The 144179-nt window shown below is 34.3% G+C and overlaps 3 protein-coding genes and 2 pseudogenes across 3 annotated transcripts; all 5 read left to right on the top strand.

The window, feature by feature from the left end:
* The first annotated feature begins 30223 nt into the window (after positions 1-30223).
* On the top strand, positions 30224-34858 carry LOC126692066 (uncharacterized). The gene is made up of 3 exons (XM_050387483.1): positions 30224-31452; positions 32172-32367; positions 34023-34858. The coding sequence occupies exons 1-3, from the start codon at positions 30523-30525 to the stop codon at positions 34556-34558; spliced, it is 1662 nt and encodes a 553-aa protein (XP_050243440.1). The 5' UTR covers positions 30224-30522; the 3' UTR covers positions 34559-34858.
* Positions 34859-42376: 7518 nt separating this feature from the next.
* LOC126690981 (dehydration-responsive element-binding protein 1B-like) lies at positions 42377-43012 on the top strand. The gene has a single exon (XM_050386069.1). It carries the CDS (start codon positions 42377-42379, stop codon positions 43010-43012), a length of 636 nt encoding a protein of 211 aa, XP_050242026.1.
* A 15680-nt stretch (positions 43013-58692) lies between these two features.
* LOC126692065 (UPF0481 protein At3g47200-like) lies at positions 58693-140384 on the top strand (annotated as a pseudogene).
* On the top strand, positions 78366-80218 carry LOC126692062 (UPF0481 protein At3g47200-like). The gene has a single exon (XM_050387482.1). It carries the CDS (start codon positions 78645-78647, stop codon positions 79986-79988), a length of 1344 nt encoding a protein of 447 aa, XP_050243439.1. The 5' UTR covers positions 78366-78644; the 3' UTR covers positions 79989-80218.
* On the top strand, positions 107059-108438 carry LOC126692064 (UPF0481 protein At3g47200-like; annotated as a pseudogene).
* Positions 140385-144179: the final 3795 nt, after the last annotated feature.

The following is a 144179-nucleotide window of genomic DNA, read 5'->3' as shown; positions in this document are numbered from 1 at the left end:
TAAGGAGGTACTCTAGATTCCTCTTCCTAAATCCCAAGGCAACAGTGACAAGTTGGTTTGGAAATATTGTACATCTGGAGCATACTGTTAATGTATATTATGTTATGGGCTTTAGGCCCAATTAGGTTACTTGTATAGCACACTTGTACTTGTACTACATTCTAGTTGTACTGCACACATATGCCTCCTATATAAAGGCAGTGATGTATATTCTTTTATTTATGAAATACAATACAATTATTCTGTATTTCTAACATGGTATCAGAGCCACTGCTCTGATCCTTTGGTGTGCCGCTCTTAAGCAGTCTTGTCTTCTTGGGTGTCCTCTGTAGCCGTTTTTGTGATCAGCACCGCTGCCTTCACCGCGACTCCAGTACATCAAAGACCACTGCCTTGCCGCCACCACTGCTTCCGCTTCTCTGATCAGACCACAGACAGCATCATTTGAAAGTAGTCTCTCCGATCTGCCGTTCTGTGAAATTTCGTCTTCATCGGACCTCCCACGCGCCCCCACGCGCCGCCAGAATTCTCAGCGTCACAGCCACGCGCCTCCACGCGCGGCCTGTCTCCGTCACCCGCTTCCACGCGCCGGATCTGTCTGCTGACGTCATCACCTGTGCCATGTCAGCCCTAGCTGCGTCAGCATCCACTGATCTGCTGACGTCATCGCCACGTCATCCTGTGACGTCATCTGCCGATCGTTGACCGTTGACTTTGCCAGGTTGACCGTTGACTTTGACCAGGTTGACCGTTGACTTTTGACCAGAGTTGACTTTTTGCAGTCCGGGTCCTCTTTACCCAGTTTTTCGCATAGATTTCATTTTTGCGCTCCATTTTTGCATATTTTGCTTCAAAATGAAGAATAAGGACAAGTCTTCTACCTCTTGCAACAATCGTCACCGACAATCCAACAAACGTTTTTGCAATTTTTGCAAACGTTTTGGCCATAATATTGAGACTTGCTATCAACGCAACAAATCAGCTGTTTCCATTTCTGCTGCTACTGTTGCTAACACTGAGAGTGTCCAACCTATGGCTCCCGTCTCTGCAAAGTCTCAGTCTTCTGGATCCACTTTCACCATTTCCAGAGATGACCTTATAAATATCATCGCCAATGTCATTCGTACGGTTGGTAATGCATCTTATTCCTCTTCTCTCTCAGCTTTATCTGGTATGTCTCCTACCTTTTGGCTTATGGATTCTGCTTGTTGCAATCACATGACACCTCACTCGTCCTTATTTTCTGACCTTAAACCTGCACCGCACCCTCTTAATATTCGCACAGCAAATGGTTCCACAATGTCTGGTCATAATATAGGTTCCGTTGTGACCTCCAATCTCTCGGTTCCTGGAGTCTTTAATATTCCTGACCTTTCTTATAATTTATTTTCTGTTGGACAATTAGCTGAGTTGGGTTATCGCATTATCTTTGATTATTCTGGGTGTATTGTGTAGGATCCGAGGACGGGACAGGAGCTTGGGACTGGTCCCAGAGTTGGGCGTATGTTTCCCGTGGACAACCTTCGTCTTCCACTTGTTGCTCCTGTTTCTGTTGCTGCAGCTGCTACAGCTTCTTCAATTCCTTCCCTTGCACTTTGGCATGCTCGACTTGGTCATGCATCCTCCTCTCGGGTACAACAATTAGCTTCTAGAGGTTTGTTAGGTTCAGTGTCTACAAAAAATTTTGATTGTGTTTCGTGCCAATTAGGAAAACAACCAGCTTTGCCCTTCAATACTAGTGAATCAATATCCACTGATATCTTTGACCTTATTCATTCTGATGTTTGGGGCCCTTCTTCTGTCTCTAGTATTGGTGGGTCTCGATATTTTGTTGTCTTTGTTGATGATTACTCTCGCTATAGCTGGATTTTTAATATGAAACATCGTTCTGAATTATTGCAAGTATATTCTAATTTTGCAAAAATGGTTGAAACTCAATTTTCCAAACGCATCAAAATTTTTCGATCTGATAATGCTCTTGAATATACTCAATATGCTTTCCAAGCTGTTTTGCATTCCTATGGCACTGTTCATCAACTAACTTGTCCAGGTACCTCTCAGCAAAATGGTAGAGCCGAACGGAAACTTCGTCATATTCTTGACACTGTTCGTGTTCTTCTTCTCTCTGCCAAAGTTCCTGCTCCTTTTTGGGGCGAAGCTGCTCTTCATGCTGTTCATACTATTAATCGCATTCCGAGTCCGGTTATCCAAAATCAAACTCCATATGAGCGCCTTTTTGGGTCATCTCCAGACTATCACCACCTTCGCTCCTTTGGTTCTGCTTGTTTCGTTCTTTTTCAGCCACATGAGCATAACAAACTTGAGCCTCGGTCAAGGCTTTGTTGTTTTCTTGGCTATGGCGAAACTCAAAAGTGGTATTGGTGTTATGACCCTGTCTCTCATCGTCTTCGTGTTTCCCGCAATGTTGTCTTTTGGGAACATCGCCTCTTTGTCGAGCTCTCTCACTTTCGTGCCTCCCTATCTTCCTCCTCTGTTTTAGATCTTTTTCCAGATGAGGCACATATTCCTTCTGTAGCTGCTCCTGATCCTCCTGTAGTTGCTCCTGATTCTCTTGTAGACTTCTCTGTCCAACCACCAGATATCACTGATCCCTTTCCTAGTTCACCTTTTAATGAACAGGTGGAAGATGAACAGGTTGAAGACGAGCTACCCAACCCCAACCCTGAGCTTGGGTCCCCTGCTCCTGCTCCGCCTGAAGATCTTGCACAAGACATTCCACCTCGTCACTCAACTCGAGTAAGATCTATTCCTACACATTTACTTGACTATCATTGTTACACTGCTCTTGCTACATTACATGAGCCTCACACCTATCGTGAGGCTTCCACTGACCCTTTATGGCAGATTGCAATGAAAGAGGAACTTGATGCATTATCTAAAAATCATACTTGGGATTTGGTGACACTCCCTCCCGGGAAATCTGTGGTTGGTGGTAAGTGGATCTACAAGATTAAGACTCGCTCTGATGGGTCCATTGAGCGCTACAAAGCTCGTCTTGTTGCAAAAGGTTTTACACAGGAGTATGGGATTGATTATGAAGAGACCTTTGCTCCGGTTGCTCGTATCTCATCTGTCCGTGCCCTCTTAGCTGTTGCTGCTGCCCGTAAATGGGATCTTTTTCAGATGGATGTCAAAAATGCATTCCTTAATGGGGATTTACATGAAGAAGTTTATATGCAACCTCCTCCTGGTCTCTCTGTTGACTCAAATAAGGTTTGTTACCTTCGACGTGCACTTTATGGCCTTAAACAAGCTCCACGAGCTTGGTTTGCCAAATTCAGCTCCACCATCTCTCATTTGGGTTACATGGCCAGTCATTATGATTCTGCCTTATTTCTTCGTCGCACTGACAAAGGCACTATTTTACTTCTCCTGTATGTGGATGATATGATCATAACTGGTGATGACCTCAGTGGCATTCAAGAACTCAAGAATTTTCTCAGTCAGCAATTTGAGATGAAAGATCTTGGACATCTCAGCTACTTCTTGGGTCTTGAAATCACTCATTCTACTGATGGACTTTATCTTACTCAAGCTAAATATGCTTCTGAACTCTTGTCTCGAGCTGGACTCACTGATAGCAAGACTGTTGACACTCCAGTTGAGCTTAATGCACATCTGACTCCCTCAGGGGGGAAACCATTGTCTAATCCCTCTCTTTACAGACGATTGGTTGGCAGCCTAGTTATCTCACAGTTACTCGTCCAGACATCTCCTATGCTGTTCATCAGGTGAGCCAGTATCTGTTTGCTCCACGATCAACTCACTATGCTGCTGTTCTGCGCATTCTTCGATACTTGAAGGGCACCCTCTTTCATGGCCTTTTCTACTCAGCTCAGTCTCCTCTTGTACTCCGTGCATTCTCTGATGCTGATTGGGCAGGAGATCCTACTGATCGCAGGTCTACTACAGGTTACTGTTTTCTCCTTGGTTCTTCTTTGATTTCTTGGCGAAGTAAGAAACAAACTTTTGTGGCCCGCTCCAGTACTGAAGCAGAGTATCGTGCTCTTGCTGATACCACATCTGAGCTCCTTTGATTACGATGGCTCCTTAAGGATTTGGGTGTGTCCACCTCCTCTGCTACTCCCCTTTATTGGGACAACCAGAGTGCCATTCATATTGCTCATAATGATGTCTTTCATGAACGGACTAAACACATCGAGATTGATTGTCATTTTATCCGTTATCATCTTGTCCATGGTGCTCTTAAGCTTTTCTCCGTCTCCTCCAAAGATCAACTTGCAGATATCTTCACCAAGTCACTTCCTAAGGGACGCACTCGTGATTTGGTTGACAACCTCAAGTTGGTCTCACATCCACCTTGAGTTTGAGGGGGGCTGTTAATGTATATTATGTTATGGGCTTTAGGCCCAATTAGGTTACTTGTATAGCACACTTGTACTTGTACTACATTCTACTTGTACTGCACACATATGCCTCCTATATAAAGGCAGTGATGTATATTCTTTTATTTATGAAATACAATACAATTATTCTGTATTTCTAACACATACAAAGTTAGTCAAGCATACTATCTAATTCACCAAGAACATATCACTCCCCCCCAGAATGCTTCAGTCCTAAGGCCAGCTGTTTGGAGTTTTTTCTGGAAAGTGAAATTACCACTGAAGATTCTTATGTTCATTTGGAAATTGCTGCATAATTGCTTGCCTACTTTTGATAAGCTGAGGGAAAGAGGTATCCCAGTGGCAGGAACATGTGTAATGTGTTCATCTATTTTTCGAATGTAACTGTGCAAGAGCAATTTGGCATTGTTCAAATCTTGGCTTAAGAACCTCTGATATGGATTGTACCTCAGTTGATCAGTGGCTTAGTCAATGTATTGTGTCAAGTACAGATTTGGAACAAGATAGAATGTGCTTCCTGCAGGCCATCTTCACCACTCTTTGGTCAATTTGGAACCATAGAAATATGGTTCTGCATCAGGGTCTATCTCCTAATCCCATTGAAGTTATTCTAATCTCTCAATCTCTCATGTGTAGGTATCAAACAGCTTTCAGTCAAATGCAAAACACCAGACCAAGTGAGAAATAGACCTTGCAAAGAATTCCTCATCAGAACTAGCAGATACTCATCAAAGTGGCAGCTAGAAGAAATAGAAGAACTAAGAGATATGGCTTTGCTTTTGAAGCTACTACTATGACAGGGGTCACTATGTTCAAAGGTGCAGCCAACAGTGGTAGACAATCAGTCTATATGATGACTCAGGAGGCAATAGTGGAAGCAATTTTCAAAGCCAAGGATCATGGTTTTAGCAGAATGCTTGTTCTGTGCAACCATAAAAAGCTAGTCCAAATCTGCAACTTGTCCAGCAAACCCTCATGGCAAGATCAAGCTCTCCTTTTTGACCTTTGGCAATTAAAGCAGCAAAGTTTTGAGTATATTTGGCATTTTGTTCCTAGACTAGTCATGACAAATGTATTTCACACAGCCTCTGTAGGTGCTAATTGTCCTGGTCATTTTATAACCCGAACTAGCCTGCAAAGGCTTAAACTTTGTATTCTCCTTAGTTTTATAATGTTATTCAACTAGTATCTAAAAAAAAAAAAAAAGAACACCTGGCATTTTTCAATTCATACTTAAAACAACACTCTTCAAGTGTTGAACATGTCCTGCTAAACAATGTATAAACTTGTTTCTATTTTAGCTTACATGGGAAATACTCCTCTCTCTTTTTTTTTTTTTTTTTTTTTTTTTTTTTTTTTTTTTTTTTTTTAATTTCTGAGTCAACAGCAACTTGTGTTTCATTTATAATGTGGCACACTTTAGAAGGACTTAACTCATTTGACATTAACGATCGTATCATAATGAATGAATCTATTTATAAAATACTATGTGGGGGTGTTTGGTTTGTTGTGATATGCTTTTGGATGTGATGCATATTACAATAATGTGACATTAAGATTTTTGGTTTATTTTATTTTTTCTAACAATACCATAATCTAAAATTTCAAAATATATCACTTCATATTAATCTCACCATCTTCCTAAACAATATAATGTTGTATTCTTATGTTGAGATGACATTAATATAAGATTATAATAATGTAATACTATGATGTAATATAATATCACGGCGAACCAAACACCCCCTAAGTAGGTTGGACACGTGATGTAAAATTAGACAACAATTATAAACTAATTTAGATTTAATTTGGAATATGATTGTGTTTTGACTTATATATATATATATATATATATATAAAATGCGCTGAGTAATTCATTTACAAAAAATAGAAACCTAGTAAAATATATATAATTAGTCGCTAATCCGTGCGATGCACTAGACAGTTAAATAAAAATTAAAAGTATTTATTTTGTTTAAAGGTTTATGACTTGACTTTAAAAAATGTATAACGTGAAAATGAATGAAAATAATTTATTTAAGATCCAAATAATATCCTAATACCTATCTATATGAGTTTTCTTTTTAGCTATGCCATAAAGGATGAAGTTTAATAGAAGTCATTTAAGATCCAATGTATACAATAATTTATTTAAAAAAAATGTAATTTCAAAAGTCTTTTAATTGTAAATTTTTTTAATAATAAAATAGATTCTATTTAAACTCTAAAGGAAAGCATTCGGAACGATCACATCATTGATACCATATCATGATGGTTGCAAATAGCAATATTATTATTCATGATTAATAGATGAACAATGAAACTGTGAATTAACAATTTAACAATTCAAATACCAAGTTTAATTTACAACACATATACAGAAGGCTCTAAATATTGGAACATACCTCTTCTACCATTTTCATTATTCAATCAAAACCAAAGTTTCAAAGATAATTCCAATTCAATTAAATCCAATACATACATACACATGAACGTAAAGAATTCCAAAAATAAAAACAACAATCTCCAAAAGCTTTTGCCTAATATAGTCACTATTTATTTATTTATTTCAGATTGTGCGTTCTTTAGTTCTTTTTTCTTTTATGTTTCATCAAACCTTTTCTAATTGACTAAAATATCTCTCATATATGTTAACATTAAACATGATAAAAAAACTTTACATACCTTTTGTTTTGAAGGCACTCTAAGAACCAAAATCAATGCAAGAGGCTGTACAGTAGAGTAGTGTTGGAAGAATAATCCCAAAAATATATATATATATATATATAATATAGGAATGAAAAGCCAAGTTGAAATTGTAATAAATAATCCCTAAAAAAACTATTTATGATATAATATAAGGTTATGGATTCCTAATCAAATTTGGTGATATAATTTTATTTATTTATTATTTATTATTATTTTTTTTTAAGGATGAATATGTTGGTAGAGTCCATTTGATATAAAATTTAAATCCTATTGAAATTAAAAATGATATATATTTGTTGAGTCTCATTTGATATAATTATAGAGTTTAAAACGTGATTGATAGATATAAGGAAATATAATAGGAATTTTTTTTTTAAAATGTCATCAATGTAGAAATTATCAAATTAATGGAGATATATTCTGTTTTTTTGGAATAGATTTACATTAATGGAGTTATTATATAGTTTGTTAGGATTATCTAAAATTTCCTTGATTAGGTGATAATTTAGGTTTCCTTTAAGTATAGTGGTTGTATGGCACCAAACAGCTAAATTTAATTTAAAAAAAATACTGATGTGAAAAATTGTGGAGAGATCAACCAAAAGTCAAAGGTTTTGGTTTTATATATATATTCCAAAAAAAAAAAAAAAAAAAGTGAATATTACTAGCTAGCTTCAATTAAGCCCATTGAGAACTGGGCTTCTCTCTTTAAGAGAAACAACTGGGCTCTTCTGTCTCTCTTATCACCCCCCACCCCCCTCCCAAAGAAAAAACTGGGCTTCTCTTGGTTCTTTATTTTGTATAAAAGTCCAGTTTAACATAGACCCAGTCCTTAGGGCCTATTATAGGACCAGAATGAGGCCGTGGTTTGAACATTTTCTCATCATGTTTGCGTCCACACACGTCGGTCCACAATAGCAAATACAGTATGTCGTAGGTTGAATATTTTTTAAACTGAAGATGAAATTACACACTAATGCTAACAATTTTTTTTCCCCTTTAGGACGTGAAAAGGTACGAAATTTTGGGGGAAAGAATACCTTGACATATATTAATTGAACACTATTTTATTTATTTATTTTAATAATTTAATAGTTATAACAAGGAAAATGGAGGATTTAAATTTTAAACGTTTCTGTTTGAAACACTAAGAAATGTCAGTTGAGATATAAAACTCTTAACAACTGAGCACTCTTTCTATTTTTTACTATAATTTAGCTCTTAATATAACATATTAAGACACCATTAATCCAAAAATTCAAGTCATATGTTTGAGTTCAATTATATGATATTGAAATTTCAAATTATTTACTTTTTTCTTGTTGGACTTTCATTTACACAAGTTTATCCAAGATAAGACTGCATTTTTATTAAATAATAATCAAATTCTACTATTAATCTAGCAAATAATCTCTCATAATGTCGCTAAGAGTCTTGTAATTCAATCGACACTTTCTAATACTTTTAACATATTAAGGATTTAAAGTTTAAACCCACCCCACCCTAAACTATCAAATTATCCAAAAAATTAATAATAATAATAATCTCTCATAATGCCCTATTAGAGGCTTAGGAGAAAATGAAAATGTAATGTTAACCAAGTATAGCGAATAAAGGATGGTTGTCTGGTTGGTAGTGCTTAAATATTGTCCAATTCCAAATGAGAGAGGATCAATTATTGCTTCTTTGTCTAGTTCTAAAGCATATTTTTTAGTTCCAAGAAACCTCCACGATATTTCTTTAACATTTAGATGAATATGTTAGTGCAATAAGCATGTGTTTCTCTCTATAAATCCAAAGGGTTGAATAAGTAAGCCAAAACAGATTAGTTTGGTCGGGGAAGATGCAGGAACGGTGTGCCACAACTTATCTCTCTCATGTCATTTTATAGAGTATGGAGGAACATTCGAATTTGATCTAATCAAACATGAAGCGACAAGACTCATAATTGTCCCATAACTAGAACAATCGTCAAGCACATTGAACTTATATCACAACTTTCACATTTTTATCTTTTCGCAGCAGAATCTATGTATACCCATTTCCATATCTTAGGTTTGATTTGTGTTTAAAACTATCCATTCCATTGAAGCACCTCATGACTAGATTAAAGGTATCATCCTAAAGAGAGAGAGAGAGAGAGAGAGAGAGAGAGAGTTGTCTTTTTCCTAGTTCCTACTAGTAGAGGAGGATTTGTATGTCTCCTATTAGAGTGACCTATTTGAATAGAAATATAGGTTGTGCACTTTTGTGGGTCTCCAAATGCTAGAGAGGGGGACACAGAGAAAAAAAAGAATGTGATCTAGGGAAAGAAAAAACAAAACCCCTCTTTTATATTCATGTTGTGGTGAAGTTGAGGTGGGAAGGTAGATATCATTTGGGCTTTGAGTCTTTGACACTTCCACATCTGCATGTGCCATCTATCTAAGTTGGCTTCAATGCTACAATACTTGGCAACAAAAGTATATTATATGTCCTTTAGGTCAATTTGCGTCCACTTTTACAGACTATTCCTAACTACTAAAATATAAAGTTAGGTAGGTCTTATGTGGTTATCCACTTTGCTTTGGTAACTAAAGCCTTTATCCTTGGAAAAGAATAAAGGAATCCCAACAAATGGTGGTAATTGGAAAAACTAGGGTTGGAAATTCAGTAAGACTTCAATATTTTATTTTTATTGCATAAAATAAGACTTCAAAGTTGGTTCATTAATTTTATTTTGAACACAAATTATGCTTAGACACATCACCAAGTTAGTTTACATGTTCAAGTTTAGTTTATTCTTTAGTTGAATACTCTTGAACTGGTTCACAAATTACCTAATTAAGCATCATAATTAAAATTTTTTCTCACAAAGTAATTGATTCTAATAATTAGGTATAGTTAAAATTATATTATTTGAATTAATTAGATAGAATGATATATAATTAATTAAGACTTCATAAAAATTATTATGAAATGATATTTATACTTTATATATAATAATTTGATTCCTTGCAAACTTATATACAAATTTATATAATCCAATTAAAATTCTATTCAAATGTATGATGTTATATAAAGATATAAAATTATAGATACTTATTACAAGATTATTTAGAAATATATTATTATATTCGAGTTTAGTTCATTCAACGCTTAAATTTAAGCATAATTTTGAAAATGACCCATCATATAAACAAGTTTCTCCCCAACCAAGTCAATAACTCAATTGATTTACTATTCAGGCAAAAGCTGAAGAGTATTATTAGGTACATAATATATAATAATTTGATTCCTTACGAACTTATATACAAATTTATATAATCTAATTAAAATTCTATTCAAATGTATGATGTTATATAAAGATATAATTTTATAGATACTTATTACAAGCTTATTTAAAAATATATTACTATATTCGAGTTTAGTTCATTCAATGCTTAAATTTAAGCATAATTTTGAAAGTGACCCATAATATAAACAAGTTTCTTCCCAACCAAGTCAACAACTCAATTGATTTACCATTCAGGCAAAAGCTGAAGAGTATTATTAGGGACATAATATATAATAATTTGATTCCTTACGAACTTATATACAAATTTATATAATCCAATTAAAATTCTATTCAAATGTACGATGTTATATAAAGATATAATTTTATAGATACTTATTACAAGCTTATTTAAAAATATATTATTATATTCGAGTTTAGTTCATTCAATGCTTAAATTTAAGCATAATTTTGAAAATGACCCATAATATAAACAAGTTTCTTCCCAACCAAGTCAATAACTCAATTGATTTACTATTCATGAAAAAGCTGAAGAGTATTGTTAGGTACATAATATATAATAATTTGATTTCCTACAAACTTATATACAAATTTATACAATCCAATTAAAATTCTATTCAAATGTATGATGTTATATAAAGATATAATATTATAAATACTTATTACAAGCTTATTTAAAAATATATTTGTGAGGCCCAATAATTTATGGGCCAGGCCCACTTGCTCATGGGGAGTCCAAAGGCCCAAGCCAAAAAAGGTTATGGCCCAAGCTCAAAAATATAAGGCAAAAGATGGCCCGGAGATGCAGCCGAGGACAGTTTAGTCCTCGGTAGACCCAAAGCTCCATTGAGAAGAGGGGTAAAAAAGAGGTATAGGAACAAATTTGAAAGAAGATCTAAAATATCTTGGGAAAGCTACCCATACTACCCTTCCCAGATAAGACTCTGCACCCAACAGAGCCGGATTCTTCGGCTTTATCAACCATCCCCAACAATTCTGGGATTAGACTGACGGGATAAATATCAGTCTTGGAAAGGTTGACCCTACACGTGGACGAAGGACAGCGAACGCAGGCTAGTATAAAAGAAAAAGTAAGTAAATCTGGGAGAGGGGGGGGGGGGAAGGGCCAAAAAAGCAGAGCCTCCCATCCCACCTCCAGGAAAAAGACTCCAGGGGTGAAGACACCTTAATGATATCTGCATACCACAGAAAAAACCCACCGCCGGGTAACCGGGGGAAGACCTTAATACTCCTCGGACCAAGTCCGAGGAGACCAATCCCTCAGGATGCGACGCTATAGGGCTTAAATGTTCAAACCCAACCCTTTTTTCTACATGAATTCCTCTAAAATCAGGACCAGACCATCGCCCTGTGATCAAAGGCAAGCTTTTCAAGCCCACTCTCTACAAATCATATTGTGAGGGATCTTTCATGTGCGAGCCCAACATCATTATTGGGCCGTTAAATAATCGTGTCCCTACAATATTATTATATTCGAGTTTAGTTCATTCAATGCTTAAATTTAAGCACAGTTTTGGGAATGACCCGTAATATAAATAAGTTTCTTCCCAACCAAGTCAACAACTCAATTGATTTACTATTCAAGCAAAAGTTGAAGAGTATTGTTAGGTACATAATATTTTTACAATAATTTCACAATAAATTTTAAATTGTTATTTGTTTTAATTTGAACAATCTAGAGCATCAATTTCCCATAACGAATAGGGTATCTCTATATTTCAATTGTCTATCATGTGCTAGAGAAGGTCCCCAAGTTCCTTAGTAGTACCTCTCAAGGTGCATTTAGTTGTCTTAAATGAGACTCGGGCTATTCCTTACTCTATGGCCCGACACCTTATACTCATCCACTTTGTCAGTCTGGCTAGATGCGGCGCCCTTTTTCATTATCATCTACTAACTACTGACTCTACCAATAACACATTTTTCCACTTATAATTTTTAGTGCAATTATTATAAAAATATTGTGAATTTAGCATTATTCAAAGATGAATATGGAAAGTGTAGGACAGAAACCGACAAGGTTCTCTCCTCTGCCGCTAAGAATTAAAGATGAAAAGAATCAAAGAACTCTCTAGTGATGCTTTGATAGACGATTCTAGAGCCACGTCAAAAATCTTAGTATTTAATAATAATAATAATAATAATAATAATAATAAAAAACGAGATTGGACAATAATCGAAACATGGAATTGGAATCCTATGCAAAGTTTGCCACATCACACATAATGGGACGCATTTGAGGGTTTGACCTGAGGCTGGGGTCCACAACAATGGGCGGACAAATATCCGACCGTCTCTGACACGTGGATGCTGCCCCTACCAAATCACACGTGTATATTAAACTCTTTCTCCGGATTGGTCACATTTTACACGTGGATGCACCGTATGACCGACGGTGCATTTGTATTATAGGACAACAACAATATCTCTCAACCTCTTTTGAGTTTTGTCGTTTTTTTGTGAGAGAAATAATAAAATAATAAAATAAAAAAGAAAAAAGTTTAGGACTTTTGTTGTGGGAGACCCTATGTGGATTGAGATTAATGAAACGTTGATGTTACAATTTTACAAAGGTTGCGTGGTCTTTTGGTATTCGATTAGTGAAAGTCAAGTTTCTGTGTTTTTTCTTTCTCAAAAAAAAAAAAAAAAGTTTCTGTGTTTTTTTTTTACTTTGTCATTCATCTTGGGACAGATTTGATTCTCCATGAAAAAATAATAAAAGTGAAAGTAGTACGTGTGTAGTCATGTTAGTGGCTTTTGGGAAAGCCGTATTTTACTATTTTGTGCAATAAATGTAGTTTGGATTTTTCTTCCCACAATCAATTTTTTTTTTTTTTTTTTGGTTGCCATTACCCATCTTTAATTTTATGTGAGTTTCTCAATAAAATTTGTAGGATAATAAATGAAGTTATATTTATGTTATTTAGTGTTCTTTTTATTGATTAATGTAATTATTTTTATTTTGTGTGTATTCTATTTAAAAATTACTTCTTGTTAAGGAATAAGTAACAACCCAAGTTATCTTTTGAAGATTGCCTAACCTTGAATTAACCATGGCATCCTCAAGGAAGTTAGTGAAGTAGCAATGCCATATAAATTCCTCCATGACATGGCTTATTGTGTTAGCTTGATATTGGTTATGGATCATGTCATAGGATTTGACTTACCTCCAATATGTTTTTAATTGAAGGTCTCATTTTGTTTTAAATACACAATGACAAGTGTAAGTGGATTTTAATCTCCATATTTTATTTAGTTAGTGGATGATGTGACAGTTTCTTATTAAAATAAAAAGAAATTTCAATTAAAAAAATACTAAAGGTAAGTCAAACCTCATGCAATAAGGCTTGGATTCATTCTTTAAAAATGTCATGTGGACTTTGGCTTGGAGGATTATTTATTTATTTATTTTATAATTTGATAGATGCACTAGGGAGAGAGATTTGAATCTTAGACGTCTTTGTTAGAAATACTAAAATATGCAAGTTAAGAAATAAGTTTCTTTGCAAAAGTTAGGATGACTATTAATGAATTGACACATTGATAAACCCCTTAGGCATAATCTTGTGGGTCTGGGGATGCTTAATAATGTTTTTATCATGTTATACATACCTCTCTAGATATTATAACATTTGTCATATCAATTAATAGTATATCTATAACATTTGTCACATCAACTAATAGTAAGAATTTTAACTTCACTTGAACCCCTGTTTATAAATATGTCATTTATTTATTTATAATATTTATCACATCAGTTAATAGTAAGAATTTTTCACTTCACTTGAACCTTGTTTATAAATATGTCATTTTTTTAGAGATAGAATTTTAACTTATTGTGTCTACTTTTAATGATTGTTTTTTATCATCAAATCAAAATATTAATTAGTTTTTGGTCTAGGTGGGGATCAAACTCAAATCTATTATTCAATGATAATAAATTTTACCAATTGAGCTAATTAAAATTTACAAATATATCATTTATTGATTCACCAAGCAAATAAAGCTAGTTGATACAAAGTGAGATCCAAGAAGCAAATTACAATTTCAGCACGTCTTACTCAACATCGAAGATCCGTTTCTTTTGCAATCTCTATCCGATTGGAAAATGGGTTTTAGCAAGTGTTTGAGTGGTTAAGTTTTAACCAAAATTAAAGTGGGCCCCATACGTACTTTGAGGTAGATTTGAGTTGGAATGTGTTCTCCTCCTTAAGATTAAACTAGTGGTCAAATGCCCAAAACCATTCAAGTTGTGAATGAGAAAGTAATTCACAAAGTTTCCACTTGAACATGGTTTTAAGTGTTTATTTACTGTGCAATATATATATATATATATATATTATGGAACAATATGTCTATTCATGTTACACTATTATAAATAGTGAGTTTATGATTTATTCTGTACAATTTTTATTTTTGCATTTCACTTTCATAGTCAGAGAAATAGAAGAGATTCAGTTTTGTTCGATGTAACATTCAAATTGTTGTGCTTCTTCTGTTTACTGTGATTATTGTATGCAGGGACGCAAATGTCCAAGATACTGAAAGCTCCAATTGTGAGGGGCAAAATATATTTTAAGAGCATCCACATTGGTGGAGTCATAAATTTAAATTTAGCAATTTGACACCACAAAAAAACTACCTTATTTATTTTACTACCTCATTTTATAAAACACCCAATATTAATGGTTTTATTTTAGCTTTTAACACAATAAAATAATAATATATCTACTACAATAAACAAAAACCACCACCACCACCACCACCAACACAATAAAATAATATAAGTTTTAATCATATATATATATATATTTTACCTTCTTAGCTGCATGCACAACCATCTTTGGTTGTGCACTGTAGCTCAAAAACCAAAATTTTTGGCTTTCCCTCCACCATTGCAGCATGTTTTTTAGTATTGGTGGTGTTAAAAATAGCCATATAGCTTTTTAGCATCACCGATATTAATGCAGTGTCAAACACTAGCCTTGTTGTATTGCATTTATTTACACATCTAGTCTGTGAGCAATTCTATTTATTTTATAGATTTATATTTATTGTATTATGTATATATTCTATTATAGTTTTTGTTTGTAGAATCTGTTTGTGTTCTTTACACTTGTTCTTTTTTGTGTTCTTGTTTATGTAATCACATAAAAGAAATTAGTTTTCAACAATGTTTCCAATATATCCCACCTCTACTAATTAGCTTCACCCACACGCTTCACCTTTTTTCTTGGAGCTATTACTCATGAGATTCTTTGCATAATGGTAATGCAACTCCTTATGAACTCCATTAACGTATAGTGGTACAAATTTGGACTTGTGCTAAGGTAATTATAGGTCATTATTATAGATGTTTTAGGTCATTAAGTGTTAATCACATGTGTCGTAATCCATGAGATACTTCAAAGACACCAATTGAACTGCAAGGCTTTTGACCGTAGTTCAATTTAATTATGGCTACTTAGTCTTATAAACTATGCAACGAAAACAAGTTTTAATCTTTTGGATTCTGACAAAACATTGTTCAAAAGCCATCGATTACTTTTAAATAAGTCCCACTGCATCAAACATTGATTGACTGAAACGAAATTGGGTTGGGAACAATGTACTAGAGATGGAGAGGTAGTTTCTTGGCATAATAATTGATAAAATCAAAACCAGACATTGAATCCGAACAATTATCCCAAAAAAAGAGACAATGGGGTCGAACCAAAGAGGATTGTCAATCCTAATCGACTATAATAATAAAATTATTAAAGGAACAGTTTTGATGCTTAGCCAAAGTAATGATTAAAATGTGGCCTATATATCATATAAAAAAGAGAAAAAAAAGGTGTACATTGCGTGAGCATCTCCACTAAGTAGCATGAATTATTGGATAAAGCTTGTTGTTGATGATGTAAAAAGAATTAGCTTTACATCTTTGTGTGTGTAAATATATTCCCAATGGCCCTTTCATTGAACAAAGTGGTACGAGAATATCCTCATTTTTAATTATAAAGATAAGTAGAAAACTAATTAATATCCTATTGATTAATGCCACTTACTACTAATAATTGGAAAAGCATTAGTATTTAATATGTTTATCATTATGAGGGATGGCCATAGCTGCAAAAGATAAGCTTGGAAAGGAAACAAAAATAACATTATCCCATTTAAGTTTTTTTGGTTCTTTACGTTTTGAAGCATCACTGATCAGTGGGGATTCTTGAGTTGGACTTTTGCTAAATTTTTAAGAACCATTCAAAATAGAAAGAACTAGTATTCAATCATTTATATATTACTCAATACTCACCCATGTCCCCAGCATATTCGACAAGGACTAGTAGTACAAATTCAATTACCTACCTGCAACGTTCAATGGTTGCGCTCTGAGTTGTAAGAGACAATGAGAGTACATGTGCCCACTGGAGTTATTATGACAACAAGGTTTTACTGGGGAAGGAAGGAGGTCATGTTCCTTACTTTTGATTTTTGAATTGTTAGAAAAAGAGAAGAGTAATTCTTAATAGAAGTACAAGCAATGAAGCAAAGTTGAAATTTTTTTTTATCCCTGAAAAATGGGGTTATAATTGGGGTTAAGTGTTAGTCAATGACATTAAAAATAAATAGAATAATAGGGTTTGAATTCTTAATAAATTGAATTGCGCATATATTCAATTTGTTCAACCTTACTTATCAAATCAAATCTACACATTTACACTAAAAAACTACCCACATTGGTCTATCTATGAATGTGTATATTTACATTGTTGCTACAGTAACTGTGTATATTTATATGATTACAATTCACATGCAAATCTATCTTCTTATTCAAAGAGAGAGAGAAATAAAAAAAAATTAGAAAAAAAATATTTTAATAAAAATATGATGTAAAATAGATGATTTGATGTTGGTGTTTTTGAAAAGCAATTGTGTAAAATAGAAAATATAAGTTCTTATGTTAAAATAGAAGATTTTTTGCATGAATTAATGTGAATGCTCTAAGTTTGTGGGTTTGGATGGACTAATTATTGTTGGATGATTTTGTTTAAAAAAATAAATATGATAAAACTATATAGATTATAATAAAAAAAAAAAATGAAACTTTCAAAAACCACCCACAAATCAAGTAATATGCCAAAAAGTTTATTCATGTGATGTTTAATAACAAGACAACTCCATCGAGCAAGTAGAGAACGAAAAAAGCAACTGATGGAATCAGCATTTTCTTCCTTCCCATGTGAATAAAATTCATGAAGATATAGATCAGAGAGAGAAACACAGTTGCAGAGCTGACTTGATATGACCAAGTCTAGTTCATAATATTTTGTCTGATCTTCTTCTGCCAGCATAAAAAGGTTCACATATTTGAGGCTGCTTTTGAAAATTGAAAATTAGGAGAACTATATGACAAAAGAATTAAGACAAGCTTCTATGTAAAACTCATCTCTTGAGTCATGAGTTGGTAATACGTAACACTGCAAGCTAGCTGTGTAGCAGCACTACTGAAAAAAGTGAAATTGGCCCACGTAATAAGAGATCGAATTTCTGTGCCAACTCTAAAGTAAAAATGATGATCAAAGGACTACTCATTTGACCTAAAGAGTTTCTTTACATCTTTTGCCATCATTACATCTTCTATCAGATTAATTAGCAGAAAGATTCCCATTAAAGAAAAACGGATCCTGTCGACAGTGCTCTTAGAATGATCGTTAATAAATTATTTTAAGAAAATTTTGACATCATTTTCATTGAAAATATTATAAATTTGTCAAAAAAAATATTAATTTTTTTCTTTTCCCAGAAAAAATTTCTAAAAATATATTTCCTAAACCAATTAAGTTACAAAATACAAAGTTTTAATAAAAAATGACTTTAAATAAATAAGTTAACCTATTCATTAAAATGCGAGAAAAATAAAAGGATTTAAGCAAATAAACAGATAAAGATTAGTGGATGCCAACTCAAAAAATCTTTTGCTCCCGTCTTTTTGTTTACTTGTTCTTATCGACTTAGACTCATCAGGAAGATAAACCAATAAGAAAAAAAGTGGTGTTAAAAGTATGAATGATGTAGAAATAGGATCACTCAATTAATAAATTATTACGCGTTCTCAAACAATTGATAATCTTGAACTTCCTTTTGGGTGTCGGCGTAAGCATGATTTGAATTCTAGAACTCTTATTTGATGACAATAAATTTTATTAGTTTTTTAAAGAGATTTTCTAATTGAGTTAATTGAAACACATTGAACTTTCTAAAATTTATTGTCAAACACTGGCACTTACTTGCCATGTGTGCAATATAAATCATTTGGATCTTTTATGTGTTTCATTTTATGCTTTATCAATCATAACTTGTCACATGAGAAAGTCCATAGACAATGAAAAATTTGATACATGTTGATGTGATAGATTGTTAATAGTAGGTAAAAAAGTAATGTTAGTGGTGAGCCTAGATGAGAATTAGTATAAGTTTGCCAACTCAATAGTTGTCAAAGATGTTGTCCTCTTTTTTTTTTTTTTTTTTTTTTTTTTTTTTTATGGCATTACTTCTTGCCATATATTCTTTTTACTTTTCTAATAAAATAGCCAAAGTTTAAAATTGAAAAAAAAAAAATCAAACATATAGCATACCATTATTAGTAAAATATAAAGTGGAATACAAAAAATGGGACAAAAGATTTTCATTCCCTTGCTTGCATAGTGCAATTATTAACAATAGTATAAAAGAACTCACTTCAGTATATATACTTATTTGATGTAAATTAATACATTTACATGCACGGGGTATTTCTTTTAAATTGGACTCTACGTGTGGTTTTTATTTTTATTTTTTCATTAAAAGTTACAACCTTTGAGCCATCCCTTTCCATTTACTTAGCCAAAATCCATCGCATCAGGTTCAATACGCTCTAGCAAAAAAAAAAAGAAAGATAAAATTTAGACTAAAATGTAAATTGGATTCTCTAAATTGACTAAAATTTATTTCAAGTCTTTAACTTTACTTTCATTTAATTGAGTTTTTTAAGTTTCAAATTTATTCAATTTAAGTTTTTTGTCAAATTTCATTAAAATTTTACCGTTATTTATGCAATTAACTAATGAAAAAAGATTTTTTTTTTTGAAAAAAAAAACATTTCTCACATAAAATTTTTATAAAATACTTTAATTAATTTTATAAATTAAATTTTTTTCATGCGATAAAAATACTTTTTTAATGGAAAATTTTAACGAAATTGGACAAAAGACATAAATTGAATAAATTTGAAACTTCGAATAATTGAACAAAAGTAAAGTTAGAGGACTAAAATGAATTTCAGTCGAATTTAGAGAGTGCAGTTTTCATTTTAGTTTAAAATTTACAATGCCTCACTTGATGGCACTGTAGCTTAACATTTCTTCTGCTTTTTTCTTTTATTTTCTATTAAAAAATCACACATACAAAGAACCAAATGTTGGGCATCATTGGGTGGTGTTGGTTTTGGTTTAAATCATTGTGTTTGAAGCTCTAGCTTGCTCAAAATTGCTTGTTGTCTATGTAAGAATGTATGTCTGTGATTAGGATTTTCTTAGAGTGAGAATTTTGTGGGGATAGGGAAAGGGGAAGAATTGTTCTGCGGGGTGGGGCAAAAATAATAATAATATTTAAATTAAAATATAGAAAAATAGAGAGTATGATGCAAGTGGACGTGAATGGTAATTTTGAGCATGTTGGGCGAAATGATATCTCCCCTTACCATGAGGGTTTGAAGGTATTCATGGGCTCGCTATTTCGAGCCCTAAGGGTAGGGTTTAGGTATTAGAATTTCTATAGTAGATTCAAAAAAAAAAAAAAAAAAAGGAAAAAGTAGGGTTTTTGGCTACAATTTACCCGAAATTTTGTTGAGCTTGATGTAAATTCTCTTATGCTTAGTATTTTTATCAAGAGAACATGAATTGCCATTTAAACTAGAGTGCATTGACCATTTTGATTTTTCTCAAAGAAACATTCAACGGCTCCACCACACATAATCCCCTCCCCTCCCCGAGCACACTTACATATCAACACTAGACATGTATCAAACACTAATTCTTAGATGTCTTAAATTGCCAAAGCACCCTAATCGACCCCAAAAAACTGATTTGGAGTGGCAATCATGCTATCAAATCACCAATATAATGGGATTAAGATTGCGAGGCTCATGTGATCATGATTATGGCTCTAGAATGTAAGGACGAGGAGGAGGAGCACAGAGATGTTAGGTTCTTATAGAGGAACAATGGGAGCTAGCAGTGTTGAGAGCCTTGAATAAAACAAAGTAGAAGGAAAAAAGAAACTGGATTGGCTAAAAGGGAAGGAAGAAGATAAAGAGTTGATTGCAAGAGAGAGTGAAGAGAAAGATAGGTATGATCCAATAGTTGGGAAAAAGAATAAATAAATAATATTTAAATGAAATAAAGAAATAATAGAAAGTTTGTTGGAGGGCATATTTAAAAAGGTAGATAAATAATGAGATGCTACAAAAGTAAAACAACTAAATATATGCTAATATGTTATAGCTTAGCCCGGTAAGTCTAGAACTTTGAATATTAAACTAGGGGGAGGTTCTGGATTACACTCTTGTAACATTGTTAGCTAGGTAGTTCCAATTTTATTGGATTATCCTTTATTTCCATTATTGTAATTGGGACTTTAGTAAAATAAAAATAAATGATTGGCTTAGTTGAGGCCTAATTCGCACGCGTGTATTAATCATATTAAGACAACAAAGCAAGTCCACTTTAGCTGAAGATTCTCAATATAACTTTTAGTTTTGAAAAAAAATAAAAATAAAGAAGAGAAAGGTAAAGGTTAAAGAACATGCAAACTCTATAGTCAATATTATGGAGATTACAATAAGTTAATATTGTTTATTATTATATAATATCCTTTGTGCATGTATTATTAAACTTGGCAATAATACCTGGCATTTGGAAGTGCATGAAAATTAATTAAATAGCAATAGTAAAGACAAAGGACATGAAGATTTCTGGAATAGTAACACAGAAGGACGAATAAATACGTATTTTCATTGGTGTGTGTGTTTTTGTTGCTTTCTCAGGGGTTTTGAGCCAGGTAAATTTCAGTTTGCCAATTGTTTGGATTTGAGATTTGTTGGATTATTTTTTTACTGTCACCCATGTTCTATATACTTTTCGTAATTGAGTTCAAATTTCTAGTTGATTTTGCCCAGTGAAGAAAATTTTCACGAAGACCAAGCCTCCAGGTTCAATAAAAAGTTTCGTGAATATAGAAAGGAATAAATAAAGAAATAATATACACTTTCAGGCCGTACATGGTATTGGTAATATTTTTACTTGTTTTTATGCTTTTCCATGAAAAAAGTAGGGTAAACTCTTGCACGCGACAATATATTTTATTTTGGGAAAGTTGAAAAGCCAAAAATTGAGAGATACTCCAATTGGTTGATACTTGATTGCTACTTGCTAATACAAAATTTAAAAAAGTTCTTGTAAATACGATTAACAAATAAAAAATAAAATAAAACAATAGGTTGGTTCATTTATAGCTCTATATATATAGCTATAGTATTTTATTTTGTTGTTAATTTTGCTATTATGGGAAGCTGTATTAGTTATAAAAAAAACAGATTATAATTCAGTGATGTCCTTGATGAACTTATATAAAGGACATTGTTTAAATCTTTTTTTTGTTGGATAGAAAATGAGAAACTAATATTACTCAACAAGTCAACAGAGTTGTTTGTCAAAATTAATCGGTCCTAATACAAATATATATATATATATATATATATAAAGCATCAAGGTTTCAAAAACAAAACAACTTTAGGCAGAGCAGCATAAAAAAACTAAAAAGTCTACAAGCTAGTTACATCGTTGTGTAGCTAACCACAACAATTAGCTTCACGAAAATTATGCTTCAACCTAACTGTCTTAACAAATTGTAATAAAAAATAAATAAAATTATGCCATGGCTATTGCTTGTTATAAATACCTTTGTGCAAGCAACAATGCTACAGAGACAATAAATTTCAAAACTTAATTGTTAAGGCATCTGATTATGATTAGTTTAACACTAATTTTACTGGAACCACTAATGAGATTAATTTTATTGTACATTAATCACAATCTATCACATTTCTAAATATAAAAAACTGTTATGAAATTGAAGGTTTTGTTATCAAGTGTTCTTGTACACCTGTTAAGGCTAATGTAACAAATTGTTTTTAATAGGGAGTCAAGTCATATTCAATATAAAATTCATATTTTATGATTTTTTTGTTAAGGGTGGTATTTATTATACACATTATGTTACACATAAGTTTACGCAAACTCAAAAAATGCATTGAAGTCAAGATTTCAGAGGTTAAAATTGTAATTTAAAGTCATAATTTTAATACATTTTATGAATATTTATAGGGTCGCGTTATGAATATTTTTCAAGAATTGAAAAAATATTGACAATTCCAAAGATTTTTTTTTTTTTTTAAAATAATTAATTATTATATGCCATTCGGACAAACATTAGCAAAATTCATATTTATAAACTTATGTATAACAGAATATATGCAGCAGCATTTACCCTTTCGCTATTGGGTTTTCTTTGGTTGGCCCTTTACGTTGAAAGTGACTTAATTCATTCTAAAAAAGCCTATGGAATTCATTATAAATTTCTTTCATTATTTACATCTCTAGATTTATAGGTTTGCAAGTTGCAGTCAGTGGTCTAGAATCTATGGAACCTAGAGTCTAGAGATTAGACCACTACAGACTACATTTAAAAATGCAGTGTGATGGGGTTGGTTTACTGTGCAAGGCGTAGAGGACAATCACCTGAGCTTGTCAAAACCAAAACATTCATTCCTGAAAGTTAAAAAAATTCACTGAGATTGTTTAACAAAAAGTAGCTCCCTCTTAACTGTTAAATCAGTGGGTCACTCAATGCTCACGCGTCACACTTTTCGAAAGGGGGCCAGTGTACATTTACATTCCAGGCTCTCAGAGAAAGACTAAAAATTAAAAAAAAACAAGTAAAAAGTAAACCCCAAAAAGAACCCAAATAAATATAATTTTTCCAAAAATTATAAAAATATATATATGTTTTGAAATTTAAATTAAAGTTGATTTTAGTGGAAAATGACTGGACAGGTAAAAAAGGGTACGACCTTGTAGTACACACAGAACTCTCTCTGTCTGTCTTAGAAGCATGTGTACGAGCCTGAGTGTTTGTGTGACAAAATTGTGAAAAAGTTTATGATAGTAGACTTTCTACTTTATTTTTTGGTTGATACGGGGTGTCGTTTATAGTAGTAGAGGTTAAAGAGAGAGAGTTGAGTGAGAAAGTGACTGAGGGTAATCATGATGAACGGCTAGGATGAGGTTAGTAGAAAAAAACGTTTAGCTAAAAAACTAAAATAGGGAGTGTGTCAAAGATAGAGAGAGTCAAGATCCGGTTCTTCGCAAATGTAAAATGTATGTGGACTCAGAGACTCAGACGGCATGCGCGGAACTCTTCCCTTTTTGTCGTTTCCTTCTCCCCGTTTTGGCTCTAGTGCTGCCGCCTACACCGCCCACGTCTTCCAATATTTTTATCTTCTCCCTTTATTATTATTCTCTCTTTTTTCTTTTTGTACAAATATATAAATATATATGTGTTCTCTTTTTGGATGAGTTTTAATTTTTAAGATTAACAAATTTACTTACAAAAATTTGTAATTTCTTTTGTAACTTTGTTGCCGTGTCATTAAAAGTACAATTTTAATTATCATCATATATATATATTTATTTAATTTATGAATGTTATATTCATAATATTTTCACACCAAATTCTGAGTAGTAAATTATTACTTTTATTAGTGGTGGACAAAAAAATAGTTGCAATAATGGGTTCTAATTAAAAGTAATTCAATTCTCATTATTGATTTTTCATAATTGAGTGCAAGAGTATAGAGATTAAATTTTTTCAATAATTTATGAGTAACAATACTCTCCTTTAATGTGGTAGCATTCATTGGCACCATCTTAGGTTTGTTGGTATTTGATTCTAAATAAAGAAGAAAAAAAGTTTGTTAATATTTATGAATGACAATACTTTCCTTTAGGTTTGATTTATTTTCTTCTAAAACAAGGTTTGCTTTTATTTTTTTAAATTTATTTTTTTTGGTTTTATATTCTAATAGTTGAAGAGGGAGGGTTTAAACCCTCAATATCTCTATTGAAAACATTAAGAAATGTCAGTTAAATTAAAAAGGCTATTGGTCATAATGAGTTATGTATAGTTGTTTAAATTATGTATCTTAAGTTCTCTAATTAAATCGCTTCTTTAAAAAAAAATCTCTAGTAAAATTCAATAATGTTATTGTTTAGAGAAATAATTCATGTGGTTGATTTTAATTGCATTTGGGAAAATAATACAGGTTAAATTGTATTGGTTGATATAGTTGTGTGGTTTTTTTTTTTTTTTTAAGAGAAAGTATTTGAATTTAATTAGAAAACTTTAAATACACACAAGAAACTCTATCTAAAATTTTTCATTAATGTAACATATGAAAAATTATTTAGTATATTCCCTTATTAAATGGACATGGTACTCATGTAATACATCATTGTATTCCGAGTGTATTGAATAATTACTTGGCAACATAACATATGTATATTGGTTAATTAAAAATAAAATTTCATAATTACTAAACAAATCTTTTATACTTGATCTAAAATTAAATACACAATAAAATCATTCTTAAGGCCGCACCTTTATTTTTAGAGAGTTTTAACTTGTGGCGTTCACTCCTGATTATAGCTCTTTATTATCAGATCAAGACACCAATCGATTTTTGGTATAAGTAGAGATTGAACCCTAAATCTCTTATTCAATCATCATAGATTTTACCAGTTGAGTTAACTGAAACCTATCACCATATTGCACCTTAAATATTGCTTCTTTTTTTTTAATATATGTGACAAAACTAATACCTAACATTTTGAAAAAAATTTAAAATACCACAACATGTCATCATTTTTTTTTTTTTTTGAGAAACCAACGTGTCATAATTGAAATAACTATTCTAGACAAAACAGAACAAAACCAAAAAGTAGACCAAATATTGAACTAGAGTATACATGCATGGTGGTTATATATTCTGGTTTGCTTACCAATACAAAATATCTTGACATTTTAATTGGAATATAATAGGGTTAATATATTTGTACTGAAGACAAAGGTTTTACTAGAAATTAAATTAGTTCTAGGATTGTGTGTGTTAAAAGAAATACCAATAAGCTGTTCCTTAGAAAAATGTTCTAAGAGCACATGTTAAAAATTAATAAATACGTAATTATGAGCTGAAATAATAAAATATACTTATTAATAATTGATTATTTTTTTCAGAAACATTAATGATTGATTAACTTATATGCACAATTCCATTGTGGTTGTGTATATTATATATATATATATATATATAGTTGTTTTTTTTTTTTTTAATAAAATGAGTGTCATTGTGCTTTTGCTAAAAAAAATCCAGTAAATCTCACTATATTGAGTGTCCGTTTGGCAAAAATTATTTTTGCCAACTAATTTTTCTATTCAGCTTATTTTTGCTATTATTGATGGGTCTTTCTGCACTTTTAGTACTATTCATAAGTCTTATTGTACTATTTTAGTTAACTTTTACATTTATCTACGGTACTTTTAGTAAAAAGTTTTCAATTTCAGCAAAATAAACAAATCCCAACTGAATCTTGAAGAGTAATAAAAGTATAAACAAATAATTTTTTAATCAATTCATATCCAATTGAATCCAAAAATTGATCGATTACAATATTAATAGCCTGTTTAAAGAACTCTTAACCAAACCCTTTACCAAATTTATAAAATCTTTATTTTATAAAACATTAAATGCACTTTAACCAATAACACTCTTTAATAAAAGTTTGAAAGAAAGAAAGAAAGAGTGAATGCATCAGAGTTAGTTATTTGGCGGAGAATGAATGAATGAATTATTATTAGTTCGTTAAATGCACTTGATGGAGTCTAGACTGATTCAAAGGATGTTTTGCTTTCAGAATCAGGGAGATTAGCTAGGTTGGGGGAAGCAGAGCGAAAGAAACATTAATGTCAGAGAGCAATATTATGCTATGCTACGTATTTGTAGTACTCCGTAATTATTATTACGGTGTTTTTTTTTTTTAAACTTTAATGTCTCCAGCTGTAAAGTGTGCATATTTCAGTAGTGGATAATGGATTGGAATTTTTTTTTTATTTTTTCCCCTGTGGGTAACTCTCTTTTTAATGGTCACTGTTTATACTTTAAACGCCTATCCAATGGGGTTTGACCCAGACTTTTAAGTATGTACTCACTTGGTGTTGTAACTTTTTTATTCTTTTTTTAATACAACGTACTCATAAATTCGCACCTTAACTATATTCTATCCTAATTCCTCAAATAGTTTGTACATAAGTACTATTTCACTATTCTTGCAAACAATTAATTAAGATGTGTATAAAAGAGCACATATTTTGTTTTTCTCCCAGTTGTAACTCTTGAATGGTTATTGTTTAAACTTTAAATGCGTATCCAGTGGGGTTAGATCTAGACTTTTTTGAAGTATGTACTCACTTGGTGTTGTAACTTTTTTTTTTTTTTAATACAATATGCTCATAAATTCGCATCTTAACTATCTTTTTTCCTAATTCCTCAAATATTTTGTACACAGAAAATTACTATTTCACTATTAGTGCAAGTACTTAATTTAGATGTGTATAAAAGAGCACAACTGTTTTTTCCGGTCATAACTCTTTAATGGTTATTGTTTAAACTTTAAGTGCGTATCCAATGGGGTTTGATCAAGACTTCGAAGTATGTACTCACTTGGTGTTGTAACTTAAAAAAAAAAAAAAATACAACATGCTTATAAATTCGCACCTTGAACTATTTTCTTTCTTAATTCCTCAAATACTTTGTAAACGGAAAAGTACTATTTTACTATTATTGCAAGCACTTAATTAAGATGTGTATAAAAGAGCACAAATTTTGTTTTTTCCCATCATAACTCTTTAATGGTTACTGTTTAAACTTTAAATGTGTATCCAATGGGGTTTGATCCAGACTTTGAAGTATGTACTCACATGGTGTTGTAACTTTTTTTTTTTTAATAAATATAACATGCTCATAAATTCACTCCTTGAACTATTTTCTTTCCTAATTCCTCAAATGCTTTGTACACGGAAAAATACTATTTTACTATTATTGCGAGCACTTAATTAAGATGTGTATAAAAGAGCACAAATTTTGTTGCAAATTGCAAGAATATACAATTTTTTCTATAAAAGATTTATTAAACAAATATCCTTAGAATATCTGTTAATATTATCTATTTTTGACAGTAACTCGAAGAATATTAGGATTCCACGTATAACTATATCATAGATTCATACAATTGAATTTCATTAACAACAACACATTTCCATTATAATTACGGTTTGACCAAAATGAACAAAAAAATTATCTCATTGTCCGCAAATTTTGGCATTGTTGCATACTAATAATTAGATATTGAAAAGGAATGATATTGGCCTATTAACAATTATGAGCAAATTAAACAAGTTATATGGATTAACCAATTATATAATCAAGATACCATAGGCTAATTACCACACTTCAACATGTCACCATAATATAAACAAGTAAACATAAACAATATGGTGACTAATTGAAAAATCAATGGAGAACACCAAAAGAAAAATCACTAGTGAAAAAATCCAGCAACAAAGGAGAAGTTTTCAATTTAATTTTAAACCCTTGAACTTAGACTATACTACATAGATAACTTATTGGTGCCCTATAATCAGCTTCAGATCCGATCTGAACTCCTTGTTCACAAAATCCTTCTCATGCATCGCGTTCGTGAACATAGTTAAAATGTCAAACTCTTTAATTGACTCTAAAGATCACCTTGAAGATTTGGGCTCCACATTAAAATACTGGGATTGGCTCTTTGGCTTCAACTTCTTGATCACCAATGATAGCAGCTTCGTAGTAGGAAATTCTCTTTGAAACTCTTGAGTTTAGCAAATTAGGTTTAGATTTGTCTCTCTTTGAAGTGCACGACAAAACCTTTCTAAACCTTAATTGTAGTCTTGCTTTAAAGTGCCTTATACATGTTTGTATGTATAGCACCCAAAAAAAAAGGCAACATTGACTCAATTAAAACATGTAAAATTTCATGGTTTTTGATTCTCAATCAATCGAGCCACTGTTAAGGATATATAGAGAACAGTTTTTCGATTAACCAAGTAGTGATCAAAAGGCTGTCAAAAACACATGATCGATCAATCAAGCATCGATCAAAGGGTAGCTAACATCTTCAAATTTTGCCTTCTTTTAATTAAATCTTGGACTTGTAATCTTGAACGCTTAATAAAACATTACAAACACCGCCAAGATTATGGTGTCACGGAATTCACCAATCTAAAACTTAACAGATATAACATTTTATGCAATCAACATCAATATGGAATTTGGAAAGATACACGTGCACTCATTGTTTTATATTACATCCCTTTTAATACGTAATACGTTTGGTCATCTTATTTATTGTAAACTTGTTTCTTCTTGGGTAAGGCCTAAACCCAACGATGAACAAGGAGATCCTCATGCCCAAGTTTAACGAACCCTCGAACAAAATTTTAGACTAGCACTCAGTCCAAAGGGGATGGTAGACATTGCCCCCCCCTTGCATTAAATGTAATGGCACATGCAAGCTCCCATTATACAACGATAGGATGAGCACCCTAAAAGCACATCCATTCAAATAACGTGAAGGATGGTGTGTTGTCATATTCCTCTAATTTTTATTAGAAACTAGTTCTAATACCACTTAAGAATAATTTATAAATACCACGAAGAGGTTTTAAAAAATATATATATTCTAAGTGCCTTTTCATTGGCTTAATCTTTTGATTATCTCTAATCAAAATTATTGGTTGATCAGAAACCTAGGAAGTAAGTTGTTTAAATCTTATGGGGGTTGGAATTGGTGGATTCTATCTCACTTGACACATTGCTCGATTGGTATCTTTGATGTGATCTCCTTATCGAGAAATTTATCTCCTACACAAATTTTTGTATTCCCCAAATAAGTTGACCTGAAAATAGAACAATTTTTTTTTTGTCCCTTTATTAACTTATAAATAAAATTTGCAACATGCATATGATTATGCAGTAAATATATACTCGATAGTAATAGGTTTTGATAAATGTTTAGCAATAAAAAACCTCGAGGTGAAGCAGCCAACCACCAATTGGTCTCAAAACCTTGGGAAGAAGTGAGCTAACCTATAAACTATAGAGGGTATAGTTACGCGGAAATCTCCCTGTTTGTCCAGCTAGCCAACAAGGCAGCGCTGTTCTCGCGAATCCTGTGAGTCACTCACTATATCCTTTGCTTCAACGCTTCAGAGTAATAACTCCGTAATCAGCACTGTTATACTTTAATAATAGTTAAAAAAAAAAACGAGGACAAAATTGAGACAGTGTGCAAGCTACATTAGTGATTAGACCAACCCTATGTCCCAGTGTACTAGTTGTAATCAATAAACGTACTGCATTTTTGTAAGTCTATCACTTTCTCTGTACACAACAGAGCTTTCCTGACCCAGATCCTCTCCCTACTAGCCTACTAAACTACGACTCTAATTCTCCCTAAGCTTTTCTTAGACCTACAATTTGCTGCCAAGTTTTAAGTTTTAAGTGTATATTTTATCATTAAAAAAAGTTAAAAAAATAAAAGTATATTTTACCAATTATTTTTTAATAATTTCTTTGTTACCACTTACCACCTTGCCTCGATATTGTATATCACTCTCTCTCAGATTTGAATCAGGAACTCTCCTCATTCTTTCCTCTCTCTCTCTCTCTCTCTCTTTCTCTCATATATTTGTAGCCAAAGTTCTTAACTTGCAACCTTCCCTTTAGAACTACTACCACTTTAGTTGAAAGTTGAAACCTCTTCAACTCTTTCATGGTGCTGAGATTCGTACCTACTTGAACAACATTTCAAGCTTTGTTTCTGTTTATCTTTCTTTTTTCTAATACAGTTTCATCTTTTGGTGAAACAAAACTCGTTTCTGTACCAGACTCTGATGATGGCTCAAAAGCACTTATTACACGAGCTACTGAAAGAAGACCAAGAACCGTTCCAACTCAAGAACTACATTGCTGACAGACGCTGCCAACTCAAAAGCTCTTCACCAAATACACATTTACAAGTCAAGAAACGAAAACCCATCTCAGAAACTCCAAGCTTTCCTGGGAATTTTTGCAAAAACGCTTGCTTTTTCACTTTCCAAGACTCACCAGACCTCAGAAAACCGAAATCTCCACTCTTTGAATTCTCATCTCCAGCTAAAAGTCCCTGCAGGACCCCAAATGCCATTTTTCTTCACATTCCTGCTAGAACTGCAGCTCTTCTTCTTGACGCCGCTTTGAGAATTCAGAAACATTCATCATCATCATCATCAGCTTCAGCTTCAAAGTCCAAAACCCAGAACAAAAACTACGGGTTTGGTCTATTTGGTTCAATATTAAAGAGACTAACAAATCGTAGCAAAAAGCGTGAAATTGAAAGTGGTGATGGGGTTAAGGTTGTTTCAGTAAAAGACATTCTGAGGTGGGACTCATCAGGTGTTGGACACAGAAAAAGTAGTTCCAATGAGAGCATGAAAATGCAGAAACAAATGGTGGCTTTGGAGGACAACAAAAGTGCTAGCAGTGAGTTAAGTTTAAGCCATTCTTGTTCTTGTAATGGTAGGCCTAGCAGTGCTGTTTGGTCGGAAAGCAATGAAGACAAGTCTTTGGATTTGGATTCTTCTATTAGTAGCCAATCTGTGGACTTAGAAGTTATTGAATTCTTAACCAAACAGAGACCAGAAACAGACTTTGCTTGCTGTGATAAGCACTTTTGTGAAAGTCCTTTTCGTTTTGTGCTTCAAAGGAGCCCTTCTTCCTCCTCCGGTCGCCGGACGCCGGAGTTCCAGTCGCCGGCGGCATCCCCTAGTCGCCACAAAAATGAGGTTTGCCACTATGCATTTTTTTTACTTTTGTTACCAATAAATTTACTGTTATGTTTATCTCTTTTAGTGTACTCTTTTTTGGGACCAATTTCAAGTTTTTGAAATTTACCATATTATAAAAATGTTGTGTGTGCACACATTGGACTGTCCGAGTTGACTCGTGACTCAATTGGGGTGGAGTGGACGTGTGTATGAATTGTCGGCAATTTGATCCATGTTCTGCAAAATTGGCCGGAATGTTGTCAGTATATGACAAGTGTACCCCATAAATCTACCTTGTAATTGTGATTGACTTGTTCATTTTCAGGGTTATATATGCCATTTAAGAATTTTTCTATTTTAACTTCAACCCCTTCTTGTATTTTCATATAATTGTACTTCAGATTATGTCTCTGCCATGCAAATCTTTTTTTAGGGCCTCATGTAGATACTGTATATATTATTTTCCTGAAAAGGACAATTGCGTTTTTGTTTCTTTTGTTGGTTGTTGTTTCACATCAATAAACTCCGACATCCCTCTTACTAGAATATAGTTTGTGTGTTTTATTTTCTGAAAATTACTATGGAAAGGTCAACAGCCAACCAATTGTGATCCGGGTCTTAATCAAAATTCATGAATGTTACAATGACAATTAAAAAAATAATAATCATAATTGTAGCTCAATTATGAAAATGATTTATGATTATGCTAAATTTGAGGTTGTTATGAATTTGGATAGGAAAAAGAGACTAGTGGAGCTGAGAATTTAAAAAAATTCCAAGAAGTTGAAGAGGAGGAAGATAAGGAACAGTGCAGTCCAGTCTCTGTATTGGATCCTGTATTCGAGGACGATGACGATGGTCATGATGTTGAAGATGATGACGAGGACAAGGACTACGGTTATGATCATGAATGCAGCTTTGCCATTGTACAGAGTATGTAACAAATTAAACTAAACAAGTACTGTTTGAATTAATTTTTTTCTATAAGTATGTGTTGGGTGTGTGAGTTCCTTCTTAATGAGCCAACTTAAAATTTGTACTAGATGCTTGTGTTTGATGGTAACTTTAGTGTTTGGTACAATAATGCATGAGGGTTGTGGTTGTAGGATTGTGTTGATTTGAACCATGGTATCAATGTGGGATCCATTGAAGATTGGGGTAAAAATGCCCCTGTATTCTGCTCATTGGGTATACATCAATCTCTTGTTAATGTGACCTGCTTTTGTCGATTAGGTAGACACAACCAAAGTTGCCTTAACTTCAAATGTGACCCACATAAGATGTTAGGAGTTCTGTCTTAATTGTGGTAGTCTCTTCAATTCATTGGACCGTGTAATCATCAAACTAATTCATCTGAATTAAGTGAGTACTTTTTTGTTACTCTCAGTCCCCATTTTGATATGTTGCAGCTAAAGGGTGAAAAAAAAAAAAAAAAAAAGCAATAGTACCCAAAAGAAATTTAAAAATTTTCTTACATATGTATAGTAACTGAATTTCACTTATTCCTATTATCTAACAAGTGCTATTTTTTATTCTTTTTCTTCTTATACATATATAATTATATACTTTGAAACTATATACATCTAAGGGGAAACTAGAAGCCTCAAAACCCAAAAATAGTTGTTCTTTTCATTATTGTAACTTCATTTGTGACCCTACATACACTGCAAGGCCTTAACATTTTTGTGACAGGCCCCTGCGAATTATTAATGGACTTCTTCATTATTTCTTAGATGTAGACTTGACATTTTTGTTGTCGATGCTGCTGTTCAGAAATTTACTTTGGTGAAACCTTTTGAACAATAAGTTCAAAATCTACTGGTATATTGTGCACTGAGAGCACAGTGGATATGAGATTGTCCAGTAGGAATTATCATTTTCCATGTTCTTCATTGTAGGAAGTGAATCTCTTTTGTACTTGATTTCTCCTGAGTGTCAGGTGCAAATAAATGTGAAAGTTTATAGTACAGACAAAGTCAGTCCATGTGGATTGAGACTGATCAGGCATGTTAAGTTAAATTCAAACTTGGAACTAGCTTCAAACCAGCAATATTAAATTGAGAACCATTAAAATTTATAATGTTCAAGTAGCATCTAATATTATTACAATGTTTATCACTCTAAATATACAAATTAGTGAATTACTTACATCCACCCTTCAAATTCAAGGCATTAGCAATCGTGTTGTGAACAAAGTATATGGTAATTCTGGATTCCTTATTTTGGTTGGTTTTTAGTATTTTAGGTATTGCCCATCATTCAGTTGTATTGTCCAAATTGATTGAGTGGATGTATATATATTGCATTAATCCAGCTTACCGGTCTTTGAACTAACAAAATGATAATTTGTGAAGTTTCTCCAGCATATTTGTACTTGACTCCCTATCATTGTTTGAGTAGATTGTGCTATAAGTTTGCTATAGCTATATCTAAGATAGTAATGCTGCAAGATTAATTGTTAAACTAAATCAACTAATAGATTTATAATAGCAATTTATTCTTGATTTGTTACGTACTTAGTGCCAAATTTTATCCATCGTCAAGCAAGTGATTTATTGTCCTTTTGTTTACTTGTTTGATATTTACAGGAGCAAAGAAGCAGCTATTGCACAAGCTTCGTAGATTTGAGAAATTGGCAGAATTAGATCCAATTGAACTTGAGAAAAGAATGTTGGAAGATGAACAAGATGATGACTATGATAACAATATTTATGACCTCAACGAAGAAGAGGACTGTGAAGATGGGATGGAAACATCACATATGGAAACAAATGTTGATGGCTTTCTTACAGAAGTGCTCAGTAAATCAAACATCCATAGTTTACGCCGAATCCCAGAAGATATGAAGAGATTGGTTTCAGATCTCATTGTTGAGGAAGGAAGAGAACAGAATGCCTTTGACAACAGAGAAGAGGTGGTGAGTAGGGTATGTAAGAGGTTGGAATCATGGAAAGAGGTAGACTCTAACACCATTGATATGATGGTGGAGCAAGATTTCAGAAGAGAGCTAGATAGGTGGAAGCTAGACCAGGAGCAGGTGGGACAGACAGCATTAGAGATTGAGCTAGCTATCTTTGGATTATTGGTGCAGGAACTGTCAGATGAACTAGTTTGTTTCAGTTGAAATTGATGGGGAAATTTGTCGAAACTGAGGCTACATTCAAATGAATTTTGGTTTAACTTTCTTTTATTTTTTTTAAAATTAAATTTTAAGTGGAGCATAGTCTAACTTGCATTATGAAGGGATAGGCTAAATAGGTAGATGACTCAAGAGGGGGAAGAAGGATGTGAGTTAGATGAACATGGTATTATGTAAATGGATCATGTAAGTAGTGGGGAATGGTGTATTTATCCTTGCTTAATGGAACATGACATGTACAATTAGTAGTGCTTTATATATTATAGATTTGTCCCTATTTTTTCTTGTGTTTCTGTGCTCAAGGTTTGTATGTATCTGTATGTAGGAGCTTAATGCTTAATGCTTAGCAGAGACATGCTTACCAATTAACACCTCAAATTCATGTTTCCTGGTTATTGCAGAAGTAGGAAAATACTAGCTACTTTTATAAAAGAAAAGTTGTAGGCCATACTAGTTACTTTCTCAGGCTTCATTTCTGTCTACCTGCTTTGAGCCCAAACACTAGTCTTTTAATGTGTATTTATGTTGTCTGAACCAGAAAGGAGTTTGAACCAAGGTTGTCAAAATTGAGATCCTACATAGGATCGTGGGAGGTAGGTGGGATCGTGGATCGTAGGATTAGATCGTGAATCGTAAGATCCTACATTATTTGAGAAAAAAACAAAAAATACACATTGGTATGTTAAATAATCACATAAATTATACATTCATTGATATAATTACCATACATTACTACATTCATTTGTAGCATTATTTAAAGATGCCAAAAATCTCAAAATGTGACACTCTATTAGAATATTTTTTATTTGAGTTTAACTGATACTCTCTCTATATTAGAGTGGAAAAACTTGATCTATTGGGATTTATTTTTCATTTGGGTCCAACTGAGCCTTCTATCAAGTTAAAGAAGATTACAAGAAACCAAGGTTGTTTGGGATTGTCAGAATCGTACGATCCTACCAATCCTGAACGATCGCAAAAATCTTTGAAAGATTTAGATCGTTTTGGGTAGGTGAGATCGTAAAATCGTAGGATCGTAAGATCCAGATCGGGATTTTGACAACCATGGTTTGAACTTTGGACATCCTAATTTTGATTTTTCTAGTGCCCATGTGTGCGAATTTATCTGTATGTAGAGAGCCTAATACTTCCCAAAATCATGCTTACCAGTTAATGCCAGACATTGTTCTCCATCTCCTCTTGCATTCTCAATGAGATGACCTCAAATTAGAATGTTTAAGTGTGTGTTGTGCGGACATATGTTGATTATGAAGAGCTCTGATAGTAACTTGATTAGTCCATTTGGGGTGTAAGCGCAGATGTGACTAGTCATTTTTTCGGATCGGAGAGGGAATAAAGTGAAGGTAGAGCTGCAAGCTCCTTTCTTTCTTTTGTGTTTTTGTTTTTGGCCTAAAGAGCAGCAGGCTTCTGTTCCAAGAGTGTTATGAATTTTCCTGATTAAAAACTTGGGGGGGAATAAAGCTATATAGTGCAAGTCACAAGCAAGGTACAAATTGATGAATACAACTTCCACTTTTTTCTTTTCAGTTTCTTTTATGAAAATTGAAAAGTTAGTAAGAGGGTATGGCCGTATGGGATTGGATGTGTATGTGTTTTTATTTTATTTTATTTTTTTAATTTTTAATTTTATTTTAAATGTTAACTTATTATTTTAAAGCCCCATATCTTTTTAGGTATAAAATATAATTATACTTTTCTCAATTTTCAGAAAATAACTTTCAAACAAAAAGTAATCTAAATCCAATCATTTATTGTTTTTCCAACTGAGAAGACAATCAAAATATTTCTATATTTGTTTGGCCATTAAGCTATTGTCTTTTCCTCGTATCCGACACTATGAGGGCATTGTCATTAATATTCCTAACTCTTTGTAAATTAGCTAGTGATGGGACAATCCATCTAACACCCAAAATTATTGACCTAATGCAGCTAAGAAATTTTTTTTTGTTCATATATACCTCACACTACCATTAGTCCATTACCATATCAGGATTCAGGACTTATGTCATCTTAACTTTCTAAAGAGAAGAAATATACTGGTAGAAGATAACATCCAAGAACCAACTTCTAAGAGAAAAATTTCAAAGAGAATGAACTATCTTATTTTACTATATAAAAAAAAAAAAAAAAAAAGAAAAAAGAAGAAAAAAAGAAGAAGGTTTTGAATGGGGTATACTCCAAGGACTTTATTATTGTTCATTTTCACTTCTTGTTACTTAAGCTTACTAATGAAGCAACTACTTGGCAGAAAATTCCAAATTTTCTTATTTAGGATCTTTAGTTGATCTAGGATGTGACAATGTTGTTTGGATTGGGTGTAGAATACAAACCCAGACCATGATGGAATATTCTAACCTTTATTTTGTTGAAAAAAAGAGAGCAAAATATTAAGGGTCCGTTTGTTTCGGTGGTAAAGAAAATCGGGAAAATATTTTACATCCTTGAGGGTGTTTGGGTATGCATGAAAATTCGGTCAAATTGAAAATGAATTTCAATTGACCGTAAAATAGAGTCTCACAACTGAAAACCAATTACAGTTTTATTTTACCTTCAAACCATTTCCTCCTCAGAAAATTTCTCTCCTCACTCACTCTCATCACTCACGCCAAGTCCAAGCCGAAGGACGGAGAGAGCTATCGCCGGTGAAGCCCAGATCCAGTCCCCGACCCACTGCCCCGCCAGTTTGATTGCACCGCTCAAACCCATCGCCGATCTGATCGTGCCGCCTTAGCTTCTTTGTCATGCTCAAACCCATCTCCGATGAACCCAGCTAAACCCACCCCCATTTCACCACATCCCAGTCCTCGACCCACGGCCTCATCGTCGTGCCTGCAAGCTCCTTGGTGAAGGTAGTTTCACATCTACTTCACCTTTGTCCTCTCTCTCACTCATCAGACCCATCCTTCTTCTACCCACGCCGTCACTGCCTTAATTTTTTTTTTTTTTTTTGATTGTAAAATAACATTTTTCTTGGGTTTTGGAGGATTGGTGGTTGAGGTGATTCATGGGTTTCAGTGGTTGTGGGTTGGGGGTGAGTTTAAGCGTTGATGGTGGTCAATTGGGGGTGGTGGATCGTTGGCTATGGTGGTTTGTGGGTTTCAATGGTGGTTTTTCATCAACGTCGCCACTATCTCTCTTTCCCTCAATCTCTCAATCTTTCTCTCTTTGATCTCTGATTTTTTTTTGTTTTTTGTTTTTTTGTTGTTGTTGTTGTGGTGGTGTGGGTAGTGGTGTTTTGGTGGTTTTTGTGTTGTGTGGTGGTGGATTTTCTGATATAAAATTTGTTTGGAAGCTGAGAAAATGGATAAGAAAATGTGAAAAATTTGTAGGAAAATAGCATTTTCAAAATATCACCAAATACTAGAAATCGTTTTCCGGATTATTTTCCTTTGCACACCCAAACGCTCGGATTTTAATTTCCTTAAGGGAATTCATTTTCCCCTGCTTTCATTTTACATTCGAAATTCGATTTACATCGAACCAAACGGACCCTAAGTAAACCTTGTTTTGAAAAATTATACAAAAACCATTTATGAGAATTGAAAGTATTTCTTCAAAGGGATGAGTTTACACACAAAATATCTTGCAAAATGTGATTGGTCAAGTCATCTATCACTACTCATTAATGACACTAGAGTATTAGACACAATTTTTTAAAGTCGAACAAGTTACCTAGTCTTACTTTAAATTTCAAGTTTTCTTATTATAAAATTATGACTTTATGAATAAAATAGTAAATAACATTGATAGATATGAAATTTGATATGTGTTAAGAACATAGAGAAAATGTAATGCAACAAGAAGATTTTTAAAATATCAATCTCATTAAAAACATTAAGTAGTGTAATATTAATTAAAATTACACTGGGTATACAAACTTTAAATAACATGAAGTACTTACAAGTTACAAGTACAAGGTATTTGGGAGAATTGAATTGAATTCTCAATAGAAATATCTAGAATACAATTTTACTAAGAAGGTGATCAACTCACATAGGAGAATGAGGAAATTGAGTGGTGGAATGAGTGATAGAATCCTCCTCTGAAAACCTGGTTTATATAGACTTGTGAATCGACCGTAGAGAATGATTGTCTTCTTGACTTGAGAGTTGAGAGCACCGAAAAGACGAAAACAATGCTTTTTCTTGATAGGGCAAAAATGGATTGACCCATTTGGCAAATTTATCAATTAATTATTCAAGTTAATTAATTAAGTCAATTTAACATGTAATGGCGTGATATCACAAACAAATCACCGCAATGGAAAATAAATTTGACAAGGGTAATTTGTTTACGAAGGGGAAAAACCACCAAGGCAAAATCCCACAAGGTTATCACTCTTGAGAATCTACTATTATCAATAACAAGTGGTTACAAGTAAAAAGAATCCCAGTATTTAATACCAACCTACAGTTAAACCCTTACCTCAATACCTAATTAGACTTGTATTGTAGCGGCAATCTCTCCGTTTAATACATGAATCTCAGTACGTGACTAATCAATGATGCACGGATCTTAGTACGTGACTAACCAATGATGCACAGATCTTAGTACATGACTAACACACCAACTTGAGGAAGATGTTGGCTGCAAAGTTTTTCAGTTCATCAACAATGAAGATCAGGAAGCTCATTGGTCACAAAACCCTTGGCGTAAATACGCAGTAGCTTTTACTGAGAATATGATGAACTAGAGCAAATTCTGTCTCCGGTCACAATATGCATGTATTCTGTTTTTAACATCTTGCATTACTTGTGACGACTCTTAAAATAATCCTTATATATGTCTAGGGTTGTGAGAAAAGAAACCTTACACAAATACTCAAGGATATGCGTATAATTAGATTTGAAAAACTTGATTTCGTAATTCTCGATAGATACAGCTTGTGTCGAGCTTTTGTTGAGTTTCAATAGTGATTCTCGATAGAAAGGATTCTGTCGAGACTTTTATTGAGTTTTAATGAGCAGCACATTCTTCACTTGTTTCTTGGTCAGAGTTGCATGGTTTCAGTACTTAACTTGAACACTTGTTTCTTGAAGTACTAAACCTATTCTAGATCTATCCAATTACAAGTAAAATACATTTTGTCAAATGATTAGCCAATTACATAAATATATCCCTAACATTTTTTACTTTACATCGAAAGTACTTTTGACTATATATATAAAGTGAGGAGGAGAATTTGAATTCAAACGGTATATGCTAAAAATTCCTAAAAATGTCATTGGCCAAAATTTTCAATTATTACGGCTGGATTTCAAAACAATCATGATTTTAATGGATTTAAATATTTAATAACCATTAAATTTAACAAGCATGCAAGCTTATAAAACATAGGAGTGGAATAAGATTATGAAAAATTTCCACATATTATAAAAGATATAGTATTTAGTGTCATGTATTGTTATAGGGTCTACTCTACAATTGATTTTCGACATTTATTTATTTTTGTCATAGTGGTCTTTATTTCATTTTACATGAGTAGCTGTAGTTGCCAACTTTACCCATAATCTGTAGTCTGCACTCTCAGTAAGGTGACCCCCTCCGAGCATTGCCAAGTTGATTTGGAACAAGCTATCTTTAGATACGAATTTTCCTTTTCAGAGCTTGTCAGATTGTGATCAGTGCCATAATTTATTTAAAGAAAGGATGGGCGTGGAAAGCAAAAGCCACCTGCCTCACCAAGGAAACATGGCAGCCTATTCTCCAGAAAATAATGCGTTTTTTGTTGGATGTAACTCATGTAAGGTATGATCAGAGGAGAGGGCAATATGTAAACATTGCCAAGTTGGTTTGGAATAGAAAAAAATTTGAGAATAAATTGGTAAAAATATATTTCAAATTTTATTTAAAATACTTACAAAATAGGACACCCTCTTATTAATCTATGTCTTAAAAATAATCTTATCCAACATTAAAAAAAAAAAAAAATGACACTAGACCCAAAAAAAAAGCATCATTGCACTTGTGAAGTGCAAGGCTAGTGTGTGTATATATATATATATATATATATTTAATAACCAGAGGTAGTGTATAGGCTCCATAACTGTGAGAGAGCAAAGAGCTTTGGTGGGCGATTCACCATTTGATTCTGGACCGATGGAGTGCTCCTGAGCCCATTGAAATCTTAGCCCAGAAGCACAAAATGGGCTTCTATTTTTTTTTTTTTTTAATTGAGAGGAAAATGGGCTTCTAATTAGTTGTAAGAGTAAAATATATTTATACTCCTTAAACTTTTACTCAACTACATTTAGAAATTTTGAAGAAATTTCATTATTTATTTTCAAAAAAGTAAAAAACTATTATAATAATTTATTATTTTTTCTTTGAAAATGATCATAAGTTAACAGCTTTTGTTATGTATCTTATTGCGAGAGTTGTATATATTCTCCATTATTTTTTATCTTATTTTTTTATAATTTAAAAAATTTCTATGAATTAAACGTGTATTACTTACTTACTTAATGTATAATAAAATTAGAAGTCTAAGGTTTGAATTTTGGATAATTCAATTATCGTAATAAGCGGAAGAAAGGACCATGCAAAACCACTAAATTACAAGGCTTTTAGCATAGTTAAGAAGCCATGTGTTTCCATCATGAGTGTCATAGCTTTATGTTAGTACTTTTTTTTTTGTTTTATTTATTTATTAAAGCTGATCAAATAATTCTCTCTAATTATATTACCTTTTTTTTAGACTCATTACAAAATATCATAAGGAATCTAATATAAAGTGCTTTACTCAAATTACAGCATCGAGGTAAATTAATATAAACCACCACTCAAAATAATAATTAAACAATTCCTGTTATTATGCATGTTTTAATATAGTGTGAACTTAAGATATTAATCAATCCTTGGACAATTTAACATGATGAGCTGCTCAGTGTGCTCATTAGCTAGTCAGGCACTCTCTTTTTATAGTCTTTTGTTCATGATTATATTTATATGCAATGAATTATATATATAGGATTGGGAAAGATACTTTTTGTTGTCAAATATTTCCACCATCTATGAAGTCAAGAACTCACATTCCAAAAATAATAAATAAAAAAAATTCATTGATAACGTGACCAACATATATATTGGCTGAATAACCAAAAGTAACTAATGTCGATCTTTTTCACGATGATAGCATGAAACTCAAATTGGTTCTCCTTCAAGTTCATACTAAACTTATTAACCATATGCCATGTAAGAATTTTTTATTAAATGACTGTATGGCCTCAGGATTGAGACCAAAATTTTCCATTCTTATCGCTAAATTGACCAATTGACAAATTGTAATGTGTGGTCAGATAAAAGATTAGCTTCTTTGTAGAAAAAAAAGTATGTTATTAATTGTATCATGTAAAGCTTTCCGTTCCCACGTGGGAAATATTTAAAGATTTTGTATTTTAGACCACGTTTAAAACCACTGCTCCTCTTATCTTCCTCGTGCATTAAAAACCCTCGAAAGCTGCTTCTCTCATCTCCATTCTCCGCCTAATTAATGTTAGTATAAATTCTCTGTCTCGGCTAATGTTTGTGTTCAGAATTTTTAAAATACTTGACTAATTCTTAGGTTAGTACAATTTCTATGTCATACCCATCTTAGTAATTTGGAAAAATTGTTTCAAATAGTCCTCAAATTTTCGTTACGAGAGTTGAATTAGGACCTCATAAATACATCGTAAGTATGAGGTTTGAAACTACTAAACCAATTTCTTAGGGTTATTTTTACGTTTGAGTTTGTGAGTTTGAGTTACGTGTACGGATAAGTCACGTACATAATTCATATTCATGGCTCTTAGAGAGGAATCATCACCTACAAACTCAGACATCATGTACCACCAATGTAATTCACACTTGCAAACTCAACCACAAAGTGGCATGCAAAAGAGAAGGGCAGGGAGGAAGAAGTTCCAGGAGACGCGGCACCCGGTCTACAAAGGCGTTCGGGAAAGGAATGGGAAATGGGTTTGCGAGCTTAGGCAACCTAAAAAGAAATCTCGTGTATGGCTCGGGACTTGGCCTTGTCCAGACATGGCTGCTAAGGCTTATGATGTAGCTGCCTTAGCTCTCAAGGGCGAGTCTGCTTCTTTGAATTTTCCTGAAGCGGCATGTGTTCTACCACGCGTTAAATCTTCATCTTCCATAAGAGACATACAGTGTGCTGCAACAAAGGCTGCACAGGCATTTCCTTGTGTAAATCCATCATGTTCTTCTTCATTCTCGTCCTCATCGTTGCCTTTGTCCTTGTCCATGGCTGCAGCTTCTAGAAAATTGTTCTTGGACGAGGAGGAGTTGTTTAACATGCCGAGGTTACTTGATAGTATGGCAGAGGGGTTGATTATTACACCCCTATCCATGCAAAAGGGGTTCAATTGGGATGATTTGGAAAATAATACTATGGACCTCACTCTATGGAGAGACTGACATTAGTCACATTATTATCTCATATTTTCCCTTTAAATTACGATTAATGTGTTTGGGTTTGTTTTGTTCATAAATATAATTCTAGCACATCTCACCAGTCACACCCAGCTGGCTTTCCACTACACTATTATAGAGCTTATACTGAATGAAAATGAGATGATTAACATCATGTGTTGTTTTATGTTTAAGAAGACAAAGAACTGACTTTATTAGAACCTACACAACATGAGAGAAATGGCATTTAACAGAAACATTTAAAAGTGTAGGTCCAATATATTGGACGTAGCCAATCCCAGATAAAATAGTTGAGTCTTTTGATGTTTATTTGTGAGTCCAAGACAACGACCAAAAATCTGTTGAATAAAAGCAAAGTTTTTGACTTAATGCATTTTTCATAAAGTTAGTTGTACAAGTGGGTTTTTGTAGGTTTTTGTAACTCTAATTAAAGTGACTGTACCTATTAAGCATGACTTTTGCAGGGGTTGGAGAGGCAAAAACTCTAAGCTTTTAGAGAGAAGATCTTGGCCTCCATCTAATGTACCTATAATTTTTGAAGAAATATTATCTAGGTTGCATCTTGTTGGTGAGATCTGTCACGACCCAAACTCGATACATGAATTTGTGACCATGACCGACATGTTAATATCAAGCTTGAATATGATATTAACAAGAACCAACTGAACTTTTAAACATAAGCTTTCTTCTTTCTTTTCATTCTTATTTCTTTACTTTCTTGATATAAAATTTTCGGTTAATATTCAGAGCATCTACATTGCACTCAAGAAATAACATAATCCAACAATTATTCAATTTCCACACTTTCACATAATACATTTCTAATTACACTAAAATATACAACTCCAATTAAAATATCCTAAAATACACAATACTACAGAGCTAAACATCAAATTGTTAAATTAGGATCTATACTTTTTAAACTAAAACCAGTTCATTCCAAAACTTGACTAAGGCTCCCTTTGCCCTAGAATAAAACCTGTTGACTGAAAGAGTGGAAGCAGTGAGCTACACAGCTCAGTAAGGGTAAGTTACACAAGAATTTAGTAAGAATGCATGTAAATCAAATCATTTCATTTTATAAATATTTAAATAGGAGAACATCTTTTCATGCATAGTATTTTATACTATTCATAATAATAACTTGTACACATTTTATAGGAAAATAATTGTTCTCCTTTTTCTTATCAGAATAATATTACAAAACCTTTCAGATTGAATTTCTTTAATTTCTTACAAAGTCACCAAATATAATATTGAATATATATATATATATATATATATTATATGTACGTGCAAGTTAGATTTGTAAAACTCATGTGGAAAGTGTGTGAGCTATCTAATAGTACATTTCAGTGAAAAAGCTTGAAAACAATAAAAATGGTAGCTTTGACATCATGATGTCGAGAGAAAAAGAAAGTAATGCAAGGAAAGATAAGATAACAATGGGATGTATGTGGAAAAACCATTTGAAAGGGAGCAAAAAACCATGGGTGAGCAAGGATCAATATCCCTTGCTCTGTCAAGCTTTTGTGTTATGTAAAAATGGAGGTTTCCCTTATACAATGGTGATGTTTTCACTAAAGGAAGGACGTTTTCTCTATCTCACTTCCTTACAAACTTTCTACCATTTTCTCTATTGTTCTTTCCTAGTTCTTACCCTAATAGTTCAGCAACATGTTCCTCTTATGGTCCGAGGAATGTTGCTGGGTACAGGGCAGATGTCATATTATGATTCCCCAATTTGAAACCTAATACAACTGCTGTACTACGTAGTGGCTGGAGGAGAGAGAAAGGGAATACCAAGGTCAGTATATTGGTGTGAAAGGTGACCCTGCCACTACATGGGGAGCAAACCTTGGACAAGAAAAGGGACATTAGGGGGCTTGAGAGCAATGCACGTGTCCCCAACAGTGATCCAGCACAAGCACAGCTAGAGCTGTCTACGGGTTGGGTCGGCTCGGGTTTGGGCCTAACTCGCACTCGACCCGATTAGGTTGGGTTGCTAGAAAATTGACCTGCACTCAACCGAAATACGGGTTAGACTCGCTGAGTTAGGTCATCGGTTGGGGCGGGTCGGATTCAACGATTTGGCGGGTTTGGACCATATATTGGGCTAAATTTGTAGATTCTCATGGATTAAATTCTTTTGAGCCTTTTTGGCCAAAATTGTTGGGCTTTCTAAATTACAAGGATTTAAAAGTTTTTGAATCTTGTTATATCAGATTGGCCCTCTTTTTTACTTCTTTTATATATATATATATATATATATATATATAAAATAGGCCTTCAAGCTTTGCTTGAATCTGTCCAAATTAATATTTCCTAGTAGGCCAGTACCCTTTAAAATGGGCCTTCAAGCTCTACTTGAAACAATTTTAGTCCAAATTTATACTTGCCAATTTCCAGAACCCACATATTGACATTTGGGAACACAAAAATACAAAGTAAAACCTGGGCACAATAGCAAACAAATAAAAACATACAAAATACCATTTTTTTACCACATGTTAAACATCAATAGCATATAAAACCTGAGCATTAATCAAACAAATAAAAATGCACAAAATACCATATTTTTACCACCTGTTAATCATCCACACATTACAACAAATATTTTCCAAATTGCCTAAGCCTAAGGGCTTGGGCACTGGGTAGTACCTCAAAATTGTCTCAAGAAAACTCAGGCATATAAAAGTTAATCTGAACACATATTAAACCTACCAACCATTCCACACATCAAGTAAATTTCCAGAACCACACAGCAGCAAGCATTGCTACAAATACTAGAACATCTTCATAATTCCATATATATATATATAGTAAGCCATAAAGGCAGTAGAGAACGCAGTTACTGCCAGGGCCGGCCCTATACATTTTGGGGCCTAAGGCGAGAACTAAAATGAGGTCTTTTTTATACTTATGTATTAATTAAATTAATATTTATTTAATATTTTTATATTATAATATATTTCATTTAAAATCTATTTTTCTTTCTACTAATAAATCTCTTAATTTTGTGTCAATATTTTTCCAATTACCTGGATCATAAATATTTGAAGGAATATAATTCAACATGTCATTATTATTTTCATTTTCTTCTAGTTGAACACCATTATGGTGAACTTGTTCATTTGTGACATTTTCATCATTATTTTCATTTTCTTCTAAATTCTTTTAAAGTTCATTATCAAGATTTGTTGTATTGCAAAATTGAACATCATTGTTATCTTGCAATTGTATTATTTCATTATCTTCTAACTCTTTTTGGTGAATTTCTTGCTCATTTGTGATATTTTCATCTAAATTTTGTGTTATATTTTGTTTATTACTAATAACAAATTTATTCATTGATCATTTTTGAGACTCAATTATTATTATTATTATTATTTTTTTGAGTTTTTCATATCCAGATGCATATTTTCTAGTAGCCATTTCTAATCAAACAGTATATTTATAAAGACTAAAATAAAAAATAACTTTTAAGTGTAGAGCAAATGAGAAATAGAACCTGATTTATATAAAAAGTATTATTGTAATTTTACTAAATAAGTGTTACCAATCTCAACCTGCATAAATAAAGATTTATTCATTATAGTACCAATAATTTTATATATATATATATAAACACAAGATTAAAAAAAAAAAAAATTAAACGCAACGCTGTACAAGCCCAGCGCCCCAACCTAGCCAAGAAGATGCCTGCCAAGATGGCACCTACAAAAAAACTAAAACAAATCCTATTGCACCTATAACACAAAAAAAACCAGGCTTAACAAAAAAAAAAAAAAAAAGCTTGAAGGCCCAAACGTGGTGAAATGTCCAGCCCACAGCCCAGAGAAAACTTAAGTCTTTAACAAATCTAAAGAAGAGTCTAGAGAAAGGTAGAAAAGCAGAAATCCAAGTACCTCAAAATTCAAAACCCATTTAGCCATTCTTTAGTTCTGCAGAATCAAAACCCAATCGTAGCAGCGGAAAAAAAAAAAAAAAGATGAGATTGGAGGAAGCTTGGTCTAGGGCCGGCCTTGATAGTGGGAGTGGAGAGCAAGAGTTGAGAGAAAAAAATTGAGCAAGAATGAGAAAAAGAAAGGTAATAATTTTAAGGATCTAAGGTTTTTTTATTTGTTTTGATTATTGATTGTTTTGTGGTTAATTTTTTAGACCAGATTTGTAGTTTATTTTGTTGAATTTTGGTTTATCTAGAGCATAATAATATTATTTTTGGGACAATTGATTTTATTTGGACCATTTTTTTTTTTTTTGTGCTACTAATGTTTAACCAGGTATAACAGAAATTTTGTTTTTTGGTTAAAAAGATGTGCCGGATTTTTTTATTCATCTGAAACCAATTTTTTTTTTTTTTTTTTCTACTACTCCTTCTTTTCTAAAATTTTGGGGCCTCCCTTCCACTTGGGGGCCTTAGGCAATTGCCTAATTGGCCTAGTGGAAGGGCCAGCCTGGTTACTGCACAAGTTTGTAAGGCAATAAACCACCAAGGCGGTAGGCAATATTCCCAGCAATATATATAATTAGTTACAATTATGAAATACTATAAGTATTTCCAAAAAATAGCTTTCCTAAAGCAGTAAAGAACTACTCTATTATCTATAGTTAACAAGTCCATTACTTATATTATCTATAGTACAAGTCCATTACTTATAGAAAGGAAATCCTACATAGTAGCTTAGTTTTCCTTTTATAAGCGAGAGTTCATGTATAGTTAGAAAAGCTATACATTTGTCCAAAAAATTACAAGGGCAGAAACATACCCGGTTAGCGATCATTAATCAATACTAACTGTGGTACGCGTACCACCTTTGCTTGAGCAGGAACTAGAACTTGCTGCTGTTGTTGCTTGATTCAAAATTAGAAAAGAAAAAATTGAGGTAATAGATTAAATTTTGCTCAAGTATTTGACACATTTAATAACACTTAATAGACAAGAAGTTTGAAAGTTAAACATATTACCTAAGTCATGAAATTCATCCTCCAAGGCCTCCATCTCATCCTTTGACTTGCGAAAAGAAATTAGGACATGGGCTTGCAGCCAGTTTTGAGCACAAACAAGATTTTGAACCATGAGAGGAGAGAGTGAACTTTGAAATGGATCAAGTATGCGCCCTCCGGTACTAAATGCTAATTCAGAAGCAATCGTAGAAACAGGTACACCCAGCACATCCCTGGCCATTTTGGACAGCACTTGGTATCTATCTAAATTGGCTTTCCACCACCCCAAAAATCTCAAATTTCACATCCCTTCTACTCTCACAATTTTCAGCCAAATATTTTTCAATCTCATTGCTACACTTTATAGACTTCTTAGCCTCTAAGAAACGCACATATCGAGAATTAACCATCACATATGACCAATTGTATCACCTTCTATGTGTGTCCTCTCACTCTCACTTGGTACTACCACATTTGGTGAATCAACACAAGAGTAATAATCATACAACCTATCCATGGTCTTCCTTACCAAATCAACCATCTCATCAGCTACTTCATCCCCATAAATTTCAGAAAAAGAAAACTTCAAAAACCTTATTTTCTTTCTTGGATCAAGAACCACAGCCACATATAAAAGCTGATTAATTTTATCCCTTTTCCCCAATACTTTTCAAATTTAGCTTCCATTTTAGTTGCCATGTTTTTCAAGAGATGATTTTGATATTTAATTAAATAAGCAATATTCTCTTGAATCACAAACATCTCATCAAAGAAGGTATTTAAAGTAACATACAAAGAACTGGAGAACTTATTTGTTACATTGTAAAAAAGTTTCAAGAAACCCATAAATTTCCTACAATTTGAAAATTAACCCCACAAGGAGATCCCAAACCACCACTATTTTTCTTGTTCATAAAGTATGAAGAATAGCTATCATCCTCAAAGTTCATTCTTAGGAACACTTTCTCAATTTTTTTCAGTAGTATCTAACATGAGGTAGATAGAGTTCCACCTAGTAGGTACATCTAGACTTAGTAAACACTTGGATTCAATACCTAACCTCTCCATAAAACTCTTAAAAGTTTGATTTCTATTTAGTGAGGACTTCACATACCTCACCGCTTCACGCACTGCAACAATTTCTTTCAAACCATCCCCCACAATCAGATTTAGGATATGTGCACAACACCTCATGTGCAAGAACTCATGTTCTAAAACAGTCCCCTTCCAATCTTTAGTTACTGTTTGTAAAAATTTAATGGTAGCACCATTAGAGGAAGCATTATCCACTGTCAAGGTGAATATGCCATCAACACCCCACTCACGTAAACAAATCTCAATCTTTTTACCTATAGTCTCCTCTTATGGTTTTCAACTTGACAAAAATTCAAAATTCTCTTATGCAAGTTCCAATCATTATCAATAAAATAACATGTGAGGGACATATAATTCAGATTTTGAATACTAGTCCGTGTGTCCGTAGTAAGGCACACCCCATGACCTTTCAAGGCTTCCCTTAGTTTCCCTCTCTCAACACCATAAATGCCAACTACATCCCTAGCCACAGTTTTATGAGATGGGATATCCCTAATTTGCAACTTAGGTTGTAAGGTTGTTGAATATCTTTGAAACTCACACCCTTCAACAAACCTAAAAGGAAACTTATCTATTCTAATCATTTCAGCAAGTGCCTTTGTAACGACCCAAGGAAAAGCGTTAGCCACATCTGCGCTATACCTTAAAAGGACTAGTCACAATTGAGGCTCCTTGTAGTTGTTAATAAAGCCTAGTTCAACTTAGTAAATACCCGATGTGGGACTTATCATACACCCACACACATCACACACCCATATACATCACACAATCAATCAAATTGGGGCATCACAATCTCCCCCACTTAAATCCCTAACGTCCTCGTTAGGGCCCACTTTGTGGGGTAGCGTCTCTGAGTTCACACGGGATTACTGGGTCGGTTCTGATACCATATGTAACGACCCAAGGAAAAGCGCTAGCCACATCTGCGCTATACCTCAAAAGGACTAATCACAATTGAGGCTCCTTGTAGTTGTTAATAAAGCCCAGTTCAACCCAGTAAATACCCGATGTGGGACTCATCACACACCTACACACATCACACAGTCAATCAAATTGGGGCATCACAGCCTTCATAGAAGCCTCAACAGTAAAGGTTGTTGGTACAAGTTGAAACCTTTCCTCCCTATTCATTTTGGGTTCAAATACTAAGGTTTGTTACCCTTTAAGTGTATCTTTATTAGGGTTCTTAATAGAGTTTGTCACATGATTCAATAAATTAGTAGTACCATGGCCCTTACTATTAACACGATAAGTTTTTTTTGGGCAATAATGGCAAACAGCCTTAAATTGAACCTCACTAATCTTTATTTTTTCAAGGCAAAAAACTTATTTTAGTCCCTACATTTTCACGCAATTCCCACTTTGGTCCCTAACTTTTTTTTCCACCGATTTTAGTCCCTATCCTGGAAAACGCGTCTCGTTTTAGTCCTTGACGTTACATCAAAGACGGAAATTGCACAGCTAGCAAACGGAAAAAATTAAAAATATTAAAATAATGCCCACTGTGTCCACGTGGCTTTCCACGTTAGCCTCTAAATTAAAAAAATTAATTTATTAATTCTAACTAAATAAAAAAATTAAAAACAGAAATAAAAACCAAACCCAGCAAGAACAACAAATTTAAATCCAGCAAATTTAAAACTCAGAAGAACAAGATCAACAAAACACAAACCTAGCAAATTTAAAACCCAAAAAATTAAATTCAAACCCATATTTCAAACCCCCACACCACCAAAACATCAAACACAAAAATCAAATCTAGATTTTCGGCCCCCAAACTTAAAACTCAAAACCCAAATTTTCTTATACTTTCTGAGAAACCAAACACAAACCTCAGATCAAAACCTTAGAGTTGAAACCAAACCACCTCCAACCTCAGATTCAAAGCTATCAAACCCAAATGAAATCAACCTCACTTGACAACAGAACCATCTCCTCTCTTAGCCGACGCTGCTTTCTTCTTGCTCATGTTTGCCTGGGATGTGGGTTTGCATGGAGGTGCTTTCATGGTGGAGATTGTGGGTCTTGGGTTTTGGGTCTTTGGTCATGGAAATTGTTTTGTAGATCGGTGGGTTTGGGTTTCTTGCTCATTCTCTGTATGAAACTCATCGAAGAAGAAGAATCATAGTGTTGTTGTTGTTGTTCTTCGTCTTCATCTTTGTGAAGCTCTCTCTGGCTCTACGTTCTTCGCTGCCTCTTGCGCCATATCGCTTCAAGACCATGAGGAAGAATCAATCTTCGCTGGTGGCGACTCGCGTCGTCTCCTCCCACTCCGCTTGTATCGGCGTCGAGGTAGACCAAGAACTAGTGCGGCGATATTCCGATCTTTCGGCTCAAAATCGATTGGAAGCCCTTGAATTGCAATGACGGGTAAATGAACACGCTTCCAATCTTCCGATGTTAGTGTGGGTGTGATGTAGCCGTGGGTATGGTGGATTTCGGAGTGTTTTGTGGTGTGGGGGGTTTGAAATATGGGTTTGAATTTAATTTTTTGGGTTTTAAATTTGTTGGGTTTGTGTTTTGTTGATCTTGTTCTTGGTTTTAAATTTGCTGGGTTTGGTTTTTATTTCTGTTTTTAATTTTTTTATTTAGTTAAAATTAATAAATTAATTTTTTTAATTTAGAGGCTGACGTGGAAAGCCACGTGGACACAGTCGGCATTATTTTAATATTTTTAATTTTTTCCGTTTGCCAGCTGTACAATTTCCGTCTTTGATGTAACGTCAGGGACTAAAACGAGATGCGTTTTCCAGGATAGGGACTAAAATCGGTGGAAAAAAATTAGGGACCAAAGTGGGAATCGGGTGAAAATGTAGGGACTAAAATGGGTTTTTTGCCTTTTTTCAAAATGATCCCAAGTATTAGACTTTTTCTTATTATTACCACAATTAGCAGCTATCTCACTCACCTTGGCTTTACCATTAGGTTTAGGTGGAAGTGTCTCAGTATTAGTTGGAGTGGCAGTAGGTTCAGCTTGGGTAGCGAGTTCAGCTTGGGTAGTGGGTGTTGTTTGGGAAGGGGGTGCATCACTAAAGGGTTCCATAACCTAAAGACATCAAATTTAAGCATTAGCAAACTATCATAACAATGATACTACTAACCCAGTAACAAGAACACACACAAGTGACACAACAACAACAACAATAGGTCAAAGAGACAACAAAAACAATGACAAAAGTAACAAAAAAACAATAACAAGAAGTTAAAAGAGAAACATCAGAAGAGAAATGATACTTCAGAGAACTCTTAGTTGTTAGGGATTCGACCTTGAAAAGAAAGCAAAAAAAGTAGCCGACTTGAACAACTTTCAACTCTTGTATAAAATTAGGATTTCAATTTTTAAAGTTAGGAAAGCAAAATGACTCAAACAAATGAGCATTAAAATACAATCAGATAAGCAAAATAAAAATGTGTTTGGATTTCATCTTTTTAAATTGGGGGTTCATCTTTTTTTATTTTTATTTTTTAATTTTTACAGTGAAGATACAAGTATATTGATCATAGAAAAAAAAAAAAAAAACCAAGGAATAAAACTAGGTAGATACAAAGCACACTAAAATAATTAATTAAACTAACTATAATGTCTGTCTGTAAAGAGTAAACACAAAAATAAACACAAAGCACTCTCAGAAAAGTGATAACTCAAGTCTTTGAAAATGATAACACAAACGAGCATACTCAAATTAGGGGTCCATCTTTGAAAAGTGATAAATCAAGTTTTTGACCCAACAAATCAAATAAAAAAAATTAGGGTTTCATCTTTGAATCCAATCTCTTGGTCAGTTTGGTCCATAATCTTTAAGTTTTAAATCATTTGAACAAGATGAAAAGGAAGCCGAAACTGAGACAAGGAAAAAGAGGGATGAAAAAGGAAGAAAATTTACTTGATCTGAGACTAGGAAGTCGAAACTGAGAGGCTGAGAAGACCCATGGTGGAAAGAAAGTGAGGTGGCGGTGTTAGGTGTGGTGTGAGGCGGCAGTAGCAGCAACCAGCAACTAGGGTTTGGTTTGTTGGAGTGAATAAATATTTTTATGTAAAGGACTTGTTTGTTTCAAAATAAAAAAGAAAGATTTTGAAATCAACCCTTGAGACTAAAGTGACTAGAGAGCAGAGAGAACAAAGAGAAGACTGATTTATGAGAGAGAGAGAGATGAGGATTGAGGCCTTGAGGCTGAGGGTAATTGGCTAAGTCTAAGGAGTAAGGAGTAAGCCATGGGCATAGGGAAGTGGAACTTTGATTTTGATTTGAAATTTAGCCGTTCTAAATCTTCTAATGAGATTTGGTTAATTTTCTTTTGCGTGTAACTGTGGAAGTTTAGTGCTTTAGTCCAATCACTCTTAGCAACTTAGTGCTTTTGATTTGAAACTTATGGCTTGTTTGAAAGTTTAGAGAGGAAGGAGAGTAGAGGGGAGTAGAGGGGAGTAGAGTAGTGGGGAGGAGAGTAGAGGGGAATAGTTATCCTCTACCTTGTTTGGATGTTTTTAAAATTAGTAAGGGGGAATGGAGTAATTAGCTCTTCCTCTTGTTTGAATGTTTTAAAAATTAGGATGGAGAGGAGAGGAAATGATTTAAATAGACAAATTTACCCCTATTTGAAAATGGATTTGCAACATTGGTCTATGATTAATTTATTAGTTTTGTAAAGTCTTGAACCTGATTATCATTCATCCAAATCTTAGAATATGTTAGTGATTTTTTTTTTTTTTTTGGAGAAGCATAGATAAAAAAAAAAAAAAAAAGTATATACCCAAAAACTAAAAAAAGAAAAAACATATACATACCACTAATACAGAAATAAAAAATAAACAAATAATCCACACCCACACACACCAATAATTAACCTTTGCTTAAAAAATGAACGTATTTCCATTTTTTTGGGTTCAAATTCTCTATCTTTCAAATATCCATCAAAGGAAAACCCCTACTTTACAAAACCCAATTAAGGAAACTGCAAAAAAATAAATGACTGAAAATGTTCTGTTGACTTTCTATCCCAATATTCTCGGAAAACAAACAGGAAGAGAGAGAGAGAGAGAGAGAGAGAGAGAGAGAGAGAGAGAGAGAGAGAGAGAGAGAGAGTACAATGAGGGACTGGACAAGAGGGATGATCTTGACGAGGTCTTTGAAGAGGACGTGATCGACATTTTTGCCACTTGGAGTTGGGGTGAGTGAGGAGTGAGTTGTTGGGAGGTGAGTCGAGGACGAGTTGATGTTGATGTTGATGTTGTTGTTGTCGTTGTCACCTGAAAGCCATGACTTTGGGTCTTCGAAATTCGGATTGTCTTGCAAATCCATCAAACGCTGTGCCTCAAACATTCTTTGGTTTTCTTTGTGATTTGTTTGTGGATCAGTTTTTGTTTGTGGATCAGACGACCCACGATTAGGCGGCGTCTAAATAGTGAGATTCAATTTTTTTTTTCATTCACCTTAAATTTTCTCAGGAAACAAACAAAGATTATTTATATAATCGGTTTGTAATTTTGTTAATTTAGAAAGGGTAAATTGGAGAATTCATTTCGTCAATAATTTATTTACTCTTCTCTCTCTCCAAATCTCTCTAATTTGGGGGAATTAAAAATGAGGGGTTAGAGGTAGTTGAAACCCCTCCAAATCCCTCCCTCTCCTTCCTTAAAAAACTTCCAAATAAGGTAATTGAATTACTCTCCCTCCCTTTACTCTACTCTCCCTCCTTTTTTTTAACTTCCAAATAGGCCATTAGTGTGTATCACTAAACAACTTAGTGCTTTAGTCCAATCACTCTTCTCTCTTCATGTGTTCTCCAAGAAATAACTAAAGTTTTTATTATTATTTTTTTTATTTTTAAATCTGAAACCATTGGTCGGATCGGGTAATATGGGTTTTTGGAGTATTCATTATTTATTAATTTGGAGTATTCATATTGATTATTTATTGATTTATGCTATATGCCCTTGCATGATTTATATCTATTTTCTATAATTATTTATAGCTATATATGAATCATTAGGATTAATTTTCTCATGGTCGTCCTGCAATATATATATATATATATATATATATTTTGAGAAGGTGCAATATATTTATTAAGAGAAAAATTATTGATTTATCTCTCCAATGTAAAGAATTATATGCTACAAACTTCTTCAACCATTAAAATTGCTTTCACTTTTTCTTACTATTGAATCATACAACTTTACGGTTGGTATTATATAGTTTTCAAATGGACACGGTCAAACTTCGGCCCCCATGAAATCTTTTTTTGAAACCAAAGCAGCTAAATAGTAGTCATGTTCACAAAGAAAGGAGAAAAAATATCGTCAATGCTTCAAACTATATGATTGAATTAATCTCATATAATTATTTTTTGCTGTCAGGGATAAATTTGGTTTAATTAAACACAGATTTCTACATCAGAAATTTTAAAAAAATAATGGGAACAAAACCCAGCCTTAAGCAACTGATGGTGTCTTAAAAAACATCCAAAAACCCTAATTAATGTAGCAAGCTTGCTACTCTTCCATCACCACTCCCATTCAACTTTCAAGTCTCTCTTCCTTCACTCTCTTCCCCACGATAGCATTAACCTTGACTTCTCTCACCTTGCTTGTACACCACCTCACTTTCCCTTCAGGATATGATATTCGGTTCACTTTGGCTCTATTCGGTCTTATTCAGTCTACTTTGGTTTTATTTGGTCAACTTTGGTCCTATTCTATCAACTTCTGTCCTACTCGGTCCATTTGGCCCTATGCGGTCCACTTCGGTCTTATATGGTCTAGTTTGGTTGTATTCGGTCCATTCTATCTAGCTCGGTCTTATTCGGTCCACTTTGGTCCCGTTTGGTCTAATTCGGTCCTATTCAGTCCATTAGATCCACTTCGGTTCAATCTGGTCCTATTTGGTCTATTCTGTCCACTTTGGTTCTATTCAGTCCCTTTTGGTCCTATTTGGTTCATTCTGTCTATTTTGGTTTTATTCGGTCCACTTCGGTCCTATTTAGTTCTTTTTATCTACTTTAGTTTAATTTGGTCCACTTCAATCCGATGCATCGTGAAGATTAGTGACTAGTAAGTATATATATAGATCCTACACATAGGGGCTCCTCAAAACATTCCCTTGATGGTTGAGTTTGTCAAGGTGGATCCTTTAATTAAAGAGACTTATGTAAGAAAGAAACTAATAAATGTGGTAGTTTGTTAGTTGTTACATCCAAACAGCAAGATGAAAGAAAAATACAGCAATATGAGGAGAGAGTTGTTGCTAGCACGTTCCCCAACTACCAAACAAATGCAGATAAAAAAAGAAAAATCACTTCCGCCAGCTTATATCTGCTATCAATATAAATTTGTTTCGATGAAATTATAATAAAGACTTCTCATTATTCATAAAAATAAAATAAAATAAAGACTTCTCATTTACTAGCAGAATTTGGTACGGTATTGGGCCCAAAAAACTTATGCTTCACTTAAAAAAAAAAAAAAATCTTCACGGTTCAATATAAGATCCTATTATGAATTATTATTATTTATTAGTTCCACTTATACAAAAAAATCAATTAATATCTTGTCTTGATGATAAATAATACATATTATAAAGTAAATACTAGGATGAAATTCTATCATATCAATAAAAAAATAAAAAAAAAACTATACTATAAACTACGTCAAAAAAAAAAAGTGATCATTGTTTGTCCACATGAAAAATAAAATTATCAATTACAAATGTGAATTATATTTGTAAGGACCGGATTTGAGTTCCTGGTCCAAAAGATGGATGGACTCAGGCTCAACAAGCCCAAAACAATGAATTTGTAGAGAGTGGGTTGGAAAATTGGGCTAAAATGAGTTGGACAACCAATAAAGTAGGCTCCAATGACAAGAACAGGAAGATATATGGATTTAAAGTAAAGAAAATCGTCCTTAGCAAGGTCTGAGGAGATTAGTTCTTATATATTTCTCACAAGTTTGGTTACAATTTTGGTTCTTGATTGCTATAGTGTTTCTCTCTCTTTTTCCGATCCCCCTCTCTCATTGCCCCCTTCTTCCTTTATACTTTCTTCTTCTTTAATCCTTACCCTCTATGTGCAGACCAGATGGTTGGTGTTGATTCTTATCCCATCAGCACCTTCTTGAAGTCTTTGCGTAGTAGCTGTAAGGCTGAAAACCACTGTTCAGGTATCACTTCCACATTAATGTGGTTAGAAAGTTAGTTGCAGAGCATTTAATGCGGTGGTAACAGCTTTCCGTTGAGATATTTTATGGCCTCTTTTGTCCTGTTCCTTCTGGATACTTATTCTCATCAGTGGAATCGTTCGAGACGTTGCTCTTAGTGTCAGACCGTACCTTCTGACCTCGGCCTTGCTTGGCCGAGGGAGTATTCGTCCTCGGACTATCTTCTTAGTTGATTGTGATCAGACTTCAACTATCCATTTACCAATATGGACCCTTATAAAGGTGTTTACCCATCTTCGGACTACTTGATGTCCTCGAATTGGGCCCCTAGCCCAATATACTTTACAAATATGTACTTTTGGGCCTACCATCACTACAATATTCATAAATGACGTTTTCTACTAGAATGTACAGACAAAAAATTACTAAAAGTGAAAAGAAACCTAATGTCTTATATAAATGTTAAAGGCTTTTTCTTTTAATATATATATATATATATATATTAAAAATTTCATCTATAAAAAATCTAATTTAAAATGGCTTGTGAAGGATCTTATAAATTATAATACAATGATATTACTTGGTTTCTTTATAAGAAAAATCAAGGTTTGCTCCTCCCCTTGTTGTAGTTATTAAATTATTAAAACGAAAGTGATAAATGGATTAATAGGAGACTATTACTTTTTTTTTTTTAATTTGAAAAAAAAAAAAAGACTTATTGAAATATATTTCTAGATCTGTCTATCTTAAAATGAATAGTTTGTCCAAGTTTCTAAGAGAACCATTAACTAAAATAATTTTCAAAGTTTTCTTGATCACATTTTTACTTTGATTGATCTTATCCCAAATTAATTGAACATTATATAAATATATATATATATATATATTTATATATATATATATATATATAAGTCATTGTCTTGAGGATGCCAATCAAAACCACCATTCCATATATATATATATATATGTCATTGTATTGAGCTTATCATTAAGGATGAGGCCCTTGTTTCCTCTCTGTAATTCGGTCTTTGTTTTGTGAATAAAATTCTTGTTCATCAAAAAAAAAAAAAAAACCCACTATTCCATCCAAAGTGATAAAGTCTACAATCTATATAATCTTATAAAAACTATCATCTATCATTCTCAAGAAAATACAAAAAACAAAGAGGATGGGACCTTCTCAATTAAAAAACAAAGAGCAAATACATAAATTTTGTATTATATCAAGATTCATATCAATGAGGATGGAACTTCTCAATTAAAGTTGCCCAAAATATCAAAACCAAAACCAAGTGAAAGAGGAAAAGAAAACTTTTCCCCAGCTGATTTAAATTTTCATCCAACCATCCATTCCTCTCAGTTTCTCCTAATATCTAACATGTACCTTTCAGCCACAGACTCTTTCCGATCCTCTTAAAACTTCCACCACACATAGCCAAACCAGTTTTACCTTCACAACCATAATCTTAAAAAACCAAAATCCACAATGGGAACCAATTCTGTAGAAGGAGAAGCCAATCACATAGTGAGTATTTGCGAGATCAACAAGGATCACCTATATTCGATGCACGAGACGATCAGCCAAACTCCAAAGTTACTAAGCAAAGCCGCAGGTAAAAGAGCATGTTGCATTTTCAGAGTCCCCAAGAGCCTAATGGACATCAACGACAAGTCGTATCAACCCCAAATCGTTTCCATCGGCCCCTATCATCGTGGCGAGTCTCACCTACAAATGATCGAGGAGCACAAGTGGACGTACCTAGGTTCTTTGCTCTCTAGGAACAAAACTATAGGTTTAACCTTGGAGGACTACTTGAAAAGCATACAACAACTTGAAAAAGAAGCTAGAGAGTGTTATTCAGAGACCATACACCTTAGCCCTGATGAGTTCCTTGAAATGATGGTTGTTTTATATTAGAGTTGTTTCGAAAGGTTAACAATCCGAAACTGTTTGAGCCTGATGACCCTATAGTCACCATGGCTTGGATAATAGCTTTTTTCTATAGGGACTTTCTTCGACTTGAAAATCAGATTCCATTTTTTGTTTTGGAACATTTATTTGAGGTTACAAAAATGCCTAACGAGGAGTCTGGTCCATCTTTGTCCTTGCTTGCTTTGCGATTCTTTAACAACATAATTCAGAGACGCGAAGATATCATAGAGAGTCACAAAGATCTCAAGGGCTTGCATTTGCTTGACTTGGTACGCTCAAGTTTTATCCCACCCCATCAAGAATTGCCAAAGAGGGGCAACATACCAACACATATCATCCACTGTATCTCGAAGCTACGTCGTTCGGGGATTTGTCTCAATCCAGGCAAAGAAGATAGCTTCTTGGTTGTGAAATTCCATCATGGTGTGATCGAGATGCCTACTATAACCATCGACGATTTCATGACATCTTTCTTGGTAAACTGCGTGGCATTCGAGCAATGTCACAATAGTTCCTCTAAGCACCTTACTACTTACTCTACATTTTTGGATTGCCTTGTCAACACAGCTAAGGACGTGGAGTACCTTAGTGATTGCAACATAATCGAGAATTACTTTGGGACCGAGGCCGAGGTTGCTCGGGTCATCAACAATTTGGGTAAGGATGTGGCGTTTGATATTGATTTGTGTTATTTGTCGAAGTTGTTCAATGATGTTCATGACTATTATCAGAATAGTTGGCATGTACAGTGGGCAGGCTTCAAGAATAGGTATTTTGACACCCCTTGGTCGTTTATTTCTGCATTGGCTGCCTTTGTGCTCTTGCTTCTTACACTTACACAGACTTTTTACACATTCTTAGACTATGTGAATCCTCCTAATTAAGAAATGTTAATGAGCGTCCTTTTCTCTCCACACATTGATTAAACCATGTTTAATTATAGTCACGATCATACTTTTAAGAGGATCATGGATTTGTAATTGTGTGAAAATTTTTGTAATTTGTTGTGTAACTTTTGAGTTCTTGTAATAGACCCATCTTGCCTCAAGGGTTAGCTCTGTGCTTGCGAGGCCAACATGAAGTGAGAATGTGAGACAGACCGTATAAAAAATGCTAATTTGTGTGTATATGTCATATACTCTTAAGGATGTTACTCGCACTATGATCAATTCTATGATATCCCAATCCCACGCATGCATTAGAGAAAGTAGGTTTAATAGTTAAAAGATGTTATTTCTTATACTAGCATCGTGAATCATAAATTATGGGCTAAATAAATGTTGTACACATTTACAAAAGGTTGTGTGACTGGCTAAGTTGTGTGAACTAAAAGTCTCAAATAAGAAAACAAACCCTAAAATTGGAATGCATGCGAAAAATAAAATGGGAAAGTGCCTTGTTTGAAGAAAAATAATGGTTGCTTATCAACTGAACAGTGGCGATTAACAGTTGAACCAAGCGAACTTAACGATGGGCTGCTTAAAATCTAGTGAAGGGCAACGGAAAAGTAGCTTTAATACCATGTCAAAATAAATGAAAGATGTAGAGAGAGGAGATATTGAGAGTTTAAGTAAGGAGATTTACATGATTCAGTCTCATGGCATATGTTTAAAAGAGAAAGCCCTTAGTGACTATATCTTTGCGATTTTATAATTGTACTCCGTTCGTTTTGTTGGCCAGTTTAGAAAATTGAACTATTTAAGGGGGCATCATATAATATATTGTCTTTCAAATAAGAAGGTACAAAGTTTCCAAAATTACCATATTTAATTTAATCTATAATATAAGAGAGGTATTGAATTTTTTTTAATAAATTAAAAGGTAATAATAAAAGAGAGGTATTTTATTTTTTAATAAATTAAAAGGTAAGTTAATAAATTAATAAATATTATATATATTGACTTTTTAAAGAGAACCATAAGACCAATTCTGGCAACAAACTTGGTTGTAACCTAAGACTATAACATTACTCAATATTTCTTTATTGGATGTGAATTTTGACAAATTCATTAATAAATTACATTTTTTTTTTATATCCTGCATACTTGCAAAATTTCTAGAAAATAACAAATATTAATAAATATTATTATTATTTTTTTAATTTTTACAGTGAAGATATAGGTATATTGATCATAGAAAAAAAAAAAAAAACGAGTAAAATTGGGTAGATACAAAGCACACTAAAATAATGAATCAAACTAACTATAATGTTTGTCTGTAAAGAGTAAACACGAAAATAAACACAAAGCACACTCAGAAAAGTGATAACTCAAGTCTTTGAAAAATGATAACACAAATGAGCATACTTAAATTAGGGGTCCATCTTTGAAAAGTGATAAATCAAGTCTTTGACCCAACAAATCAAATCAAAAAATTAGGGTTTCATCTTTGAATCCAATCTCTTGGTCAGTTTTGGTCCCTAATCTTTAAGTTTTAAATCATTTGAACAAGATGAAAAGGAAGCCGAAACTGAGACTAGGAAAAAGAGGGATGAAAAAGGAAGAAAATTTACCTGATCTGAGACTAGGAAGCTGAGACTGAGAGGCTGAGAAGACCCATGGTGGAAAGAAAGTGAGGTGGTGGTGTCAAGTGTGGTGTGGGGCAACAGTAGCAGAAACCAGCAACTAGGGTTTGGTTTGTTGGAGAGAAGAAAGATTTTGATGTAAAGGACTTGTTTGTTTCAAAATAAAACAGAAAGATTTTGAAATCAACCCTTGAGACTAAAGAGACTAGAGAGTAGAGAGAATGAAGAGAAGGCTGATTTATGAGAGAGAGAAATGAGGGTTGAGGCCTTGAGGCTGAGGGTAACTGGCTAAGTCTAAGGAGTAAGGAGTAAGCCATGGGCATGGGGAAGTGGAACTCTGATTTTGATTTGAAATTTAGCTGTTTTGAATCTTCTGTTGAGTTTTGGTTGATTTTATTTTGTGTAATTGTGTAAGTTTAGTGCTTTAGTCCAATCACTTTTAGCAACTCAGTGCTTTTGATTTGAAACTTAGCGTGTAACACCAAACAACTTAGTGCTTTAGTCCAATCCCTCTTGTCTCTATTCATGTTCTCCCAGAAATAATCGAAGTTTTTATTTTTAAATGTGAAACCATTGGTCGGATAAGGTAATACAAGTTTTTAATTCCTTAACCTGCTATTTGACCCGAATCATCGGTTTTTGTAAGATACAGACCATGTGTTTCGAGTCTGTATGTTTTTAGACTTCTTAAAACACAATTGGATTAATCTAGTTAATTAGCCAAATGATTACTTAGTCCAAATTTCTGATCTAGGTTAACACACAATCATATAATTATATCAATGTAAAGTGCGGAATATAAAAAACACAAAGATATGATGACCCAGGAAATCACATTGGTAAAAACTTGGGGAGGATTTAACCTAACTATTTTCAAGGTAAACTTGAATCCACTATGAAAGAATCGAAATTTTACAATAGCGACTTAGACCACTAACATCCTATTGCTATCCACCAGTAAAAAACTTACTAACATAATCACGTGATAGCTCCGAGACCATGAACTCCTTCTTTCTTGGATTCTCCAGCAAGTACAAGCACTCCTGCTTGTGTATCTTTAAGCTTTTATTGCAGCAATTGAATGATCATCAAGTTCTCAATGAAATCTCCTTTTTGATAATCCTAAGCATGTGTGAAGGCAACCACCTCTCAGATCTCACAAGAGATTCACACACACAGCAAAATAGAGCAACCAAGTCCTTAGAGAGCTTTTGGGTACAAAACCCTGAATATAGAAGAGGCACACTCTTCTCTCTCTCTAAAAACCTTATAAAAACGTGTTTAGGGTTTCCTATATATACTAGGAGCAAAACACTTAACCCTACATATCATATGGGCTTAGGACTGAGTTGGAAATTTTGCAGAAAAAACATTCTGCCTGACTTTCGATCAGTCGAGTCTAATTCTCGATCAATCGAGCCAGACCAAATTGCACAATGAATTCTACAGCAGCTTGATTCCAACTTTACATAAAACACATACTTTGAGCAAGTCTAAAACAAGACTAAAAACCTGTTTTGATAATGGTTTGCCAACAATACAAATTAGAGTTCTAATACATTAGTTCCTAAGTACTTAGAACCTAACAAACTCCTCTTTTGGCAATCCGTGACAAAACACAAACACAATGCTCAAAGTTACAAGTAAAAGCCCTTTACAAAAATAATGCCCATTACAAAATAATCCAACCTAACTACTATCCATCTGTTGCAAGGGTAGACAGCAGCATGATTGAATCAACCTGTATATTTCCTGAAACACTTAACAAACGCATAACTGCATGTGTGGAAAATACAAGTAAAACAAAAATAAATTCTTAACTTCACAAAACACAAAACAAAGACATATATCATGAATAACTCATAAATATAAATCAATGAGCAGTGAAACAAGAAACATAGATAACAATGTATCTCCCCCTAACATAACAAATAGGATTCCCACATATCAACTATTTCTCCCCCTTTTTTGTCACGTATTGACAAAGACTACCTAATCAGAAGATAGACAGAAAACATACGCAACAGAGTAAGAGAAAATAGAGAAAGAAGGGAACACAAAACAATTCAACTCTATAGGAAATAGAGACAACTCCCCCTATGAAGAACAAAGGTTAAAAACAAGCTTCTCCTCTTATAAAAATAGGAAAAACAAAACAAGTTTTGGGAAAAACAGTTTTGAGGAAAATTTTGGAGGTGGGGAAAATAAAGACACACAAACCAAACTTAAAAACTAAGTTGAGGATACACATAAAAAAATATTCTCTTTTTCAATAAATGCAAACTTGACACTATGTGGCCCATAAACAGTTGCATGAGTAGAGAAAATATTTACACATTGATTATCCATCATATCTCTTAAGAAAAATATTTTTTGCAATGCACACATAAAAATAGCATATACTAAAATGTACAAAGGACTCAAAAATTAATCAATCAATTTTTAAATCAAGTTGAGTACCTAATTTAGCAAAGTGTATGCATGGTATGTGTGAAAACAATGAGAGATATGACTGCAAAACTGCAAGATGGATATAGAAAACAATGCAATGCATGTGAATCCTAAACATAAATGATGCAAAAAAATAGATTGGTCAAATATTTAAAAACTGAAAATTTTTCAGTTTTGATCGATCGAGCATCGATCGAATACCAATCGAGCCAAGTAGATTCTAACCAAAAATTGTTATTGCAATTTCGATCGGTTGAGAGACAGTTTCGATCGATTGAAAATCTGGAAAAATCAATTTTTTGAAAAACAGAGCATTTTAATGCAGAAATTCCTCAAAGCATAATGTTTTATGAATAAAATGCATGAGTATGAGATGAAAAGTTTTTCAAAAACCCTTGAATTTAACCCAAATCTTCCAAAAACAAGTTTTTCAACCAATTTGTCCTCAAATCTCAAACTTTAAACACATTTTGCATCAAAATCAAGGAATTTTCAATCTTGGATGGCCAAAACAAAATCACTCACAATAACATATACCAAGTTTAGCAAAGAGTAACTTGTGTAGTGTGTGCAACTAGCAAAATCTTGAAATACATGTGAGGTGATATGTAAATAGAAATCAATCACAATTTCTACAAAATTCATCACATAAATTTGAAAGAGACTATCACCTAAAGAGTTACATCATATAATTCCCACATCTCCTAAAAAACAAGCTTGCAATCATGTAAGTTTCTTGATTTGCCTCATATTGTACACACTAATTTTTATTTGACCAGAAACTTATTAAAATAGCCAGGATAATATACACACCAATTTTATTTGTTTGATTTAACATTAATTTCAATAATGTACACACCAATTTTAACATTTAAACCGAGGCTACACCTTATATTCTTTTTGTGCATATGCTACACTTTCTCGGGTACAAAATCTTATAATATGCACTAAGGTGTTCATGATTGGCTAGTAAACAGTAATGAGATGGTTATTTATGCCTTTCTCAAAAGGTTCAAATCCGACAGTCAAAGACATATGACTTCAAGATCAAGACAAAGTGATCAAAAACTATAAACATCTCCCACACAATATGCACTACAAAGCTCAAACTAGTAAAGTGTAATAAAAGAAGATCATCCAAGCTAAACAAAGTACATAAACATGTTATGTAAAGATAATATGGCCAATCCTTGATTATAAATCCAAGATGTGAAATACAAAACACAAAAATCTTTTTGGTAAAAAAAATTATGACCAAAAACAAAAAGCACACATTATGCTAAATGAACAATGCAAATGCAATGCATGACAGTGCTTAACTAAGCTATAGAGGGTACACAAACAAGAAATATCAATTTCTTAATTAACCCTTGAGTATATGTACAAATTAGTACATACTCACACAAAATCAGAAATAACTTAGCAATTATATAACACATACTATTTAAGTTTCTCCACAAAGTCAAGCATGTTCTAAATCAAGAGAGAGATATCATAATTTATGTAATCCTCAAAAAACAAATAAAACAAGACACAAAATAAAACATTTTTGTCTTTTTGAAAATTTTCAATGTTTTTGGATTTAAAAATAAAAAAAAATAAAAAACAACCTAAAAAACAAAACAACCAAAAACAAAAACAAAACACGTCCACAAACAATTGAAAGAATTAAATCAGGGACAAGTAAAACAATACTCACCTTAGAGAATCTTTTCTCACCCATATAACACAAGTTTTTGGCTTTGTAGGTGAAAATCCATGAGAAGCAGAGTGTCTTTGAGGGATTACACCAATTTTCTGAGAAAGACTAAAATCCTGCAAATTCCTTTCACAAGCCAACAAGCTTACATTTTTCAAAAGAATATGAAACAATTTATATGGACTTATGGCAGGAGAAATATCATCACAAATCCTAGACTGAAATACAGAATGCTTAAATTTCAATTTATGATAATTAGGACAAATGTGACTGAAGACACCACAAAAGTGACAAATAGGAACAAATTTAGGAACATCAGTATTCCTAATAACAAATCTAGTCTCAGATTTTGGTTTTTGCCTCAACAAAGAACAATTTGGTCTAATATGACCAACAATACCACAAAGGTGATAGGTAGGTACAAAAACGGATTTATTATGCTCTCTAACAGTAGGTTTAGACTTAGGTTTAGAAACTTTAGTGTCTACATCGGAACTTTTACTTTTGTCTAACCTAGCAAAATAAGCATTTTCTCTATTATTCCTCTTGAAAGGAGGGATATAAACTTTCTCAGTTTTAGGCTTAAGAGAAACAGAAACACTTCTGGTATCAACAGCAGGCTTGGTACTAGTCAAATTTTCAATTTTAGCTTTAGATTCAACTAACTCTTGTTCCAAGCTTTTCATCTTCTCATCTTGAGAGGAAATTTGATTTCTCAAAAATTCATTCTTTTTATTAGATTCATCTAATCTAACAACCAATTCCTCTTTTTCAAGATTAGCCAATTTTAACTCTTCATTGAATCTCTTAGCAATTTTCATAAATTTCAATAATTCTTTATGGAGAGTTTCACAGGCATCAATAAGATCAACAGAAACATGAGCAGAAATATGATTAGAAAGACACTTCAAATTATCTATGACAATAGGGGTCAAGGATCAGCTCTTAGATCAAAAGATCTACAACAAAAGAGCTAACCTGCTCTGACACCACTTGTATGTTTTTAGACCCCTTAAAACACAATTGGATTAACCTAGTTAATTAGCCAAGTGATTACTTAGTCCAAATTTCAGATCTAGGTTAACACACAATCATATAATCATATCAATGTAAAGTGCAGAATATAAAGAATACAAAGATATGATAACCTAGGAAACCACACCGGTAAAAACCTGGAGAGGATTTAACCTAACTATCCTCAAGGTAAACTTGAATTCACTATGAAAGAATCGAAGTTTTACAATAGCGACTTAGACTACCAACATCCTATTACTACCCACCAGTAGAAAACTTACTGACACGACCACGTGACAGCTCCGAGACCACAGACTCCTTCTTTCTTGGATTCTCCAGCAAGTACAAGCACTCTTACTTGTGTATCTTTAAGCTTTTATTGCAGCAACCGAATGATCATCAAGTTCTCAATGAAATCTCCTTCTTGATAATTCTAAGCATGTGTGAAGGCAACCATCTCTCAGATCTCACAAGAGATTCACACACACAGCAAAATAGAGCAGCTAAGTCCTTAGAGAGCTTTTGGGTACAAAACCATGAATATCTAAGAGGCACACTCTTCTCTCTCTAAAAACCTTATAAAAACGTGTTTAGGGTTTCCTATATACTAGGAGTAAAACACTTAACCCTACACATCATATGGACTTAGGGCTGAGTTGGAAATTCTGCAGAAAAAACATTTTACCCGACTTTCGATCGGTCGAGTCTGATTCTCGATCGATCGAGCCAGATCGAATTGCACAATGAATTTTGGAGCAGCTTGATTCCAACTTTACATAAAACACATACTTTGAGCAAGTCTAAAACAAGACTAAAAACCTGTTTTGATCATGGTTTGCCAACAATACAAATTAGAGTTCTAATACATTAGTTCCTAAGTACTCAGAATCTAACAGAGTCCACCCGCTAGGTTTTGGGTCGGTCGGACTTGGTTGGTTTGGGCAGGTTAGTGAACTACTGGACAACCTTAAGCACAACCAATGGGAGGGAAGGATTTCATACCTCTGACTAAAGGGGTCACTATCTCCATTTTGTGAGTGCTGGGTGTCCATGTCAGGTGCAAATCTCACTTTCCCCAAGGTGTTCACACCGTTGGCATGGACTAGAGGCCCTTTATCCCAGCCGACTTTCCTTTTCCTTACTCACAGCTATTCTATGTGTAGGGTCCGGATCTAGCCATGTTAGCATTCTCCCATGCCTTGGCTGGTGTACTATACAATATATATATATATATATATATCTCTATATTCCTATTACAAAATAATCATTTTGACTTAAATAAGATAATTGGTAACTTTGTCTTAAATTAGAAACATTTTAACGAATAACAAAACTTTTCTTTATAAACTTCTTCTCATAAAATATTATAACTTTCATAGTCACAAAACTTAACGTTTCATAAAAAAACGGATATCTAATAACTTTTTAACATAAGCTTTCATCAGAAGTTTTATTTTTATAAAACACTAAAACCTTTTTTTTAGATACTTTATCTTTAAAGCACAATAGAACTTCATAAAATTTTATCTTTAAAGAATAACTTTCTTTTCATGAGAGCTTTTAACTTTTCATAATGCACTCCAACAAAAATCATTTTCTCATGATCATAATATAATATAATTGTTCATAAATTACATTTTGGTTAGTCCATATATGATAAGTCTGTACAGAATTGGGAGGCTTCTAGCACCACTGTGCTAGACATCCAGCATTCCCCATAATGCCAGGGATTCTTAGGATCATATCATAACACAGATCATCAACCATGGGGGTCGATTGGCATCCTTCATAAGTTGGCTGTTCCTAACAAGGGCGGGTACAGCAGAGTGTTCACCACTTTTAATGACTAATCAGATAACATTTTCCATGGAAAGCCATCAATTTAACCCCTATTGGCTGAGTTCAGATCACTAGAGGACATAACCCGAAAACATTGAGGACATAACCCGAAAACATTTCAGACTTATACATCATACCAAAATTCATAGTTTGCATAACATTTCATAATAATAGCATTTCCATTATTTTCTTTGGACATCATGTTCATGGAATGAGTAATAGCATCAATATGCTTAAATCATATATATAAGGTTTTAAAAGCTCATGAACATATCTTTGTCTGAAACATGATTACATGTCATATCTTTAGTAAAAAACCTTTTAATGCATAATACACTTTAAAATAACCTCAGAACTTACCAAATACTCATATAACTTATCCCTTACCTAAAAGCAGAGGAATCGAGAGTCTAAAGTCAAAGGAGCTCAAACTTGGATGCTGGTAACACCTATACCAAATATCAAAACTTATTATTATCAATTCTACCTTCGCATAAACTTATAGATACATCTCGAAAACCTAGCTCTCAAAATCAAAGAAATCCTAATCCCACCTCAAAGAGGTTCCCAAAACACAACGTGCATACATCTAATAGCATGAGCCACATAACCAAAGAGAAACCATCACGTTCATGTTCGTATTCACTTCATGTCACAAATGGAACCAAACTAAATTCTAAACAAGCTTGAAATGGGGAAGCAATAATGCATGTATTGGAAATTACTTTCTTAGATTCAAAACCTCACTAAGTTATCACATTCAAGCTTAATGAGAGGGTTTAAGAGTCCATTAGGTTTTACAGCGTGTTAAATAAAATGAAATCTTTGTAAATTACACCAAAAAAGACGTTTTGTCAATGCCCAAATGGCTTAGCTGTAATGGGCCTTTTACTTCAAATAACAATGCAAATAGTTTGCCTTTTTTTTTATTGATGTAATACTATGGTACAAATAATAGATATAAGTAAACATTTCCTAAATAAGGGTCAATAAGAGCGAAGACTTGCTGTATTCCCATGCAGGAAGCCATCCTAAACATGGTAATAACATAATGATGGTAGAACTTAGTCTACTAATTCATAAGAGTTATATTTCATTTGAAGACAAATCTTCATAGATTAGTTAGTAGACATGCATATATCTTTCTTTTACCTTGTACAATATAACATTATGATATTCCTAAATAACACATCACCAGATTAATACTATACATATAATGAACCACTAATGAAACATCTCTAACCAATAAATAAAAATTTTCATATTTAGGCTTGAACTTATCAGAATGGAAAGAATAAGGCACTGAGACATTCATTTTCACTCAAAACACTAAATTAACCACAATAGTTTTAATCTTTTCCAACATGGATTCTAACAACATCACAAAAGACACAAAAGCCACTAAAGTACATTTCACATACAGATTTTAAAGATATTAATATCTAAACTTCTTTTAGAAATAATTCTAAGCCAATAACAATAATTCAAAATCCCCATAGTTTTCAGTTTTGATTAAAAAAAAAAATACCCATGGCAAGGAAATCATTTTATTTTCTTACCCTTAAACCTAGAAGCTGAACCCTAGTGTTCATAGTGTGTTGATCCATTCTTGAGAGAGATAGAGAGAGTGATATATAAATTCGGGTGAGAGAGGGGAGGGATTGTTGCTTCAACTAGAGAGAGGTAAGGCTTCAAGTGAAGGAAGCAACAGAGAGGGAATTAAAACATGAGAATGAACTTGGGGTGGGAATGTTCAGGAAGATAGAATAGGATGTGGGTGAGGGGTGAGGTGTCATCCGTGTAGAAAAGGAAAGTGGTACGTGTAGTTCTATAACTACACTACAAAGAAAGTTGCCTATAGCAGTGTTTTTTTAGTGGCGTTTTTAAAAAACGCTACTATAGGCATATCTATAGTAGTGCTTAGAGGGTTTTATAATGGCGTTTTAAAACACTAGGTCTGTAGCAGCGCTTCCAAGGGCCTATAGCAATGTTTTAAAAACGCCACTATTGTTCCTGGTCTTATAAGAACCTATAGTGGCATTTGTAAAACGTTGCTATAGGTCCTTTAAAAAAAACCTATTCCAATTAAAAAAAAAAAAAAAAAAATTGAAAAAGGACCTATAATAGCGTTTCATAAACGCCACTATAAGTCTTGGTCTTACAAGGGGCTATAATGGCACTTGTAAAACGTTGCTATAGGTCTTTTTTAAAAAAATAATTTTTTTCTTTCTAAAGAAGGACCTGTAGTAGCATTTCATAAATGCCACTATATATATATATATATATATATATGGTGTTTGTAAAACGTTGCTATAGCCCAACCCCAAACAAAAAATTGAGGGACCTATAGCAGCGTTTGAGAAACGCCACTATAGGTCCTATTTTTTTTTAAAAACCAATTAAAAATTTTTAAGAAGTTCCCTCATATATATATATATATATATATACACTTAAAAAAAAAAAAAATTCAATTAGTTTTTTTTTTTTTTTTTTTTTAGAACTAGGACCTATAGTGGCGTTTTACAAATGCCACTATAGTCTTTCATAAGAAAATGAGCCTATAGTAGCGTTTATAAAACATTGCTATTGGTGGTCTTTTTTTTTTTTTTTTTTTTTGTTGGGCTATAGCAGCATTTTAGAAACGCCACTATAGGCTCTCTGTCTTACAAGGGCCTATAGTGGCGTTTGTAAAACGTTGCTACAGCCTAACCAAAAAACATTGAGGAGCCTATAGTGGTGTTTGTGAAACATTGCTATAGCCCAACCCAAAAAAAACAAAAATCGAGGGACCTATAGTAGCGTTTAATAAATACCACTATTGGTCATTTGTCTTAAAAGAGTCTATAGTGGCGTTTTACAAACACCACTATACATTCTTAGAGAAATTAAAAAAAAAAAAAAACCCAATCCGGATAGGCTCAAAAAAAAAAAAAAAAAAAAAAACTTATTCCTAGAACGTCCTAGAATGTTAACATACGGTTTGCAAAAAATTTAGAAGAAAAAGAAAAAATAATAGTGGCATATTCCAGAATATTCCTTAAATAAATAAAAGACCCCCAATCCGAATAAGGTTTAAGTGTTCAATAGATCACTTGCATCCTTAATTTGTGTTAGTACATATGTGTTTCACATGTTAGGAACATATGTCACTATTTTATGTAATTGGCTAATTCTTTGACAAAATACACTTTACTTGTATTTGAGTAGATCTAAAATGTGTTTAATACTTCAAGAAAAAAAGGTTTCATGTTTAAGTGTTAAAGTCATGCAAGTCTGTCCAAGATTCAAGTGTGAAAAGCGCTGTTCATTAAAACTCGACAGCTAGCATCTATCGAGCCTTGAAGAGCTGTTCCAGCCTATGGCTCGGCAGCAGCTCAATAGATAGGGTATCTGTCGAGGTTTATGAAATTCAGTTTTTCAGGACTGTTTTTACATCCAATCTGTGAATGTATGTTTGAGATTTCTTTTCTCACAACCCTAAACATATATAATGATTATTTTAAGGTCTGTAAAAGGTTGTACACAATTGCACAAGAGCAAATTTCACAAGAGTGAAGAAGTGTGACCGAAAACCTAGTTTGCCCTAGTTCTTGAAGAAGCTGCTGTGTTTGTACACCATAGGGTTTTGTGACCAAACAGCTTCATGATCTGAAGAACTATGCAGCCAACAACCTTCTCTAGTCGGTGATTGAAGTCGCGTACTGGGATCCACGCAATTGGTTAGTCACGTACTGGGAGCCGTGCATTGAAAATGAGAGATTGTCACTACTGAACAAGTCCAATTGGGTATTGGGGTAATGGCTCAACTGTAGTTTGGTATAAGGTACTGGGATTCCTTTACTTGTAACTGCTTGTTTTGATAATAGTGGATTCTCAGGAGTGGTGACCTTAAAATCACCTGGTGGAGTTTTTGCCGTGTAGGTTTTCCGCATTCGTAAACAAATCACCGTGTCAATTTAATTTCTGCTGCATACTTTAGTTAATTGGTGATTTGTTTGTGCTAGCACGTGCTTTGCATGTTAATTTGATTAATTAATAAAGTTGGCTTATTAATCAATTAATTTATCACAAGGGGTCAATACGTTTTTGGCCTATCAATTTGAATTTTCAAATGGCTAGGGATGGCAATGGGGCGGGGTGGGGTGGGGTGGGGCCGAAGGATGGGGTCTTCATCCCCACCTTGCATGGTTTTGTCTTGCCCTATCCCGTAAAACTCTACTTTTTGTTAATTTGCCCTACAACTAGTAAATTTTTATAATGAAACCTATTTCATAAATAAAAGTATACTTGAAATTACATCCAAATTTATCCCATCAAATCAAATCAAATCAAATTTTAGAAAAAATTGAATAATATATCCAAGTGTTTAACAAAACAATTATAAAAAAAAAAAAAAATCTCATAGTATAACATATAACAAAATAAAGGCAAAGAACCACTTTGGGTAGAATAAAATAAGTTAATATTAATATGTTTGTTTAAATAGTAAGGTTTTAGGATTTGAAAATTTTACAATTATAAACCTTAGCAACGTGAGGAGGGGTGGGGACGGGGAGGGGTGGGGCGGGGACGGGTGGGTATAAAAAGTCTAAACCCATCCCCGCCCCGTCTCGTGGTGCGGGGCTAAAATCTTGCCCCATCCCCACCCCACCACCTTTGCGGGGCGGGGAAAACCCGTGTGGGGCGAAGTAGGGAGGGGTGGGTTAAGCGAGGTGGGGAAAAATTGCCATCCCTATCAAATGCCTTTGAAATTTGTGTCCTTTTGATATTAAAAAAATAGAAAAATCTATTTGAAATTTAAATTGTAGTGTCAGGGCACACTGCCACACCTAACAAAAGGTAAAGTCGCTTAAAGCATTCTCATCAAGAATGCTAAATATTTTATAGCATTTATCATTTCAAAATCTTACTTTATCAATTTTAACATACCCCTTTACAATCCACCAAACATCAAACATTCTATGTTTTTTTTACAACTTCATTTAAATAATATTATTTTTATTTTACCACTGTGTCTCTTTATTTCCACCATTTTCTTCTCAGTCCAAGCAACCCTAGTCATAGCCATACCCACGGCTAGCCACCACCACCATAAAAAAAAAAAAAAAACCACTAGCCAGGCGGCCACCACAATCCCCAACCACCAAAACCACAAACCCAAACCCACAACCTCATCACCACCCAAACCCACATCCTCATACCACCATCAGCCAGAAATCACCTCCAATTTTGATCTCTCGTCGCTTTGGTTTTGACTCTGAACCTCTTCTTTGAGATTTTCAATTTCTTCTCCGCAACTTGAAGCGTCACGAAGCCCTAACTTGGAGAAAATCTTAGTGAGCTTAGATTGTTCTGGAACAATCTCGCTCTTGATTGAATCGAGTAAACCCAAAACACCGCGTTTAACCTTGTCGTCTCTAGGATCCATGTAAGGCTTATTGTTGGAGCATTATTTTTTGATCAAAACCACGAGCTCTTTGATGTCGTCGTTCAAATTGAACCACAAAACCCATCACCCACCCACCCTGATCTCAACCCCAACCAAAACCCACCACCACCCACTCACTTCGTTCTTAACCCCAACCAAAACCCACCACCCCGATCTCAACCCCATCAAAACCGTCGCTGAGCACCACTGATACCCACCAAATCAGACCCATGAAACTCACCAAATCATGACCACAATCGCCGACCACAAACCCTTGAAGCTTAACGGGGAGCAGATGAGTGAGGGAGAACCAGAGAACAGGAACGAGAGAGAGAACCAGCGAATGAGAGGGAGAATGAGAAAGTAAGCCGTGTCTGAGGAGAGAGAGAATTAGAAATCAATAAAATATTATACAATCTTGTTACAGTGCGCTCTCAAAAATGAGAGTGCACTGTAGCAAGATTGCAAATTTTATAGCATATACAAGTTTTGATGGAGGGGTTTTTTGGGTTTTTGATGCTAAAAAATAGCATTTATAGCATTTAGCATTCTTGATGAGAATGCTCTTATTTGACAAAAACAAAAAGCAAAGAAAGTTAAAAGAAACATTAGTTAGTAAGAAGAAAAATAGAAGTGGAGCAAGTTTGGACGAAAGATGAAGAAGAAGAAAAACCAAAGACAAAGAGGAGATGGAGAATGATTGTTGAAGTGGCGTTGCTGCCAGAAAAGTGGAAGTGACTGCAAGGCCTGGGTTTTTTTTTTTTTTTTGGTATTTTTCCCGAAATGACTAGTACGTCTCAATATTTGGAGCGGAACGAAACAGCTGTGTTTTTGTTTCGGTCTAAGCACTGGTATGGAAAATTCCGGTTGTACCGGTTGGTACGATATGGAATTGACTTCCTTAGTTTCAACACATAAGAAAATCATGTTCAATGTTTATTTTTTTTTGTAAATTTTTGGGGCATGTGTTTGTATTTTTGTAAATTTGAGTGATAGATTTATAAGGTTAATGTAAGAAAAGAAAATAATTTTTTTTTTTAAAAAAATTTTCTTAGTTCTTCATGTTCATCTTTTTAAAAAAAATTTGAAACCATTAATATGAATGCTTTCAAATTTCAAAGAATTAAAATTTCAATTTTAAAAAATAAAAAACTAATTTTTGGTAATTAATAATTTTTTTGTTGATAGTTTTTGGCTATAGTGGCATTTTAAATGCTGCTATATCCATTTTTTTTTTTAAAATATAAAGATCTATAGTAGCATTTTTAAAACACCACTATAGGGTATGGATCTATAGTGGCATTTTAAAACGCTGCTATAGCATTTAAAAAAAAAATAAAAAAATTGGTTGCGGGTATGTTTTGATTGGATTAATTTTTTGAGTGTGATCTTGATTCTTAACCTCTGTTGTCATGAATAATCTTAAGTGTCTTATTGTTGATGCTTGTGAAAATTTAAATAAAAAAGATATCGATGATGAGATTGATTCACTACTACAACTTTAACAAATTGCAAAAAAAGTTGATTCTCTCTAAATTTATTCATAAATTAAATTCTATAATTTTGGGGCTTTTCAAATTAACCCTATACTTTCATAAGTGCAAATTAAATCCTAAAATTTTAAATCCATCTTAATTCAAGTACTCTATTATTTCTCTTTTATATCACTCACGGCATGACTCAGAGTTTGAATTTAAATAGATTTAAGAGTTTAAGATTTAATTTGTAACGTATAAAGTTACGGGGTTTAATATGTAACTTCTGACATTAAAAATAATTTAAAGTATAATTTCTGGTATATAATTAGAAAAAAAAAAAAAAAATTCATCTATCCTTACTTGTTAAATTATCATTAATGACCTTTAGGTCCAATGAATTTTTTTGGTGGTATTTCCAACGTATAATCTAACCTAAGGGAAAGATTGAAGAATTATAAAATAGGGGTTGGAAGCTTCTGTGTGTGTGTGTGTTGATTTATGCTTTGTTTTTCTTTTGTGATTCACAGACAGGAGATTCGAGCTTGCGCATATATCTTTATTAGTGTTGAATTTGGAGTATTCATAGTCACCACCAAAGACCTTCTCATCAAGCTACGCATTTAGGACATTGTAAGTCCCAAGAAAGATAGCAATTATATATGTCCTTGCATTATTTATTACTTTGGAGTATTTATGTTGATTATTGGGTCATGTTAACGAGTGCCCTTAGGGCACTAGTCAAAAATCTAGTTAAAAAAAGTTTTGACATCACTTTTATGAGAAATGAAAAACACTGTCAAAACATTAATTATTTTTTTTCTTTTCCCATAAAAACTTTCTTTAATTGGATTCTTAATTAGTGTCTTAAGAGCACTTATTAACATTTTCCTTGATTATTTATTGATTTATGCTATATGCCCTTGCATGATTTATATCTATTTTCTATAATTATTTATAGCTATGAATCATTAGGATTAATTTTCTCGTGGTCATCTTGCGCAATATATATAAATATATATATATATATGTTTTTTTTTTTAGAAAGTGCAATATATTTATTAAGAAAAAAATTATTGATTTATCTCTCCAATGTAAAGAATTATATGCTACAAACTTCTTCAACCATTAAAATTGCTTTCACTTTTTTTTTTTTTTGAGAGAGTCTCAATTTATAGCGTCCGCTCCTGATGATAACTCTTTATCATCAGACCAAGACACCAATCAGTTTTTGGTGTAGGTGAGAATTGAACCTCAGATCTCTTATACTACTATCAGAGACTTTACCAGTTGAGCTAACTAGAACCCACTCACTTTTTCTTACTATTGAATCATATAACTTTTACAATTGGGATTATATAGTTTTCAAATGGACATAGTCAAACTTCGGCCCCCATGCATTTTTTTTTTTTTTTGTGAAACCAAAGCAGCTAAATATCGTCAATGCTTCCAACTATATGATTGAATTAATCTCATATAATTATTTTTTGTTGTCAGGGATAAATTTGGTATAATTAAACACAGATTTCTACATAAGAATTTTTAAAAAAATAATGGGAACAAAACCCAGCCTTAAGCAAGTGATGGTCTCTTAAAAAACATCCAAAAACCCTAATGTAGTGAGCATGCCACTCTTCCATCACCACTCCCATTCAACTTTCAAGTCTCTCTTCCTTCACTCTCTTCCCCACGATAGCATTAACCTTGACTTCTCTCCCTTGCTTGTACACCACTTCACTTTCCCTTCAAAATATGATATTCGGTTCACTTTGGTTCTATTCGGTCTTATTCGGTCCACTTTGGTTCTATTTGGTCAACTTTGGTCCTATTCTATCCACTTCTGTCCTACTCGGTCCATTTGGCCCTATGCGGTCCACTTCGGTCTTATATGGTCTAGTTTGGTCGTATTCGGTCCATTCGATCCAGCTTGGTCTAATTCGGTCCTATTCAGTCCATTCGATCCACTTCAGTCCAATCTGGTCCTATTCAGTCATATTTGGTCTATTCTGTCCACTTTGGTTCTATTCAGTCCCCTTTGGTCCTATTCGGTCCATTCTGTCTATTTTGGTTTTATTCGGTCCACTTTGGTTCTTTTTATCTACTTTGGTTTAATTTAGTCCACTTCGATCCGATGCATCATGAAGATTAGTGACTAGTAAGTATATATATAGATCCTACACATAGGGCTCCTCAAAACTTTCGCTTGATCGATGGTTGAGCTTGTCAAAGTGGATCCGTTAAAGAGAGTTATGTAAGAAAGAAACTAATAAATGTGGTAGTTTGTTAGTTGTTACATCCAAACAGCAAGATGAAAGAAAAAGACAGCAATATGAGGAGAGAGTTGTTGCTAGCACGTTCCCCAACTACCAAACAAATGCAGATAAAAAAAGACAAATAAGACTTATTGAAATATATTTCTAGATCTGTCTATCTTAAAATGAATAGTTTGTCCAAGTTTCTAAGAGAATCATTAACTAAAATAATTTTCAAAGTTTTCTTGATCACATTTTTACTGTGATTGATCTTATCCCAAATTAATTGAACATTATATATATATATATATATATATATATATTTATTTATTTATTTATTTGTCATTGTCTTGAGGATGCCAATCAAAACCACCATTCCATCCAAAGTGATAAAGTCTACAATCTATATAATCTTATAATAACTATCATCTATCATTCTGAAGAAAATACAAAAATCAAAAGCTAGCATAAATAATATATTTGTAACCTATCTCCCTAAGTATTACAAAAAAACAAAGAGCATATACATAAATTTTGTATTATATTAAGGTTCGTATCAATGAGGATAGACCTTCTCAATTAAAGTTCCCCAAAATATCAAAACCAAAACCAAATGAAAGAGGAAAAGAAAACTTTTCCCCAGCTGATTTAAATTTTCATCCAACCATCCATTCCTCTCAATTTCTCCTAATACCTAACATGTACCTTTCAGCCACAGACTATTTCCCATCCTCTTCAATCTTCCACCACGCATAGCCAAACCAGTTTTATCTTCACAACCATAATCTTAAAAAACCAAAAATCCACGATGGGAACCAATTCTGTAGAAGGAGAAGCCAATCACATAGTGAGTATTTGGGAGATCAACAAGGATCACCTAGATTCGATGCACGAGAAGATCAGCCAAACCCCAAAGTTACTAAGCAAAGCCGCAGGTAAAAGAGCATGTTGCATTTTCAGAGTTCCCAAGAGCCTAATGGACATCAACGGCAAGTCATATCAACCCCAAATCGTTTCCATCGGCCCCTATCATCGTGGCGAGTCTCACCTACAAATGATCGAGGAGCACAAGTGGAGGTACCTAGGTTCTTTGCTCTCTAGGAACAAAACTATAGGTTTAACCTTGGAGGACTACTTGAAAAGCATACAACCACTTGAAAAAGAAGCTAGAGAGTGTTATTCAGAGACCATACACCTTAGCTCTGATGAGTTCCTTGAAATGATGGTTGTTGATGGTTGTTTTTTGTTAGAGTTGTTTCGAAAGGTTAACAATCCGAAACTTTTTGAGCCTGATGATCCTATCGTCACCATGGCTTGGATAATAGCTTTTTTCTATAGGGACTTTCTTCGACTTGAAAATCAGATTCCATTTTTTGTTTTGGAACGTTTATTTGAGGTTACAAAAATGCCTAACGAGGAGTCTGGTCCATCTTTGTCCTTGCTTGCTTTGCGATTCTTTAACAACATAATTCAGAGACGCGAAGATATCATAGAGAGTCACAAAGATCTCAAGGGCTTGCATTTGCTTGACTTGGTACGCTCAAGTTTTATCCCACCCCATCAAGAATTGCCAAAGAGGGGCCGCATACCAACACATATCATCCAGGGTGTCTCGAAGCTACGTCGTACGGGGATTTGTCTCAATCCAGGCAAAGAAGACAGCTTCTTGGTTGTGAAATTCCATCATGGTGTGATCGAGATGCCTACTATAACCATCGACGATTTCATGACATCTTTCTTGGTAAACTGCGTGGCATTCGAGCAATGTCACAATAGTTCCTCTAAGCACCTTACTACTTACGTTACATTTTTGGATTGCCTTGTCAACACAGCTAAGGACGTGGAGTACCTTAGTGATTGCAACATAATCGAGAATTTCTTTGGGACCGAGGCCGAGGTTGCTCGATTCATCAACAATTTGGGTAAGGATGTGGCGTTTGATATTGATTTGTGTTATTTGTCGAAGTTGTTCAATGATGTTCACGACCATTATCAGAATAGTTGGCATTTACAGTGGGCAGGCTTCAAGTATAGGTATTTTGACACCACTTGGTCGTTTATTTCTGCATTGGGTGCCTTTGTGCTCTTGCTCCTTACAGTTACACAGAGTTTTTACGCAGTGTTAGCTTATGTGAATCCTCCTAAGAAATAATAATGAGCCTCCTTTTCTCTCCACACATTGATTAAACCATGTTTAATTATAGTCGATCATGATCATACATTTAAGAGGATCATGGATTTGTAATTGTGTGAAATTTTTTGTAATTTGTTGTGTCACTTTTGAGTTTTTGTAATAGACCCATCTTGCCTCAAGGGTTAACTCTGTGCTTGCGAGGCCAACATGAAGTGAGAATGTGAGACAGATCGTAGACAAAATGCTAATTTGTGTGTATATGTCATTTACTCATTCCTTAAGGATGTTATTGTTATTTCAAAAAATATAGAACGGTCGCTATTAAAAAAAAGAAGTAACAAACAATCAACGGTCCAGCATTGGCCCGTTTGAGGCTAGATCTGCATTGCGCCAAATCGCACTATGATCAATTCTATGATATCCCAATCCCACGCATGCATTAGAGAAAGTAGGTCTAATAGTTAAAAGATGTTATTTCTTATACTAGCATCGTGAATCTTAAATTATAGATTAAATAAATGTTGCACACATTTGCAAAAGGTTGTGTGACTGGCAAAGTTGTGTGACCTGAAAGTCTCAAATAAGAAAACAATCCCTAAAATCGGAATTTATGCGAAAAATAAAATGGGAAAGCGCCTTGTTTGAGGAAAAATAATGGCTGCTTATCAACCGAACAATGATGATTAACAGTTGAACCGAGCGATACTTGATGATGGGCTACTTAAAATCTAGTGAAGGGCAACAGAAAAATAGCTTTAATACCATGTCAATAAATGAAAGATGTAGAGAGAGGAGAAATGGAGAGTTTAAGCAAAGAGATTTATATGATTCAGTCTCACGGCATATGTCTAAAATAAAAAGCCCTTAATGACTATATCTTTGCGATTTTGTAATTGTACTCCATTCGTTTTGTTGGCCAGTTTAGAAAATTAAACTTTTTAAGGGAGCATCACATAATATAATGTCTTTCAAATAAGAAGATACAAAGTTTCCAAAATTACCATACTTAATTTAAACTATAATATAAGAGAGGTATTGTGTTTTTTAATAAATTAAAAGGTAATAATAAAAGAGAGGTATTGTTTTTTTTAATAAATTAAAAGGTAATAATAAAAGAGAAATATTGTATTTTTTTAATAAATTAAAAGGTAATAATAAAAGAGAGGTATTTTATTTTTTAATAAATTAAAAGGTAAGTTAGTAAATTTATAAATATTATAAATATTGACTTTTTAAAGAGAACTATAAGACCAAGTTTGGCAATAAACTTGATTGTGGCCTAAAACTATAATATCACTCAATATATTTTTATTGGATGTGAATTTTGACAAATTCACTATTAAATTACATTTTTTTATTATATTTTCTATACTTGCAAAATTTCTAGAAAATAACAAAAATCAATAACTATATCATTAATCAAATATTTAATTTTCAAGTTTTTATAGTATAAAATTATGCATAAAAAAAATACAATAAATGACTAAGAATTTAGGACAAAGGAATATATTATTGCGGGGTAAAAATTAAGTACACAATACTTTCGATGAAGTACATTAGATTTTTTTAATTAAATTTAAACACTTAGTTGCATTGACCAATAAAATAAGAATAATGATCACTATGTACCTTTAACACAATGGTTATTCCACAAGTATAAGTGCTTGTAGAATGTGGGGTCAAGAGTAGCTCAAGTTTTCAGGAAGGAGCTTCACACATATATACATTTAGATTTGGTTAGAGTAGAGTTTCTATCATATATATATATAAAAGAATAATGTTATCATTTTCAAGGATAATTAAATTAAAAAAAAAAAAAACTAAGTGTTTGAATTCAAATAGAAATAATGTACTGCACCTAAGTTTGACCTATTATTTTGAACCCAAAGTAGGATATGTATGGGTTGTTGATTCTAGAAAATCCCTTAATTGGACTGAAAAATTCAAGAACAATCAAAATTCCTGGATTTTCGTCAACTAAAAATATCAATGTATCTAATTGTGATATACTAACACTATTGTTCAACATTTTTCTTAATAAATAAGTGTTTTGGGTGTTCTTCTTTTCCGTCGGTATTCATTTTAGCATCCCTTGTTCTCACTAGATGACACCCACCATTTGCGATAGGTTGCTTCTGAAATATATGCAGATCTTAAAATGATGATCAAATCGCATATATAGCATTAACTTTTTCACCAAATCCAGCAAATTAGGCTATCTAACATTCAAAATCAAACCTTTTCTTTACCAAACAAAAAATAACATTCTAACTTTTCCAACCAACCAAACAAACATTGTTATTTCCCAGCAATCCTGCGCTGGACACACTGCCGTATAAGACGCGCGCAGGTATGGGTGATGGTTTCCTTGAATTCCGTGGAGATTTTCCCGGTCATTTCCATTGAATATTCAATGTTTGATCCATCCCTATATCATTCATTCAGGCTAGCTGACCGGCAGTTGTGACTACTTGTGTACAAAAAGGAAATAGAAAGCGTGCATGCATGTGATTATGCAGTTGAAAGGTCATCTATTGTGTTCATAAAAAAATAAAAGAAGGATATGATTGGGGTGCTGCAGCGGTATTGAGATGGATAGAGTTGGGCCTTCTAGCCTTTTTACAAGAGTGTTGTGCATTAGTATTGGTGGAGGCAAATAGGTAAAATGTTAAATTTAGCAACTAAATATAATAAAACTAGAACAAATGGCTAATGCATCAGTGGAGCAAAAGCCATATTTTTTTTTGCTGTTGAGCTACAGTGCATAGCCAAAGCACAACCATCTTTGGTTGTGCACTGTAGATAATGATGGGATTAACGAACTCCTTTGCCCAGACGACCTCACCAAATACCTCCATCTACCCAGCCACGGCATGGACGAGGAAGAGCAAACCATTAATGAGAAGCTTCAATGCCTCGGACCGTTACCAATTAGCTATCAAACCATTGACAGCTCTTCAAAACCCACATTAACAAGTCTTGAGGCATTACGGAAGGGGCACTATAGCCACAATTAAGGCTCCAATGGCTAGAAACTACAAAACTATATATACACCTAAAGTACACAAGTAGAGGTAATTCTGATACTCAAAACTCTCTTATTTCCCCAAAAAGCTTTTGTACATTGACTTTGGCATCCGAGGCGTTGTGGCAGGCACCACATTGGTGACCACCTAAGGAAAGCCTTTACACTACATTTGTAGGTATAGTGACGAGGATTCAACTCCATCTGGACAACAACTGATGATTTCCACCTTATCAGTTTGGCATCGTATGTGGGAACAACATTTTCGCACTTAGGTTCAAAAGTCAATTCCCAAATTCAGATGGAGTTCAACCAAGATTCTACAGCATTAGCCCTGCAAATCCAGACATTTATAGCTAGTGTGGAAGAACTCACCAGACAAACTAGGAGATGAGGTTGCAGCTTTAACAAGAGGAGAACCGGTCTAGGTCCAATCAGGAGGACGATGGAGACAGTCACAAAAGGAGTGACTATCGAAGACCAGCCACTCTAGATCGACCAAGTTCAGATCTTCTCCAGGAAATGAGAAAGGAGATGGACGAGATAAGGAACACCATTAAAGGGAAAACGGATCGAAGCCTAGATAGAATGGTCAGGACAACGGATTCACCTTTCACGTATGGTTTTGAAACCAGAACTGTTCAAAGAACCGGACAAAAGAGAGGTTCAAGGTTTTTGAGGTCCGACCGAAGTCAAACCGAGGTTGAATCACGATGATGTCATGATTAAATTAATATATTTAAAATATAAATAAATAATTAAATTAGTAAAACATTGAGAATATATATTATTTTAATGTATATAGATTTAATTATTTAATAAATATTCCTATAAATTATCAAAAATTCCATATTTTTTTAATTCACTATTATAAGTTATACATGATCCAATAGGACTCAGCCCATTTTATAATTAATAAAAAAATTAATCAATGATAACCATGAAGAGTGAAGAGGAAGGGATGTTTTTAAATTGAGAGGTACTATGTTAACAATATTTTCACAACAAATTATAGGTGGTTAGTTATTATTGGTTCAAATTTGAACATAAGACTAAGATTACTTTTTTGCTCCAATAATAATTACCAGTAACAACCTGTCACTTAAAATTTGTTGTAAAAGTATTATGAAAATACTGTGAACATCTCATTTCTCTTTTAAATTTCTTAAACTTTTCAAATTGCCTAAGTACAATCCGTTTTTCCTTTTTCTGTTTCTTTTTTTTTTCTTCCCTTATTCTCCACCGTTTGATTGATTGATTTATCTCCTCCACCGTTTATAATTCTACATCTTTATCTCTTTCTTTTTTCTTTTCTTTTTTACTAGTATCTTAAATTTTTCTCATCCACCCATTTAAAAATTTTACCTCCCCAGTGTCTCTTTTACTTTCCCAATGCCTAGTTGCCTACATGTTTCTTCAGTTCTCCCTCTCTCTTTCTTGATGAACCCTCTTCTCTCTTTCTTCTTCACAAAATCTCCTTACAAAACTCTTCATCTGCCTCCTTCTTAGTCTCACTTACGGAAACAATCATGGGTTTTTTTTTTTGGTCAAAAACTCTTGCAAAGCATTGTATTGTCACCGTGTAGTGGCTGCTCCTTTCTTCTTCTTCTTCTTCTTTTTGTCAAAAAAAAAATTCGCAGAAGCACTCATTGCCAAAAAGGAATTTTCGCCTGAAACTATCCAGAACATTGATGCGAGTTTAACGTTTGACAGAATATTATGGTTGAAGCTTCAACAATGGTGATTTGGTGCTGTGAGTCTGTAATGTTTTTATTTTTTTAAAATAAAAATAGCTCTAATTGGAACAGTAAAAACCGTTCACGGTTCTCAAACTGGGTGGTTTAACCACGGTTTGAACGGTTCCCTGCTTTTCTTACTTAGAACGGTTTCAAGGGATAAAAGAACCATAATAATGAGGAGGAGAATTTGAATTCAAACGGTATATGCTAAAAATTCCTAAAAATGTCATTGGCCAAAATTTTCAATTATTACGGTTGGATTTCAAAACAATCATGATTTTAATGGATTTAAATATTTAATAACCATTAAATTTAACAAGCATGCAAGCTTATAAAACATAGGAGTGGAATTAGATTATGAAAAATTTCCACATATTATAAAAGATATAGTATTTAGTGTCATTTATTGTTAGAGCACCCGCAGCAGATGTGCTAAATGTGCCAAATGCCAAATTTTTGGCACATTTAGCACACCAAACACAAAAATGGAGCTTTATCAGATGTTCCAAATGGTAAAAATTATACCACATATAAACAGTACCGTTGCAAATTTGCAACGGTACGGACGAAAATGGTATAAGTTTTATTAATTTTTTATTCTCTTTTCTCTCTCCTCTCTCTTTACTTTATTTTTTTCTCTTCTCTCTTTCTCTTTCTCTCCGCCTCTCCATCTCTGTCTATGTCTCCTCTTTCTCTTTCTTTCTGACTCTCCCTCTCTTTTTTTGATTGTTGATCTTTCTTTGTGGGCCGAGTTGATTTCGTGGGTAGTGGTGGATCGTCCTTGTTCGTGATTTCATGGGTCTAGGTTGATTCATGGTTCGGTTCTTCGACAAGTGTGAGTCTGGGTTGATTTCGTGGGTTTGGGTGATGGTGGTTCGGCAAGTGTGATATGATTTTGGTGGGCTTTGTAGTTTGATTTCAGTGGGGTGATTTGATTTTGTGATTTGGTGGGTTCGTGGGTCTCTGACTGGCATGGGTCATCGGCTAGGAGATCTGTTGGTCATTCGGTTGGGTTGTGTGAAATATGATTTGTGGCTTGGCCGCCACTCAACGCCGCCGATCTCACCAAAGACCACCACATTCTGCTTGGGGTTGTTTTTTTTTTTTTTTTTTTTTCCTTTTTTCTTTTTTCCATTCACTTTTTTTGGCTGTGGTTTGATGGGTGGGTTCGGATGGGCAGATTGGTGGTGGGTGGGTTCGGGTTGTGGGTTATGGTGGTGGGTGGGTTGAGACGGGCAGATCGGTGGTGGGTGGGTTCGGGTTGTGGGTTATGGCGGTGGGCGAATCGGTGGTAGTGGGTGGGTCAACTGGTGGGCGAATCGGTGGTGGTGTCGATCTCAGTTCTGATCTGTTTTTGTCTTTGTTTTTCTGCTTTGGTGGTGGATTCGGTGGCGGTTGATTTTGGTGGTTGTGGTTTTTTTTTTTTTTTTCCTGGTGATTGTGGCCGCAACAATTTTTCTGGTTGTTGTTGTGGTTGTTGTTGCAGTGGTGGTTGATGATGATGATGATTTCTGATCTGTTTTTGTCTTTGTTTTTCTGTTTTGGTGGTGGATTTGGCGGCGGTTGTGGGTTGATTTTGGTGGTTGTGTTTTTTTTTTTTTTTTTTCCTGGTGATTGTGGCGGCAACAATTTTTCTGGTTGTTGTTGATGTTGTTGTTGCGGTGGTAGTTGATGATGATAATGATGATGATGATGATGATGATGATGATGATGAGGATGAGGGGAGGAATTTAATATATTATTTTAATGTGGTGTAAATATTATTTTAATGTATAAAATTGAAGTATAAAACATCTGATAAATGAGATGTTGTAAAATAATGTGGTAAAATAATAAAGTAGGTGTTTGATGTTTTAAGTAGTTGTCTTTATTTCATTTTACATGAGTAGCTGTAGTTGCCAACTTTACCCATAATCTGTAGTCTGCACTCTCAGTAAGGTGACCCCCTCCGAGCATTGCCAAGTTGATTTGGAACAAGCTATCTTTAGATACGAATTTTCCTTTTCAGAGCTTGTCAGATTGTGATCAGTGCCATAATTTATTTAAAGAAAGGATGGGCATAGAAAGCAAAAGCCACCTGCCTCACCAAGGAAACATGGCAGCCTATTCTCCAGAAAATAATGCGTTTTTTGTTGGATGTAACTCATGTAAGGTATGATCAGAGGAGAAGGCAATATGTAAACATTGCCAAGTTGGTTTGGAATAGAAAAAAATTTGAGAATAAATTGGTAAAAATATATTTCAAATTCTATTTAAAATACTTACAAAATAGGACACCCTCTTATTAATCTATGTCTTAAAAATAAACTTATCCAAAAGTAAAAAAAAAAATTATGACACTAGACCCAAAAAAAAAGCATCATTGCTAGTGTGAAGTGCAAGGCTAGTGTGTATATATATATATATATATATATATATTTAATAACCAGAGGTAGTGTATAGGCTCCATAACTGTGAGAGAGCAAAGAGCTTTGGTGGGCGATTCACCATTTGATTCTGGACCGATGGAGTGCTCCTGAGCCCATTGAAATCTTAGCCCAGAAGCACAAAATGGGCTTCTATTTATTTATTTTTTTTAATTGAGAGGAAAATGGGCTTCTAATTAGTTGTAAGACTAAAATATATTTATACTCCTTAAACTTTTACTCACCTACATTTAGAAATTTTGAAGAAATTTCATTATTTATTTTCAAAAAAGTTAAAAACTATTATAATAATTTATTATTTTTTCTTTGAAAATGATCATAAGTTAACAGCTTTTGTTATGCATCTTATTGCGAGAGTTGTATATATTCTCCATTATTTTTTATCTTATTTTTTTATAATTTAAAAAATTTCTATGAATTAAACGTGTATTACTTACTTAATGTATAATAAAATTAGAAGTCTAAGGTTTGAATTTTGGATAATTCAATTATCGTAATAAGCGGAAGAAAGGACCATGCAAAACCACTAAATTATAAGGCTTTTAGCATAGTTAAGAAGCCATGTGTTTCCATCATGAGTGTCATAGCTTTATGTTAGTACTTTTTTTTTTGTTTTATTTATTTATTAAAGCTGATCAAATAATTCTCTCTAATTATATTACCTTTTTTTTAGACTCATTACAAAATATCATAAAGAATCTAATATAAAGTGCTTTACTCAAATTACAGCATCGAGGTAAATTAATATAAACCACCACTCAAAATAATAATTAAACAACTCCTGTTATTATGCATGTTTTAATATAGTGTGAACTTAAGATATTAATCAATCCTTGGACAATTTAACATGATGAGCTGCTCAGTGTGCTCACTAGCTAGTCAGGCACTCTCTTTTTATAGTCTTTTGTTAATGTTTATATTTATATGCAATGAATTATATATATAGGATTGGGAAAGATACTTTTTGTTGTCAAATATTTCCACCATCTATGAAGTCAAGAACTCACATTCCAAAAATAATAAATAAAAAAAATTCATTGATAACGTGACCAACATATATATTGGCTGAATAACCAAAAGTAACTAATGTCGATCTTTTTCACGATGATAGCATGAAACTCAAATTGGTTCTCCTTCAAGTTCATACTAAACTTATTAACCATATGCCATGTAAGAATTTTTTATTAAATGACTGTATGGCCTCAGGATTGAGACCAAAATTTTCCATTCTTATCGCTAAATTGACCAATTGACAAATTGTAATGTGTGGTCAGATAAAAGATTAGATTCTTTGTAGAAAAAAAAAAGTATGTTATTGTATCATGTAAAGCTTTCCGTTCCCACGTGGGAAATATTTAAAGATTTTGTATTTTAGACCACGTTTAAAACCACTGCTCCTCTTATCTTCCTCGTGCCTTAAAAACCCTCGAAAGCTGCTTCTCTCATCTCCATTCTCCGCCTAATTAATGTTAGTATAAATTCTCTGTCTCGGCTAATGTTTGTGTTCAGAATTTTTAAAATACTTGACTAATTCTTAGGTTAGTACAATCTCTATGTCATACACATCTTAGTAATTTGGAAAAATTGTTTCAAATAGTCCTCAAATTTTCGTTACGAGAGTTGAATTAGGACCTCATATATACATCGTAAGTATGAGGTTTGAAACTACTAAACCAATTTCTTAGGGTTATTTTTACGTTTGAGTTTGTGAGTTTGAGTTACGTGTACGGATAAGTCACGTACATAATTCATATTCATGGCTCTTAGAGAGGGATCATCACCTACAAACTCAGACATCATGTACCACCAATGTACTTCACACTTGCAAACTCAACCACAAAGTGGCATGCAAAAGAGAAAGGCAGGGAGGAAGAAGTTCCAGGAGACGCGGCACCCGGTCTACAAAGGCGTTCGGGAAAGGAATGGGAAATGGGTTTGCGAGCTTAGGCAACCTAAAAAGAAATCTCGTGTATGGCTCGGGACTTGGCCTTGTCCAGACATGGCTGCTAAGGCTTATGATGTAGCTGCCTTAGCTCTCAAGGGCGAGTCTGCTTCTTTGAATTTTCCTGAAGCGGCATGTGTTCTACCACGCGTTAAATCTTCATCTTCCATAAGAGACATACAGTGTGCTGCAACAAAGGCTGCACAGGCATTTCCTTGTGTAAATCCATCATGTTCTTCTTCATTCTCGTCCTCATCGTTGCCTTTGTCCTTGTCCATGGCTGCAGCTTCTAGAAAATTGTTCTTGGACGAGGAGGAGTTGTTTAACATGCCGAGGTTACTTGATAGTATGGCAGAGGGATTGATTATTACACCCCTATCCATGCAAAAGGGGTTCAATTGGGATGATTTGGAAAATAATACTATGGACCTCACTCTATGGAGAGACTGACATTAGTCACATTATTATCTCATATTTTCCCTTTAAATTACGATTAATGTGTTTGGGTTTGTTTTGTTCATAAATATAATTCTAGCACATCTCACCAGTCACACCCAGCTGGCTTTCCACTACACTATTATAGAGCTTATACTGAATGAAAATGAGATGATTAACATCATGTGTTGTTTTATGCTTAAGAAGACAAAGAACTGACTTTATTAGAACCTACACAACATGCATGAGAGAAATGGCATTTAACAGAAACATTTAAAAGTGTAGGTCCAATATATTGGACGTAGCCAATCCCAGATAAAATAGTTGAGTTTTTTGATGTTTATTTGTGAGTCCAAGACAACGACCAAAAATCTGTTGAATAAAAGCAAAGTTTTTGACTTAATGCATTTTTCATAAAGTTAGTTGTACAAGTGGGTTTTTGTAGGTTTTTGTAACTCTAATTAAAGTGCCTGTACCTATTAAGCATGACTTTTGCAGGGGTTGGAGAGGCAAAAACTCTAAGCTTTTAGAGAGAAGATCTTGGCCTCCATCTAATGTACCTATAATTTTTGAAGAAATATTATCTAGGTTGCATCTTGTTGGTGAGATCTGTCACGACCCAAACTCGATACACGAATTTGTGACCATGACCGACATGTTAATATCAAGCTTGAATATGATATTAACAAGAACCAACTGAACTTTTAAACATAAGCTTTCTTCTTTCTTTTCATTCTTATTTCTTTACTTTCTTGATATAAAATTTTCGCTTAATATTCAGAGCATCTACATTGCACTCAAGAAATAACATAATCCAACAATTATTCAATTTCCACACTTTCACATGATACATCTCTAATTACACTAAAATATACAACTCCAATTAAAATATCCTAAAATACACAATACTACAGAGCTAAACATCAAATTGTTAAATTAGGATCTATACTTTTTAAACTAAAACCAGCTCATTCCAAAACTTGACTAAGGCTCCTTTTGCCCTAGAATAAAACCTGTTGACTGAAAGAGTGGAAGCAGTGAGCTACACAGCTCAGTAAGGGTAAGTTACACAAGAATTTAGTAAGAATGCATGTAAATCAAATCATTTCATTTTATAAATATTCAAATAGGAGAACATTTTTTCATGCATAGTATTTTATACTATTCATAATAATAACTTGTACACATTTTATAGGAAAATAATTGTTCTCATTTTTCTTATCAGAATAATATTACAAAACCTTTCAGACTGAATTTCTTTAATTTCTTACAAAGTCACCAAATATAATATTGAATATATATATATATATATATATTATATGTACGTGCAAGTTAGATTTGTAAAACTCATGTGGAAAGTGTGTGAGCTATCTAATAGTACATTTCAGTGAAAAAGCTTGAAAACAATAAAAATGGTAGCTTTGACATCATGATGTCGAGAGAAAAAGAAAGTAATGCAAGGAAAGATAAGATGACAATGGGATGTATGTGGAAAAACCATTTGAAAGGGAGAAAAAAACCATGGGTGAGCAAGGATCAATATCCCTTGCTCTATCAAGCTTTTGTATTATGTAAAAATGGAGGTTTCCCTTATACAATGGTGATGTTTTCACTAAAGGAAGGACATTTTCTCTGTCTCACTTCCTTACAAACTTTCTACCATTTTCTCTATTGTTCTTTCCTAGTTCTTACCCTAATAGTTCAGCAACATGTTCCTCTTATAGTCCGAGGAATGTTGCTGGGTACAGGGCAGATGTCATATTATGATTCCCCAATTTGAAACCTAATACAACTGTTGTACTACGTAGTGGCTGGAAGGGCACACCAAGGTCAGTATATTGGTGTGAAAGGTGACCCTGCCACTACATGGGGAGCAAACCTTGGACAAGAAAAGGGACATCAGGGGGTATGAGAGCAATGCACGTGTCCCCAACAGTGATCCAGCACAAGCACAACTAGAGCTGTCTACAGGTTGGGTTGGCTCGGGTTTGGGCCTAACTCGCACTCGACCCGATTAGGTTGGGTTGCTAGAAAATTGACCTGCACTCAACCGAAATACGGGTCAGACTCGCTGAGTTAGGTCATCGGTTGGGGCGAGTCGAATTCAACGATTTGGCGGGTTTGGACCATATATTGGGCTAAATTTGTAGATTCTCATGGATTAAATTCTTTTAGGTTGGGTCGGCTCGGGTTTGGGCCTAACTCGTACTCGACCTGATTAGGTTGGGTTGCTAGAAAGTTGACCTGCACTCAATCGAAATACGGGTCAGACTCGCTGAGTTAGGTCATCGGTTGGGGCGGGTCGGATTCAATGATTTGGCGGGTTTGGACCATATATTGGGCTAAATTTGTAGATTCTCATGGATTAAATTCTTTTGGGCCTTTTTGGCCAAAATTGTTGGGCTTTCTAAATTACAAGGATTTAAAAGTTTTTGAATCTTGTTATATCAGATTGGCCCTCTTTTTTACTTCTTTTATATATATATATATATATATATAAAATGGGCCTTCAAGCTTTGCTTGAATCTGTCCAAATTAATATTTCCTAGTAGGCCAGTACCCTTTAAAATGGGCCTTCAAGCTCTACTTGAAACAATTTTAGTCCAAATTTATACTTGCCAATTTCCAGAACCCACATATTGACATTTGGGAACACAAAAATATAAAGTAAAACCTGGGCACAATAGCAAACAAATAAAAACATACAAAATACCATTTTTTTTACCACATGTTAAACATCAATAGCATGTAAAACCTGAGCATTAATCAAACAAATAAAAACGCACAAAATGCCATTTTTTTACCACTTGTTAATCATCCACACATTACAACAAATATTTTCCAAATTCCCTAAGCCTAAGGGCTTGGGCACTGGGTAGTACCTCAAAATTGTCTCAAGAAAACTCAGGCATATAAAAGTTAATCTGAACACATATTAAACCTACCAACCATTCCACACATCAAGTAAATTTCCAGAACCACACAGCAGCAAGCATTGCTACAAATACTAGAACATCTTCATAATTCCATATATATATATATATATAGTAAGCCATAAAGGCAGCAGAGAACGTAGTTACTGCCAGGGCCGGCCCTATACATTTTGGGGCCTAAGGCGAGAACTAAAATTGGGCATTTTTTATACTTATGTATTAATTAAATTAATATTTATTTAATATTTTTATATTATAATATATTTCATTTAAAATCTATTTTTCTTTCTACTAATAAATCTCTTAATTTTGTGTCAATATTTTTCCAATTACTTGGATCATAAATATTTGAAGGAATATAATTCAACATGTCATTATTATTTTCATTTTCTTCTAGTTGAACACCATTATGGTGAACTTGTTCATTTGTGACATTTTCATCATTATTTTCATTTTCTTCTAAATTCTTTTAAAGTTCATTATCAAGATTTGTTGTATTGCAAAATTGAACATCATTGTTATTTTGCAATTGTATCATTTCATTATCTTCTAACTCTTTTTGGTGAATTTCTTGCTCATTTGTGATATTTTCATCTAAATTTTGTGTTATATTTTGTTTATTACTAATAACAAATTTATCCATTGATCATTTTTGAGACTCAATTATTATTATTATTATTATTTTTTTAAGTTTTTCATATCCGGATGCATATTTTCTAGTAGCCATTTCTAATCAAACAGTATATTTATAAAGACTAAAATAAAAAATAACTTTCAAGTGTAGAGCAAATGAGAAATAGAACCTGATTTATATAAAAAGTATTGTTGTAATTTTACTGAATAATAATAAGTTTTTAGCAATCTCAACCTGCATAAATAAAGATTTATTCATTATAGTACCAATAATTTTATATATATATATATATATATATAAACACAAGATTAAAAAAAAAAAAATTAAACGCAACGCTGTACAAGCCCAGCGCCCCAACCTAGCCAAGAAGATGCCTGCCAAGATGGCACCTACAAAAAAACTAAAACAAATCCTATTGCACCTATAACACAAAAAAAACCAGGCTTAACAAAAAAAAAAAAAAAGCTTGAAGGCCCAAACGTGGTGAAATGTCCAGCCCGCAGCCCAGAGAAAACTTAAGTCTTTAACAAATCTAAAGAAGAGTCTAGAGAAAGGTAGAAAAGCAGAAATCCAAGTACCTCAAAATTCAAAGCCCATTTAGCCATTCTTTAGTTCTGCAGAATCAAAACCCAAACGTAGCAGCGGAAAAAAAAGAAGAAGATGAGATTGGAGGAAGCTTGGTCTAGGGCCGGCCTTGATAGTGGGAGTGGAGAGCAAGAGTTGAGAGAAAAAAATTGAGCAAGAATGAGAAAAAGAAAGGTAAAAATTTTAAGGATCTAAGGTTTTTTATTTGTTTTGATTATTGATTGTTTTGTGGTTAATTTTTTAGACCGGATTTGTAGTTTATTTTGTTGAATTTTGGTTTATCTAGAGCATAATAATATTATTTTTGGGACAATTGATTTTATTTGGACCATTTTTTTTTTGTGCTACTAATGTTTAACCAGGTATAACAGAAATTTTGTTTTTTGGTTAAAAAGAGTCGGATTTTTTTATTCATCTGAAACCAATTTTTATTTATTTTTTCTACTACCCCTTCTTTTCTAAAATTTTGGGGCCTCCCTTCCACTTGGGGGCCTTAGGCAATTGCCTAATTGGCCTAGTGGAAGTGCCAGCCCTGGTTACTGCACAAGTTTGTAAGGCAATAAACCACCAAGGCGGTAGGCAATATTCCCAGTAGTATATATAATTAGTTACAATTATGAAATACTATAAGTATTTCCAAAAAATAGTTTTCCTAAAGCAGTAAAGAACTACTCTATTATCTATAGTTAACAAGTCCATTACTTATATTATCTATAGTGCAAGTCCATTACTTATAGAAAGGAAAGCCTACATAGTAGCTTAGTTTTCCTTTTATAAGCAAGAGTTCATGTATAGTTAGAAAAGCTATACATTTGTCCAAAAAATTACAAGGCCAGAAACATACCCGGTCAGCGATCATTAATCAATACTAACTGTGGTACGCGTACCACCTTTGCTTGAGCAGGAACTAGAACTTGCTGCTGTTGTTGCTTGATTCAAAATTAGAAAAGAAAAAATTGAGGCAATAGATTAAATTTTGCTCAAGTATTTGACACATTTAATAACACTTAATAGACAAGAAGTTTGAAAGTTAAACATATTACCTAAGTCATGAAATTCATCCTCCAAGGCCTCCATCTCATCCTTTGACTTGCGAAAAGAAATTAGGACATGGGCTTGCAGCCAGTTTTGAGCACAAACAAGATTTTGAACCATGAGAGGAGAGAGTGAACTTTGAAATGGATCAAATATGCGCCCTCCGGTACTAAATGCTGATTTAGAAGCAATCATAGAAACAGGTACACCCAGCACATCCCTGGCCATTTTGGACAGCACTTGGTATCTATCTGAATTGGCTTTCCACCACCCCAAAAATCTCAAATTCACATCCCTTCTACTCTCACAATTTTCAGCCAAATATTTTTCAATCTCATTGCTACACTTTATAGACTTCTTAGCCTCTAAGAAACGCTCATATCGAGAATTAACCATCACATATGACCAATTGTATCACCTTCTATGTGTATCCTCTCACTCTCACTTGGTACTACCACATTTGGTGAATCAACACAAGAGTAATAATCATACAACCTATCCATGGTCTTCCTCACCAAATCAACCATCTCATCAGCTACTTCATCCCCATAAATTTCAGAAAAAGAAAACTTCAAAAACCTTATTTTCTTTCTTGGATCAAGAACCACAGCCACATATAAAAGCTGATTAATTTTATCCCCTTTTCCCCAATACTTTTCAAATTTAGCTTCCATTTTAGTTGCCATGTTTTTCAAGAGATGATTTTGATATTTAATTAAATAAGCAATATTCTCTTGAATCACAAACATCTCATTAAAGAAGGTATTTAAAGTAACATACAAAGAACTGGAGAACTTATTTGTTACATTGTAAAAAAGTTTCAAGAAACCCATAAATTTCCTACAATTTGAAAATTAACCCCACAAGGAGATCCCAAACCACCACTATTTTCCTTGTTCATAAAGTATGAAGAATAGCTATCATCCTCAAAGTTCATTCTTAGGAACACTTTCTCAAATTTTTTCAGTAGTATCTAACATGAGGTAGGTAGAGTTCCACATAGTAGGTACATCTAGACTTAGTAAACACTTGGATTCAATACCTAATCTCTCCATAAAACTCTTAAAAGTTTGATTTCTATTTAGTGAGGACTTCACATACCTCACCGCTTCACGCACTGCATCAATTTCTTTCAAACCATCCCCCACAATCAGATTTAGGATATGTGCACAACACCTTATCTACAAGAACTCATGTTCTAAAACAGTCCCCTTCCAATCTTTAGTTACTGTTTGTAAAAATTTAATGGTAGCACCATTAGAGGAAGCATTATCCATTGTCAAGGTGAATATGTCATCAACACCCCACTCACGCAAACACATCTCAATCTTTTTACCTATAGTCTCCCCTTATGGTTTTCAACTTGACAAAAATTCAGAATTCTTTTATGTAAGTTCCAATCATTATCAATAAAATAACATGTGAGGGACATATAATTCAGATTTTGAATACTAGTCCATGTGTCCATAGTAAGGCACACCCCACGACCTTTCAAGGCTTCCCTTAGTTTCTCTCTCTCAACACCATAAATGCCAACTACATCCCTAGCCACAGTTTTATGAGATGGGATATCCCTAATTTGCAACTTTGGTTGTAAGGTTGTTGAATATCTTTAAAACCCACACCCTTCAACAAACCTAAAAGGCAACTTATCTATTTTAATCATTTCAGCGAGTGCCTTTGTAACGACCCAAAGAAAAGCGTTAGCCACATCTGCGCTATACTTCAAAAGGACTAGTCACAATTGAGGCTCCTTGTAGTTGCTAATAAAGCTTAGTTCAACTCAGTAAATATCCGATGTGGGACTCATCACACACCCACACACATCACACAATCAATCAAATTGGGGCATCACAATCTCCCCCACTTAAATCCTTGACGTCCTCATTAGGGCCCACTTTGTGGGGTAGTGTCTCTGAGTCCACAAGGGATTACTGGGCTGGTTCTGATACCATATGTAATGATCCAAGGAAAAACGCTAACCACATCTGTGCTAAACCTCAAAAGGACTAGTCACAATTGAGGCTCCTTGTAGTTGTTAATAAAGCTCAGTTCAACCCAGTAAATACCCGATGTGGGACTCATCACACACCTACACACATCACACAATCAATCAAATTGGGGCATCACAGCTTCATAGAAGCCTCAACAGTAAAGGTTGTTGGTATAAGTTGAAACCTTTCCTCCCTATTCATTTTGGGTTCAAATACTAAGGTTTGTTGCCCTTTAAGTGTATCTTTATTAGGGTTTTTAATAGAGTTTGTCACATGATTCAATAAATTAGTAATACCATGGCCCTTACTATTAACACGATAAGTTTTTTTTGGGCAATAATGGCAAACAGCCTTAAATTGAACCTCACTAATCTTTATTTTTTCAAGGCGAAAAACCCATTTTAGTCCCTACATTTTCACGCGATTCCCACTTTGGTCCCTAACTTTTTTTTCCACCGATTTTAGTCCCTATCCTGGAAAACGCGTCTCATTTTAGTCCTTGACGTTACATCAAAGACGGAAATTGCACAGCTGGCAAATGGAAAAAATTAAAAATATTAAAATAATGCCCACTGTGTCCACGTGGCTTTCCACGTTAGCCTCTAAATTAAAAAAATTAATTTATTAATTCTAACTAAATAAAAAAATTAAAAACAGAAATAAAAACCAAACCCAACAAGAACAACAAATTTAAATCCAGCAAATTTAAAACTCAGAAGAACAAGATCAACAAAACACAAACCCAGCAAATTTAAAACCCAAAAAATTAAATTCAAACCCATATTTCAAACCCCCACACCACCAAAACATCAAACACAAAAATCAAATCCAGATTTTCGGCCCCCAAACTTAAAACTCAAAACCCAAATTTTCTTATACTTTCTGAGAAACCAAACACAAACCTCAGATCCAAACCTTAGAGTTGAAACCAAACCACCTCCAACCTCAGATTCAAAGCTATCAAACCCAAACGAAATCAACCTCACTTGACAACAAAACCATCTCCTCTCTTAGCCGACGCTGCTTTCTTCTTGCTCGTGTTTGCCTGGGATGTGGGTTTGCATGGAGGTGCTTTCATGGTGGAGATCGTGGGTCTTGGGTTTTGGGTCTTTGGTCATGGAAATCGTTTTGTAGATTGGTGGGTTTGGGTTTCTTGCTCATTCTCTGTATGAAACTCATCGAAGAAGAAGAATCGTAGCGTTGTTGTTGTTGTTCTTCGTCTTCATCTTTGTGAAGCTCTCTCTGGCTCTACGTTCTTCGCTGCCTCTTGCGCCATATCGCTTCAAGACCATGAGGAAGAATCAATCTTCGCTGGTGGCGACTCGCGTCGTCTCCTCCCACTCCGCTTGTATCGGCGTCGAGGTAGACCAAGAACTAGTGCGGCGATATTCCGATCTTTTGGCTCAAAATCGATTGGAAGCCCTTGAATTGCAATGACGGGTAAACGAACACGCTTCCAATCTTCCGATGTTAGTGTGGGTGTGATGTAGCCGTGGGTATGGTGGATTCCGGAGTGTTTTGTGGTGTGGGGGTTTGAAATATGGGTTTGAATTTAATTTTTTGGGTTTTAAATTTGTTGGGTTTGTGTTTTGTTGATCTTGTTCTTGGTTTTAAATTTGCTGGGTTTTAAATTTGTTGTTCTTGCTGGGTTTGGTTTTTATTTCTGTTTTTAATTTTTTTATTTAGTTAAAATTAATAAATTAATTTTTTTAATTTAGAGGCTGACGTGGAAAGCCACGTGGACACAGTCGGCATTATTTTAATATTTTTAATTTTTTTCGTTTGCCAGCTGTGCAATTTCCGTCTTTGATGTAACGTCAGGGACTAAAACGAGATGCGTTTTCCAGGATAGGGACTAAAATCGGTGGAAAAAAAGTTAGGGACCAAAGTGGGAATCAGGTGAACCTGTAGGGACTAAAATGGGTTTTTTGCCTTTTTTCAAAATGATCCCAAGTAGTAGACTTTTTCTTATTATTACCACAATCAGCAGCTATCTCACTCACCTTGGCTTTACCATTAGGTTTAGGTGGAAGTGCTTCAGTATTAGTTGGAGTGGCAGTAGGTTCAGCTTGGGTAGCGGGTTCAGCTTGGGTAGTGGGTGTTGTTTGGAAAGGGGGTGCATCACTAAAGGGTTCCATAACCTAAAGACATCAAATTTAAGCATTAGCAAACTATCATAACAATGATACTACTAACCCAGTAACAAGAACACACACAAGTGACACAACAACAACAACAATATGTCAAAGAGACAACAAAAACAATGACAAAAGTAACAAACAAACAATAACAAGAAGTTAAAAGAGAAACATCAGAAGAGAAATGATACTTCAGAGAACTCTTAGTTGTTAGGGATTCGACCTTGAAAAGAAAGCAAAAAGAGTAGCCTACTTGAACAACTTTCAACTCTTGTATAAAATTAGGATTTCAATTTTTAAAGTTAGGAAAGCAAAATGACTTAAACAAATGAGCATTAAAATACAATCAGATAAGCAAAATAAAAATGTGTTTGGATTTCATTTTTTTAAATTGGGGATTCATCTTTTTTTATTTTTATTTTTTAATTTTTACAGTGAAGATACAAGTATATTGATCATAGAAAAAAAAAAAAAAAACAAGGAATAAAACTAGGTAGATACAAAGCACACTCAGAGCACACTAAAATAATTAATTAAACTAACTATAATGCCTGTCTGTAAAGAGTAAACACAAAAATAAACACAAAGCACTCTCAGAAAAGTGATAACTCAAGTCTTTGAAAATGATAACACAAACGAGCATACTCAAATTAGGGGTCCATCTTTGAAAAGTGATAAATCAAGTTTTTGACCCAACAAATCAAATTAAAAAAAAAGGCGAAAAACACATTTTAGTCCCTACATTTTTAGGCGATTCCCATTTTAGTCCCTAAATTTTATTTTTACCGCTTTTAGTCCCTATCCTAAAAAACGCTTCCATTTTAGTCCCTGCCGTTACATCAGAAACAGATATTGCAGACGTGACAAACGGCAAAGTTAAATAATAATAAACTAATGTCCGCGTGGCTTAAATTAATAATAAAAAATGTTTTTTAATACTACGTCAGCATCTAAATTAAAAAAATTAATTTATTAATTTTAACTAAATAAAAAAATTAAAAACAGAATTAAAAACTAAAAATCTTATGAATTAAGATCTAAGTGTGCCTTGAACAAGAATAATAAGAACACAAATCCAGATCCAAGAACACAAACCCATAAATTAATAAATAAATAAATAAATAAAAACTAATCCAAGCTAGAAATTCCGATCTCAAAGCCAACCCACAACCACCAAAATAAAACCCACAACAACCCAGGCCAAGAAAATTAACCCACAGCCACAAAAGAAAAACTCAGGCGAGATCGGCAAAAGAAAGTAAAAACTCAGGCGAGATCGGTGAGGAGTGGAGGAAGAAAGAAAAAAATGAAAGGGAGAAGAGAGATCGGCGCTGGGCAGGCGAGATCGGCGAGGTGGGTAGGCGAGATCGACGAGGTATGGGGTCGGAGGCTATGGAGTCGAGTGCCCACCTCGCCGATCTCGCCTGCCCACCTCGCCGATCTCGCCTGCCCAGTGCCGATCTCAACATCCCACCTCGCCGATCTCGCCTGCCCAGCGCCAATCTCAACATCCCTTCCTTGAAGCATTGTACGGACCCTTTTCTCCAGTCCCTCAGTTGAACCCCTCCAACTTCAAGTCCAAGGTTTTTCCTTTTTCTTTTTTTTTTTTTTTAATTTTAAATACTATTTTTCTTTGTAAAATTTCTTCACATTTCACGAACATGTGAAATCGGCGTCGTTTCTGCTGAAAGATCACTTTCCGAAAATCTTAGCTCAGGAAAAAAAAAATGTTGGAATATGTCGAAGTAATTCTTAATTCGTATTTGCTTGTCATAATTTTCGATCTGATTTTACAGTGTCTTAGTGCAGATATTATTATTGTTGTTGTTGTTGTTTTCATTGTTGTTCCACTTTTTTCTTTTTTTTGTCTAAAAGAATTACTTTTTGGGTGATGAGATTTTGGTTTACTATAGCTGGGTTTGGAAATAGTGATTAGTGGGTTTGTGGCTGTGGGTTGGCTTTGAGATTGGAATTTCTGGCTTTGATTAGTTTTTTTTTTTTTTTTTTTTTTTTTTTAAAATAATTTATGGGTTTGTGTTCCTGGATTTGGATTTGTGTTCTTGTTGTTCTTGTTCAAGGCACACTTAGATCTCAATTCATAAGATTTTTAGTTTTTAATTCTGTTTTTAATTTTTTTATTTAGTTAAAATTAATAAATTAATTTTTTAATTTAAATGCTGACGTGGCATTAAAAAACATTTTTTATTATTAATTTAAGCCACGTGGACATTAGTTTATTATTATTTAACTTTGCCGTTTGCCACGTCTGCAATATCCGTTTCTGATGTAACGGTAGGGACTAAAATGGAAGCGTTTTCAGGATAGGGACTAAAAGCGGTAAAAATAAAATTTAGGGACTAAAATGGGAATCGCCTGAAAATGTAGGGACTAAAATGTGTTTTTTGCCAAAAAAAAATTAGGGTTTCATCTTTGAATCCAATCTCTTGGTCAGTTTGGTCCATAATCTTTAAGTTTTAAATCATTTGAACAAGATGAAAAGGAAGCCGAAACTGAGACTAGGAAAAAGAGGGATGAAAAAGGAAGAAAATTTACTTGATCTGAGACTAGGAAGTCGAAACTGAGAGGCTGAGAAGACCCATGGTGGAAAGAAAGTGAGGTGGCGGTGTTTGGTGTGGTGTGAGGCGGCAGTAGCAGCAACCAACAACTAGGGTTTGGTTTGTTGGAGTGAATAAATATTTTTATGTAAAGGACTTGTTTGTTTCAAAATAAAAAAGAAAGATTTTGAAATCAACTCTTGAGACTAAAGAGACTAGAGAGCAGAGAGAACAAAGAGAAGACTGATTTATGAGAGAGAGAGAGATGAGGGTTGAGGCCTTGAGGCTGAGGGTAATTGGCTAAGTCTAACGAGTAAGGAGTAAGCCATGGGCATAGGGAAGTGGAACTTTGATTTTGATTTGAAATTTAGCCGTTCTAAATCTTCTAATGAGATTTGGTTAATTTTCTTTTGCGTGTAACTGTGGAAGTTTAGTGCTTTAGTCCAATCACTCTTAGCAACTTAGTGCTTTTGATTTGAAACTTATGGCCTGTTTGAAAGTTTAGAGAGGGAGGAGAGTAAAGGGGAGGAGAGTAGTGGGGAGGAGAGTAGGGGGGAATAGTTATCCTCTACCTTGTTTGGATGTTTTTAAAATTAGTAAGGGGGAATGGAGTAATTAGCCATTCCTCTTGTTTGAATGTTTTAAAAATTAGGATGGAGAGGAGAGGAAATGATTTAAATAGACAAATTTACCCCTATTTGAAAATGGATTTGCAACATTGGTCTATGATTAGTTTATCAGTTTTGTAAAGTCTTGAACCTGATTATCATTCATCCAAATCTTAGAATATGTTAGTGAATTTTTTTTTTTTTTGGAGAAGCATAGATAAAAAAAAATAAAAATAAAGTATATACCCAAAAACTAAAAAAAGAAAAAACATATACATACCACTAATACAGAAATAAAAAATAAACAAATAATCCACACCCACACACACCAATAATTAACCTTTGCTTAAAAAATGAACTTATTTCCATTTTTTTGGGTTCAAATTCTCCATCTTTCAAATATCCATCAAAGGAAAACCCCTACTTTACAAAACCCAATTAAGGAAACTGCAAAAAAATAAATGACTGAAAATGTTCTGTTGACTTTCTATCCCAATATTCTCGGAAAACAAACAGGAGAGAGAGAGAGAGAGAGAGAGAGAGAGAGAGAGAGAGAGAGAGAGAGAGAGAGTAAAATGAGGGACTGGACAAGAGGGATGATCTTGACGAGGTCTTTGAAGAGGACGCGATTGACATTTTTGCCACTTGGAGTTGGGGCGAGTGAGGAGTGAGTTGTTGGGAGGTGAGTCGAGGACGAGTTGATGTTGATGTTGATGTTGTTGTTGTTGTTGTCGTTGTCACCTGAAAGCCATGACTTTTGGTCTTCGAAATTCGGATTGTCTTGCAAATCCATCAAACGCTGTGCCTCAAACATTCTTTGGTTTTCTTTGTGATTTGTTTGTGGATCAGTTTTTGTTTGTGGATCAAGCGACCCACGATTAGGCGGCGTCTAAATAGTGAGATTCAATTTTTTTTTTCATTCACCTTAAATTTTCTCAGGAAACAAACAAAGATTATTTATATAATCGGTTTGTAATTTTGTTAATTTAGAAAGGGTAAATTGGAGAATTCATTTCGTCAATAATTTATTTACTCTTCTCTCTCTCCAAATCTCTCTAATTTGGGGGAATTAAAAATGAGGGGTTAGAGGTAGTTGAAACCCTTCCAAATCCCTCCCTCTCCTTCCTTAAAAAACTTCCAAATAAGGTAATTGAATTACTCTCCCTCCCTTTACTCTACTCTCCCTCCTTTTTTTAACTTCCAAACAGGCCATTAGTGTGTATCACTAAACAACTTAGTGCTTTAGTCCAATCACTCTTCTCTCTTCATGTGTTCTCCAAGAAATAACTGAAGTTTTTATTATTATATTTTTATTTTTAAATCTGAAACCATTGGTCGGATCGGGTAATACGGGTTTTTGGAGTATTCATTATTTATTAATTTGGAGTATTCATATTGATTATTTATTGATTTGTGCTATATGCCCTTGCATGATTCATATCTATTTTCTATAATTATTTATAGCTATGAATCATTAGGATTAATTTTCTCATGGTCGTCTTGCAATATATATATATATTTTGAGAAGGTGCAATATATTTATTAAGAGAAAAATTATTGATTTATCTCTCCAATGTAAAGAATTATATGCTACAAACTTCTTCAACCATTAAAATTGCTTTCACTTTTTCTTACTATTGAATCATATAACTTTTACGGTTGGTATTATATAGTTTTCAAATGGACACGGTCAAACTTCGGCCCCCATGAAATCTTTTTTTGAAACCAAAGCAGCTAAATAGTAGTCATGTTCACAAAGAAAGGAGAAAAAATATCGTCAATGCTTCAAACTATATGATTGAATTAATCTCATATAATTATTTTTTGCTGTCAGGGATAAATTTGGTTTAATTAAACACAGATTTCTACATCAGAATTTTTTAAAAAATAATGGGAACAAAACCCACATCCAAAAACCCTAATTAATGTAGCAAGCTTGCTACTCTTCCATCACCACTCCCATTCAACTTTCAAGTCTCTCTTCCTTCACTCTTTTCCCCACGATAGCATTAACCTTGACTTCTCTCCCCTTGCTCGTACACCACCTCACTTTCCCTTCAGAATATGATATTCGGTTCACTTTGGCTCTATTCGGTCTTATTCAGTCTACTTTGGTTCTATTTGGTCAACTTTGGTCCTATTCTATCCACTTCTGTCCTAATCGGTCCATTTGGCCCTATGCGGTCCACTTCGGTCTTATATGGTCTAGTTTGGTTGTATTCGGTCCATTCTATCTAGCTCGGTCTTATTCGGTCCACTTTGGTCCTGTTTGGTCTAATTCGGTCCTATTCAGTCCATTAGATCCACTTCGGTCCAATCTGGTCCTATTTGGTCTATTCTGTCCACTTTGGTTCTATTCAGTCCCTTTTGGTCCTATTTGGTTCATTCTGTCTATTTTGGTTTTATTCGGTCCACTTCGGTCCTATTTAGTTCTTTTTATCTACTTTAGTTTAATTTGGTCCACTTCAATCCGATGCATCGTGAAGATTAGTGACTAGTAAGTATATATATAGATCCTACACATAGGGCTCCTCAAAACATTCGCTTGATGGTTGAGTTTGTCAAGGTGGATCCTTTAATTAAAGAGACTTATGTAAGAAAGAAACTAATAAATGTGGTAGTTTGTTAGTTGTTACATCCAAACAGCAAGATGAAAGAAAAATACAGCAATATGAGGAGAGAGTTGTTGCTAGCACGTTCCCCAACTACCAAACAAATGCAGATAAAAAAAGAAAAATCACTTCCGCCAGCTTATATCTGCTATCAATATAAATTTGTTTCGATGAAATTATAATAAAGACTTCTCATTATTCATAAAAATAAAATAAAATAAAGACTTCTCATTTACTAGCAGAATTTGGTACGGTATTGGGCCCAAAAAACTTATGCTTCACTTAAAAAAAAAAAAAAAAAAAATCTTCACGGTTCAATATAAGATCCTATTATGAATTATTATTATTTATTAGTTCCACTTATACAAAAAAATCAATTAATATCTTGTCTCGATGATAAATAATACATATTATAAAGTAAATACTATAGGATGAAATTCTATCATATCAATAATAAAAAAAAAACAATACTATATATTACGTCAAAAAAAAAAAAGTGATCATTGTTTGTCCACATGAAAAATAAAATTATCAATGACAAATGTGAATTATATTTGTAAGGACCGGATTTGAGTTCCTGGTCCAAAAGGTGGATGGACTCAGGCTCAACAAGCCCAAAACAATGAATTTGTAGAGAGTGGGTTGGAAAACTGGGCTAAAATGAGTTGGACAACCAATAAAGTAGGCTCCAATGACAAGAACAGGAAGATATATGGATTTAAAGTAAAGAAAATCGTCTTTAGCAAGGTCCGAGGAGATCAGTTCTTATATATTTATCACAAGTTTGATTACAATTTTGGTTCTTGATTGCTACAGTGTTTCTCTTTTTTTTTTTTCCGATCCCCCTCTCTCATTGCCCCCTTCTTCCTTTATACTTTCGTCTCCTTTAATCCTTACCCTCTATGTGCAGACCAGATGGTTGGTGTTGATTCTTATCTCATCAGCACCTTCTTGAAGTCTTTGTGTAGTAGCTGTAAGGCTGAAAACCACTGTTCAGGTATCACTTCCACATTAATGTGGTTAGAAAGTTAGTTGTAGAACATTTAATGCGGTGGTAGCAGCTTTCCGTTGAGATATTTTATGGCCTCTTTTGTCCTGTTCCTTCTGGATACTTATCCTCATCAGTGGAATCGTTCGAGACGTTGCTCTTAGTGTCAGACCGTACCTTCTGACCTCGGCCTTGCTTGGCTGAGGGAGTATTCGTCCTCGGACTATCTTCTTAGTTGATTGTGATCAGACTTCAACTATCCATTTACCAATATGGACCCTTATAAAGGTGTTTACCCGTCTTTGGACTACTTGATGTCCTCGGATTGGGCCCCTAGCCCAATATACTTTACAAATATGTACTTTTGGGCCTACCACCCCTACAATATTCATAAATGACGTTTTCTACTAGAATGTAAAGACAAAAAATTACTAAAAGTGAAAAGAAACCTAATGTCTTATATAAATGTTAAAGGCTTTTTCTTTTAATATATATATATATATATATATTAAAAATTTCATCTATAAAAAATCTAATTTAAAATGGCTTGTGAAGGATCTTATAAATTATAATACAATGATATTACTTGGTTTCTTTATAAGAAAAATCAAGGTTTGCTCCTCCCCTTGTTGTAGTTATTAAATTATTAAAAAAAAAGTGATAAATGGATTAATAGGAGACTATTACTTTTTTTTTTTAATTTGAAAAAAAAAAAAAAAAAGACTTATTGAAATATATTTCTAGATCTGTCTATCTTAAAATGAATAGTTTGTCCAAGTTTCTAAGAGAACCATTAACTAAAATAATTTTCAAAGTTTTCTTGATCACATTTTTACTTTGATTGATCATATCCCAAATTAATTGAACATTATATAAATATATATATATATATATATATATGTCATTGTCTTGAGGATGCCAATCAAAACCACCATTCCATATATATATATATATATATGTCATTGTATTGAGCTTATCATTAAGGATGAGGCCCTTGTTTCCTCTCTGTAATTCGGTTTTTGTTTTGTGAATAAAATTCTTGTTCATCAAAAAAAAAAAACCCACCATTCCATCCAAAGTGATAAAGTCTACAATCTATATAATCTTATAAAAACTATCATCTATCATTCTCAAGAAAATACAAAAAACAAAGAGGATGGGACCTTCTCAATTAAAAAACAAAGAGCAAATACATAAATTTTGTATTATATCAAGATTCATATCAATGAGGATGGAACTTCTCAATTAAAGTTGCCCAAAATATCAAAACCAAAACCAAGTGAAAGAGGAAAAGAAAACTTTTCCCCAGCTGATTTAAATTTTCATCCAACCATCCATTCCTCTCAGTTTCTCCTAATATCTAACATGTACCTTTCAGCCACAGACTCTTTCCGATCCTCTTAAAACTTCCACCACACATAGCCAAACCAGTTTTACCTTCACAACCATAATCTTAAAAAACCAAAATCCACAATGGGAACCAATTCTGTAGAAGGAGAAGCCAATCACATAGTGAGTATTTGGGAGATCAACAAGGATCACCTAGATTCGATGCACGAGAAGATCAGCCAAACTCCAAAGTTACTAAGCAAAGCCGCAGGTAAAAGAGCATGTTGCATTTTCAGAGTCCCCAAGAGCCTAATGGACATCAACGACAAGTCGTATCAACCCCAAATCGTTTCCATCGGCCCCTATCATCGTGGCGAGTCTCACCTACAAATGATTGAGGAGCACAAGTGGAGGTACCTAGGTTCTTTGCTCTCTAGGAACAAAACTATAGGTTTAACCTTGGAGGACTACTTGAAAAGCATACAACCACTTGAAAAAGAAGCTAGAGAGTGTTATTCAGAGACCATACACCTTAGCCCTGATGAGTTCCTTGAAATGATGGTTGTTGATGGTTGTTTTATATTAGAGTTGTTTCGAAAGGTTAACAATCCGAAACTGTTTGAGCCTGATGACCCTATAGTCACCATGGCTTGGATAATAGCTTTTTTCTATAGGGACTTTCTTCGACTTGAAAATCAGATTCCATTTTTTGTTTTGGATCGTTTATTTGAGGTTACAAAAATGCCTAACGAGGAGTCTGGTCCATCTTTGTCCTTGCTTGCTTTGCGATTCTTTAACAACATAATTCAGAGACGCGAAGATATCATAGAGAGTCACAAAGATCTCAAGGGCTTGCATTTGCTTGACTTGGTACGCTCAAGTTTTATCCCACCCCATCAAGAATTGCCAAAGAGGGGCAACATACCAACACATATCATCCACTGTGTCTCGAAGCTACGTCGTTCGGGGATTTGTCTCAATCCAGGCAAAGAAGATAGCTTCTTGGTTGTGAAATTCCATCATGGTGTGATCGAGATGCCTACTATAACCATCGACGATTTCATGACATCTTTCTTGGTAAACTGCGTGGCATTCGAGCAATGTCACAATAGTTCTCTAAGCACCTTACTACTTACTCTACATTTTTGGATTGCCTTGTCAACACACCTAAGGACGTGGAGTACCTTAGTGATTGCAACATAATCGAGAATTACTTTGGGACCGAGGCCGAGGTTGCTCGGGTCATCAACAATTTGGGTAAGGATGTGGCGTTTGATATTGATTTGTGTTATTTGTCGAAGTTGTTCAATGATGTTCACGACTATTATCAGAATAGTTGGCATGTACAGTGGGCAGGCTTCAAGAATAGGTATTTTGACACCCCTTGGTCGTTTATTTCTGCATTGGCTGCCTTTGTGCTCTTGCTTCTTACACTTACACAGAATTTTTACACATTCTTAGACTATGTGAATCCTCCTAATTAAGAAATGATAATGAGCCTCCTTTTCTCTCCACACATTGATTAAACCATGTTTAATTATAGTCACGATCATACTTTTAAGAGGATCATGGATTTGTAATTGTGTGAAAATTTTTGTAATTTGTTGTGTAACTTTTGAGTTCTTGTAATAGACCCATCTTGCCTCAAGGGTTAGCTCTGTGCTTGCGAGGCCAACATGAAGTGAGAATGTGAGACAGACCGTATACAAAATGCTAATTTGTGTGTATATGTCATATACTCTTAAGGATGTTACTCGCACTATGATCAATTCTATGATATCCCAATCCCACGCATGCATTAGAGAAAGTAGGTTTAATAGTTAAAAGATGTTATTTCTTATACTAGCATCGTGAATCATAAATTATGGGCTAAATAAATGTTGTACACATTTACAAAAGGTTGTGTGACTGGCTAAGTTGTGTGAACTAAAAGTCTCAAATAAGAAAACAAACCCAAAAATTGGAATGCATGCGAAAAATAAAATGGGAAAGTGCCTTGTTTGAAGAAAAATAATGGTTGCTTATCAACTGAACAGTGACGATTAACAGTTGAACCAAGCGAACTTAACGATGGGCTGCTTAAAATCTAGTGAAGGGCAATGGAAAAGTAGCTTTAATACCATGTCAAAATAAATGAAAGATGTAGAGAGAGGAGATATTGAGAGTTTAAGTAAGGAGATTTACATGATTCAGTCTCATGGCATATGTTTAAAAGAGAAAGCCCTTAGTGACTATATCTTTGCGATTTTATAATTGTACTCCGTTCGTTTTGTTGGCCAGTTTAGAAAATTGAACTATTTAAGGGGGCATCATATAATATATTGTCTTTCAAATAAAAAGGTACAAAGTTTCCAAAATTACCATATTTAATTTAATCTATAATATAAGAGAGGTATTGTATTTTTTTTAATAAATTAAAAGGTAATAATAAAAGAGAGGTATTTTATTTTTTAATAAATTAAAAGGTAAGTTAATAAATTAATAAATATTATATATATTGACTTTTTAAAGAGAACCATAAGACCAATTCTGGCAACAAACTTGGTTGTAGCCTAAGACTATAACATTACTCAATATTTCTTTATTGGATGTGAATTTTGACAAATTCATTATTAAATTACATTTTTTTCTTATATCCTCCATACTTGCAAAATTTCTAGAAAATAACAAATATTAATAAATATTATTATTATTTTTTTTAATTTTTACAGTGAAGATATAGGTATATTGATCATAGAAAAAAAAAAAAAAAAAAAAACAAGGAGTAAAATTGGGTAGATACAAAGCACACTAAAATAATGAAACAAACTAACTATAATGTCTGTCTGTAAAGAGTAAACACGAAAATAAACACAAAGCACACTCAGAAAAGTGATAACTCAAGTCTTTGAAAAATGATAACACAAATGAGCATACTTAAATTAGGGGTCCATCTTTGAAAAGTGATAAATCAGGTCTTTGACCCAACAAATCAAATCAAAAAAATTAGGGTTTCATCTTTGAATCCAATCTCTTGGTCAGTTTTGGTCCCTAATCTTTAAGTTTTAAATCATTTGAACAAGATGAAAAGGAAGCCGAAACTGAGACTAGGAAAAAGAGGGATGAAAAAGGAAGAAAATTTACCTGATCTGAGACTAGGAAGCTGAGACTGAGAGACTGAGAAGACCCATGGTGGAAAGAAAGTGAGGTGGTGGTGTCAAGTGTGGTGTGAGGCAACAGTAGCAGAAACCAGCAACTAGGGTTTGGTCTGTTGGAGAGAAGAAAGATTTTGATGTAAAGGACTTGTTTGTTTCAAAATAAAACAGAAAGATTTTGAAATCAACCCTTGAGACTAAAGAGACTAGAGAGTAGAGAGAACGAAGAGAAGGCTGATTTATGAGAGAGAGAGATGAGGGTTGAGGCCTTGAGGCTGAGGGTAACTGGCTAAGTCTAAGGAGTAAAGAGTAAGCCATGGGCATGGGGAAGTGGAACTCTGATTTTGATTTGAAATTTAGCCGTCTTGAATCTTCTGTTGAGTTTTGGTTGATTTTATTTTGTGTAATTGTGTAAGTTTAGTGCTTTAGTCCAATCACTTTTAGCAACTCAGTGCTTTTGATTTGAAACTTAGAGTGTAACACTAAACAACTTAGTGCTTTAGTCCAATCCCTCTTGTCTCTATTCATGTTCTCCCAGAAATAATCGAAGTTTTTATTTTTAAATGTGAAACCATTGGTCAGATAAGGTAATACAAGTTTTTAATTCCTTAACCCGCTATTTGACCCGAATCATCGGTTTTTGTAAGATACAGACCTGAATCCGGCCGACCATGGGTTTCGAGTCTGTATGTTTTTAGACTTCTTAAAACACAATTGGATTAATCTAGTTAATTAGCCAAATGATTACTTAGTCCAAATTTCTGATCTAGGTTAACACACAATTATATAATTATATCAATGTAAAGTGCGGAATATAAAAAACACAAAGATATGATGACCCAGGAAATCACACTGGTAAAAACTTGGGGAGGATTTAACCTAGTTATTCTCAAGGTAAACTTGAATCCACTATGAAAGAATCGATGTTTTACAATAGCGACTTAGACCACTAACATCCTATTGCTACCCACCAATAGAAAACTTACTAACATAACCACGTGATAGCTCCGAGACCACGAACTCCTTCTTTCTTGGATTCTCCAGCAAGTACAAGCACTCCTGCTTGTATATCTTTAAGCTTTTATTACAGCAATTGAATGATCATCAAGTTCTTAATGAAATCTCCTTTTTGATAATCCTAAGCATGTGTGAAGACAACCACCTCTCAGATCTCACAAGAGATTCACACACACAGCAAAATAGAGCAACCAAGTCCTTAGAGAGCTTTTGGGTACAAAACCCTGAATATATAAGAGGCACACTCTTCTCTCTTTAAAAACCTTATAAAAACGTGTTTAAGGTTTCCTATATATACTAGGAGTAAAACACTTAACCCTACATATCATATGGGCTTAGGGCTGAGTTGGAAATTTTGCAGAAAAAACATTCTGCCTGACTTTCGATCGGTTGAGTCTAATTCTCGATCGATCGAGCCAGACCAAATTGCACAATGAATTCTACAGCAGCTCGATTCCAACTTTACATAAAACACATACTTTGAGCAAGTCTAAAACAAGACTAAAAACCTGTTTTGATAATGGTTTGCCAACAATACAAATTAGAGTTCTAATACATTAGTTCCTAAGTACTTAGAACCTAACAAACTCCTCCTTTGGCAATCCGTGACAAAACACAAACACAATGCTCAAAGTTACAAGTAAAAGCCCTTTACAAAAATAATGCCCATTACAAAATAATCCAACCTAACTACTATCCATCAGTTGCAAGGGTAGACAGCAGCATGATTGAATCAACCTGTATATTTCCTGAAACACTTAACAAACGCATAACCGCATGTGTGGAAAATACAAGTAAAACAAAAATAAATTCTTAACTTCACAAAACACAAAACAAAGACATATATCATGAATAACTCATAAATATAAATCAATGAGCAGTGAAACAAGAAACATAGATAACAATGTATCTCCCCCTAACATAACAAATAGGATTCCCACATATCAACTATTTCTCCCCCTTTTTTGTCACGTATTGACAAAGACTACCTAATTAGAAGATAGACAGAAAACATACGCAACAGAGTAAGAGAAAATAGAGAAAGAAGAGAACACAAAACAATTCAACTCTATAGGAAATAGAGACAACTCCCCCTATGAAGAACAAAGGTTAAAAACAAGCTTCTCCTCCTATAAAAATAGGAAAAACAAAACAAGTTTTGGGAAAAACAGTTTTGAGGAAAATTTTGGAGGTGGGGAAAATAAAGACACACAAACCAAACTTAAAAACTAAGTTGAGGATACACATAAAAAAATATTCTCTTTTTCAATAAATGCAAACTTGACACTATGTGGCCCATAAACAGTTGCATGAGTAGAGAAAATATTTACACATTGATTATCAATCATATCTCTTAAGAAAAATATTTTTTGCAGTGCACACATAAAAATAGCATATACTAAAATGTACCAAGGACTCAAAAATTAATCAATCAATTTTTAAATCAAGTTGAGTACCTAATTTAGCAAAGTGTATGCATGGTATGTGTGAAAATAATGAGAGATATGACTGCAAAACTGCAAGATGGATATAGAAAACAATGCAATGCATGTGAATCCTAAACATAAATGATGCAAAAGAATAGATTGGTCAAATATTTAAAAACTGAAAATTTTTCAGTTTTGATCGATCGAATACCAATCGAGCCAAGTAAATTCTAACCAAAAATTGTTATTGCAATTTCGATCGGTCGAGAGACAGTTTCGATCGATTGAAAATCTGGAAAAATCAATTTTTTGAAAAACAGAGCATTTTAATGCAGAAACTCCTCAAAGCACAATATTTTATGAATAAAATGCATGAGTATGAGATGAAAAGTTTTTCAAAAACCCTTGAATTTAACCCAAATCTTCCAAAAACAAGTTTTTCAACCAATTTGTCCTCAAATCTCAAACTTTAAACACATTTTGCATCAAAATCAAGGAATTTTCAATCTTGGATGGCCAAAACAAAATCACTCACAATAACATATACCAAGTTTAGCAAAGAGTAACTTGTGTAGTGTGTGCAACTAGCAAAATCTTGAAATACATGTGAGGTGATATGTAAATAGAAATCAATCACAATTTCTACAAAATTCATCACATAAATTTGAAAGAGATTATCACCTAAAGAGTTACATCATATAACTCTCACATCTCCTAGAAAACAAGCTTGTAATCATGTAAGTTTCTTGATTTGCCTCATATTGTACACACTAATTTTTATTTGACCAGAAACTTATTAAAATAGCCAGGATAATATACACACCAATTTTATTTGTTTGATTTAACATTAATTTCAATAATGTACACACCAATTTTAACATTTAAACTGAGGTTACACCTTATATTCTTTTTGTGCATGTGCTACACTTTCTCGGGTACAAAATTTTATGATATGCACTAAGGTGTTCATGATTGGCTAGTAAACAGTGATGAGATGGTTATTTATGCCTTTCTCAAAAGGTTCAAATCCGACAGTCAAAGACATGTGACTTCAAGATCAAGACAAAGTGATCAAAAACTATAAACATCTTCCACACAATATGCACTACAAAGCTCAAACTAGTAAAGTGCAATAAAAGAAGATCATCCAAGCTAAACAAGGTACATAAACATGTTATGTAAAGATAATATGGCCAATCCTTGATTATAAATCCAAGATGTGAAATACAAAACACAAAAATCTTTTTGGTAAAAAAAAATTATGACCAAAAACAAAAAGCACACATTATGCTAAATGAACAATGCAAATGCAATGCATGACAGTGCTTAACTAAGCTATAGAAGGTACACAAACAGGAAATATCAATTTCTTAATTAACCCTTGAGTACATGTACAAATTAGTACATACTCACACAAAATCAGAAATAGCTTAGCAATTATATAACACATACTATTTAAGTTTTTCTACAAAGTCAAGCATGTTCTAAATCAAGAGAGAGATATCATAATTCATGTAATCCTCAAAAAACAAATAAAACAAGACACAAAATAAAACATTTTTGTCTTTTTGAAAATTTTCAATGTTTTTGGATTTTTTTTTTAAAATAAAAAACAACCTAAAAAACAAAACAACCAAAAACAAAAACAAAACACGTCCACAAACAATTGAAAGAATTAAATCAGGGACAAGTAAAACAATACTCACCTTAGAGAATCTTTTCTCACCCATATAACACAAGTCTTTGGCTTTGTAGGTGAAAATCCATGAGAAGCAGAGTGTATTTGAGGGATTACACCAATTTTCTAAGAAAGACTAAAATTCTGCAAATTCCTTTCACAAGCCAACAAGCTTACATTTTTCAAAAGAATATGAAACAATTTATATGGACTTATGGCAGGAGAAATATCATCACAAATCCTAGACTGAAACACAGAATGCTTAAATTTCAATTTATGACAATTAGGACAAATGTGACTGAAGACATCACAAAAGTGACAAATAGGAACAAATTTAGGAATATCAGTATTCCTAATAACAAATCTAGTCTCAGATTTTGGTTTTTGCCTCAACAAAGAACAATTTGGTCTAATATGACCAACAATACCACAAAGGTGATAGGTGGGTACAAAAACGGATTTATTATGCTCTCTAACAGTAGGTTTAGACTTAGGTTTAGAAACTTTAGTGTCTACATCAGAACTTTTACCTTTGTCTAACCTAGCAAAATAAGCATTTTCTTTATTATTCCTCTTGAAAGGAGGGATATAAACTTTCTCAGCTTTAGGCTTAAGAGAAACAGAAACACTTCTGGTATCAACAGTAGGCTTGGTATTAGTCAAATTTTCAATTTTAGCTTTAGATTCAACTAACTCTTGTTCCAAGCTTTTCATCTTCTCATTTTGAGAGGAAATTTGATTTCTCAAAAATTCATTCTTTTTATTAGATTCATCTAATCTAACAACCAATTCCTCTTTTTCAAGATTAGCCAATTTTAACTCTTCCTTGAATCTCTTAGCAATTTTCATAAATTTCAATAATTCTTTATGGAGAGTTTCATAGGCATCAATAAGATCAACAGAAACATGAGCAGAAATATGATCAGAAAGACACTTCAAATTATCCATGACAACAGGGGTCAAGGATCAGCTCCTAGATCAAAAGATCTAAAACAAAAGAGCTAACCTGCTCTGATACCACTTGTATGTTTTTAGACCCCTTAAAACACAATTGGATTAACCTAGTTAATTAGCCAAGTGATTACCTAGTCCAAATTTCAGATCTAGGTTAACACATAATCATATAATCATATCAATGTAAAGTGCAGAATATAAAGAATACAAAGATATGATAACCCAGGAAACCACACTGGTAAAAACCTGGAGAGAATTTAACCTAGCTATCCTCAAGGTAAACTTGAATTCACTATGAAAGAATCGAAGTTTTACAATAGCGACTTAGACCACCAACATCCTATTACTACCCACCAGTAGAAAACTTATTGACACGACCACGTGACAGCTCCGAGACCACGGACTCCTTCTTTCTTGGATTCTCCAGCAAGTACAAGCACTCCTGCTTGTGTATCTTTAAGCTTTTATTGCAGCAACCGAATGATCATCAAGTTCTCAATGAAATCTCCTTCTTGATAATTCTAAGCATGTGTGAAGGCAACCATCTCTCAGATCTCACAAGAGATTCACATACACAGCAAAATAGAGCAACCAAGTCCTTAGAGAGCTTTTGGGTACAAAACCCTGAATATCTAAGAGTCACACTCTTCTCTCTCTAAAAACCTTATAAAAAGGTGTTTAGGGTTTCCTATATACTAGGAGTAAAACACTTAACCCTACACATCATATGGACTTAGGGCTGAGTTGGAAATTTTGCAGAAAAAACATTTTGCCCGACTTTCGATCGGTCGAGTCTGATTCTCGATCGATCAAGCCAGACCGAATTGCACAATGAATTCTGAAGCAGCTTGATTCCAACTTTACATAAAACACATACTTTGAGCAAGTCTAAAACAAGACTAAAAACCTGTTTTGATCATGGTTTGCCAACAATACAAATTAGAGTTCTAATACATTAGTTCCTAAGTACTTAGAACCTAACAGAGTCCACCCGCTAGGTTTCGGGTCGGTCGGACTTGGTTGGTTTGGGTAGGTTAGTGAACTACTGGACAACCTTAAGCACAACCAATGGGAGGGAAGGATTTCATTCCTCTGACTAAAGGGGTCACTATCTCCATTTTGTGAGTGCTGGGTGTCCATGTCAGGTGCAAATCTCACTTTCCCCAAGGTGTTCACGCCGTTGGCATGGACTAGAGGCCCTTTATCCCAGCCGACTTTCCTTTTCCTTGCTCACAGCTATTCTATGTGTAGGGTCCAGATCTAGCCATGTTAGCATTCTCCCATGCCTTGGCTGGTGTACTATACAATATATATATATATATATATATCTATCTATATTCCTATTACAAAATAATCATTTTGACTTAAATAAGATAATTAGTAACTTTGTCTTAAATTAGAAACATTTTAACGAATAACAAAACTTTTCTTTATAAACTTCTGTAAGGTTGAATTTATTCAACCATCTAATTGGCTTTATTCCGTGCCAAATTTGCTTGTAATTCAGCATTTAGTTACCCTGTATTTAGGTGGGTTTGTTGTAAGGGTAGTGAGTGAGATAGAGTGAAGTTTGCTCAAGAATGTGCAAGAAAACAGAGACTCGCGGCTGCAAGCCGCCAGAAGCTGCACACGTGCCAAGCATGCTGGAAGATGAACAGTCATGCTAGCTGGAGCACTACAGGACAAAACAGGACAACTGGCCATACGGTTAACTCGCGACTGGATCTCGCGACTTGGTCAAGCCGCGAGGTCAAGCCGCGAGCCACCCCTGTTTTGTAAAAACCTGACGTTTCACATTCCTCTCCCACTCCAGTATAAATACCCCTTTAACCCACGATTGAAAGAGAGCTTCCAGAGAGAATTTTGAGAGAGAAACCCTAAAGAAAAACCAGATTGCTTCACCCACAATCTATACCTTAGAGTCTCTTCAAATTCCCTTACTCTCTTCCTCTCCATTGTCAAATCCTTGAGAGGCATTATACCAAACGTGGTTCTCACCATTATCATCTCTGTGAGACAGTTGTTTGGAGTTCTGGGAAGCAGTTAGGAAGGAGCCAATCTTCATTGGTTGATGCTACGGTCTAGTAGCGGAATCCGGGAAGCTAGAAAAGAAAAAGGTTCGGCGCAACCTCGTTGGAGCAAGAAGCTTGGAGGGCTTAGGTGCACTGGGTAGATTAGGCTTGGAGGGTCTATTGCTGTCCTTGTATCCCAACTGTATTTTCTAGTGGATTGATTACCGCTTGGAGGGCGGCGGAGAGGTTTTTCGCCGAGGACTTCGGTTTCCTCTTCGATAACACATCGCGTGTTGTCTTTGTGTTTGCATCTTCCTTCCTCTCTATCTTTGCCTTTATTTTATCTGCTGTGGTTTTAATTTTGTTATGGCTTAGATAGTTGCTTAACCAATTTCATATTATAGTATGTGTTAAGTTTCCGCACACTTGTTGTTTGACATATTGCTTGTTTTGGTTAAGTTGTATTTTGGGGGTCTAAACGTTCAAAGGTGTTTTGTACATGCTTTTGAACTTTCAACTTCTTCTCATAAAATATTATAACTTTCATAGTCACAAAACTTAACGTTTCATAAAAAATGGATATCTAATAACTTTTTAACATAAGCTTTCATCAGAAGTTTTATTTTTATAAAACACTAAAACCTTTTCTTTAGATACTTTATCTTTAAAGCACAATAGAACTTCATAAACTTTTATCTTTAAAGAATAACTTTCTTTTCATGAGAGCTTTTAACTTTTCATAATGCACTCCAACAAAAATCATTCTCTCATGATCATAATATAATATAATTGTTCATAAATTACATTTTGGTTAGTCCATATATGATAAGTCTGTACAGAATTGGGAGGCTTCTAGCACCACTGTGCTAGACATCCAACATTCCCCATAATGCCAGGGATTCTCAGGATCATATCATAACACAGATCATCAACCATGGGGGTCGATTGACATCCTTCATAAGTTGGCTGTTCCTAACAAGGGCGGGTACATCAAAGTGTTCACTACTTTTAATGGCTAATCAGATAACATTTTCCATGGAAAGCCATCAATTTAACCCCTATTGGCTGAGTTCAGATCACTAGAGGACATAACCTGAAAACATTTCAGACTTATACATCATACTAAAATTCATAGTTTGCATAACATTTCATAATAATAGCATTTCCATTATTTTCTTTGGACATCATGTTCATGGAATTAGTAATAGCATCAATATGCTTAAATCATATACATAAGGTTTCAAAAGCTCATGAACATATCTTTGTCTGAAACATGATTACATGTCATATCTTTAGTAAAAAACCTTTTAATGCATAATACACTTTAAAATAACCTCAGAACTTACCAAATGCTCATATAACTTATCCCTTACCTAAAAGCAGAGGAACCGAGAGTCTAAAGTCAAAGGAGCTCAAACTTGGATGCTGGTAACACCTATATCAAATATCAAAACTTATTATTATCAATTCTACCTTCGCATAAACTTATAGATACATCTCGAAAACCTAGCTCTCAAAATCAAAGAAATCCTAATCCCACCTCAAAGAGGTTCCCAAAACACAACGTGCATACATCTAATAGCATGAGCCACATAACCAAAGAGAAACCATCACGTTCATGTTCGTATTCACTTCATGTCACAAATGGAACCAAACTAAATTCTAAACAAGCTTGAAATGGGGAAGCAATAATGCATGTATTGGAAATTACTTTCTTAGATTCAAAACCTCATTAAGTTATCACATTCAAGCTTAATGAGAGGGTTTAAGAGTCCATTAGGTTTTACAGCGTGTTAAATAAAATGAAATCTTTGTAAATTACACCAAAAAAGACGTTTTGTCAATGCCCAAATGGCTTAGCTGTAATGGACCTTTTACTTCAAATAACAATGCAAATAGTTTGCCTTTTTTTATTGATGTAATACTATGGTACAAATAATAGATATAAGTAAACATTTCCTAAATAAGGGTCAATAAGAGCGAAGACTTGCTGTATTCCCATGCAGGAAGCCAGCCTAAGCATGGTAATAACATAATGATGGTAGAACTTAGTCTACTAATTCATAAGAGTTATATTTCATTTGAAGACAAATCTTCATAGATTAGTTAGTAGACATGCATATATCTTTCTTTTACCTTGTACAATATAACATTATGATATTCCTAAATAACACATCACCAGATTAATACTATACATATAATGAACCACTAATGAAACATCTCTAACCAATAAATAAACAATTTCATATTTAGGCTTGAACTTATCAGAATGGAAAGAATAAGGCACTGAGACATTCATTTTCACTCAAAACACTAAATTAACCACCATAGTTTTAATCTTTTCCAACATGGATTCTAACAACATCACAAAAGACACAAAAGCCACTAAAGTACATTTCACATACAGATTTTAAAGATATTAATATCTAAACTTCTTTTAGAAATAATTCTAAGCCAATAACAATAATTCAAAATCCCCATAGTTTTCAGTTTTGATTATAAAAAAAAAATACCCATGGCAAGGAAATCATTTTATTTTCTTACCCTTAAACCTAGAAGCTGAACCCTAGTGTTCATAGTGTGTTGATCCATTCTTGAGAGAGATAGAGAGAGTGATATATAAATTCGGGTGAGAGAGGGGAGGGATTGTTGCTTCAACTATAGAGAGGTAAGGCTTTAGGTGAAGGAAGCAACAGAGAGGGAATTAAAACATGAGAATGAACTTGGGGTGGGAATGTTCAGGAAGATAGAATAGGATGTGGGTGAGGGGTGAGGTGTCATCCGTGTAGAAAAGGAAAGTGGTACGTGTAGTTCTATAACTACACTACAAAGAAAGTTGCCTATAGCAGCGTTTTTAAAAAACGCTACTATAGGCATATCTATAGTAGCGCTCAGAGGGCTTTATAATGGCGTTTTAAAATACTAGGTCTGTAGCAACGCTTCCAAGGACCTATAGCAATGTTTTAAAAACGTCACTATTGTTCCTAGTCTTACAAGAACCTATAGTGGCATTTGTAAAACGTTGCTATAGGTCCTTTAAAAAAAACCTATTCCAATTTTTTTTTTAAAAAAAAATTGAAAAAGGACCTATAATAGCGTTTCATAAACGCCACTATAGGTCTTGGTCTTACAAGGGGCTATAATGGCGCTTGTAAAACGTTGCTATAGGTCTTTTAAAAAAAAATAATTTTTTTCTTTCTAAAGAAGGACCTGTAGTAGCATTTCATAAATGCCACCGTTTATATATATATATATATGGTGTTTGTAAAACGTTGCTATAGCCCAACCCCAAACAAAAAATTGAGGGACCTATAGCAGTGTTTGAGAAACGCCACTATAGGTCCTATTTTTTTTAAAAAACCAATTAAAAAATTTTAAGAAGTTCCCTCATATATATATATATATATATATATATATACTTTTAAAAAAAAATTCATTTAGTTTTTTTTTTTTTTTTTTTTTTAGAACTAGGACCTATAGTGGCGTTTTACAAATGCCACTATAGTCTTTCATAAGAAAATAAGCCTATAGTAGCGTTTATAAAACACTGCTATTGGTGGTCTTTTTTTTTTATTTTTATTTTTCGTTGGGCTATAGCAGCAGCATTTTAGAAACGCCACTATAGGCTCTCTGTCTTACAAGGGCCTATAGTGGCGTTTGTAAAACGTTGCTACAGCCTAACCAAAAAACATTGAGGAGCCTGTAGTGGTGTTTGTGAAACATTGCTATAGCCCAACCCAAAAAAAACAAAAATCGAGGGACCTATAGTAGCGTTTAATAAATACCACTATTGGTCATTTGTCTTAAAAGAGTCTATAGTGGCATTTTACAAACACCACTATACGTTCTTATAGAAATTATAAAAAAAAAAAAAAAAAAAAACCAAAAAAACCAATCCGGATAGGCTCAAACAAAAAAAAAAAAAACTTATTCCTAGAACGTCCTAGAATGTTAACATACAGTTTGCAAAAAATTTAGAAGAAAAAGAAAAAAATAATAGTGGCATATTCCAAAATATTCCTTAAATAAATAAAAGACCCCCAATCCGAATAAGGTTCAAGTGTTCAATAGATCACTTGCATCCTTAATTTGTGTTAGGACATATGTGTTTCACATGTTAGGAACATATGTCACTATTTTATGTAATTGGCTAATCCTTTGACAAAATGCACTTTACTTGTATTTGAGTAGATCTAAAATGCGTTTAATACTTCAAGAAAAAAGGTTTCATGTTTAAGTGTTAAAGTCATGCAAGTCTGTCCAAGATTCAAGTGTGAAAAGTGCTGTTCATTAAAACTCGACAGCTAGCATCTATCGAGCCTTGAAGAGCTGTTCCAGCCTATGGCTCGGCAGCAGCTCGATAGATAGGGTATCTGTCGAGATTTATGAAATTCAGTTTTTCAGGATTGTTTTTACATCCAATCTGTGAATGTATGTTTGAGCTTTCTTTTCTCACAACCCTAAACATATATAAGGATTATTTTAAGGTCCGTAAAAGGTTGTACACAATTGCACAAGAGCAAATTTCACAAGAGTGAAGAAGTGTGACCGAAAACCTAGTTTGCCCTAGTTCTTGAAGAAGCTGTTGTGTTTGTACACCATAGGGTTTTGTGACCAAACAGCTTCATGATCTGAAGAACTATGCAGCCAACAACCTTCTCTAGTCGGTGATTGAAGTCGCATACTGGGATCCGCGCAATTGGTTAGTCACGTACTGGGAGCCGTGCATTGAAAATGAGAGATTGTCACTACTGAACAAGTCCAATTGGGTATTGGGGTAAGGGTTCAACTGTAGTTTGGTATAAGGTACTGGGATTCCTTTACTTGTAACTGCTTGTTTTGATAATAGTGGATTCTCAGGAGTGGTGACCTTAAAATCACCTGGTGGAGTTTTTGCCGTGTAGGTTTTCCGCATTCGTAAACAAATCACTGTGTCAATTTAATTTCTGCTGCATACTTTAGTTAATTGGTGATTTGTTTGTGCTACCACGTACTTTGCATGTTAATTTGATTAATTAATAAAGTTGGCTTATTAATCAATTAATTTATCACAAGGGGTCAATACATTTTTGGCCTATCAATTTGAATTGTCAAATGGCTAGGGATGGCAATGGGGCGGGGTGGGGTGGGGCTGAAGGATGGGGTCTTCGTCCCCACCTTGCATGGTTTTGTCTTGCCCTATCCCGTAAAACTCTACTTTTTGTTAATTTGCCCTACAACTAGTAAATTTTTATAATGAAACCTATTTCATAAATAAAAGTATACTTGAAATTACAACCAAATTTATTCCATCAAATCAAATCAAATCAAATTTTAGAAAAAATTGAATAATATATCCAAGTGTTTAACAAAACAATCATAAAAAAAAAAAATCTCATAGTATAACACATAACAAAATAAAGGCAGAGAACCACTTTGGGTAGAATAAAATAAGTTAATATTAATATGTGTAAGGTTGAATTTATTCAACCATCTAATTGGCTTTATTCCGTGCCAAATTTGCTTGTAATTCAGCATTTAGTAACCCTGTATTTAGGTGGGTTTGTTGTAAGGGTAGTGAGTGAGATAGAGTGAAGATTGCTCAAGAGTGTGCAAGAAAACAGAGACTCGCGGCTGGGACTCGCGGGTGACTCACGGCTGCAAGCCGCCAGAAGCAGCACACGTGCCAAGCATGCTGGAAGATGAACAGTCATGCTAGCTGGAGCACTACAGGACAAAACAGGACAACTGGCCATACGGTTAACTCGCGATTGGATCTCGCGACTTAGTCAAGCCGCGAGGTCAAGCCGCGAGCCACCCCTGTTTTGTAAAACCTGAAGTTTCACATTCCTCTCCTACTCCAGTATAAATACCCCTTTTACCCACGATTGAAAGAGAGCTTCCAGAGAGAATTTTGAGAGAGAAACCCTAAAGAAAAACCAGATTGTTTCACCCACAATCTCTACCTTAGAGTCTCTTCAAATTCCTCAACTCTCTTCCTCTCCATTGTCAAATCCTTGAGAGGCATTATACCAAACCTGGTTCTCACCATCATTATCACTGTGAGACAGTTGTTTGGATTTCTGGGAAGCAGTTAGGAAGGAACCAATCTTCATTGGTTGATGCTACGGTCTAGTAGCGGAATCCGGGAAGCTAGAAAAGAAAAAGGTTCGGCGCAACCTCGTTGGAGCAAGAAGCTTGGAGGGCTTAGGTGCACTGGGTAGATTAGGCTTGGAGGGTCTATTGCTGTCCTTGTATCCCAACTATATTTTCTAGTGGATTGTTTACCGCTTGGAGGGGGGCGGAGAGGTTTTTCGCCGAGGACTTCGGTTTCCTCTTCGATAACACATCGCGTGTTGTTTTTGTGTTTGCATCTTCCTTCCTCTCTATCTTTGCCTTTTTATTATCTGCTGTGGATTTTATTTTGTTATGGCTTAGATAGTTTTTAACCAATTTCATATTATAGCATGTGTTAAGTTTCCGCACACTAGTTGTTTGACATTTTGCTTGAATTGGTTAAGTTGTAATTTGGGGGTCTAAACGTTCAAAGGTGTTTTGTACACGTTTTTGAACTTTCAATATGTTTGTTTAAATAGTAAGGTTTTAGGATTTGAAAATTTTACAATTATAAACCTTAGCAACGTGAGGAGGGGTGGGGACGGGGAGGGGAGGGGCGGGGCGGGGACGGGTGGGTATAAAAAGTCTAAACCCATCCCCGCCCCGTCTCGTGGTGCGGGGCTAAAATCTTGCCCCATCCCCGCCCCACCACCTTTGCGGGGCGGGGAAAACCCGTGTGGGGCGAAGTAGGGAGGGGTGGGTTAAGCGAGGTGGGGAAAAATTGCCATCCCTATCAAATGCCTTTGAAATTTGTGTCCTTTTGATATTAAAAAAATAGAAAAATCTATTTGAAATTTAAATTGTAGTGTCAGGGCACACTGCCACACCTAACAAAAGGTAAAGTCGCTTAAAGCATTCTCATCAAGAATGCTAAATATTTTAGCATTTATCATTTCAAAATCTTACTTTATCAATTTTAACATACCACTTTACAATCCACCAAACATCAAACATTCTATGTTTTTTTTACAACTTCATTTAAATAATATTATTTTTATTTTACCACTGTGTCTCTCTCTTTCCACCATTTTCTTCTCAGTCCAAGCAACCCCAGTCATAGCCATACCCACGGCTAGCCACCACCACCATAAAAAAAAAAAAAAAAAAACCACTAGCCAGGCAGCCACCACAATCCCCAACCACCAAAACCACAAACCCAAACCCACAACCTCATCACCACCCAAACCCACATCCTCATACCACCATCAGCCAGAAATCACCTCCAATTTTGATCTCTCGTCGCTTTGGTTTTGACTTTGAACCTCTTCTTTGAGATTTTCAATTTCTTCTTTGCAACTTGAAGCGTCACGAAGCCCTAACTTGGAGAAAATCTCAGTGAGCTTAGATTGTTCTGGAACAATCTCGCTCTTGATTGAATAGAGCAAACCCAAAACACCGCGTTTAACCTTGTCGTCTCTAGGATCCATGTAAGGCTTATTGTTGGAGCACTATTTTTTGATCAAAACCACGAGCTCTTTGATGTCGTCGTTCAAATTGAACCACAAAACCCATCACCCACCCACCTTGATCTCAACCCTAACCAAAACCCACCACCACCCACTCACTTCGTTCTTAACCCCAACCAAAACCCACCACCTCGATCTCAACCCCATCAAAACTGTTGCTGAGCACCACTGATACCCACCAAATCAGACCCATGAAACTCACCAAATCATGACCACAATCGCCGACCACAAACCCTTGAAGCTTAATGGGGAGCAGATGAGTGAGGGAGAACCAAAGAACAAGAACGAGAGAAAGAACCAGTGAACGAGAGGGAGAGTGAGAAAGTAAGCCGTGTCTGAGGAGAGAGAGAATTAGAAATCAATAAAATATTATACAATCTTGCTACAATGCACTCTCAAAAATGAGAGTGCACTGTAGCAAGATTGCAAATTTTAAAGCATATACAAGTTTTGATGGAGGGGTTTTTTGGGTTTTTGATGCTAAAAAATAGCATTTATAGCATTTAGCATTCTTGATGAGAATGCTCTTATTTGACAAAAACAAAAAGCAAAGAAAGTTAAAAGAAACATTAGTTAGTAAGAAGAAAAATAAAAGTGGAACAAGTTTGGACGAAAGATGAAGAAGAAGAAAAACCAAAGACAAAGAGGAGATGGAGAATGATTGTTGAAGTGGCGTTGCTGCCAGAAAAGTGGAAGTGATTGCAAGGTCTGGTTTTTTTTTTTTTTTTTTGGTATTTTTCCCGAAATGACTAGTACGTCTCAATATTTGGAGCGGAATGAAACAGCTGTGTTTCTGTTTCGGTCTAAGCACTGGTATGGAAAATTCCGGCTGTACCGGTTGGTACGATATGGAATTGACTTCCTTGGTTTCAACACATAAGAAAATCATGTTCAATGTTTATTTTTTTTGTAAATTTTTGGGGCATGTGTTTGTATTTTTGTAAATTTGAGTGATAGATTTATAAGGTTGATGTAAGAAAAGAAAATAAATTTTTTTTTTAAAAATTTTCTTAGTTCTTCATGTTCATCTTTTTAAAAAAAATTTGAAACCATTAATATTAATGCTTTCAAATTTCAAAAAATTAAAATTTCAATTTTAAAAAATAAAAAACTTTTGATTACCAAAAATTAATTTTTGGTAATTAATAATTTTTTTGTTGATGGTTTTTGGCTATAGTGGCATTTTAAATGCTGCTATATCCTTTTTTTTTTTAAAAAAAAATGAAAGTTCAATTATGTGTATAAACACCCTTGAACGTTTAGACCCCTAAATTACAACTTACCAAGACAAGCTTTATATCAAACAATTAATGTGCGGAACATGAACAAAAGCTTAATACAGAATTGGTAAACAATCTAAGCCAATTAAAATCACATCCACAGCAGAAAATAAAAGGCAAAGATAAAGGGAAGGAAGATGCAAACACAAAGACAACACGCGATGTGTTATCGAAGAGGAAACCGAAGCCTTCGGCGTAAAACCTCTCCGCCGCCCTTCAAGCGGTAAACAATCCACTAGAAAATATAGTTGGGATACATGGACAGCAATAGACCCTCCAAGCCTAATCTACCCAGTGCACCTAAGCCCTCCAAGCTTCTTGCTCCAACGAGGTTGCGCCGAACCTTTTTCTTTTCTAGCTTCCCGGATTCCACTACTAGACCGTAGCATCAACCAATGAAGATTGGTTCCTTCCTAACTGCTTCCCAGAAATCCAAACAGCTCTCTCACAGTGATGATTATGGTGAGAACAAGGTTTGGTAAAATGCCTCTCAAGGATTTGACAATGGAGAGGAAGAGAGTTGAAGAATTTGAAGAGACTCTAATGTATAGATTGTTGGTGAATCAATCTTGTTTTTCTTTAGGGTTTCTCTCTCAGAATTCTCTCTGGAAACTCTCTTACATTTGTGGGTAAAAGGGGTATTTATACTGGAGTGTGAGAGGAATGTGAAATGTCAGGTTTTACAAAACAGGGGTGGCTCGCGGCTTGACCTCGCGGCTTGACTAAGTCGTGAGATACAGTCGCGAGATAACCGCATGGCCAGTTGTCCTGTTTTGTCCTGTAGTGCTCCAGCTAGCATGACTGTTCACCTTCCGGCATGCTTGGCACGTGTGGTGTGTTTGGCGGCTTGCAGCCGCGAGTCACCCGCAAGGCCAAGCCGCGAGTCTCTGTTTTCTTGCACACTCTTGAGCAAACTTCACTCTATCTCACTCACTACCCTTACATCAAACCCACCTAAATACAGGGTTACTAAATGCTGAAATACAAGCAAATTTGGCACGGAATAAAGCCAATTAGATGGTTGAATAAATTCAACCTTACAATCTCCCCCTTTGGCTATTCCGTGACAAAACCCTAAAACAGACTCTAGACTTAACATGTGAGTTGGGAACAGTTGAACAAAACTCACTCACACCTAACTCTAGAAGCTGTGAAGCACTTGAAACATATGAACATAGTACTCCTGAAACACAACAATACACCATGATCATTGTATGCAGAAAAACATGAAATGCATATGAAGCAAGCTAAAGGTGATCAAGCAAAGATGGAGTTAAGAAACAAACCATGGCTTGATCAACCAAGTGAACACCACAAGGTAGTGATCACAGTGCTCATTCACACTTGGAATGAACACAAGGACATACAAGTTAACAAGCACAAGGCAAGATACTTGTATGCTCAACACTCAACCAATGCATAATACACAAGCTATATGCATCTAGGAACAATCCTACAAGGGCACTAGAGTGACAGTACATAAATCAAAATGCAAGACATTTAGATTAAAGTACTGATTTCAACATAGCATAAAGGCTGCATTAAGCAAAGTACAAACCATAAAGCCTACATAAATATGCATAAAACATTAACCCTAAAAGCTTACAAAAGCACATGGGTACAAAACACAGAATGACAGTTTACAAAACACAATATATCAACTTAAACTGAAGAAGAATGCAAAGACACTCCCCCTTAGGTAATATCCTCCCCCTCTGATCAGGCCTATCACTCCCCCTTTTTGTCATGGAATAGGCTATGCATCCTTTTCCAGCTTTCTTTGAATTTGATCCAATTGAGTTTGAAGTGAGGTAAACTTCATATCCTATCGAGTGCTGTGATGGTGTAGAGTAGATGTGAGTCCGGACATCTTTGTATTCAACTTGTGTACAGAGTATACAATGTGATCAAGTTTTTCATCAAGGGAGAGAGTGCTGAAATGAGAGCCACTGTGAGATGCAGAAGTTTCTGGATTGGCTCTCTTCCGACTATGTCCAATGCTTGCATTGAATGTACGCATGTCGATTGGACTCGGTTTTGAGAGAGGAGATTCATCTGTCGTTGGATAAATTCCCTTGAGCTTCAAGATCCTTGAAATGAGACAGTAGAAAGGAATGCATGTCCGAGACTCAATTCGTAGAACCATTTTGCGCAGAACATGAAAGATATGAGCACAGATGTCTATTTCCACATCAGAGATTAGATCATGAAGAAACAAAGCACGTCCGAGGTTCATATACCCAGTGCTTGATAAAAGGGTACAAATTGTGAAACATCACAATTGTAAGCACTCTCAGTTTTGGAGGAAGAGAGGAAACACTGATGGATTTTCCATTGGGTGAGAACTCCAAGTCTTGTCCAAGACTTTCTTTGAGAAGCTCCTCATCAGGACAAAGATCATCATAGACCGGTGAGTGTCGGAATATTGGTCTGTTGATGGGAAGGATTTCTTCCAGATATGCAGGAGAGACTGAAAAGCTCTTTTTCCTAACCCAGCACTTAAGTTCATCTTCTTCCACAATTGCGTTGGCATAAAATTCCTTTACCAAATCTTCATACGCGTTATCCAGATCAGAGAGAAGGTAATTCCAATCCTTGTGAGCAAACCATTTCGGAATGTCAGTGTCATGAAATGACGATTGATCCACAGTTCTTTCTAGTAATGGAGTAGCATTTTGAAAATAATTCTCATGAGACTGATAGGCTGCATAGGATCTGAACTTGTTGGGATCGAATCTCTTTGATGAAGAACGAGTCACTTTTGTTTGAGGTGGGTAATCATCAACATCAATGACGGGTTCCTTCCCTTTGGAACTGCCTCCTTTCACAGCTGCTTTCTTGAATGGTGACATGTCTAGTCTGAAACATGAATATAGGAAATGACAGAACACAATCCAACAGACTTTATTAGCAGTGGGTTAATGGAAATTTAGGGATTATGAAGAAACCCTAATATCTAGATGAAAATGACCAGAGAATAGCAATGAGGGACAAAACTGGCCCAAATGAAGCTACACAGTAGAGAGGTTCAGAATAAAACCACACAATCAGCTGAGAAGAAAAAAAAAAAAAAAAACACACATTCAACACAGGATCATTTTGAATCAACACATCAACAGTGGATCAAGCAAGATGAGAAACCATCAAATAGCAAACCCTAGCTAAACACATGATGACTAACAAAACCAACAATTTAATATAGCTCAAAACAGAAACAAAAACTTCCATAAGCAAAGCATGGACAAAGAGTAATATCCGAGCTAAAAACCCATCTCAAAATCACAAACAAATGCGAATAATCCAGAGGGAAAAATACAAAAACAAGTAGAATAGAGGTCAAGATAGAAAACCCATACCTGTTACTTGAGGATTTTGATCTGAAAAGAGGCAAAAATGGAGATCGAAAATGGAGGCACGGTGTGAATGGGTAAAAGCAGATGAGAGAGACAATGAACAGTCACAAAAAGATCGAGGGAAAACAAAAATTTTAAAAACTGCCCCTATTTTTGCCAAAACACGCGTTTTTTGCGACTGAAGTGAGTCGCCACAAAGCCGCCAGTCCAAGCCGCCAAAACACTCTAAGACACAAGTTTGGAAAAAAAATTTCTAAGTGTTTTTCGTGACTGGAAGGTCTACCCGCGAGTGAGTCGCGAGCTGAGCCGTGAAAATCTCTGAGTAACCCTCGCGACTGGACCTTCCACTCGCGAACAAGTTGCCAAAAATGACCCGCGAAGAAGCGACTGAGGCTCGCGACTTGACATACCCGCGACTGAGTCGCCAAAACAGGGCAAAACTGGATTTTTGAAATAAAAGAAGAAAAAGATTGAACAAACATAAGAAGGAGCAACAGTATTCAAAAATAGATAAACAAACAATAATCATGCTGCACAAAGAGCGAACAAAGTAGTGTGTGCCCCAACACAGACAAGCTTATCATATTATAGATATGTGAAGCACACATCACACAAGAGAGTCAAGGAATTGTACCAACACCAATGGTCTTACGGAGTGATTCAAACCGTGGACCATCGAGAGGCTTGGTGAAGATGTCTGCCTTTTGATTGTCGGTGTGTATGAACTCAAGACACACAACTCTTTGCTCTACCAGATCCCGAATGAAATGGTAACGTATCTCTATGTGTTTAGATTTTGAATGCTGGACAGGATTCTTGGAAAGATTGATGGCACTGGTGTTGTCACAGAAGACACACATCGTTTCTTGAGGAATTCCATAGTCATGAAGTAATTTCTTCATCCAAAGAAGCTGAGTGCAGCAACTTCCAGCAGCGATGTATTCTGCTTCAGCAGTAGATAGAGACACGGAATTTTGTTTCTTGCTCATCCAAGAGACAAGATTGTTACCAAGGTAGAAACAGCCGCCTGAAGTACTTTTCCGATCGTCTACACTGCCAGCCCAGTCAGCATCTGAATACCCATCAAGACAAGCATTTGAGTCTTTTGAATACCACAGACCATAGTTTGAAGTACCATTCACATATCGAATGATTCGCTTAGCAGCAGTCAGGTGAGATTACTTTGGATTAGCTTGGTATCTGGCACAAACGCCAACACTGAAAGCAATGTCCGGTCTACTGGCTGTAAGATAGAGCAAACTCCCAATGATGCTCCTATATAAGGTAGGACTTACTTCTACTCCAGAAGAATCAACATTCAGTTTAGTGGATGAGCTCATGGGAGTGGAGGCATGTTTTTTGGAGTCTAGTCCAAACTTCTTGACAATGTTTCGAGCATACTTCTCTTATGATACAAATATACCCTCCTTCTGTTGTTTGACTTGAAGACCCAAGAAAAATGTGAGTTCCCCCACCATACTCATCTCAAATTCCTTCTTCATCTCCTCAGAAAATTCAATAGCACGATCTTCAATGGTTGCCCCAAACACTATGTCATCAACATAAACTTGTGCCACAAGGAGATAATCTTCATCATTTTTGACAAACAGAGTTCGGTCGGCATACCCTCTTTTGAATCCTCTATCTAGAAGGTAATGTGTAAGCCGATCGTACCAGGCTCTAGGCGCTTGTTTTAAGCCATAAAGGGCTTTCTTCAATCTCAATACATGATCTGGAAAGTGAGGATCCTCAAATCCTTTTGGTTGCTCAACAAACACTTCTTCATTTAGATATCCATTCAGAAATGCGCACTTTGCATCCATTTGATAGAGTTTGAAATTCAAAGTGCATGCAATGGACATGAGGATTCGAATGGATTCGAGTCTTGCCACAGGAGCGAAGGATTCATCAAAATCTACTCCTTCTACTTGAGTGTATCCTTGAGCTACTAACCGAGATTTGTTTCGAATTATCTCTCCATCTTCATCAGTTTTGTTTTTAAAAATCCATTTTGTGCCTATAACATGAACGCTTTCAGGCCTTGGAGCAAGTTCCCACACATCATTCCTCACAAACTGATTCAGCTCTTCATGCATTGACTCAACCCAATTCTCATCTTGAAGAGCCTCTTCAACCCTTTTTGGTTCAAACTGCACAAGATAACAGTGATATGTTACATGATTGGCTAACAGGATGTTTCCTTTTCTGAGGCGAAGACCTTCATCAAGAGACCCTATGATGTTGCTTTCCGGATGGTTCTTGATTACTCTTGAAGATGGCTTCTTTGATGTGGAGACTTCATCACTTCGAGAAATAGGAGGATGAACTTCCGGAGGAGTAAGAGGACTTGATGTTCTAGACATCGATCTTGTTTCCATTCTTGGGTTGATGGGAGTCGATTCTACTTCTGGTGTAGGTGCTTCACCTTCTATATCCAGAGCTTCTACCTCAACATCGGGCTCTTTGGTGCTCGGTCCTTCTGCATCATCAATCATCTCCACCTTAGATAAGGCATCATCAATCTTGACATTTATGGACTCCATCACAGTGTTAGTTCTCTTGTTAAAAACTCTATACGCTCGACTCGTAGTAGAGTACCCAAGAAAAATACCCTCATCACTTCTCGCATCAAACTTCCCAAGATTCTCCCGATCATTTAGGATATAGCATTTACTTCCAAACACCCGGAAATACTTCACTCTAGGCTTCTTTCCATTCCAAATCTCATAGGCGGTCTTCTTTGTACCTACTCGGAAAAATATTCTATTGCCAATGTGACACGAGGTATTGACAGCTTCTCCCCAAAATTTTTGAGGTATTTGCTTGTTAAGCAACATGACTCTTGCCATCTCCTGAATCACTCGATTTTTTCTCTCTACCACTCCATTTTGTTGTGGAGTTTTGGGGGCTGAAAATTCTCTTTTGATTCCATTCTTTTCACAGAAGGACTCGAATCTTGCATTCTCAAATTCCCTCCCATGATCACTTCTAACTTTGGAAATAGGGACCCCTTTTTTGTTTTGTAGTTTCTTGCACAGAATCTCCAACCTCTCACATGCTTCTGATTTTTCTCTAAGGAATTCAACCCAAGTGTATCTTGAGTAATCATCCAAAATGACCATAATGTATCTTTTCCCTCCTAGGCTTTCAGTTCTGGTAGGCCCCATTAGATCAACATGAAGTAACTCCAAACACCGAGAAGTGGCAATCACATTCACCTTGTGATGACTTGCCTTTGTTTGCTTCCCCATTTGGCATGCACCACAAACGGTCTTCTTCACCTTTCCAAACTTAGGAAGTCCCTCAACTGCTTCAAGTTTGGACACTTTTGCTACTTGTTTGAAGTTGGCATGCCCAAATCTGTGATGCCACAGCTCCAACATATCCACACGAGCACTTCTACACGATATGGGTGCCGTGGGAACTATTCCATAACAGTTATCTGTAGTCCGGTTTCCCTCCAAAACCTGAATCCCATCTTCATTGACGATCAAGCATCCCTTCTTAGAGAATTGTATCAGGAAATCATCATCACAAATTTGAGTGATGCTCAGTAGATTTGCCTTCAGCCCTTTTATGTACAACACATCTTTCAATAGCGGTAAACCAGGTATCTCAATGGTTCCTTTGCCTAGGACTTGAGCATGACTTCCATCACCAAAGGTCACATAGTCACCAACCTTTTCTTTGAGTGTCTTGCACAGTGACTTATCCCCTGCCATATGGCGAGAACACCCACTGTCAAGATACCACAAGCATGCATTAAACACCTTCAATGAGGTATGCACAAATAAGCTCACATGTGACAAACATTCTTGATCTTCAAACACAAATTCATTATCAGTTTTCATGCTTCTTTCAGATTGACTTTTCATTTTCAGACTCTCAATCATCTCACACAACATTCGATTCTTCCTTTTATATTTCTTAATCAATGATTTAGATTCAGATATGCTACTGTGTAAGACATGATTCTGATTTTCAAAATATTCCAGCATGTGAACAAATACTCTAGCATGTTTCTTAGTTTTTAACAACTCTACAAGATCATTAGTAAAACACCCTTCAGACATATGCATAGAGTCATTTTCACAAATACTTAAGCTACAATTCAGCATGGTATTTTCCATAACAGCTACCACAACACAGGGGTCTAGGATCACACTTAGATAATAAAACCACAACAAGTGTACCTGCTCTGATACCAATTGAAAGTTCAATTATGTGTATAAACACCCTTGAACGTTTAGACCCCCAAATTACAACTTACCAAGACAAGCTTTATATCAAACAATTAATGTGCGGAACATGAACAAAAGCTTAATACAGAATTGGTAAACAATCTAAGCCAATTAAAATCACATCCACAGCAGAAAATAAAAGGCAAAGATAAAGGGAAGGAAGATGCAAACACAAAGACAACACGTGATGTGTTATCGAAGAGGAAACCGAAGCCCTCGGCGTAAAACCTCTCCGCCGCCCTCCAAGCGGTAAACAATCCACTAGAAAATATAGTTGGGATACATGGACAGCAATAGACCCTCCAAGCCTAATCTACCCAGTGCACCTAAGCCCTCCAAGCTTCTTGCTCCAACGAGGTTGCGCCGAACCTTTTTCTTTTCTAGCTTCCCGGATTCCGCTATTAGACCGTAGCATCAACCAATGAAGATTGGTTCCTTCCTAACTGCTTCCCAGAAATCTAAACAGCTCTCTCACAGTGCTGATTATGGTGAGAACAAGGTTTGGTTAAATGCCTCTCAAGGATTTGACAATGGAGAGGAAGAGAGTTGAGGAATTTGAAGAGACTCTAATGTATAGATTGTTGGTGAATCAATCTTGTTTTTCTTTAGGGTTTCTCTCTCAGAATTCTCTCTGGAAACTCTCTTACATTTGTGGGTAAAAGGGGTATTTATACTGGAGTGTGAGAGGAATGTGAAACGTCAGGTTTTACAAAACAGGGGTGGCTCACGGCTTGACTAAGTCACAAGATCCAGTCGCGAGATAACCGCATGGCCAGTTGTCCTGTTTTGTCCTGTAGTGCTCCAGCTAGCATGACTATTCACCTTCCGGCATGCTTGGCACGTGTGGTGCGTTTGGCGGCTTGCAGCCGTAAGTCACCCGCGAGGCCAAGCCGCGAGTCTCTGTTTTCTTGCACACTCTTGAGCAAACTTCACTTTATCTCACTCACTACCCTTACATCAAACCCACCTAAATACAAGGTTACTAAATACTGAAATACAAGTAAATTTGGCACGGAATAAAGCCAATTAGATGGTTGAATAAATTCAACCTTACAAAAAAAAATATAAAGATCTATAGTGGCATTTTAAAACGCTGCTATAGCATTTTTAAAAAAATTAAAAAAATTGGTTGCGGGTATGTTTTGATTGGATTAATTTTTTGAGTGTGATCTTGATCCTTAACCTCTGTTGTCATGAATAATCTTAAGTGTCTTATTGTTGATGCTTGTGAAAATTTAAATAAAAAAGATATCGATGATGAGATTGATTCACTACTACAACTTTAACAAATTGCAAAAAAAGTTGTGTCTCTCTAAATTTATTCATAAATTAAATTCTATAATTTTGGGGCTTTTCAAATTAACCCTATACTTTCATAAGTGCAAATTAAATCCTAAAATTTTAAATCCATCTTAATTCAAGTACTCTATTATTTCTCTTTTATATCACTCACGGCATGACTTAGAGTTTGAATTTAAATAGATTTAAGAGTTTAAGATTTAATTTGTAACGTATAAAGTTACTGGGTTTAATATGTGACTTCTGACATTAAAAATAATTTAAAGTATAATTTCTGGTATATAATTAGAAAAAAAAAAAAAAAATTCATCTATCCTTACTTGTTAAATTATCATTAACGACCTTTAGGTCCAATGAATTTTTTTGGTGGTATTTCCAACGTATAATCTAACCTAAGGGAAAGATTGAAGAATTATAAAATAGGGGTTGGAAGCTTCTGTGTGTGTGTGTGTTGATTTATGCTTTGTTTTTCTCTTGTGATTCACAGACAGGAGATTCGAGATTGCGCATATATCTTTATTAGTATTGAATTTGGAGTATTCATAGTCACCACCAAAGACCTTCTCATCAAGCTACGCATTTAGGACATTGTAAGTCCCAAGAAAGATAGCAATTATATATGTCCTTGCATTATTTATTAATTTGGAGTATTCATGTTGATTATTGGGTCATGTTAACGAGTGCCCTTAGGGCACTAGTCAAGAATCTAGTTAAAAAAGTTTTGACATTACTTTTATGAGAAATGAAAAAAACTGTCAAAACATTAATTATTTTTTTTCTTTTCCCATAAAAACTTTCTTTAATTGGATTCTTAACCAGTGTCTTAAGGGCACTTATTAACATTTTCCTTGATTATTTATTGATTTATGCTATATGCCCTTGCATGATTTATATCTATTTTCTATAATTATTTATAGCTATGAATCATTAGGATTAATTTTCTCGTGGTCGTCTTGCGCAATATATATATATATATATATGTTTTTTTTTAGAAAGTGCAATATATTTATTAAGAAAAAAATTATTGATTTATCTCTCCAATGTAAAGAATTATATGCTACAAACTTCTTCAACCATTAAAATTGCTTTCACTTTTTTTTTTTGGAGAGAGTCTCAATCTATAGCGTTCACTCCTGATGATAACTCTTTATCATCAGATCAAGACACCAATTAGTTTTTGGTGTAGGTGGGAATTAAACCTCAGATCTCTTATACTACTATCAGAGACTTTACCAGTTGAGCTAACTAGAATCCACTCACCTTTTCTTACTATTGAATCATATAACTTTTACGATTGGGATTATATAGTTTTCAAATGGACACAGTCAAACTTCGGCCCCCATGCATTTTTTTTTTTTTTTTGAAACCAAAGCAGCTAAATATCGTCAATGCTTCCAACTATATGATTGAATTAATCTCATATAATTATTTTTTGTTGTCAGGGATAAATTTGGTATAATTAAACACAGATTTATACATCAGAATTTTAAAAAAAAATAATGGGAACAAAACCCAGCCTTAAGCAAGTGATGGTCTCTTAAAAAACATCCAAAAACCCTAATGTAGTGAGCATGCTACTCTTCCATCACCACTCCCATTCAACTTTCAAGTCTCTCTTCCTTCACTCTCTTCCCCACGATAGCATTAACCTTGACTTCTCTCCCTTGCTTGTACACCACTTCACTTTCCCTTCAAAATATGATATTCGGTTCACTTTGGTTCTATTCGGTCTTATTCAGTCCACTTTGGTTCTATTTGGTCAACTTTGGTCCTATTCTATCCACTTCTGTCCTACTCGGTCCATTTGGCCCTATGCGGTCCACTTTGGTCTTATATGGTCTAGTTTGGTCGTATTCGGTCCATTCTATCCAGCTTGGTCTAATTCGGTCCTATTCAGTCCATTCAATCCACTTCAGTCCAATCTGGTCCTATTCAGTCCTATTTGGTCTATTCTGTCCACTTTGGTTCTATTCAGTCCCCTTTGGTCCTATTCGGTCCATTCTGTCTATTTTGGTTTTATTCGGTCCACTTTGGTTCTTTTTATCTACTTTGGTTTAATTTAGTCCACTTCGATCCTATGCATCATGAAGATTAGTGACTAGTAAGTATATATATAGATCCTACACATAGGGCTCAAAACTTTCGCTTGATCGATGGTTGAGCTTGTCAAAGTGGATCCTTTAAAGAGAGTTATGTAAGAAAGAAACTAATAAATGTGGTAGTTTGTTAGTTGTTACATCCAAACAGCAAGATGAAAGAAAAAGACAGCAATATGAGGAGAGAGTTGTTGCTAGCACGTTCCCCAACTACTTTCGCTTGATCGATGGTTGAGCTTGTCAAAGTGGATCCTTTAAAGAGAGTTATGTAAGAAAGAAACTAATAAATGTGATAGTTTGTTAGTTGTTACATCCAAACAGCAAGATGAAAGAAAAAGACAGCAATATGAGGAGAGAGTTGTTGCTAGCACGTTCCCCAACTACCAAACAAATGCAAATAAAAAAAGAAAAATCACTTCCGCCAGCTTATATCCGCAATCAATATAAATTTGTTTCGATGAAATTATAATAAAGACTTCTCATTATTCATAAAAATAAAATAAAATAAAGACTTCTCATTTACTAGCAGAATTTGGTACGGAATTGGGCCCAAAAAACTTATGATTCACTTTTATAAAAAATATAAATAAAAAAATAATGCTTCACGGTTCAATATAAGATCCTATTATGAATTATTATTATTTATTAGTTTCACTTATATAAAAAATCAATTAATATCTTAGCTCAATCATAAATAATACATATCATAAAGTAAATACTATAAGATCAAATTCTATCATATCAATAATAATAATAAAAAAATACTATAAATTACGTCAAAAAAAAAAAGTGATCATTGTTTGTCTGCATGAAAAAGAAAATTATCAATTACAAATGTGAATTATATTCATGGATGATGTTTTCTACTAGAATGTACACACAAAAAATCACTAAAAGTGAAAAGAAATCTAATATCTTATATAAATGTTAAAGGCATTTTCTTTTAATATATATATATATTAAAAGTTTCATCTATAAAAAATCTAATTTGAAATGGCTTGTGAAGGATCTTATAAATTATAATACAATGATATTACTTGGTTTCTTTATAAGAAAGATCAAGGTTTGCTCCTCCACTTGTTGTAGTTATTAAATTATTAAAACGAAAGTGATAAATGGATTAATAGGAGACTATTACTTTTTTTTTTTTTTTTTGAAAAAAAAAAAAAGACAAATAAGACTTATTGAAATATATTTCTAGATCTGTCTATCTTAAAATGAATAGTTTGTCCAAGTTTCTAAGAGAATCATTAACTAAAATAATTTTCAAAGTTTTCTTGATCACATTTTTACTGTGATTGATCTTATCCCAAATTATATATATATATATTTATTTATTTATTTGTCATTGTCTTGAGGATGCCAATCAAAACCACCATTCCATCCAAAGTGATAAAGTCTACAATCTATATAATCTTATAATAACTATCATCTATCATTCTGAAGAAAATACAAAAATCAAAAGCTAGCATAAATAATATATTTGTAACCTATCTCCCTAAGTATTACAAAAAACAAAGAGCATATACATAAATTTTGTATTATATCAAGGTTCGTATCAATGAGGATAGACCTTCTCAATTAAAGTTGCCCAAAATATCAAAACCAAAACCAAATGAAAGAGGAAAAGAAAACTTTTCCCCAGCTGATTTAAATTTTCATCCAACCATCCATTCCTCTCAATTTCTCCTAATACCTAACATGTACCTTTCAGCCACAGACTATTTCCCATCCTCTTCAATCTTCCACCACGCATAGCCAAACCAGTTTATCTTCACAACCATAATCTTAAAAAACCAAAAATCCACGATGGGAACCAATTCTGTAGAAGGAGAAGCCAATCATATAGTGAGTATTTGGGAGATCAACAAGGATCACCTAGATTCGATGCACGAGAAGATCAGCCAAACCCCAAAGTTACTAAGCAAAGCCGCAGGTAAAAGAGCATGTTGCATTTTCAGAGTTCCCAAGAGCCTAATGGACATCAACGGCAAGTCATATCAACCCCAAATCGTTTCCATCGGCCCCTATCATCGTGGCGAGTCTCACCTACAAATGATCGAGGAGCACAAGTGGAGGTACCTAGGTTCTTTGCTCTCTAGGAACAAAACTATAGGTTTAACCTTGGAGGACTACTTGAAAAGCATACAACCACTTGAAAAAGAAGCTAGAGAGTGTTATTCAGAGACCATACACCTTAGCTCTGATGAGTTCCTTGAAATGATGGTTGTTGATGGTTGTTTTTTGTTAGAGTTGTTTCGAAAGGTTAACAATCTGAAACTTTTTGAGCCTGATGATCCTATCGTCACCATGGCTTGGATAATAGCTTTTTTCTATAGGGACTTTCTTCGACTTGAAAATCAGATTCCATTTTTTGTTTTGGAACGTTTATTTGAGGTTACAAAAATGCCTAACGAGGAGTCTGGTCCATCTTTGTCCTTGCTTGCTTTGCGATTCTTTAACAACATAATTCAAAGACGTGAAGATATCATAGAGAGTCACAAAGATCTCAAGGGCTTGCATTTGCTTGACTTGGTACGCTCAAGTTTTATCCCACCCCATCAAGAATTGCCAAAGAGGGGCAACATACCAACACATATCATCCACTGTGTCTCGAAGCTACGTCGTTCGGGGATTTGTCTCAATCCAGGCAAAGAAGACAGCTTCTTGGTTGTGAAATTCCATCATGGTGTGATCGAGATGCCTACTATAACCATCGACGATTTCATGACATCTTTCTTGGTAAACTGCGTGGCATTCGAGCAATGTCACAATAGTTCCTCTAAGCACCTTACTACTTACGCTACATTTTTGGATAGCCTTGTCAACACAGCTAAGGACGTGGAGTACCTTAGTGATTGCAACATAATCGAGAATTTCTTTGGGACCGAGGCCGAGGTTGCTCGGTTCATCAACAATTTGGGTAAGGATGTGGCGTTTGATATTGATTTGTGTTATTTGTCGAAGTTGTTCAATGATGTTCACGACCATTATCAGAATAGTTGGCATGTACAGTGGGCAGGCTTCAAGTATAGGTATTTTGACACCCCTTGGTCGTTTATTTCTGCATTGGCTGCCTTTGTGCTCTTGCTCCTTACAGTTACACAGACTTTTTACACAGTGTTAGCTTATGTGAATCCTCCTAAGAAATAATAATGAGCCTCCTTTTCTCTCCACACATTGATTAAACCATGTTTAATTATAGTCGATCATGATCATACATTTAAGAGGATCATGGATTTGTAATTGTGTGAAATTTTTTGTAATTTGTTGTGTCACTTTTGAGTTTTTGTAATAGACCCATCTTGCCTCAAGGGTTAACTCTGTGCTTGCGAGGCCAACATGAAGTGAGAATGTGAGACAGATCGTAGACAAAATGCTAATTTGTGTGTATATGTCATTTACTCATTCCTTAAGGATGTTATTGTTATTTCAAAAAATATAGAACGGTCGCTATTAAAAAAAAGAAGTAACAAACAGTCAACGGTCCAGCATTGGCCCGTTTGAGGCTAGATCTGCATTGCGCCAAATCGCACTATGATCAATTCTATGATATCCCAATCCCACGCATGCATTAGAGAAAGTAGGTCTAATAGTTAAAAGATGTTATTTCTTATACTAGCATCGTGAATCTTAAATTATAGATTAAATAAATGTTATACACATTTGCAAAAGGTTGTATGACTGGCTAAGTTGTGTGACCTGAAAGTCTCAAATAAGAAAACAATCTCTAAAATCGGAATTTATGCGAAAAATAAAATGGGAAAGCGCCTTGTTTGAAGAAAAATAATGGCTGCTTATCAACCGAACAATGACGATTAACAGTTGAACCGAGCGATACTTGACGATGGGCTACTTAAAATCTAGTGAAGGGCAACAGAAAAGTAGCTTTAATACCATGTCAATAAATGAAAGATGTAGAGAGAGGAGAAATGGAGAGTTTAAGCAAAGAGATTTATATGATTCAGTCTCACGGCATATGTCTAAAATAAAAAGCCCTTAATGACTATATCTTTGCGATTTTGTAATTGTACTCCATTCGTTTTGTTGGCCAGTTTAGAAAATTAAACTTTTTAAGGGAGCATCACATAATATAATGTCTTTCAAATAAGAAGATACAAAGTTTCCAAAATTACCATACTTAATTTAAACTATAATATAAGAGAGGTATTGTGTTTTTTAATAAATTAAAAGGTAATAATAAAAGAGAGGTATTGTTTTTTTTTAATAAATTAAAAGGTAATAATAAAAGAGAAATATTGTATTTTTTTAATAAATTAAAAGGTAATAATAAAAGAGAGGTATTTTATTTTTTAATGAATTAAAAGGTAAGTTAGTAAATTTATAAATATTATAAATATTGACTTTTTAAAGAGAACTATAAGACCAAGTTTGGCAATAAACTTGATTGTAGCCTAAAACTATAATATCACTCAATATCTTTTTATTGGATGTGAATTTTGACAAATTCACTATTAAATTACATTTTTTTTATTATATTCTCTATACTTACAAAATTTCTAGAAAATAACAAAAATCAATAACTATATCATTAATCAAATATTTAATTTTCAAGTTTTTATAGTATAAAATTATGCATAAAAAAAATACAATAAATGACTAAGAATTTAGGACAAAGGAATATATTATTGCGGGGTAAAAATTAAGTACACAATACTTTCGATGAAGTACATTAGATTTTTTTAATTAAATTTAAACACTTAGTTGCATTGACCAATAAAATAAGAATAATGATCACATTTAGCATAATGGTTATTCCACAAGTATAAGTGCTTGTAGGATGTGGAGTCAAGAGTGGCTCAAGTTTTCAGGAAGGAGCTTAACACACATATACATTTAGATTTGGTTAGAGTAGAGTTTCTATCATATATATATAAAAGAATAATGTTATCATTTTCAAGGATAATTAAATTAAAAAAAAAAAAAACTAAGTGTTTGAATTCAAATAGAAATAATGTACTGCACCTAAGTTTGACCTATTATTTTGAACCCAAAGTAGGATATGTATGGGTTGTTGATTCTAGAAAATCCCTTAATTGGACTGAAAAATTCAAGAACAATCAAAATTCCTGGATTTTCGTCAACTAAAATTATCAATGTATCTAATTGTGATATACTAACACTATTGTTCAACATTTTTCTTAATAAATAAATGTTTTGGGTGTTCTTCTTTTCCGTCGGTATTCATTTTAGCATCCCTTGTTCTCACTAGATGACACCCACCATTTGCGATAGGTTGCTTCTGAAATATATGCAGATCTTAAAATGATGATCAAATCGCATATATAGCATTAACTTTTTCACCAAATCCAGCAAATTAGGCTATCTAACATTCAAAATCAAACCTTTTCTTTACCAAACAAAAAATAACATTCTAACTTTTCCAACCAACCAACAAACATTGTTATTTCCCAGCAATCCTGCGCTGGACACACACTGCCGTATAAGACGCGCGCAGGTATGGGTGATGGTTTCCTTGAATTCGGTGGAGATTTTCCCGGTCATTTCCATTGAATATTCAATGTTGGATCCATACCTATATCATTCATTCAGGCTAGCTGACCGGCAGTTGTGACTACTTGTGTACAAAAAGGAAATAGAAAGCGTGCATGCATGTGATTATGCAGTTGAAAGGTCATCTATTGTGTTCATAAAAAAATAAAAGAAGGATATGATTGGGGTGCTGCAGCGGTACTGAGATGGATAGAGTTGGGCCTTCTAGCCTTTTTACAAGAGTGTTGTGCATTAGTATTGGTGGAGGCAAATAGGTAAAATGTTAAATTTAGCAACTAAATATAATAAAACTAGAACAAATGGCTAATGCATCAGTGGAGCAAAAGCCATATTTTTTTTTGCTGTTGAGCTACAGTGCATAGCCAAAGCACAACCATCTTTGGTTGTGCACTGTAGATAATGATGGGATTAACGAACTCCTTTGCCCAGACGACCTCACCAAATACCTCCATCTACCCAGCCACGGCATGGACGAGGAAGAGCAAACCATTAATGAGAAGTTTCAATGCCTCGGACCGTTACCAATTAGCTGTCAAACCATTGATAGCTCTTCAAAACCCACATTAACAAGTCTTGAGGCATTACGGAAGGGGCACTATAGCCACAATTAAGGCTCCAACGGATAGAAACTACAAAACTATATATACACCTAAAGTACACAAGCAGAGGTAATTCTGATACTCAAAACTCTCTTATTTCCCCAAAAAGCTTTTGTACATTGACTTTGGCATCAGAGGCGTTGTGGCAGGCACCACATTGGTGACCACCTAAGGAAAGCCTTTACACTACATTTGTAGGTATAGTGACGAGGATTCAACTCCATCTGGACGACAACTGATGATTTCCACCTTATCAGTTTGGCGTCGTATGTGGGAACAACATTTTCGCACTTAGGTTCAAAAGTCAATTCCCAAATTCAGATGGAGTTCAACCAAGATTCTGCAGCATTGGCCCTGCAAATCCAGAGATTTACAGCTAGTGTGGAAGAACTCACCAGACAAACTAGGAGATGAGGTTGCAGCTTTAACAAGAGGAGAACCGGTCTAGGTCCAATCAGGAGGACGATGGAGACAGTCACAGAAGGAGTGACTGTCGAAGACCAGCCACTCTAGATGGACCAAGTTCAGATCTTCTCCAGGAAATGAGAAAGGAGATGGATGAGATAAGGAATGCCATTAAAGGGAAAACGGATCGAAGCCTAGATAGAATGGTCAGGACGACGGATTCACCTTTCACGCATGGTTTTGAAACCAGAACTGTTCAAAGAACCGGACAAAGGAGAGGTTCAAGGTTTTTGATCCGACCAAAGTCAAACCGAGGTTGAATCACGATGATGTCATGATTAAATTAATAATTATTTAAAATATAAATAAATAATTAAATTAGTAAAACATTGAGAATATATATTATTTTAATGTATATAGATTTAATTATTTAATAAATATTCCTATGAATTATCAAAAATTCCATATTTTTTTAATTCACAATTATAAGTTATACATGATCCAATAGGACTCAGCCCATTTTATAATTAATAAAAAAATTAATCAATGATAACCATGAAGAGTGAAGAGGAAGGGATGTTTTTAAATTGAGAGGTACTACGTTAACAATATTTTCACAACAAATTATAGGTGGTTAGT

Source organism: Quercus robur, chromosome 7 (assembly GCF_932294415.1).
Source record: "Quercus robur chromosome 7, dhQueRobu3.1, whole genome shotgun sequence".
NCBI lineage: Eukaryota > Viridiplantae > Streptophyta > Magnoliopsida > Fagales > Fagaceae > Quercus > Quercus robur.
The sequence above is the reverse complement of the archived record's forward strand: the minus strand, read 5'-3'. Positions and strand labels throughout refer to the sequence as shown.

Coding starts and splice junctions, on each gene's coding strand:
- LOC126692066 (XM_050387483.1), top strand. CDS start 30,523: ATGATGGCTCAAAAGCACTTATTACACGAGCTACTGAAAGAAGACCAA. Junction 31,453..32,171: donor CTAGTCGCCACAAAAATGAG/GTTTGCCACTAT, acceptor GAATTTGGATAG/GAAAAAGAGACTAGTGGAGC. Junction 32,368..34,022: donor CAGCTTTGCCATTGTACAGA/GTATGTAACAAA, acceptor TGATATTTACAG/GAGCAAAGAAGCAGCTATTG.
- LOC126690981 (XM_050386069.1), top strand. CDS start 42,377: ATGGCTCTTAGAGAGGAATCATCACCTACAAACTCAGACATCATGTAC.
- LOC126692062 (XM_050387482.1), top strand. CDS start 78,645: ATGGGAACCAATTCTGTAGAAGGAGAAGCCAATCACATAGTGAGTATT.